Source organism: Dipodomys merriami, unplaced genomic scaffold (assembly GCF_024711535.1).
Source record: "Dipodomys merriami isolate MVZ:Mamm:240054 unplaced genomic scaffold, mDipMer1.0.p SCAF_99, whole genome shotgun sequence".
In the NCBI taxonomy this organism is placed as follows: domain Eukaryota; kingdom Metazoa; phylum Chordata; class Mammalia; order Rodentia; family Heteromyidae; genus Dipodomys; species Dipodomys merriami.
Genome location: NW_027206612.1, coordinates 4,811,134 through 4,955,312, shown reverse-complemented (window position 1 = coordinate 4,955,312; position 144,179 = coordinate 4,811,134). Strand labels below are relative to the sequence as shown.

At 43.9% G+C, this 144,179-nt stretch overlaps 4 protein-coding genes and 2 pseudogenes across 7 annotated transcripts; 3 read left to right on the top strand and 3 right to left on the bottom strand.

The window, feature by feature from the left end:
* Positions 1-8,008: 8,008 nt before the first annotated feature.
* Fam110c (family with sequence similarity 110 member C) lies at positions 8,009-15,699 on the bottom strand. Its single transcript, XM_070014694.1, has 2 exons — positions 14,632-15,699; positions 8,009-11,003 (listed from the first exon to the last, which is right to left on the bottom strand). Exon 1 carries the CDS (start codon positions 15,697-15,699, stop codon positions 14,662-14,664), a length of 1,038 nt encoding a protein of 345 aa, XP_069870795.1. The 3' UTR covers positions 8,009-11,003; positions 14,632-14,661.
* Positions 15,700-28,991: 13,292 nt separating this feature from the next.
* Positions 28,992-29,539, top strand: LOC138822147 (eukaryotic translation initiation factor 5A-1-like; annotated as a pseudogene). The gene has a single exon (XR_011370365.1). The product of XR_011370365.1 is annotated as a eukaryotic translation initiation factor 5A-1-like (transcript).
* A 24,401-nt stretch (positions 29,540-53,940) lies between these two features.
* Sh3yl1 (SH3 and SYLF domain containing 1) lies at positions 53,941-101,162 on the bottom strand. Of its 2 annotated transcripts, XM_070014673.1 has the most exons (11): positions 100,809-101,162; positions 81,033-81,143; positions 78,602-78,715; positions 76,413-76,477; positions 63,775-63,887; positions 62,318-62,446; positions 59,923-60,085; positions 59,265-59,343; positions 57,893-57,914; positions 56,911-56,964; positions 54,199-54,281 (listed from the first exon to the last, which is right to left on the bottom strand). In XM_070014673.1, coding segments are annotated over exons 1-10 (825 nt in total). In that variant the 5' UTR covers positions 100,810-101,162; the 3' UTR covers positions 54,199-54,281; positions 56,911-56,936. The 2 variants fall into 2 exon arrangements, with proteins under 2 accessions (XP_069870773.1, XP_069870774.1); XM_070014672.1 differs by lacking the exon at positions 56,911-56,964 and having other exon boundaries at positions 53,941-54,281; positions 57,858-57,914.
* LOC138822127 (UPF0415 protein C7orf25-like) lies at positions 71,270-73,052 on the top strand (annotated as a pseudogene).
* A 276-nt stretch (positions 101,163-101,438) lies between the features above and the next one.
* Acp1 (acid phosphatase 1) lies at positions 101,439-116,131 on the top strand. Of its 2 annotated transcripts, none has more exons than XM_070014675.1 (6): positions 101,439-101,566; positions 108,832-108,905; positions 108,990-109,103; positions 112,627-112,688; positions 114,152-114,257; positions 114,398-116,131. In XM_070014675.1, the coding sequence occupies exons 1-6, from the start codon at positions 101,524-101,526 to the stop codon at positions 114,473-114,475; spliced, it is 477 nt and encodes a 158-aa protein (XP_069870776.1). In that variant the 5' UTR covers positions 101,439-101,523; the 3' UTR covers positions 114,476-116,131. The 2 variants fall into 2 exon arrangements, with proteins under 2 accessions (XP_069870776.1, XP_069870775.1); XM_070014674.1 differs by lacking the exon at positions 108,990-109,103 and adding an exon at positions 109,142-109,255 and having other exon boundaries at positions 101,442-101,566.
* A 185-nt stretch (positions 116,132-116,316) lies between these two features.
* Alkal2 (ALK and LTK ligand 2) lies at positions 116,317-125,864 on the bottom strand. The gene is made up of 5 exons (XM_070014677.1): positions 125,606-125,864; positions 123,045-123,098; positions 122,885-122,965; positions 120,186-120,251; positions 116,317-116,989 (listed from the first exon to the last, which is right to left on the bottom strand). Exons 1-4 carry the CDS (start codon positions 125,862-125,864, stop codon positions 120,187-120,189), a joined length of 459 nt encoding a protein of 152 aa, XP_069870778.1. The 3' UTR covers positions 116,317-116,989; position 120,186.
* Positions 125,865-144,179: the final 18,315 nt, after the last annotated feature.

Genomic DNA, 144,179 nt, shown 5'->3' with positions numbered 1-144,179 from the left:
ATGTCATTCTCCCCTCAGTGTAGAAATAAATAAAAAGGGAATACAATTTCTTTGCACCATAATGCTTGGAAGTTTATAGCATCCAAAATGAACAAATAGGAAAAAACAACACTATTTCAGATTTCTTTGGTTAGAGTTCTTCTCATATCATGTTAGTATTTCTTCTTTCAGTTCATATTACCAAAAATAAAAATAAAAAATTAGTGAAAAAGTAGAAACATAGTGGTTGTTGAAACTTCCGTTCTTTGCAGGCATTCCCAGATTGCAACTTGTGGGAAAAACTCATTAAGATAAAATAAATACTGTAACATCGATGACCTCATAAACTAACATTATTATGTGTCAAATCTAAGGCTAGTATTTTTTCCATTATTTAATTTCAATCCTACCTCCATGAGGTAAGTTCGCAGTTAAAAAAATCAAAAGCCACTGGGTTTAACCATATGGCAGAGCTGTTCCCAGGATCACAGGCAAGCAGCAGCAGAGCTGATGTATCATCATAAATAAGTAGAGTAGGGCTTTTATTTTGAAACTCCCTAGTAATGTATTAGTAGTGATTATGTCTCAAAGTATTTTGGATCTTGTGAAGAAGATGTAGGAAGGCATGTATACATCCTTCCCTAATGCAATATATTTATTCTTTTAATAACTCCACATAGAGATATTTCAAGTACAGGTTAGATTGGTTGTCCTCAATCCAAAATACACATTAAGATGTTCCACCAGTAGTGTTTGTGTAAATATTCCAAGATCTAGAGAAAAGTAATGAAATCAGAAACACTTCTGGTGCCAAGCATTTTGGATAACAGACACTTAATCTGTAGAATAAGCATCATTGAGGACACCTACCTCAAGTGTTAGGTGAAAGAACTGGGAATCTTACAGTATAAAAATGTTCAAAAGGATATTTCCAACAGATAAAGTACACGTAAAATCTGCTATTACACTAATGCCAATATTAATTTTAACATCAGTAAAAATAATACCTAATATTTATGAAAGGACTTAAAGTTGCTATCTCAAATGAGTTAGTACATTCAGTCTTATTGCAGGCATGAGGTCTGAGTTCAAACTTCAGTACTACATATATAAATCCCTTCCTTCTCCAGAGTTCCAGAATTCTTCATAATGAAGGATTTTCCAATGAAGGATTTCATTACCAGAAGTTTGTATTTCATTAGGAAAAAAATCAGGAGAGACTGTATTATTATTCTATCATAAAGCTTATCAACCTATCGTTTTATAGCTTATTAACATTTAAAATGGCTGCTTTGTAAACACACATTAAGAACAAAATACAATTCAGAGACTGAATAAAATATTTGAAAACACATATCTAAACCCTTCCTGCCCCTCCCCTCCCCTTCCCTCTCCATTCCTCTCCTCCTCACCCTCCTTCTCCCCTTCTCTTCTTTGCTTTCCTGTTCTTATTGTTTTTACATTGCATCTTTTGTCAAATACTGCAAGGTTCCTTTAAGAAATAAAACAAGATTATAAACTTTCAGTTCACTGCAACTTATCCGAAACTTTGTATCTATAGAGGTGAACACTGATAAAGAAGCTGTTCTAGCCTCTTTTCTCCCAGTGCTGTAGCCTCTCTTCTCAAAGGCTGCTTCCTTAGAGGCTGAAGTCTTGAGATGCCCTCCCAGTCCTTCTTCAAGTTGGCTCTCTTACATGGTCGATATTTTACCAGGTAGTTACTTTTAGTCTCAACAAAGGTAGGTGGCTGGAACACAGTTGTGATGGATGCATTTTCAGCATGAACTGCAGCAAACACTCTCATCCTTAATTTTGCCCTCACTTTAGAATATAACTAAGCAATGTCTTTGAGGCTGTGATTGAGTTCTGAGGGAGAAAGCTAGTTTAACCTCCTTTGAATTCTGGGACAGAAGACTTCCTCATGAATGACTTGAGGTTTGCCCTGGAAAGTGGACAACATCAGGCTAATGAAGTCAACTCTGTTCTCTGTAACCAGTGCTCCAATTATTTTCTCAGAAAACTTTTGTTTTGCAGGAATTGAATCCAAGACTTCAAAAATCCAATGACTTCTTTACACCTTAAGACTGGCTGGGGACTGGTGGCTCACACTTGTAATCCTGACTAGTCAGGCGGTGAGATCTGTGGTTCAAAGCCAGCCAGGGAAGAGAGACTATCTCTCTAATAAGCTACCCAGAAAAGGCAAAAGTGGTGATGGGGCTCACGTGATAGGGCACTAGCTTGAGCACAAAGAGGCTCAGGGACAACACCCAGACCCTGAGTTCAAGCCCCAGGACTGGCAAAAAAAGTGTGAGGTCTTGTTTTCTTTTTTTTCTGTTCATATATTAAATGCACAATGACTATGTAAAGCCAGAGTCATTCCTTAGGAAAACAGAACACTCTCTCTCTCTCTCTCTCTCTCTCTCTCTCTCTCTCTCTCTCTCTCTCTCTCTCTCTCTCTCTCTCTCTCTCTCTCTCTCTCTCTCTCTCTCTCTCTCTCTCTCTCTCTCTCCCCCACACCCCAATCCCCTCCTTGCCTCCACCATGCCTAAATTTTTAACCTTCAAACTTCAAGCTTATTTGAGTGAAATTGGCTTCACTTACTACCACAGAGCTCTGATTTTTTAAATAGCTGTTCAAATGCTTGTTTTATTTGGATTTAATTTATTACAAATTTCATTACTAATACTATTCTTAAAAATGGGAAATGCTTGAACTCCCTTAATTTTGCCTGACCAGTTGTCATAACCATTGTACTTTGAGGATAAAACTTTGATTTCTACTAATTATTATTTTTATCAGAAAAGTATCAAACTTAACCTAGAATTTCTGCTTTTATCTGGCTTTAGAGCTGTGCTCCCAGGTCTTCTTTGTCACTAGAAGCTCTCAACAGGAAGGCCTTGTGAATGAGCTTGCTCCACGGTGCAGAAAGAACTGGGCCACTTTCTATTTCTGATGCATAACCTATGAAAACATGGTTTTGATTATTCTAACCCATAATTTAGTAGACCCAAAGTGAAATAAAGCACACCATCCAATGCTTTAGTCTGAAAGGGTAGTGTTATGGGATAAATATTGATCCTATAAAACTCACGTGTTTAGAACAATCCCCAAGCTCATATGCTAAAGGAATTTGGAAATAAAGGTCATTCAGTCACAACCCATGACTGGGGCACGATGTCTCTGCACTCATGAATGGATTAATGGGTGCTTATATTCAAGACTCGGTAAAGTATGGCGGGAAATGACTATTATCAAAATGATCTCTCTCTGGCACAGCTGCTCATTCGATTTGATGCTGGCTTGGACTTGTATCTGTGGAGTCCTCATAAGTGCAAAGATGGACAAAGATGCAGCCCACGGACTTGTGACTATAGAAGTGCATTTATTTCGCTTATAACCCCCTAACTATAGCACTGTGAGTGTTTCTTATGGAATTTATTTCCAAATTCTATCTTATTGTCTTCTGTTCTCAATATGTTGGGGGAAACATCTTTCACATTCTGTATACTCACACATTTTACATGGCTCTTACAATTCTCTTCTGAGGATAGAAGGAAGGACTTCAGAGCCTTCAAAGCCTCATCATTACTCACTTCCCGTGTGATCTATAGCATCAGGAAAATGCAGCATGGGGAGAGTCCCTTGACTAAGAGGCTTTAACCTGCTTGCCTGCTTCCTTTACTCCCTCTTAAGTGAGTCTGAACCCCTGGGGGTTGGGGTGAGTCATAGGGATGCTGGGTTAATCAGAGCAAAATAAGCAGTTAGACAACCTGTTATAGCTCATAGGCTTGGCTGGATTTGTGGAAACTCACAGGTGAAAGCAAGCCCTGAGGGCAAGGCCTTCCTGTTGGTTCATAAGATTAGGCCTTCCTTATTTTCCAATGTAGCAATATGAGTTATTAATTATTAATCTTTAGACCATATGTCTATTCAACTCTCTATACTTTTTTTTCCTTCAACTTCAAGAGCTTGGGTCAGGTAGGATAGATTTCAGTATCTGTCCAATTTACAATTTCAAAATGAGTACTCTCACGAATTTTTCATCACGGAACAAATTTGGCCCTTCTAAAACTAGGTGCGAGTGGGGCACCAGCAGCTCACACCTGTAACCATAGCTACCCTGAGATCTGAGGATCAAGGTTCAAAGCCAGCCCAGGCAGGAAAATCTGTGAGACTCTTATCTCCAACTAACTACCAGGATACTGGCAGTAGCATTGTGGCTCAAAGTGGTACAGGGCTAGGCTTAAGCAAAAAGAGCTCAGGGATAGTGCCCAGGCCCTGAGTTCAAACCCTACAACTGACAAAAAACACACAAACAAAAACCCCAAAACAAAACAAAAAACCTAGATCTGATGGATGGCTGATCTTATAAACTGAGGCACAGTTAGTTACACTGGTTTGTTTATGTAAAGTCTGTTCTGCTTTGGTGTACAATGAAAGAGTCTATTGCTGTTAGCAAGACCATAGAACATGCAAAATGTAAAACATTTAATACTTAGTCTTTCTCAGAGTTTCCTGCCTTGGCTGGCTTCAAACTGTGATCCCCAAATCAGACCTCAGTCATACCTAGGACTATAGAGATGAGCCATCATCACCCAATTATTTTGCTCTCTTATGAACTGGCTGACTCATTCTGTGTCCTTATGCCATGAAGACAGTGCATGCTAGCCTGCAGCCCAGCCTGCAGACATCCGTCTTGGATGTGTTCCCAACAACTGAGAGTGCCCAGATTTGACTAGCTGCTCACTAGCTGTTGTACCGATAGATGTGACTGTCTCTACGTTCAACAGACTCAGAGCTTGGCAAGTGAAGCCTAGCAGGCATTGGGAGGAATGATTAGAATATGATTAGCATATGATTAGAAAGACTACTCTAAAAACTATCTTCAGAAGAGATACAATTGCAATAGGAGGCTTTTGTGTCTATCAAACAAGTGGATGAGTAAACAATGAGAAAGACTTGAGTTGCTGAAAACTGTAAACTGTGTTTGTTTGTGGACACCTGTGAGGACCCAAACCCTCCCTCAGCACTGGCCCAGGTGAGCACAGTGCTACTGACCATCCATCTGGTGACACCTCTTCACCAGATTGTAGAATAAGATTGAAAGAGAGAGCTGCTCCTGGAGGAAGGTTAAGATTTCTGAATAGGAAGTGAATTCTAGCTGCTGAGAAGGAGATAGAATGTGTGCTGTGTGGCCGGATGGCTCACGGTGTCTAGGAAAGATTGGTGTCTAGTCCTCCTTCACCTTCTATTGTCCTGAAACCCAAGTGTGGTGCTGTGGCTAGAGAACCATCTACCTCTCCAGTGTATGGACCTGCTTAAATCTACACACCAACAAAGTCTGGACTGTTCAAGTTGTGATGCTTTGCAAAATGGATACTGAACATATGAACAATAGATTCAAAGCATTAATAATAGATTCAAATGTGTTTAATGATAAGTATGCTCACGGAAGACTAAATGCCTACCTGCCATTATTGGGAAAGAGGCAGGCTGCAAATGTTCACATTTGAAGTGTTTAATGCTTTCTTCATATGATGTGACAATAAAAGGAAGAAGAGAACAGAAAGAGAGACAAAGAGACAGAGATGGGGAGAGACAAAAAGGGAGAGGGAGTGTGAGGAAGTAGAGAAATGTGGAGAGAACTGGTGCTACATAGGAAAGCTTTAATGTTTTACACCATGAAAATCTCTACAAGCATTCCCTCTGCCAGAAGAAGAAATATGAGAGCCTCACTCTCAGATCTCACTCTTGTATTTGGAGAGTCCTTTGCAAACAGGGAAGAAAAATTATATGGACCTTTTTATGCTTCTTTGGACTAGTAATTTTGCTCATGCTTTTGGCTCATGAGTCTCTTCACCTGATAGCCTCCTCTGTCCTGAAGCTCTGTGAGTAGGTCAAATTCATCTCTCAAAAGAAGACCTGACATAACTCTTCTTCCAAAGACTCATCCTGGCGGCCTCTTCTGCAGAAGGAGCCATAACCTTGGCTATGAACAGTACTGCCAGCATATACTGAGAACAGTCTGGCATTTGCCTAAGAAAGGTGAGCCTGGGGCTAGACCTCCTCTTCCTGTGCCTGCTGGGCCTTCACCTGCTCAGGTATGTGGTCCTTAATTTATGAAGAATACATGAATGTGGCACTAGAGCCTTCATTTTATGCACAATGAGTAAGTATGGTTGGTAATTTGTCTTCTTAGCTCTGAAATCCAATCTAAGCCCAACCTAGGCAGGGTGACCTAAAGTCTTCTGGCTTTTTAACCCCCTTTGGACTCACAAAACACACAAAGTGGCTGTACTTAGTACTCACAATACTAGTAGAACTTACACAGCAGCAATAGGATCAAGCTACATCAACAATTTGCGCCAAAGGAGGCCTACCTTGGGCTCTTCTGAGAGTTATTTTGCTTTCCTTCTGATTTTTTCTTTATTCATTATTTTAGAAAATTCATATTATCCTCCATAAAATGACCAAAATGAACTTAACTATGAAGATCTCTTCTACAATATGAATGTCAGCTGCTGTGGAAGGCTGCAGTGTGTGGTGTAGAAGCGGTATGAGCACCACTCCAATGCCTGTCTCATCTGAATCATTCAACCAATAGAACACAGTTCCTTCCAGAAATTCTACCACAGCATGTCAATTCAGCTCACACTTAAGTTTTAATTTGTTAAATCAGATTGTGCCTTTCATAAGTTCAGAAGCCCTCATAAACATTTGACAGACATGTATTTCTCCTTATAGATCTGCCAAGGATAAACAGAACAGAGCCATCTTTGGAACGAAGTAGATTTGACCTCGGACTATTATTAGTTCTTTGTTCCAGGAAAAGTACTAGATCTGAGTATATATACCACAACCCCTGCATATGTAAAGCTGTGCATTTTGCAGTAGCTGAGCGGTTGCATGAATAGCCTGGCACACCTGCATGGCTCCCGCTGATCGCTGCACCCCAATTGGTGCTCTCCAGCTGCTAATCCCAGCAAGCTTCTCCTCAGGCCTCTCTCAGCCAGGCCAAGCTAGGTACAGAGGAAGCAGGGCCCCAGTTTCATCGTGTCAACTAGGTCTACTATTCCTTAGTCTTAACCACATCGCTCGAAAATCCTAGACTGCCTAAATTTAGGGCACAAATACAGAGGCCAAAGCAAGACTGGAAATCCAGATGTGCTTATAACACTTCTGGTGTAAGTTTCCTCAGAGTATGGAAACGATGGTAACACCAAGAGCTTGCTATCCAGACGGTGTCAATCAAGGCTCAGGTGTGCAGCCTTGCTCATTTACTGACTGCTCATTTACAACATATCAGTAAGATATGTTGTGTACCTTGGAAATTATCTGCAAACTAGGACAGCTGGTGGCCTTACTAAGTTTCTCCTCCCTAAGGCAAGGCTTCCCGGAACAGCAGGGAAGAGGGAGAATCTACCTTCTAGGCTGCAGGGCATGAGCTTGAAGTCTGCCTGAGTTCCTCCTTGTGAACTCTGACCATGTCCTTTATGGAGACAGAGAAGTAATTTCTCTCTGCTCACTAAGAATGCCTATCTGTGAACATTTCTGTAATTGTAGGCATTGCCTCAGAAAGACTGAAAATGAAGCCAGTCTGACTTAGTACAGCAGTACGCACCACCCACTACCCCATATATCTGCCAACCAGGCCAATGCTGGAAACAAGTCTAGGGTAAGAAGTCTGCCTTCCATGTGTGAGCTAGTGACAAAGGCACAAACTGTGCTTTCATTTTTACCTTAGTTTCCAGTTTTCAGCAATGTCATTAAAGAACACAAAATCTCTTTAAAGCAAAAGATGAGACAGCTGAAGAAAGACCAAGTACTAAATACTCAAAACTATTTCTATTGAAACACATCCCCCAAAACAGGGGACTTCAGGCTGGATGTAGCCCCCTAGGTGGTCTTGGAGGCTTTCTTCATTTTCACTGGTAATCTGATTACGTGACCTTGGAAGCGGGGAAGGAAAAGCACAGGCAGGAGAGGTTCCATGTCTTCATGACGCTCCTCTGGTTCAAACTCACGAGTCAAGAACTCAAAAGACACTTTATTTCTTTAACACAGAAAACAATATTCTGCAGTCCAGTTGCATGTAGTATGTGAAAAATTCTTTACAGAAACGTTGCTAACAACCACTTGTCCTAGATTTTTATGGCATTACCAATCATAACACACAAATGAACTCTGAACCTTTACTAAGGGCAGAATCCAATGAAGCCTCCTTCTTGTCAGCAACCCATGGTTGAATAGCCCTGTATGTGACTAAACACACACACACACACACACACACACACACACACACACACACACACACACACACACACACACACACACACACACACACACACACACACACACACACACACACACACACACACACACACACTGAGGAAACTTTCCAGATTCATGAACACCTTTCCGAACAATGCTGATCTTAATCCATGTACCAGTGATAAAGATCACCACCAAGTTATTTTCCTGCTGTAGTCATTTGTTTTCATCTATTTTATTAAGCCACATTGCTTATGTGCTGCTCTTTCATGGAAAAATAAAAGTTTTGCAACAGTAACCATTGCTCAGCCACAGAGGAAATGTTACAAGATTTTAATGCAGATGAAACTACAGCTGAATATTTGTCAAAGTCTCTCAGCAAACAGGTGATTCAGGCTTAGAGAAGAATGTCCTACCCTTCCTCTCAATAGAAAGCTAAGTCTGAATTTGAAGGGAAAGGAGAGGGAATTAACTTGCCTTTTCTGCATTCTGCAACACCTCCTTCCCTATTCTTCAGGCCCCATCTTCTGTATTTCTTTCCAGAGTTCATGTCATCCTAATGCTTCTCTTACACTATACCGCTACTGAAAGTACAAATAGTTCTGAAAGATTTTGATGGATTGGAAACCAATTTGTTTTCATATGCTTCATCTATTACAATGGTGAATATAGACCAGGATACATTTCATCCTATTCTGATAGTAGAAAAGTAGAAAGGCTTTTTACTCAAAGCATCTACATACAAGATCAATGAGACCTCTACAAATAGAGGAATTAGGTATCTGCAAAGAACCTTTAAAAAGGTGCTGTCACCTTTGACATCTTTTTTAATTGAGTGCACTATAGTCACCAGCAAAACAGCAGCTTTTGCAGAGCAACAGTGGATGACATTTCCTCCAGCAGGGAACCTGCTATCTTGACACAGCAAGGGAGGCCCATCTGTTAGCCAGCGAAGTTCACATAATGGGAAGCAATCAACACAGGACTGAACACTTGACGAAGTGACAAGCATTGCTCTTTACATACAGAGCATGAATTAAACAAAATACACAAAAAATGACAAAGGAGAAAATGATTTAGGAAAAACTTACAAAGGGAAAGCTACATGAAATAAAATAATTCTATCTGAAGATAGGTGACTGTATATACATATATATGTATATGTATATATATATATCTTCCACCCCCAGGTCCTGGGCCTTGAACTCTGGCCTGGGAGCTGTTTGTAAGCTCCTTTTGCTCAAAGCTAGAACTTTAACACTTGAGCTACAGTACCACTTCTTTTTCTGTGATTAATTACAGATAAGTGTCTCACAGACTTTCCTGCCCAGTCTGACTTCAATTTGCCTCCTGAGTTGCTAAGATTACATGTGTGAGCCATCAGCACTTGGCAAAAAATAAATATTTATGTAATTCAAATACCTCCTCTCAAGTAAAAGTTAGAAGTACATCACAGGGGCTAGGGATGTGGCTTAGTGCTTGCCTAGCATGCACGAAGCCCTGGGGTTGATTCCCAAGTACCACATAAACAGAAAAAGCCAGAAGTGGTGCTATGGCTCAAGTGGTAGAGTGCTAGCCTTGAACAAAAGAAGCTCAGGGACAGTGCCCAAGCCCTGAGTTCAAGCTCCAGGACTGGCCAAAAAAAAAAAAGTACAGAACACATTTTATGCATTAATGTTTCAAAATTAAATGGTTTATAAAATACCATTTCTTCCCATATTCTTCTCCCAAATAATTTTGCTCTTGGACTGATGTATTTTGAGAAACAGTTATGTGGATGATGATTTTGAGGAGGTTATCACCAATACAAGATTTCAGTCAGAAGTTTCTGAATTTAAAATCCTTTACTGTGGGTATCATGGCAAGTTCAGAATCAGCAGTCCAGTTCCCCGATACACACAGATCCAAGGATACCCTGGCCCCCAGAGGCTGCTTCTTGCTTGAAACATATCTCTGCATTGGTGCCAAGTTGGGGCTGTAAAACTTGGCACCAAGCCAGGTAAGATCTTCTCACACACATGTCCCACCTTCTTTTGAAAAAGAAGACACCGCGGAGTGCATTCTATGCCTGCTACTGCAGAATTCACAGCATTCTAAGATTCCTTGCCAACTCTCAAGTAACCATGTAGATACATTAAAAAAAATTCACTTAACACCTCAACTGTCATTTCTCTTTCAATGAGTATTTTCACATGGCTACAACCCAGCTGGGAGTGACATTAATTAAACAACCCTGTGATCTTCATGTGCTTTTGAATGTGTTTTCTGACTCATTAAACAAAATAGTTGTACAGTTTGGGAATTAACTGCAGTTTACATTGTACTGATGCCTGGAAATTAAGGTTTTCTATGGTGTGTGAATGCATGTATCTTTGCTAACCATAGCATTTAAAGAAAACACTTTTCATAGTTAAATAACTTTAAGTAGTGAAAATCAGCAAAATGAGAAAATACCATAGTATTAAAGCTTCTTTTTGCTTTCCTTTAAAAAAAGTCAATTTAGATATTGTCAAATGGCAGTGGAGTATGTATGTCAGCAACTAAGCCACAAAGGTACCTCTGAAAACTTTTCCAAAGACCTTTTCCTTCCATAGCTTCCCAGTGGAACAGGAACCGGATACATTTGCACAAAAAATATTCCTCAATGAATCCTGGTAACTCAGCCAGTAGTTGGGGTGTGCCTTCCCATCTCCTCCATAGAACTTCAAACTCTTGGAAATCATGTAAACATTCTCAAGAAGTAGAATTTATTCCTGGAAAGTAGAAATTCGTGTTATTGGGCACATTGCACGAATGGCTGAAAGTCCCAAGTTCCCCACAGCTTTGTCATCAGGAAGGTCTGCTTCCAGAGGGGTAAAGAGAAAAATACTATGGCTCAGCACCCTTCTGCTACAGCAATTTGCTACAGAGCTCAACATTTTTGTCTTTTGTTTTCTGATATTGCTATGTTTTGAAATGTCTCTTTGTATTTGAAATTTTGAAAAGTCAGATGATTTATCAAAGGGAAGTAAGATCTGTTATCAGATGGAACAAATTTCTCTGCAGGCCTTTCTCTGGGTGTTTGATGTCCTGTCTCCAACTACTCATGGAGCAGTCCACTTCAAATGTGACAAGGCCAGTGCTAATTGTCCTAGCTAGAGCTGAGCAATAAAATAGAAAACATGGTAGGTAGTCCAATCAAATACTTGAGAATAAACAATCCACCTTTTCGAATACCAGTATTTCCCAAAGCCCCAGGTGCTGACCAGGAAGTAGGGGATTGTGACCTTGTAATCCTTATCCACTTGTTTACTTTCACTGTGCTCTTGGTAACAACTGTACAGCTCCCCAAAGCACCAGCGAGGAAAGGAGCAAAGAGACTGGTGTCTCCCTTTAATGTCCACTACCCACTACAGCAGTCTCCAGGAGTAAGACTCAAGTCTACCCTACTCTTACTGGGACTCCACAGTTACTGCTTTATCACAGGGGCATGTGGAGGGGCCTGTGAAAGTCTAAATATTTTTGTCTTAAGCAGTATTTCTAATTGTTCCAAAGGACAAGTCATCATTCTTTTATACCAGTGTTAAAACCACCAACTTATATATGATACAAAAGACCTTTGGGGAAGTATTATTATTTGATAAATACGAAGGTGCCTGAAAGCCAGCAAAATAAAAGAATAATTTTCATGAATTTAACTGTAGGAAAAAGATGATCAGATCGCCCACAGTAGGCTGTGTGCAGAATCTAGGAGTTGTTCTCGGGTGTTATTTTTTCAGTATTCATTAACAAACATTTTTTCCACATGGAGTAAGAAACTTCTAATTAGTTCTGGTGGAATCATTTCAATTATTATAATTTATAAATCTAAGTTTGCTAAGGAGATGAAATCTCCACATACATTATATTTTATCCTTTGAGTTATAAAGCCCACTGATGTTCATTTCAAATTTTTGGAAATTTTCATAAAATTCTAAAATAAAACTCAAATTATACCAACGCAAGTGTCCTGGTAAACTAGAGAAGAAACAACTTGAATTCTCACTTCCAGATCTTGCAGGAACATGGAATGGTTTCAGAACCAGTGACCCCAAGGTTGGCAGCAGTGTGGCCACACTGCCCATGGCTGCAGGCTGGGATTGTGGGCTGCCTGTCTTGGCTTCTCAACTGGGAATCTTTTCAGAAGACACATGTATTAGGAGGGGTGAAGGGGACGGTGGCACTGAGCAGATACCAACCCAGTGAGGCAGAAAACACCGAGGACTCACTCACTTCTTCCTCACAACCCAAGAAGTACAACAGTTTCTAAGCCTTGTAGGTTTTGGGGAATACTTTGTAAAGTATATTGTGCTGGTGATTGCTAACACCATGTAAGAGCCAGGATGGGCCTATCTCTTGATCTGAATAATAATATACAATAGCTTAGAGGGCAGATGACATATCACCCACTTGGAACAAACAGGATAAAGCAGAGGGAGAACGAGGGTAAGACAGCAGTAAACCTCTGTCCTCATCTGTTCTCGCTGGGCAGTTTCCCATTCCTGGTCTCACTTTCCCTCTTGCTTCAATTCACTTCTACTTGTCACAAGGTGAAAGCTGTCACAGGTGAATCAACTTCTTACATTTTTCCTACGTCAAACCTAATGGCTTTGGGAAGGCCACTCTGCACATAAAGTCCTAAATTGTCTTTCAGGTTACTACTTAGACACTGGAGCACTGGAAATGAGGGAGAGAAGGAAGAGATCAGAGTAGCTGCTTTTACTTTTATGCTATCAGGTTTTATTTCAGTTTGATTATATGTCATCTTTTTTTTTCCTTATCAGTATTTACACCTCTAATTCTACTTAATGGATACCTGGAGGGAGCTTTTTTCATAAATGTCCCTGCTCAACAATCCAATAATCAATGCTTTCCCTACCCCCAGGTTTTCTCTCCAGGTTCCAATATTAGACTACACATAAAAGGGTTGACTGCACAGAACATAGGAAGGCTACACAATATCTGCCTATCCCCCTTCATTTTGTAGATAAAGAAGGCCTGGCCTAAAGCCAGGAGTCAAGTGTGCACAGGAGACAGCTCCTTTACAGCTTCCTGCTCATGCTGCTAGATCCTTGTCCCAAGACTGCAATACCCCCACTTCCCCCAATCTCTCCTCCTCCATGCCTGGTGCCACAGTGGCCGGGGGTGCTCAGCTTTCACACATGTCTGATCCCGAAGACAACTTGTAATTTGAAATAACATGGAGTGTTTTAAATGGTTTGATTTCTTATACATATTTGGGGTGGGGTGAGTATAAAATGCAAATATTAATAAATTATAAGGACGACATTAAGTCATGAGCCTTCTGGGATTTACCTCCCCTTGCTATTTTCACCTCTTCAGTAAGGCCACTCAGAAGTTCTTAGGGTTTTTTTGTCTTGAGACACAAATTAGCTGAGTACAAGAATCTTGGTGGTTGTCCAGCTCCCCAGTCTGGTGCTATGTCTTCATTTGCTATCACAGTGGCAGATAGAGCAAGCTGCTATTGAAGGGTGAAGGGGAAATAATGTTGCAGTGTTTAAATTCCTGGTGCTCAAAGAAAATCCTAAAAAAATAAGTTATCTTCACCACATCCCAGCTGCCCCACAGCAGAAGTAGAGGGTGGTTTACAGGCTTAGTTTCATAGGGAAACCCTCACTCAGCAGAAGGGCCTGAGGTCAGTACTTTGCTACTGGGAGTCCTGAGGGGGAAAGTTTGGAAAGACAAATAAAGCCTAGACTATTGCCAGTGAGCACTGTTATTCATTAGTTCCCAGCACCCTAGCCTTTAAAGTCTGATACAATGTAGTCCCATTCCTTCGAAAAAACAAAACAAAACCCAAAAAGCTGAATTGGGAAGACAGACTGAATAAAAGTCAAATAAGCATCTTCTTTTGCGAAGGGCCGGGCTGGCTCAGACTGGGGTTCCGGAGCCTGCCTCTGGCGGCTGGGGGCGCGGGTTGTCAAAGGCACGGGGAAGCCAGGGCTCGGAGACGATTTTCAACAGGAAATGATACCATCAGGGAGGTAAACACAAGCTAGCAGCACGGACTCTTCTGAGGTCTCCTGTTTTCACAATCATGTGGCGGCCGAGAAGGTGGCAGCTCAGTGGCCTATCCGGAAAGTCAGGGCAGCAGGTGTAAAGAGCTTTAGCCTCGGCGCCAATATTTGGTTTTGTGTTTTGTTCTCGCCCGTCCTGGGGCTTGAACTCAGGGCCTGAGCACTGTCCCTGGGATTCTTCTTGCTCAAAGCTAGCTCTCTACCACGGAGACACCTTCCCAGCCCGAAACTGAATTTTAAGCACCGGTTAAGACTGCTTGTGCATGCACACGAGCACGCGTACACGCGCGCGCGCCCCTCCGTCGCCGTCCCGGCACACACCCACCTCGGGTCCCGGCCTCCGCAGGCGCCGGGGTCACGAAGGCCCCTGCAGCCGCTGGCCGGGGGCCTCCTTGGCCCTCCGGCAGGTGTACAGCCACTTGATGATGCGGGCGTTCCTCTCCACCACCGAGGGCGCGCGGGGCGGCGGCGCCGGCAGCTCCTCCGCGGGCGGCCCGGCCTCGCTGCGCCGCGAGGAGCCGCTGTCGGAGGCGGCCAGGCTCACGCTCACGCCGCGCGCCCCGGGGGCGGCGTGGTCGGAGCCCGCGGAGAAGTTCTCCCTCCCGAGGGCCTCCACCACCTCGGGGTCCAGGCCACAGAACCTGAAGAAGGCGTCGGCGTCTCTCCCGGCGGCGGCCGGGGCCGCTGCGCTGGAGCCGAGGTCCGACTGCGAGCGCCACAGGTCCCTGCGCTTCGCCGCCCGCCGCTCGGGGGCGGGGGCCCCGGCCGGCGCGGGGGGCGCGGGGGGCGCGGGGGCCCCGGCCGGCGCGGGGGGCGAAGGGGGCGCGGGGGCCTCGGCCGGCGCAGGGAGCGAGGGGGGCGCGGGGAACGCGGGGGCCCCGGCCGGCGCGGGGAGCGCGGGGGGCGCGGGGGCCCAGGCCGGCGCGGGGGGCGCGGGGCGAGCGGGACGCGCGGTCTCTGGCGGCCCCCGCGCCGCGTCCCTGCCCGGCCCACGGAGCAGCTTCTTCACCAGGCCCCCGGCGCTGTCGGCTCCGGCTCCGGCTCCGGTTCCGCGCACGAACGCGCACCTCTGCCTGTAGATCACCAGCGAGTCCGGCCTCAGCGGCTTTCGCGCCACCGCCCTGCGAGCAACGGGCGCGGGCGCCGCGGGGGGCGTGCGGGGCGCGGGCGCCGCACCGAGCCGCCCGCTGGCGGCCCCGGGGCGGCGGGCCTCGGGCGCCTGGGCCCCGCCGGGCGCGGGGTCCCCGGGCGCGAACTTGGCGCGGTCGGCGGCCAGCCTTTCCACCGCGCTCCCGCGCGCCGGACGCGCCGGCGGCGAGCGGAGGGTCCCCCCGGCGTCTCGGGGAGGCGGCTTCGGGCCGCGCGGCTCTCCCGGGGCCGGAAGGGCTCGCATCCCCGCCGAGCTCCGACCCGCCCTGTCCGTCCCCGGCGGGTGCCGAAGTCCGCGTCGGGCGGGGAGGCGCCGTCCAGGTCCGGTGCTGGGCGCCGGGTCCCGGGCTCGGGTGAGTCACCCCGCGCGCGGCCGCCCGCCCCGCCCCGCTCGGCCCCGCCCCGGCCCCGCCCGGGCCCCCTCCGGCTCGGGCTCCGGCTCCCCGCCCCTCCGCCCCACGTACCCGGCCGCCCAGCCCAGGCCGGGGGTGCCGGCCGTTCTCGCCCACAGCCAGGGACGGGGACGGGGCCCGCGCGCGGGCTTCCCCGGCCGCCCCCCGTCCTCGGGCGGGGACCGCGGGGCCGCCGCCGGGGGCAGTGCCGCCGGCCCCGCGAGTTCGACGGTCCGGCTCCGCAGTCTCGGCCCGAGTGGAAACACTGCCGAGGCTCGGGCGGCGCTCGTCGGACAGAAGCACGCGGCGGCGGCGGCCCCGGCTCGCACCCAGGGTCACGGCCCGTCTGCCGGCGGGGTGCCGGCGGGGTCTCGGACGCTCAAGCGCGCGCTAACCGTGAGCGGGCGGTGAGGAGGCCGAGGGTCCCCGAGAAGACGATGCGTTTAGGAACAGAAAGTTAAACACATTTCCAAGATTGCATTCCTTCCAGAAACGGACGGAATAAGTAACCCTCTGTCGGCTCCCGCACAGCGCGTCCACCGCCCGGAAATTCACCGGGAAAACGAAGTTAGGGGCCGGTAGATCACACGTGCGGGAGAGGCGAGACAACGGGAGACCCACGGGACCCGCCGGGGAGGAGACCCACGGGACCCGCCGGGGAGGAGACCCACGGGACCCGCCGGGGAGGAGACCCACGGGACCCGCCGGGGAGGAGACCCACGGGACCGGCCCGGAGGAGACCCACGGGACCCGCCGGGGAGGAGACCCACGGGACCCGCCGGGGAGGAGACCCACGGGACCGACCGGGGAGGAGACCCACGGAACCCGCCGGGGGGGGGGAGACCCACGGGACCGGCCGGGGAGGAGACCCACGGAACCCGCCGGGGGGGAGACCCACGGGACCCGCCGGGGAGGAGACCCACGGAACCCGCCGGGGGGGAGACCCACGGGACCGGCGGGGAGGTGACCCACGGGACCGGCCCGGAGGAGACCCACGGGACCGGCCCGGGACGTTCTCCGAGGCCGAGGGGCCGCCCCCTCCCGCAGGGTGCTAGCGGCGAGCCGGTCCGGGCGGGCCTGCGCTCTGCCCAGGCCCGCTAAGTCACGGAAACGACCTTTGTCACCGTTCGGAAAGGAGGACTCCGCCTCGCCCCGGGCCGCCGCGCCCCTGGCGCCTGGCGTCTGCGGGCAGCAGCAGCAGCTCTGAGAACCCCTCCTGGCCGGCGGGGTCGAAGCCTGCGCCCACCGTTCCTAGGCGCTCTCCTTTGGAGAGACAGACGACTTCCCAAGGCCTTTGTCATCGGCGGGGGGGGGGGGGGGTGGGTGGAGGGAACACCTCTCTTTTTTCTAACTTAGAGCTTCCATCGAGTCTTCGCCAGGGCCAGCGATGGGACCTGAGACGCCCAGGCTGTCATCGGGCTGTTTGCCGAGAACCTGGAACGGCCTCTGGACAGCACAGCGCACTGGGCCACCTGCTCGAGTTCCCCAGTTAGGGAGATCGGTTATAAGGGCTTAGCACTGCGTCGGCGTGGAACAAAAGTTGAATGAATGTGAACTTTTATTGTTTAGATGACAAATGCTTGTGAATTAATCGACTGTTTTACCTTTTAAATATGGTTGCTGAACTCACATACAAAACTTTGAGCATATTAAAATACTAACTTGGAAATAAAAATTTAAAGACATTGTTATTAGACAAAATTAATTACACTTATATTGATAATTTTCCATCATTTAAACAGACAATTCAGTGGGAAATGGAGCTGGACTAGTAAGATACTGGCAGAGAACTATTTAAATAGACTTTTCTTATTGCTCAACTGGTAGTGTCTACTTTAAGCCTATTTGCCTCAGACTTGCTCAGACCAGGCAAATATGCTTAAGGGCTAAATGCTTTGGTAACTCTCCTCTTAGAGACTTATCCTAATTTACTGTTAATGCACAGCAGCATGAGTCAGTCTGCATGCAGTGCCAGAAGGAAGGCTAGATAATGCATGACAAAGAACGGGACTACTAGACAAGGGTTACAGTCACACTTCTGGGTGTTTTTTTTTTTGGGGGGGGGTCCAGTCGTGAGACCAGAACTCTGGGCCTGGGCACTGTCCCTCAGCTCTTCAGCTCAAGGCTAGCGCTCTACCACTTGAGCCACAGCGCCAATTCCGGCTTTTTTTCTTTTTGCTTATGTGGTGCTGAGGAATCGAACCCAGGGCCTCAGGCATGCAAGGCAAGCGCTCTACCACTGAGCCACCTTCCCAGCCCCACTTCTGGGTGCTTGGTGGGGTAGGAAGTGACCACCCCGTAAGTGAAGCTTTAAAATATCACATAGAGCTGGGCACTGGTGGTTCACACTTGTAATCCTAGCTTCTCAGGTGGCCAAGATCTGAGGATTATAATTTGAAACCAGCCTGGACAGGGAAGCTTGTGAGATTCTTATCTTCACTACACTATCAGAATAGCTGGAAGTGAAGCTGTGGTTCAACTTGTAGAGCACTAGCCTTGAGCAAAAAAAAGCTCAGGGAGAGTGCCCAGGCTCTGAATTCAAGCTCAGGACCATCACAGCACCCCTCAGCTATTGTCCAGGTCATCTCTGGGTCTTCAGGTGCTACTGGGAGTTATAAAGTCAAGACTTTTCATAACACTAGTCCATGTGCTTTTGCTTTCTCCTTCTCTTACAAGAACAGTAAATAGTGGAATTGTCTACAGCATCCTATGATGTAATTCTTTACCATTTAGATCCAACAGCATGTTCATTAAAAGCATCTATCAATCTTCATCTTTATATAATAGCTATATATATATATATATATATATATATATATATATGCTGTAAAACAGTCTATTAAGGTCTTTAATAACTTTCAATTGTTCCAGAGTTACTCAGAATAAGCAGTTTACTAATCTCTGGAATATACCATAAAATAAACATTAAATATGCATATATAGAGGGAAATGGAAGGAAAACACACATAACCTTTTTTCATTTATTCATTCAAGATACATTATTGGAGTCATAATTAGGGACTAAATGCCATCACACTTTCAAATATCCCTATTAGGAACAACTGAAAACTACTTAAGTCTGATTAAAGGTTTCTTTTTTTATTTTTTGGTCGATCATGGGGCTTGAACTCTGGGCTTGGGCCCTGTCCCTGCACTCTTCAGCTCAAGGCGAGTGCTCTACCCCTTGAGCCACAGCGCCACTTCCAGTTTTCTAATGGTTTATTGGAGATAAGAGTCTCATGGACTTTGCTGCCTGGGCTGGCTTTGAACCTGGATCCTCAGATCTCAGCCTTCTGAGTAGCTAGGATGACAGGCGTAAGCCACCAGCACCCAGCTGATTAAGGGTTTCTATCTTTTCCTTCAGCATCTGTACTAATGCTGGAATTTGGAAGCATTCTCTAGAGATCTTAACAACATATGACATACATTATATCTATGTTAGTCAAATATACTGAATATACTAGTTGATAAATGGTAAAAATAAAAAACTGAGTATAAGAACTAAAAAGGCAAAATTGGAGACAAAATTACATTCAATGTACATTACACAAACATTGAAGAACATTAACTTGAAGGTACAGACGAGAGAGGAAAATGGGTGTGAATAATGGAAGGGGTGACATTAGTCAAGAGGCATTGTACCCATAACTTGACATGGAATTATAGCTTCTTTGTACAACTACTTAATAACATTTTTGAAAGGTAAAATTGTCCTTATTTATATGAAAAATAACTATTTCAAAATGCCAAGAGAATCTCCCTAAAATCGTCATTTGAACTAACAAGTTACACTGTAGCAAGATTATTGGACATAGAAAAATATACAAAATCAATAGTAGTCATATACCATCAATAATAAAAATATTATAGAAAAATATCAAGAAATAGTACTAAGAAACTCCATATGGTATCTGATAACATATTCCCCAAATTACCCAAAACTTGCACTCAGAGTCTTATATTTTAAAAATATAATTGAAAACCTAAATAGAATCATAGCCTGTCATGTTTGTGGAAGTTCAGACTTGGTTTTATAAAGAACTCACAAAGCTGGGCATCAGTGGCTTACATCTGTAATCCTAACTACACAGGAGGCTGAGATCTGAGGATTGTGGTTCAAAGCCAGCCCAGGCAGGAAAGTCCGTGAGACCCTTATCTCCAGTTAACCACCAGAAAACTAGAAGTGGCGCTGTGGCTCAAGTGGTAGAGCCCTGCCTTGAGCTGAAGAGCTGAGGGACAGCGCCCAGACCCAGAGTTCAAGACCCATGACTGACAAAAAAAAAAAAAAAAAAAAGAACTCATAAAATTCATCTCCTCAGCACCTCCAGGTCCTGTCATAGTAGGGACCAAGCTCCCAACACATGAGCCCTTGCAGACACACAAATGGTATCTGAATCATGATGTCTTCCAACCCCAATTATAGTAATGTAAAGTATTGCTCATGCAGCTAGTACATTAGAAGGGCCAATGAGAATACTGAATTTATATATATGGAATTAGATAAATATAGAAAACAATACTTGGTAGAGCATAAATTATAAAATATTATGGGCATTTCAATATCTAAATAAATTAAAAGGAATATGAGCGTATATTATTTTCAATCTATAACTGAGGAGTTATATAAAATATATGATATATCAAATTTGCCAGATTAGTTTCTTTTAGGGAACAGGGGAACGGGGGACATGGGCTTTGATTATAGCTACAATGTTTGTTTTCAGGGGAAAAAAGTTAAAATAAATAGCTGAAATCTCAGTTGATGTTGTTGTCTGAGCTGCAAAAAGGCATGTTGTTACATAGTTACTGTGGTGAGTGCAGTGAAATCACTGGTACATTTCAACCTAATCAAATTGGGGTAGAGGTTCTGAAACTACTACGCTGGGGGTGTTGAGAGTGAACAGTAGAAGTTAGGATAGAGTCACTTTCTTAAGAATTTGACAGTGGAAAGCAGAACAATTGCTTGAAAGGACAGCCAAAGAAGCCAAAGGAGAAGCTTCCTTGCAGGGTGAGAAGCACATTTATCAGCACCTAGACAGATGAACTTCTGTGTGCAGATAATTGCAAATCCCCGAGTTTAATGTGAAAGCTAAATTAAAGCTTAACTTAGAAAATTACTAAATTCTAATCCTTGAAGAATGAGATCTCTGTATTCTTTTATTCATGCTAAGTGATTTGGAAAATGACATTGTTATTTAATTGCGTTATTATGTTCTAGTTAAGGTAGCACAAACCTACGATACCAGGTTGCTAATGAAAAACAAATTCAAGATTTATTAGAATATTTAATAAATGATAAAACACTTCACATTTTGTAAAATGAAATATAAATTATATTCTCCATCAAAATCCACTTATTTTCAGTAGAATCATTGAACAAAAGTACTTGTTACTATTTTTTCTAAGTGGTCTTAAGGTAGGCTGACTACAAGAAGAAGTATGACTGCAGTGCTGGGGATGTATGACTCTAATAAGGCCCTAGTTCAAACTCTAGTACTACCAAAAAATAAAGGAAAATGTTAAGTCTGATTGCAGTTAGCTTGTTTGTCTACAATATTCCTGCTTATGCCTACTGCTCTAGAATAATTATTCATACTGCCTTTTTTTTCTTACAACTATGTTGGTATGGATGGTGGTTTAATTAAACTGCCAGTTCTAACCAACTTTGTGGCTTTGTGCAGAGTAATTAACTTTTATGGACTCAATCTCCGATTTTAAAAATGGCATTTGACCTGCATCATACTTCATGTCTGAAAAGCTGTGATTGTGAAGATCTCCCTCCACTGGGTCTGAAGGTGGCATTTTCACGCTATATAAGTTCTCAGGAAAAAAATAAAAAAACTTCTTTGCTAAAGAAATTAACATAAAATCTTCCCTACAAGGAAATAAAAATCTCAATGCTCTCTGGTCAAACTGTAGTTTGCTGACATTTGCAAGCTCTTTGTGACTCATCTCCCCTTGTACAGGCTTGTCCAGAATGCCAGGGCTCTCAACAGTCAGTGTTGTCATATGTAGGCACTTCAGGCTACCATTTCTGTGTATGTAAGCTGAGAGAAGAGATAAGCAGTGGGAGAAGAGGAGGAAGGCCTGATAAGAACCATCAGCAAAATCTGTGAAGGAGTAGGTGAGGACCCCTCAGCAGGTGTGGTGAGCCCGGGCGGTCGGTGGACATCCTCTGGTCACTTTCCTTAAGAGCAGCTCTAGTAGAAGGACTTCCAGCCCAAGTTCCCTTCCTAGTTGAGAACAAAGGAATGTGTAAAATATATTTGCTATTTAGAATATTTTGAAAATCTACTTGGAAATTGTTCAACTATAGTACTTTATTACTTTCTGGGCTTAACCAGAGCCACAGATCCCTGTGCTTTTAAACAGAATTATGTAACTCCACTACATGATAATAGAACATGAAGCACAGCCACATACATGTAGCCAAGCAAAAACTAATGGAATAGCTACTGACATTGTTCTTTTGGCTTCTGTCAAGACATTTGTAGCCAAATAAGGAATGCTGACATCTGTGTGGTAGCAAACAACATCCCTAAAGCAGGTTCTTCAGCTTTGAACTTCCTGAGGGAATAATGGCTTTGGTGGGAATACCCGCGAATGCCGAGAGTGGAGTCCAGTTCACCACACGAAACACATGCAAAGATTGTCTAAGGTAGATGCCACCGTCCAAAATCATTCCTCCTCCTCAGGGCTCCATGCGTGCTGTTTTACTTTACTGTTTTCTCTTGCAATTTACTGATTGCTTTGAGTCACTTCTGTTGCCCTTTTTCAACCCCCCATTTGTTTCTGTTCTCTTTATTATGATATACTCTAGGTCAATTCAGGAAAGTATGGGGACTTCCTGAGGCTGACGCCCTGCCCTTGGTTTGCAGGCACCAGGAAGAGCCAACCATCTACAGGTGAACAGGTGGAACATGATCTCACAGCCACCCGTGGGTGTGGAAGCCAAACTCCCCATCTGCACAGATTCCTCTATGTGTTTGTGTTATGGAAACTAGTCAGAATGACAAAGTGGCACAATTGTTCTTTAACAAGAACTCAGTGTACTTAGTATTAAGTTTAGCACTTCAAATGCTGACATTTCAACCTAAGTGAAAGAAAATTTTGGTGTCAAACTGCAGTCATGTGTTATAATTCCCTCTATAAAACTTTAAAGGCATCATGTCAGGCTAATCTTCAATAAATATGATTTTTACATTAGCAATTGGCAGGTCCTACATTTCCTGGACATGTTCACACAGACAGGTAATACTACTAGGGCCATAAAGCCCATATCAAGAACCTAACTATTCTGTGTAAGTGAATGAAGAGATGCTGGGAAAAGGTGGGCCCTTGGCCCATGTACTCTGATGGCAATGGCAAGAATGTCCGTGTTTGCCAGAGTTCAGTAGCACCCCTGTCCATATATCTCATTCTGCATTAAAGATGAGGAAGTCTCTAAAACCAGTTTCTAAGAACTAGTTATTAATTATACAGGAAACTAAATAATATATTACTCATTCAAGTGTATATTTTAAGGTAATTGCCAAGTTTAGTAATTTATTTTGCTAAAAGGAAGACGTTTACTGATTTTGAAACTATTTCTTTCTTAAAGCTTAAGCATTAATAGACATGTAGGTATAGGCCCATGGACACATTTGTTGCAGTTTCTGGCCCAAAGAGGATTTTCTGGTTATGAATTAATACAAGCCTTGAAATGGACACTGTTTTTTAAAACCAGGTGGCCTGTGGCCAAACGTGACCTCCCACTTGCTCGTTTTGTCTTGACCAAATCAGCATCTTCTCAGAACTGTGCACCCAGCATCACAGAAGGGAAAGTCTGGCAGGTCATGAGTTTCCTTGCATTTTCCCAAATATCTCTTTTCTCCTAAGCTCATAGCTCTTCTCTCTGCCTCTCCAAACCTTAGGGTCCCTAGCCAGCCAGTGCTCCTGAAGCCAGTAGGGCTGTGAGGATCTCCAGAGACTTCTAAGGTGAACTTTGCTATGCAGTAGTTTGAGAAGCACACTGAAACATTTCCCCAGGAAGTACATGGGAAACTTCCTACAGGAACCCACTCTCTACCCCATTGCTTCACAGCCCCCTGTTTAGTGCTAGAGCAGTAAAGAGGCAGTACCCTGAGCTCCAGGGGAATTTGGATCCATGATCATGAAAAATTCCTGCCATTCAATTAGAATTCTTCTGGTTTTAAAAGAAGACAGAAGTTCAATAATGCATTTGAAAAACTCTGTCACCACCTTGGTCTCTAGAAAAGCTAGGAAGATTGAATCCATGTTACAGCTCTTCACCCCTCAGCCTTTCTTTCCTCTAGCTATGCCCTGGCAGCTCCTCCTACTCAAAAGGAGGTGCTTTCTTCTCAAGGCTTGAGAAATGTGGAGCATTCATGTTACAAAGTATATCCTGCATTCATGTAATCATTCAATGTGGATGATTCAATGTGGAAAAATGTGTTCTCTATATGTCCTATATTCGTGTAAAAATATATCCTGTACATGTCCTATGTTCCTGCTATCAATTCAAATGTAATTATTCATGCTAAGAAGTTTATCTTGCTGGGCACTGATGGCTCAGATGTATAATCCTAGCTACTCAGGAGGCTGAGATCTGAGGATCATGGTTCAAAACCAGCAGGGGCAGAAAAGTCTGTGATATTCTTCTCTCCAATTAATCAGCAAAGTGCCAGAAATAGGGGTATAGCTCAAGTGGTAGAACACCAGCCTTGAGCCAAAAAGCCAAGTAAGAATGTAAGGCCTAAATTCAAACCCCGGATCCTGTACACAGGGAGAGAGGGGGGAGGAGGGAAGAAATACATTTAGACAAGTAGTTCAAAACTGAAAGCAAATGGACAAGTGAACATGGAACTTGGTGGCCTTTCTAGGACCCAGGGTTGATACAGAATCATGAGCTATTTAAATACATTGTCTCTTGCTCTAACAATGCAATGCTTGGCTATGGGTTTGCTTAGCTGAGCACTACGAAAGACATTTACTAACAAAGAAGACCTCTGTTTTGCACTGTGTTCAAGAAATGGGAAACTAGAACTAGAACAACTCTGAGCCATCATTTATTCAATTTTCCTAGCAGAGCTATATAATCACAAAGAAAGCTTCATTTAAACCTGGCCAATCACGTGAGATAATTTTTCAGGGAGAACCAAACAGAAAAAATGAGCCCGAGTTCGGGTCGTACTCACTGAATGTCTCATGTCTGAGGATGAGGCCTGAGTCAAACACCATGCATGTTTACCTGTGCAGGAACATAAAATTATAGCAATTGGATAGGGACAGCAGAATTTGTGCTTCAAGAGGTAGGAATGTGCAATGTGTGGCCATGGCACAGGCGGCTGTGACAAGTAGACACTATTCCTTCTGGCAACAGCACAGGAGAGGAAGTAGGAAGAATGAGACTGGGCAACTGCAAGGTCTGGGACACTGTGTGTGAGGATCCTTCTGCTTATTAGCAGAAGCTGTGTGGGGCGTGGGCCATGGTGCTGGGCAACAGGTCTACTTCATTCTGGGTTAGAAAACAAGAAACAACAGTAACTCCCTTGGAGTGGCTTGACGAGGAAGCTCAGCTAGGTGTCCCCACCCCAAGCCAACCCAGAGTCAGCCTGAGCTGGGAAGATACAAGTTACAGAAAGACTCTGACCTCACTGAACATTGTCAAATGATGTGCCTGAAAATGTACAAAATTGGATAAATACACTGCCAATCAGACTTCAGTGACAGGAGAACTTAAGCAAGACAATGTAGGGCAATGCTCAATCTATACCTCCACCTAAAGGTTGTCATCAGAAATGAAGGAAATGTCCCACCTTATGTAAAGCATACAGCCACCGCATTTAGTACTTGTGATTACTTGGTTACACTCCATTAATGCATTTCTTCATAGAAACATAGCAGTTGTTTAGCAAAAGAGAATAAATTATTTTCAAATACTACAATATTATAATTGCAAGGAAGTAATGTGTGTAAATACATTAAGAGAAACATGAAAAATTAGTTACTTTCAAAGTGTATGCAAATATTCATCTGTGCACCACAGGCCCTGAGTCTTATCACTGTACACCTGCACACCGCAGACACTGGTCTTTATCACTGTACACCTGCACACCGCAGACACTGGTCTTTATCACTGTACACCTGCACACCGCAGACACTGGTCTTTATCACTGTACACCTGCACACCGCAGACACTGGTCTTTATCACTGTACACCTGCACACCGCAGACACTGGTCTATATCACTGTACACCTGCACACCGCAGACACTGGTCTTTATCACTGTAGACCTGCACACCACAGACACTGGTGTTTATCACTGTACACCTGCACACCGCAGACACTGGTCTTTATCACTCACCTCATAGGGCTGTGCTCCTTGGTAAACCTCAACAGCACCATGGTCTTGAGGGGTCTTGGTGAGCACATTTGAAAGCCCAGGTCCACCGAGATACATGTGGCCAGAAAGCAGGTGCTGTTTCAGTTACTTTTTAGACCCCAGTGACAGTAAGGTAAATAAGCCTGATCCTTCTTTGCAGTTGTGGCCAGAAGCCCGGTGAGTTCATGATTTGACTGCTTGCTGGGCACCTAGGTCCCATGCTGCCATCATGAGGCCAGATGTGTAAAGTCCTCCAAGGAGATGGGTTTCCTACATGCACCAGGAGCAAAAGCTTATCAGTGTTTAGGGACCAAGCATTCATTGCAGTGCCAAGTCCAGAATGTGGACTGTTGATATCTCACCACCCCCATCATGGAGAAGAAACGTGGCTGAAAATGTATGTTGTGTGACATGGCACCTGTGACTGAGAACACATGAGGCCCAGACAGGACACGGGTGAGGTCTCCAGAGATGTCAGGCCCGGCAAGGACCAGTTGAGGTTCTATGGCGATTTAATACCTCTGGGGGTGGGGGGGGGCGTACGGTGAGGTCGTCCTGAGCTATAATGCCCAGGGAGGGACACAGGTGAGGTTCTGTCCCCTTTCTTCAGCTAAGTGGGCAATATAAGCCTTGGCGGCAGGAGGCACAGATGAGGTTCTCTAGAGCTATCTGAGCTACAGATTCATGACTAGGTATTGTCTTAACATGCTTCCAAACTAGGCTGCACATTTTACAGCTATAGTACTTACCTAGAAATAAAAAAGAATAAAAAGTAACTAACTGTAAAATTTTTATTTATTCAATTTATTTTTAAAAAATTGGCCAGTCCAGGAGCTTGAACTTGTGGCCTCTACACTGTCCCGGAGCCTCTTTGTGCTCAAAGCTAGTGCTCTATCACTTGAGCCACAGTGTCACCTTTCAGTAGTTTATTTGAATCTCATGAACTTTTCTGCCTGGTCTGGCTTCAATCCACAATCCTCAGATCTCAGGCTCCTGAGTAGCTAGGAGCCACCGACGCCTGGCAGGAAATAACTGTTTAATGATGAGTTGTTAACAATGAGAAAGAAATGCTCTCAATAATTTAATGGTGGACACAAACTATCTGAAAATCAAAGCAGTAATTTAATTGGAACTGGGAATAGCTTCTCTTGAGGACTTCAGGGATTCAGAGTACAATCAGTATTTGTGATGAAGCTGCAGGATCCGGGAGGCAGAAGTGGAAACTGAGGGCCTGGCATTGTAGCTATAGCTTGCAAGATGTGCCAGACAAACAACAGGAGTCACCACATTGCCACTTCAGCAGATAGTAAACACGAAGCCAACTTTGCCAAACATTAGTCTGGGACAAGCAATTTTTGTGTCTCGCATTTAATGCATTTATTGGGGAATGTTCTGTCAACAGGAAAGCGGATACTCAGGAAAAGTAAGATTTTAAAATGTCAGCAGAACATGAGTAGAGCATAAGAATATTTCCCCATCAGATAGGAAGTCTATAATCACTCCATAGAAAGTAAAACAAAGCAGTGGAACAGTGAAATACTTGGGAATGGAAGAGTGGTGTTGCTATTTTAGCTAAAGAATGCACAGAGACTCTTTTTTCCCCTAGGGAAGCACCCAAGGACAGATGCGTGCCACAAGGAAGCGGTCACAGAGAGATTTAGAGAAAGTGGAACCCTGGAGAGAGGATACTATAAGAAAGCCATCTGCTTAGGGTCAGTGCAGCAGCACAAGTGCCAGGCCTGGGACTCGGATTCAAGGCCTGAGGTATTGCTATCCATGAGCTTTTTTACTCAAGGTTAAGGCTCGCACTCTACCATGTGGGATACAGCTTCATTCCCTGCCTCTTGGTGATTAATTGGAGATAAGAGTCTCAGGGACTTTCCTGTCTGAGTTGGCTTCAACCATGATCCTCAGATCTCAGCCTCCTGGGTAGCTAGGATTACAGGCAGGAGCCACCATCACCCTGCTTAATATTCTCAAATTGAACAAGTGACTGCAGAAAAAAGAGTCTTTACTTATTGAATATGAACTGAGTTACCTTAGATATTTTCAGTCCTTTCTATGACCTAAGAAATTTCTTCACTAAATGTTTGATAACTCACTCTGCTTACTTAACCTGGGTTAGATTCAGTTTGATATGACTTATTTTGGAGAGCCTTAAGCTTGCATGACCATGCTTGATATTTTTAAACTCACACTAGATCTCTCTTCATCCACAGTAGAGAACTGGGTATATTCTCATCATTCTAATTCACCAGCTGTCCACAGTCAGTGGGATGGGTCTGTGTTGTACTCCCTGAGAAGATCAGCAGCCTGTTCTACTCTGCACACAGGCTGACATGCCACGTCATGACATTACTGCAGGCTCCTGGCCTGGGGGTGGGAAGAGGATCGACTGGCGTTCAGCTTGTGCTCTGCTGAGGCTAAGAGTTTGAGAATTCTCCTTTTTCTTCAGCTAAGTGAAATAAACACTTAAAAAGAGAATTCTCTGAAGAGGAAATAAGAATGGCCAATGGACACATGAAAAAATGCTCATCTTCTCTGACCATAAAAGAATGTAGAACAAAACAGCATTGAGATTCCACCTCACCCCAGGTAGAATGGCCATTATCAAGAAATCTAATGACAATAGATGCTGGTGGGGATGTGGCCAAAAGGGAACATGTTGGTGGGAGTGTAAAACTTGTTGAATCACTCTGGAAAGCAGTATGGAGGTTCCTCAAAAGACTCCACATAGAAAGACCCGTGTGCAGCTCGGAGGCAGCGGGCTGGGAGGCAGCGGTTGGGCTGGCGGCGAGTGGACGGGGTCGAGTCAGTGCGTTCCCGCGAGCTGGAATCGAAGCCTCCTAAAATGGCAGATGATTTGGACTTCGAGACAGGAGATGCAGGGGCCTCAGCCACCTTCCCAATGCAGTGTTCAGCATTACGTTAGAATGGCTTTGTGGTGCTCAAGGGCCGGCCATGTAAGACGGTGGAGATGTCTACTTCGAAGACTGGCAAGCATGGCCAGGCCAAGGTCCATCTGGTTGGTATTGACATCTTCACTGGGAAGAAATATGAAGATATCTGCCCGTCAATCATAATATGGATGTCCCCAACATCAAAAGGAATGACTTCCAGCTTATTGGCATCCAGGATGGGTCTCCATCCCTGCTCCAGGACAGTGGGGAGGTGCCCGAGGGGGACCTTGGAAGGAGATTGAGCAGAAGTATGACTGTGGAGAGGAGATCCCGATCACGGCGCTGTCTGCCACGACAGAGGAGGCCGCCGTTGCCATCAAGGCCATGGCAAAATAACTGGCTCCCAGGATGGTGGTGGTGAGCCTGCAGAGCCCCTCCCCCAGCCTGGCCCCGCTCTGGTGGGGCCCTTGGCCGGATTCCTGCTATACAATTTATGTGATGTTTTGGTTTGGTTTTACCCATCCCCTCAAACTGTCGGGGAACCCCTGCCCTTCACCTAGCTCCCTTGGCCAGGAGCGAGGGAGCCATGGCTTTGGAGAAGCTGCCTTCCTCTTCTCCCCTCGCACTACAGCCCTGGTGGGGGAGGGGTGGGTGCTGCTCGTGGTTTCATTTTGGGGTTTGGGTTTCGGTTTTTTTGGGGGGGGTTGTTGTTTGTTTTTAATTCATTTGGAATCAGAAGCTGTGGATTCTGGCAAATAATCCTTTTGCCCTCCCCACCCTGTCCCTAGTCTGGTCCCATTCTCCATAGCCCTTTGCCCCAAGCACCACAGATTGGGGACCAGTCCCCTCCCCTGTCTGTGTCTCCCAAACCCCTTTGTACGGGGGAGGGAAAAAGAGGGGAGGGGATTTTGCCCCCTTGGGCTTCACCCTTTCCTGTGGGCTCTCTCCCCGACACATTTGTTAAAATCGAACCTGAATAAAACTACAAGTTTAATATGAAAAAAAAAAGACTCCACATAGAGCTCCCCTATGACTCAGCAATCTAACTTGTGAGCATTTACCCAAATGACTATAAACAAGGCCACGCTAAAGCTACCAGAACAAGCATGTTCATTGCAGCATTATGCACCCTAGCTAAGATATGGAACCTATCCAGATGCCTCTCAGTAGATGAATGGATCAAGAAAACGTGGTATATAGACACAGCGGAATTCTATGCCTCCATCAGAAAGAATGACATTGCCCCATTTGTTAGGAAATGGAAAGACTTGGGAAAATCGAATTAAGTAATGTAAGCCAGACCCAAGAAACATAGACTCCATGGTTTCGCTCAATTGAAATAATTAGTATATGTCTAGGATAATCCTAGAAGAGGATCACAATTGCTCAATAGCTGTGTACATATGACCATATAAAATGATCCTAAATGAAATGAATGCAAAAATACAGAAATGAGGTTTTTCTTCGTTGTTGTTGTTTTTAATCTACTATGTGAAGTTATTTCTTTATTCTTTTTTCCCCTATGGTTTATCCCTTGTTGTCACCATATTTGATTTTGGTACCGTGTGTGTGTGTGTGTGTGTGTGTGTGTGTGTGTGTGTGTGTGTATCTGAATTAGGGAAGGGAAGGGCAATAACAAAATGGTGAGCCAAAGGACAAGGGCAAACCAAATGCAACAGCAATAACTCACAAGACAGTATGTTGCAAATGAACTTTACAACTTGTGGGAAAGGTTGGGGGGAGAGAAAGTGGGAGAAAAATGAGGGAGGGTGTAAATTGACAAGAAATGGACTCATCACCTTACTTATGTAACTGTAACCCCTCTGCACATCACCTTGACAATAAAATTAAACTTATTAAAACAAATAAATAAAGAAGTGCTTTGAACAGAAACCTTCCCCCATTCCAGAGGCTGCAGTCATAGCTACAACGGCAGGAAGCGTGGGAGATGAGGCTCAACCACCAAAGCCTCCTTAGGACTCTGCCCAGCATGAGAGGGGGATCTCTGTGCACTGACAGCTCCATGCCTGTAAAGCTGTGCGGACACAGTGGACTTACAAAAAAAGAAATCAGAGCTTTCTGAATGTAAATAGAGTGGAACAGTAAATGACTTTAACCTGGTGGTTCTGGACTCTGAGACATTACAAGAAACTAACACAGTGATAAAATTTCAGATAGACTTCATCAAATTAAGGGCAGTTTAGAAAGTGCAAATGCTTGAAAAAATATGTACCCAAGAATGAGAAAATACAATCATTGTTGCGGTACTTTATTTGTAGAGTATAGTGTCCTTAGAATTTTCTCAACTTCTGGTGCAAATAATCGCAGCTCTGTGCAATCTCTTTATTTCTAGCATAACCTGCCCTGCCTCTGAGAGCATGCTTTCCTGGAGGAAGGGTCTCTGGTGGAAGGCACTGGAGTCTGACCTACGCAGGGACCAAGTTGCTCCCGAGTCGTGGCACTAGAGGGCACTATGAGACCATTGCGGGAAGCAGAAAGGAGGGCGGGCTTAGGGTCAGAATGACCAGGAAAGTGCTTACTTTGCCAAAATGCACCTGGAGACAGTGACACCACGCAAAATCTGCTCAAAAGCTCTTGCACACCATAGACAATAAAGAGTAAGCAGAATAAATGTGTGCTAGAATATGGACACCAATGGTCACATTTGCCTTAGCAAAGAAATTACACAGGCTGAGATCTGGCTTAAGAGAAAGAACACTCATCTATAAAGTAGAAGCCTGGCCATTTCACACTTCTGAGCCTGTCTGCTCCTTGGTGAAAAGGAAAGCATGACATTATACCTTCTCCTAAGCCTGAAACACACTGCTCATTCCCACGCTGAATGTGAATAAAGGGAGAGTCAGGTCACGTTTCCCATGTTTGAATATTCAAACACAGTTGACATGGAAAGGATGACTTCTGATAGCATCTAAGGAGTGTGACATTGAAGAACAGCTATTTCTTCACATAAAGCATTATATGAAAACTCGTTCATGCTTCCTTAGTGTGAAATAAATCACACAAATGTGGCATAATGATTCATTCTCCCATCATGACTTAGGAAACTCAGTAATTTGGTGCCTAGGATACTCAAATGAGGGTGAAATCACTCTGTGGTAGAATGCTTAGCTAGACTGCATGAGGCCTTAAGCTCTATCTCCAACTTTGTAAAAATAAACTAACAACAATAATAACAACTAATAATAATAATAACAGTAGTAGCAAATAGTCCCCAGACTTAGATTACTGTTTCTTTTTAAAGTATTTCTAAAGTTCTATGATTTTGTTTTTGGTATAAGAAAACACTTTCCAAATTAAAAATGGGAGACCCAACCCTCAGCTGTGACATTTGTCATTTTCTGGCGCCATTGTGATGACATGGTTTGACCGTAAGCGGTGGAAGGATGTCTGGCAGGAGTGGAAAGGGGATCTGTAACCAACACAAAAGCATAAAGGATGCACATAGCAGATGGAGACGTGGTGCCAGGCCCTGGGACAAAGGAATCCAAGGGTATGTGGTACAGGAACACTGAGATGGGAATCTGGAACAGGGGTGCATCAAAATCTGCACAGTGGATAGTCAGAAGTGTGTGTGTGTGTGTGTGTGTGTGTGTGTGTGTGTGTGTGTGCGCGCGCGCGCACACGCGCGCGCTGATAATGGAATTCAGGGCCTGGGTGCTGTCCTTGTGCTTTATTGTTCAAGGCTAACATTCTATGCTTTCTACTTTGAGCCACAGCACCACTTCTGGTTTTCTGGCAGTTAACTGGAGATAAGAGTCTCGTGGACTTTTCTGTCTGGGCTGACTTCCAACCCTGATCCTCAGATATCAGCCTTCTGTCTAGCTAGGATTGTAGGCGTGAGCCACTGGTACCCTGTAGAATTCTATGTCTTACCTCCCCTCTCCTTAGATGAATAGAGGATAAGCACCAATAGCTAAGCCTCTAGCTTCCAGTAAGAGGAGAAACTCTCTTTTTCAGAAATGAAATTGTCCAGATCAAAGGCATCACTTACTAGTATCTGGGAAATTGACAGCTATGACAACCCAAATCAAGATTGTGAGAGAAGTCTCAGAGTGGACAACCCAGATTCTACTCCCCTTTTTGTGTCCCTCACAAGTGCAGTGACAAAGGAAATGCCAGGACTGTACAGAACTCACATGAGAGACTAAGCTGGACCAGTAGATAAAATTATGTTTCAGAAACTAATAGTCCAGGAATGTGAGAAACAAGTAAGTTTTACCTATTTATTCACCAGTAGATACAGATTGGAATTCCAGACTTTAAAACCTATCATTTTTATAGATTTTTAATTATTAGGATAAATCATAGGAAATTGCTACTCTTAGAGTTCAATATCAGAGCAATGTATTCAAGTATCAGCAATGTCACATGTTCAACATATATATATTTTTTTTTTTTTTTATTTTGGGGAGTCGTGGGGCTTGAACTCTGGGCCTGGACACTGTCCCTGCGCTCTTCAGCTCAAATGGAGTGCTCTACCACAGCGCCACTTCTGGTTTTCTAGTGGTTTATTGGAGATAAGAGTCTCACAGACTCTCCTGCCCAGGTTGGCTTTGAACCACGATCCTCAGATCTCAGCCTCCTGAGTAGCTATGATGACAGGCATGAGCCACTGGTGCTTGGCTGAACATAATATTTAAATAATAAAAAGAGAACAAAATTAATTTGAAATCTGGCAAGCAACCAAGGAAGGAGCAAGGAACTGGAGGTTTTATAATTATATTATCACAAAAAGAGAAATTTGTTTGACCTTTAAAATTTATAAAACATTTATTTATTGTACTTTGGCCTTTAAACAGCCTTATGCTTATATTACATTCTGCAATCTTTTAATTGTTGAGAAATTCTAGATCTAAACAATTAACTACCTGCTTGAGTGGCAGCTGCAATGACTCTGGGAAGGGGACAGAACTCAGACTGCCTCGCCTTACATGTCCAGGCTCCACTGTCCAAGAGAATCAGGAGATGGAGACTTGGGAGAGACGCCAGACAGAGGCAGTGGGAAAAGAGCAGAGCCAAGGATGATACATAAACAGAGGCAAATCCACAGGGTCAGAAGCCTTGGGAATACCTGAAACTGGAGAATGTCGGCTAGTCAGTTTTTTAAGGTGACCTAGGGCAGTATCCGTGATACTGTTTCCAAGAAGGAAAACCTGAAATCTTCTAGACGTGAGCAAACCAACCCTGTCTTGGGAGCCATGGCCCCCAAAGCTGTGCAAATGTTCACATGAAGAAACTGAGAAGAATGTATGCTCAAAGAAAAATACAGATAGGGAAAAGGTGACTTTCGTCCGATGTTTCTGGATGAATTGGTGATTGTACCACAGCCATTCACACACCTGCAAGTGAGCACGCATCTACACAGACAGACACCTTCACAGATGACCTGAGGCGGTGTGAAACGCTGCAGTCTTGCTCTCTACGGCACCTCCCTTCATGTCTGTGACTGGCTCTGGTTCAGAACCAGGACCGTGGGCTGCTGAATATAACTCAGTCACATTAGGACCAAATGATGCTTCTGTGAGCAAATAATTTCTTTTAATTTTTGTATGCAATCCCCAGGAAATGAGAGGACAGTTATGAGACAGAAAACATGTGCAGTACAGAGAGGTAGCAGGTGCCTAAGAGTAGCTTCTACATTCTCTGGTCCCCATAATACAGGGTTATTTGTGTGGTAATGAAAAAAATTACAGAAAACAAGAAAACAGAACTGAGGTGTAGCTCTTTGTGGTGAACATTTGCTGCAACCAGAGAAGCAGCAGGATCCGAAAAGATCCATAAAATACAAGGCATCCTGCCTCTGTTCATTCAGTTCCACTGAAGATTACACAAAATCCCTCCTCCACTTGGAGCCTTCTGTTGAAAATGCAACCATGGGAAGTGGCGCTGTGGCTTAAGTGGTAGAGCGCTAGCCTTGAGCCTTGAGCTCTTTGTGGTGAACATTTGCTGCAACCAGAGAAGCAGCAGGATCCGAAAAGATCCATAAAATACAAGGCATCCTGCCTCTGTTCATTCAGTTCCACTGAAGATTACACAAAATCCCTCCTCCACTTGGAGCCTTCTGTTGAAAATGCAACCATGGGAAGTGGCGCTGTGGCTTAAGTGGTAGAGCGCTAGCCTTGAGCTGAAGAGCTGAGGGACAGCGCCCAGTCCCAGAGTTCAAACCCCATGACCACCAAATAAAATAAACAAATGCAACCCCAGGGAGAGGGCATGGATCCCTTGCAGCTCAGTGGGCTTTCCATGCTGTCACTCCCCCCTCCAAACATATTGATTCGTTCTTCCTGGGTTGGGCTCTGGCCCAGAGGCTGGGAAAGTGTGTCCCTTTATTCACCTTACGTTGGCTCCATATTACTCCAGTGCATTGCTTGTGGTGTGGTGCTCTGACATCTAGGCTATTGCCTAATGGCTTCAAATTTTCCTTGGGACATAGGCTTCATTTATTTTTCCAATTATCTGTTTTGGAAATATATAAAGATAAAAACAAAATTCCATGACTCTTGAAAAAGAGCTCATTGAAATAAATTCTTGCATTCTAGGGCATGCTAAGTCATACTGATGCAAGTATGTGCTCTTGACAATCTCACTTGAATGAAATCAATACAGCGAGATTTTTGCTGCTGTTCCTCCAAAGATTGTGAGTATCAGCATCTGTGTCCTTGACTTCTCTTTTTAGAAAAAAGAAAAAGGACATTTGAGAAAATGTCTAGAGCTCAGGGTTCTGGACCTGTGAGGTCCAGGCAAAGCAGAGAAAGCACAGTGGCCAGTCCTCAGGCACAGAGCTGGGCATGACTGCTGTGAGAGACCACGAGTTTGTCCTTATGGACATCTAACATTAAGCAGTCCTCACTTGACAAATGCTGTGGGCCACACCTACAGTCTGCTTTTAAAGTTGTTGGAGAGAAGATGCTTACAACCATGGCCACCCAGAAGCCATTCTCACAAACCTCTATGCCCCCACCACCCTCTCAGAAGTGTGCTTAGATTTTGGACATTTTTGCTAGATTTTGTTACATAAGTTTTATGTCATGAAAGATTTTAATTAAAGATTTTTAAATGTTGAGTAAAGCATTCACTAGCCTTGCCTGTAATATATATATATGTATATGTATATATGTATGTATGTATATATTCTGTCATGTATTTATTTTCTTTAAAAACAAGCCTCATGGAACTTTTATTTAGAATGTAAGGTCATATGGAGCCTAATCATGTCAACAAAATTCTCTAAAATGCTTGAGTCCTTCTTTGGGGTGCTGCACTCTGACAAGCCAATTGAGCCAGGTCTTGTCAGCTGTTGGACAAACAAACTTTCTAGTCTGGGAGCTCTTGTGCCAGCTGGAGTGGGTCCCTGCTGAGCCCAAAGCTCCTGATGGCATAGTTACAGAAAAGCACACAGCTTTCACTTGTGTGCTTTCAGCCCCAAGCATTCAGGTCTACAACGGTATAGATTTTTTATTGCAAAGAAAGTTGCAAAATAAAAGGGCTCTCTAGCTGGGGTCTCTGACTAGGGGGAAATGCTGTGAAGACTCCGTTCTTTCAGTGTCTTGGCTCATTGACAGTTTGGAGCCAGAACATCCCAGAATACACAAATGACTGGACTCTGGGTATGAAATGGACCGTGGAAGGAATCTGACACACCTTTCTTTTACCAAGATCTTAGCTTAAAGGTTTGGGCATAAGTTCTGAACTTGAATTTATGTCGAGAAATCAATTCTGTGGTACAGTGCCTAAGATGGAGTTCAATCCAGAAAAGGGAGTGGAGAAACTCACTCCTGTAGTCCTGTGTGAGGGCACAGAAGCCGGGTACCTCAAAGCATCAAAGCACTGCATGTCAGTCTGCGGAGCTGGTAACAGTGCTGTGTGCATAGGAGCATTGTGGCTGCACTGACAATCAAGTCTGGACCTGAGATCTATGGGGTGGGGCCTCTCACCAAGTCTCTTTCTTTCTGTGTGCCCCTGCATACTTTCCACTCTGCAGCACAGTCACCTGTAAGCACTGCTGCATAAAGTTACTCTCAAGTCAAGCAAACAAGGAAATGCAGCTGGATAGAGGACATATAGCCCTTCAGAACTGTCCAGAGTAATCATGCCCCAGAGGTATGGCTAGAGCAAGGATTTGTAGCCCAGCCTCTTGTTTCCAAGGCCTATCCTCTACCCTTTACTCAGCAAAAGCCTGTAAGCACCTCAAGCTGAAATAGGCCACAGCTGAAACAGTGGGGGGACAATTAGATTGGGGGACAACATAACAGTTGTGAGAAACTTACTTTACATATTTGCACAACAATAAAGAGGGTGATCATATTTTAAAGAAGATATTCAGGTCTGGGAATGTGGCTCAGTGGTAGAGTGCTTGCCTAGCATGTATGAAGCCCTGGGTTCCATTCCTCAGTACCACATAAACTGAAAAAGTCAGAAGTGGCGCTGTGCCTCAAGTGGTAGAGTGCTTGCCTTGAGCACAAAGAGGCTCAAAGACAATGCCCAGGCCCTGAGTTCATGTCCCAGGATGGACAAAATAAAATAAATAAAAATAAAGAAGATATGCAAATTATTCCATTATCCAAATATTGGCTACTCTCTGTTAGGTTAAAAAAACAAACAAACAACAACAACAACAACAAAACCAATTTGGGTGTGTTTTGGTTTTCGCTTGTTTGCCTGGTAGATTTTTGTTTTAGACAGGTGCTGCTGTGTAGACTGACCTCCCACGCACAGCTCCCATGCCTCCACCACAGGCCGCCACACTTGGCCTGGAAAGAAACTATTCAGGGTTTGATCTGTGCTCTCACCCCTCCAGGAATCTGAGTGGAAACTTTTCTAAGGGAGGTGGACATTCCAATTCATCCATCCAGAGAAGTGTGTCTCCATCGTGAGTTCAGATGTGCGTTTTTCTTTCTGTGGCATGCATAAAGCTCATATGATCAAACTGACCTGAGGATGGGTTCTATGTGGCCAGCAGATGGTGCCTTGCTTCTTGCTGGGAGCACTTTCCAGATGGTGGCAGAGAAGCCCCTGAGATGCCAGTGATTCTGGTGCTCTGCTCCTGCTGCCCAGAAAGCTCTGACCCCAAGGGCAACCTGCAATGCCTGCTTCTAGCAAATGGAATGTGGCTAAAAGGATGGGATTTTCCCCATCCAGAAAGCCTCCAAGTTTCTGGGCTCTGTGTTGGGCCCTCATTCCTGAGGTGCTTCTGTGACAGGGAGTTGACCTCATCTTCACAGACCTCAGGCCTGGCAACAATTCAGTTGCAGCTTTGTCTTGAGGCCATATGTACTGCACCCAGATTCCCAAAGTTAAAGATTGTTCTAATTCACTAAGCTATGGGTATTTTGTTAGATCTTCTAGGAAAGAAAGACACATTTCTCCATCCTGGCTTCTTACCCTTAAGGAACATTTACTTAAGTATCTAAGGGGAAATTAACCTATTCATCCAACTAATTCTTCAATGGTTAGGAGAAATAACATGCATATTTTAAAATGTATAGAGACAAGGAATGAAAAATGAAAACAACTGATAGCAAAGGGTCAGGGCCTGCGCACTGTCCTTGAGCTTCTTTTGCTCAAGGCTAGCTCTCTACCACTTGAGCCACCGTGCCACTTCTGACCTTTTCTGTTTATGTCCTGAGGAATCAAACCCAGGGCTTCCTGAATGGTAGGCAAGCACTCTGACCACTAAGCCACATTTCCAGCCCCCAGATTTTCATGTAGAAGGATTTCAATTTACATCAAAATTAAACATTACCCATAATGTAAATGAAAAAGACCAGTTTAAAAAGGGAATGAGATAAAACTGGTAAAAGTGACTATTAGCAAATGAAAGTGTGAACAAAACAAAAATAAAAACAATTGAGCTTTTGTTTCTTTGTTAAGTGTGAGCAAGTGCTCATATCTGCAGTCTTGAGGACCAGACCACAGGATTGGAAAACAAACACTGCCTTCTTCTGGTCCAGAGCTGCAATCCCTATAAGAGAGACACTTGCCTTGTACAAGGAAAGAAAAAAGCATACAAAGTGAAAGCATTAATATACATCATTTGTCAGGTTTTATTTGGAAAATATGGGCACAGCTGCTCCCAGATGGTCAGACCTGAGAGCTCTGTGGGCACCAATGTTTTCACTCCCCACCCCATTTTCACACTTAGCCAGAGGTTCCACGTCTGTGTTGTTGGAGTCAGGCAACCACAGATCCAAAACAGTTATAGAAATATTTTATTTGTATTAAAAGTTCAGACATTTTTCTTGTCACTATCCCCTAAACAATACAGCATGACAACTTTTTTACACTATCATATTTTCTCAGCTCAACTTGTGCCAGCACTTTTGTCATGAGTATATACTAAGATTATACAACAATACAGAACTCTACTTCTTAGCTGGAGAAATGAATCTGGTAAACTACAGGCTTCCTTTGCTAACGTGGGCATGAGGAAAAACTTACACATATTTTTGTGGTCATTTAAAAATATTTTCATGCTAAAATGTAAGAGTGATTGCACAGAGCTTATTAATAATATTTATAAGTGGTCTGGAGAAAGAGGCTTTATTTTTATATTGTTAACATAAAACACATGTCGCATATAATGGAAATAACTTAGTTGTTTTACAAACAAATTCTATGAGCGTACAGCCTTCAAATCACTTGCTAATAAGAGTTTTAAGCAAAAGTAAAAATTTTAAATTTCTCTAGAATGCCATTTTCCCTTAGAGTCGTGGTATCTCAAAAGAGAATGTATGGCTTTCTGTCATTTAACTATCTGCAAATGAAAGACAAAATTATCTTCACAACAATGTGCATTATTGTTTGTATGAGAAAGAAAAGCTTTTAAGAAGCCAGAGTCATGTGCAGAATAATGATTCCAGGAGGCAGCAACCAGGATTGCCCAGGTCCCTCTACAAACCACAGTCAGTGCCTCCTGGAGTGATTCCAGCCTTGCAGCACATGGTGATACCTGGAGCCTGTGAACAGGAAGCAGGTGCCATAGCATCTGTAGGGAGTACAGGGCACTGCCAAGGGTCACAGACACCTCTACAAATCACAGACTCCTCTACAAGGGAGCATCTACCTCTACAAATCACAGACACCTCCATAAGGGAGCATCTACCTCTACAAATCACAGACACCCCCACAAGGGAGAGTCTACCTCTACAAATCACAGACACCCCTACAAGGGAGTGTCTACCTCTACAAATCACAGACACCCCTACAAGGGAGTGTCTACCTCTACAAATCACAGATACCCCTACAAGGGAGTGTCTACCTCTACAAATCACAGACACCCCTACAAATGAGCATCCAGCTCAAAATGCTGGTGCTTCTGAGGTTGAGAAGTCCCAAGGGAATTGAATCTCAAAATGACCTGCCACCACCTTTATGCATTTGTGAAAATGCAGATTCCAGGCCTAAAGGCTGCACTCACTCCGCTGACTGTGAGTCCCAGGCATAGATGCTTCCATAGAAGCTGGTTGGACAGAAGACAAAGGGCCTGAAAAGCTGGACCATTCCCTAAAGACAATTTGTCATCTACACAAAACGATGCTCACCCTCACTAATGGTTAGAGAAATGCAGATAATGCACAAGTATTATCATCTACTTCAAGCATTGTCATCTATTTCTAAGGAACAGAAAACAATGAGAGGCTGTGGGCCAATCAGAAGCCTGTTCAGTACTAGTGTGTGTGTGTGTGTGTGTGTGTGTGTGTGTGTGTGTGTGTGTGTGTGTGTGTGTGTGTGTTGTGGGGATGGGGGAATCTCAACATATAGTGACATCCGAAAACAGTCTGCACATTCACCAGATAGTTTTTAAATGGTCCTGCACTAGGCATATGCCCCAAGAAATTTGAAGCAGAGCCTTGAGAACAGTTGCCATTTCAGGATGTTGGGTGGAACTAAAGGTCAATCACCAGGTTAATGAAATTAACCAAAATGGGAAGGTCAAATACTACCTGTCATCTCTCATGTGAAAATTCTAGTCCTTAAACTGAATGAAGGGAATTTGAAACGAATTCTGTTTTGGGGTGGATACCAGCAAGTGACAAGAGGGCAGAAGGAGGAGGAATGGGGGAGGATATGGCTGACGTAGTGTGCACACACACAGGCTAGCACTACAAGGAAGCTTATGAATTTGTTTCAGAAAGGGGAGAGAGGGATGAGGGAGAATGACAGAGTGGCAGAGGTTGATAAAGGTACACTGGATGAAACCCTTGTGTTCAACTAATATATGCTAATTAAAATGAGAGAAGATATCTTTGCATCCCTGTTCACCGTAGCTAGAGTTTGGAGCCAATGACAGCAGTGTGGAGATAGAGGCATCAGTGGGGAAGGAAGGGCGTCCCAGTGCCATCCAAACACCCATGGAAGGGAGACTAGGAAAAGAGAGTGTGACACTTAAAATATAACATTATGCCACCTTGAACAGAAGGAAAATCCAACATGTGTTACAATGCATGCACCTCAAAGACATTCTCCTAAATGAGAATGTCTTCATATCTGAAGTATCTCAAGAAACAAAATCACAGAAACATCATGAAATGGTAGCACATCTGTACAACTCCTTAATAACAACAATAAAATTATATTAAACAATCATGGAAACAGAAAATGGAAAGGTGACTGCCAAGAATTGAGGGAAGGGAAAGAAGGAAATTAGTGTTTAATGGGTTTAAAATTCCACTATTGCTAAATGAGAAATTTCTAGACATCTGGATGCAAAACTGAAATGTACTTAACATTGCTAAGTATTTACTGAAAAAAATGCTTAAGAAAATCAACTTAATGTTTTGTGACTATAAATACAGTTAAAAATCAAGAAAAAAAATTAAGAAGCACAAATGCTTACATAATAACACATGATCACTCTAACAGGACTAATAGAAACTTTATGATGTCAAGTGAACAGAATAATGCCATAATAATGTCCAGAGTAGCCAGCTCTTCTTGGCACTCAATTTGAATCTATTTCTATGAGCCACATCTGTAGGCCACCAGCAGTCAGCCATATCTGTAGCTGCAGGCACCCATGGCAGAGCAGCAGTGGCTCTACCAGGAGGGAGATGAGCTGAGCATCTGGGTGTCAATCTGGCTGCAGCTGGTACATAGTGGTTGGTGAGAATATCAGAGAACTGAGCTGGACAGAGTTTACATTTTCCTCTAACAGTAATGGAAGAAAAAAAAAACAGGTTGTAGCCTTACTTCTTTCCATATATATTTTTTATTATAAAAATACTGTACAGAGGGGTTACAGTTACAGGAGTAGGGTAATGAGTACATTTCCTATCAAGCATTGTTACTTCCTCCTTTGTTTTCTCCCTACCATCCCCTCCCTCTCAACTCCCCAACTCCTCCCTCGCCCCCCAAAAGTGTAAAGTTCATTTTCAACATAGTGTCTTATACATCTCACTGTTACAATGGGTTAACCTGTATCCTAATTTCAGCATTTTGTTATTCCCTTTCCTCTCCCCAAATTATAAGATGCAGGGTACTGGAATCAAATACAGTAAAAATAGGGGTTATACCATGGGGGAAGAACATACAAAAGAAACAAAAGAATCAGCCGGGCGCCAGTGGCTCACACCTGTCATCCCAGCTACTCAAAAGGCTGAGATCTGAGGATCACGGTTCAAAGCCAGCCCAGGAAGGAAAGTCTGTGAGACTCTTATCTCCAATGAACCACTAGAAAATCAGAAGTGGTTGTGGCTCAAGTGGTAGAACGCTCGCCTTGAGCTGAAGAGCTGAGGGACAGCGCCCAGGGCCAGAATTCAAGCCCCATGACAGATACACACACAAAGAATCACAGTAGTGTATTATAAGTATGTTAAAAACGATAGCAAGCAAGAAAAAAAACACCATGTCCCTGTCTTGGGGTTCATTTCACTCAACATCATCTTATATGGTCATATGTACATAGCTTTTGACCTTTTTGCTTGTCCTAGATATATACTAGTTTTTGCAAATAAGGGAAACCATGGGATCTATGTTTCTTTGGGCCTGGCTTACTTCACTTAGTATAATTTTTTCAAGTCTTTCATTTCCTAACTAATGGGCGCTGTCATTCTTTCTGATGGAGGCATAGAATTTCATTATATATATATATAATTTCATATATATATATACACACACACAATGTATATGTATGTATATATATCTATATATCTATATATATCTATATCACATTTTCTTGATCCATTCATCTACTGAGGGGCATCTGGGTTGGTTCCATATCTTAGCTATGGTGAATAATGCTGTGATAAACATGGTTGTGCTGGTAGCTTTGGTATGACCTTGTTTGGGATTGTTTGGGTAAATGACCAAAAGAGGGATTGTTGGGTCATAGGGGAGCTCTATGTGGAGACTTTTGAGGAACCTCCATACTGCTTTCCAAAGTGTTTGAACAAGTTTACACTTCCACCAACAATGCAGTAGGGTTCCCTTTTGGCCACATCCCCTCCAGCATCTGTTGTTACTAGATTTCTTAATTATAGCTATTCTAACTGGAGTGAGGTAAAATCTCAATGTTGTCTAAGACCCCCAAATAGCAAAAACAATTCTTAGCAGAAAGAACAGAGCTAGAGGAATATCAATTCCAAATTTCAAACTCTACTGCAAAGCCATAGTAATCAAAACAGCTTGTTACTGGCACAAGAAAAGACCTGAGGACCAAATGGAATAGGACTAAAGACCCAGAAATGAACCCACAGACCTATAGGCACCTAATCTTTGACAAGGGAGCTAAAAAAATAGAATGGAAGAAAGACAGTTTATTCAGTAAATGGTACTGGCAAAATTGGTTAAACACCTTTAGAAAACTAAAGATGTATATATATCACCCTGCACCAGAATCAACTCAAAATGGATCAAAGACCTTGGAGTCAAAGCAGACACCCTGAAAACATTACAGGATGGAATAGGAGAAACCCTAGGTTTCCTTGGCACAGGCCAAAATTTTCTTTTTTTTTTTTAAATTAAATTTTATTTTATTTGTGAACATACTGTACAGAAGAGTTACAATTACATGGGCAGGATAATGCGTACATTTCTTACCAAGCATTGCAGCCTCCTCCTTTGTTTACCCTTCACATCCCTTCCCAGCCTACCCCCTCCCCCCCAATCCCAATCCTTCTCCTTCTCCCCCCTTCCCCCCCCCCCCGCACTGACGTTGTAAAGCTCGTTTTGGACCTGACAACTTGTATTTCCCATTGTTGCAACAGGTCCACCTGTATCCTTAAACAACTGGTTTTTCCCCATCTCCTCCACAAGTTATACTGACATCAAATATAGTGAAAGCAGGGGTTATACTGTGGGGGAGGGACATACAAAGCAACAAAGAGATAATCTTATAAATGCGTTAGAAACACATGCATGAAAGAAAAAAACATTAAAATACATATCTAAGCGTTCATTTTCCTGACATAGAGACCTAGAAACACAACAAATCAAAGAAAGGTTGGACAAATGGGATTGCATGAAATTGCAGAGTTTCTGCATGGCAAAGGACATAACTAGCAAGATCAATAGAAAGCCGATGGATTGGGAGAAGATCTTCACTATCCATACAACGGACAAGGGTCTCATATCTAAAATATACCTGGAACTCAAAAAATTAAATCCTCCAACAACAAATCCTCAAAGAAACAACTGCCCGATAAATAAGTGGGCTAAAGACTTAGAGAGAAACTTCTCGGAAGAGGAAAGAAGGATGGCCAATAGACACATGAAGAAATGCTCAACCTCCCTAGCCATAAAAGAAATGCAAATCAAGCCACCTTTTTTAAGCAACAACACTAACCTGGAGGAGGAGGCATGTGCTGAGTGCCAGCATGAGCTCTTGCACAGCTATGTGTGCCTCCTATCTTGTGCTAGGACCTGGGCATCTTGTAGGTCTGGGACATCTAGGTGTCTTGCTGAGGACACCTGGCTGCAATCAGTGAGGGATCCTAACCCCCTCCAAGCCACAGGTGTGCGCCTTTTCCATTTTTGTCACACCAAGTGCCTTAACACCTTCAGTCACATCGCATTTTTACCAAATGGCTAAAGACATTTTCTTTAGACTTTACTTCCTGGGAAAGCCACAGATCATATTACTGAAATGGGCTCACTGGCATCTTCTTGGGCACTGCTGCACCGTGACCTCATGTGTGCTCAGCTCTCTTCTGCATTGAGTCTTGTGTGGAAGACCCTGCCTGCTGCCACTCTCTGTCCAAGTCGGCCTGCAAACGGAAGTGTGGAGGGTTTGGGTCTGGTGTCCAAGGCCCCCAGGAAGTGTGGAGGGTTTGGATCTGGTGTCCAAGGCCCCCAGGAGTTCCTTCACTTGCTCTCAGGGCAACTATAAATAAGGCAGGGACAAAGTTCTACTACTTGGAATTACAAACTCTTCCCAGGGACATTATTTTCCTCCCCAAAGCATCTGACCTCTAGTGTTTTCTCGTGTGGGGGAGCTGAGAGAGACAGACGTTTATTTTAGATTTAAAAAACTTTCCAATTTTACATGGTCTTGGCCCTTCAGAGGCCTGTACAGCATTTTCCCATGACCAATAACACACAGCAGCCCAAGGGGAAAGTTGATTTAAAAAAAAAGATTAAGCCTCAGAGATACTGTTTTCCTATGTAACGCACAACCTGTTTCATGGAGAACAAGACAGAAATAAGCTCTCATTCAGATGGCACTGTGCCTGTCTGCACAGCTTCAGGAGGCGCCATGGAGGTGGGCAGCCTGCTGACAGGGCGCGCAGCAGACACCGGGTTGGATTTCCATGGCAGTTCCGACACGTGCTCTCTCCACATCCTCAGCCCTTTGGAGCCATTCTCCCCAACCGCCGCCCCCAGCACTGGCTCAAATCAGAGCAATACTCTCTGACCCAAATCCTCCAAGGCCTCTTACCCAAATGGCATTAAACCCAGGTCTGTCCCTAAAACCCTTCTCCCCAAGGAATATGTGCATTGACTTCTGCCTATAACAACGTCATATATCAGAATCAAGGTTTGCAGGCCACAGAGGCTTTGTATTCAGGAATATTTTGCAATGTTTTTCCTGTTCCAATCAGGATTCAAACAGCTAGGGTATTCTGATGAGCTTTGCTCTCTTCTTTGGTGGTCTTATGTCCTTTGGAGGACTTGAACTTACAGAGGTTATTTCCACTTATAACGAGGTATGTTATAAAGAGAGAGCAACCTCAAACTCGACTCGCTCCTTTGGTTCCCATTATCAGGACACTTGGTCTGTCTACTTCGACAGTTGTAAATGTAAAACATTTTGTTTGCCTTCTTCTCTCTCTTTCTTTGCTTCCTCTCCCTCCCTCCCTTCCTCCTTCCCTGCCTTTCTCTCTCCCTCTCTTCTTTACCTTCACCTTGCTCCCTTTTTCCTTCCCTTTTTTCTCCTCCCTCCCTCTCTTCTTTACCGTCCTTTCTTCTATCCTCCCCGCTCTCCCTCCATCCCTATTTTCATCCATCCCTTTCTTCCTTCCATCTTTCTGTTTCTAAGTCCAATGTTTTGTGACTGCATTTGTAGCGTATAGTTCCATGCTCTCTCCCTCATGGCCAACATTTGCTGGCTTTTCTATGTTTTACATGCTTTGTAATTAGTTGAACATATTAAACATATTTGCATTAGTTAAGCATATTAAATCCATTCATCTTATTCTGTCCTTAACTTCTGCATAGCTACAGGCTCTCCATTGCATGAATGTCTTGCTTGATCAGCAAAGCAAAGCCAAGACCCTGAGTCTGCCCCTGTTTCCCCCCCTCCCCCATCCTGGTCCCCTGCATTCCCACAGTGTAAAGTTTATTTTAAACTTTATTCTTTCCCACATTCTTTGTTTCTTTTAGATAATATGCATGTAATTATGAAAATAAATTCAGACCAAGGCTAGCTTTGGGGAGGGATGGGTGCAAAGCAGAATGACCAAGATCTGCAGAGAGACTGCTTCACTATTGCTTATGCAGTGGGAAGAAGACAATGAATGCTTAGGAAGATGATGGATAAAGCATTAGAATAAATTAGCTCTGGACGTCCGTGGTTGGTTTTGAATTCCTCAAACAGACACCTATCTTATCATCACCTACATTGTATTACCTTACTCTATTGATATGGTATCAACTTCTTTGTAAGAATGAAAACTATAGGAAAACTCTCTTCCACTCGAGCACTTGGGGAGCAGTATGAGCTAAGAGGAGAATGAAGTGTGCAGCACATCATACCCTGCCCACCATCATGAACTCATAGCCCTAGAGAGCAGGAAAGAAAGTCTTCCAGAAAGTGGTGATGTGCAGGGTGAGGGTGAGCATGTCAGGGGGACCACATGGAAGACTGAGGGTTGACTGAGACCCGGCCATGTTGCTTAGGAAGACATCACAGTTCGCTCCAGCTACTACTACATCTAATGTGTTTGTGGGCTAACTTTCCAAGCGTGGAAGAAGGACAAGAGTGGAAGTAGCTTTGCTTCATACTGGCACGGTCAGATAATGCTCGTCTGTTCCTAGACAATTCTTATACCACTGAACAGGCAGAATGCTTCCCTTTTAATTCTCTTTGGTATTCACTGAGGCTCAAATAACATCTGGGACAAGTAGATATTCAACTAACACTGTGGGTTGAATTAGCAGAGGGCTGAGTTATCATCTAACATAATGGGTGGTATTGCCAGTAGGCCGCAACCCCCACAGATTTTGCACAGAAAAACTGATTTTTCTGTGATGATAGAATAAAGAATGGTTGGAAAATATTGGTTACACAAAAGGCATACTTTTATGATTTAAATAGAATGATGTTATATTTTTACAACTCAAACCTTTTTCAGCACTTCAACTAAGAGAAAATCATTGTATGGAGTTTAAAAGTTTTGTTTTATTGCTGATTTCAAAGTATCACACAAACTAACTCTATGGCCAACAGCTATTTTGAGGTCAGTCTATGGATACTGAACTGTCAGAATGCCATTTTTTCATTCATGAAGCCAAATGCAAAAGCATGGGGTCTGGCCAGTGGCATTCTCCTATCAAGGAATAGTGAGTATACATCGTGACTGTTTCCAGACCATGCCTCCATCCCTCTCCCTACATCTTGTTATTTAAGAAACATAAATTTTGATGTGTTCACTCCAACATTTTCATGCCTCTTGTGATGAGTTGCTCCTTGGAGTGGCAAAGTTAATGAAGCACGGGCATCACCATCATTTCAGATGGGTGTGCTGTCGTGTGTGCCGGGAAGGCAGTGCACTGCACAAGGAAGGCAAAAGCCAAGCAAAGCCAAGCACAATCAGAGCAGGAAGCCCTCCTGAGTGACGCAGCGGGCATTCCTGCCTTGCCACCTTGAGTTGCACTACTGTGGTGTTAAGTAGTAAAGCTGAAGGAGGAACAATAATGCCATAATCCCTTTGTTTTTCTTATTCTTGACTCATTTTCTTCACCTGAATCCCCTTCTGAGTGGCACAGCCAACAATTTTATCTGGCTTCTTCCAAATGGCAGAGCTCAAACATTTTTTCAGATTGCTAGGCTTTGAGGGCTTGAGAATAGGACCCTTTGCTTAGAAACAGAGCCCCACCCTACAGCTCTGGCCTTCAGACTGAGCCGAGCCAGAGATGGCCCTGCGGGCCACCCGCAAGTGTTTGTTCTGATCCGGAGAGCATCTCTGTTTTGACAGGCTCCTTAGCACAACTGGCTCCGCACACGTCCTCTACAGGGCTGGGAGCAATGCCAGCTGTGGGGTTTGTAAGTAATGCTATCCAGGTGGTACAGCTCCAACGTTCACCCTCCCTTATGAAGGGAGGCAGCCGCTGACTCACAAAAACAAGGTGCCACTGTTCCCATCAGGAACAGCAGGTTCTACCTGAAGGCCCACAGCTCTGTCAGTCTATGTGCATTCACTGGCAGAGCTGTGCCTACAGCGTAACGTGTCCACAGGCAGCGCAGCCTTTCCAGCCCGACCTCCCCCACGTCTTCCTCACAAGAAAGCTGTGGGCAACATCATCCCACTGGCAACAGCTCCACCTGCCTTCCTCTCACGGGATCACGGTACAGAATTGGCTTGAGGTTTGATCGATGGTTTGTCAAACAGATTTCTATTTTAAAATAACTTTTCTTATTAACAATCAGGTACTCAACTGATTTATCCTACACATGGTACAGACTCCATCTCAAGTTAGAGGCTAGGATTTTTTTGTTCCTGCCTAATTTGCATTTTAAAGTAAAGTGAAATCATCTGATGTGGGTTTGTATGAGACTTTTTAGCAATTATTAATTAACCTTCATAATTTAACAGCTGAGCTCCAGTGTGCTTTCCTTGCTGTGTCAGGACAATCTAGCCCACTCAACTCATCTCCACAATGCTTGGGCAGCTCCCAGTACAACTGGCCCCCAACTGAGAAAAGTGGATCTGGACTGAATTGGTCAATTCTTGGCAGAAACAGGTTTATATTCAGACTGCACAGTCTAAAGCCAACAGTTCTCCAAAATGGCCTAAGTTATTTTAAAATTTATTTTTATATACAGATGAGTAATGAATGCATTTGGCACTGAAGTGCATAATCTACACAGCTCCTAAAGGATTTTAAACCTTTCAGAGTTCTTACATGTTTTACAAGTTCTGAGCACTGACGTTCCTGAGATTTAGTAGCTGTAAGTGTTGCATAGTTTCACCTGTGGATTCTTAGGCTATTAGCCTAGGATTATTCATGCCTTGCTGGGAATGTAAGCACAGAAATTTGAGGCTGACTCTACTTGTCTCAAATGCTCTGGAAGCGCCTGCCCCAAGTGCTTGCTAGTTTAGACAGCCTGGCATTCCTCATAGTTTAAGGAACTGCTAAAGGACAACAAACTTCATTTCTTCCATTAGACTTTCCACTCTGCTTAGAACACCATTTTCCCAAGCTCAAAATGTCTTCTCTACTGGGTTGTTACTGTTGAAACATAAACTACCCTGGCTACTCTGTTTCTAGTAGGAACTATGCACAGGTATGGCCCACAAAAACTCTCTCCACATCTCTTTTCACATCTGGAAGGTTGAACTTCGCATCAGGTATTCCCACATCCACCTTCAGATTCTACTCACAGTCTGCTCAGAAGTCTAGTGGTCACCTAACATTGGTGTGGCTAAAAATTAAGTCTTCCTCCAGTCCTTTTCTACTCTTTCAAAATGTCTGTATTGCTGCTGTGCAGTTCCAATCCTTGTTTGCTTCTTGAGTCTTCCTGTCCACAGACACCCTAGCTGGAGTCTGTATCTGTCCCACAAGCCTTCCATAAACTGCATAACCCATTTGCTCAGATCATCATGTCCACATCCCTTTATTCTCCATAATACTCCACAGGTTTTTTCTTTGATGGAACTATTGGAGCACCCCTCTTGAAGACTGTATTGGATCACTTTGCATCCTTCTTGTAAAGCATGTTGGGACTGGCTTAAGGGGAGGAAGCCAAGTGCTGGTGGCTCACACCTGTAATCCTGCTACTCAGGCTGCTGAAATCTGAGCCTCACAGTTTGAAGCCAACCCAGACAGGGAAGTCTATGAGACTCTTACCTCCAATAAACCATCAAAAAAACAGAAGTGGTGCTGTGACTCAAGTGGTAGGGCACTATCCTTGAGCAAAAAAGCTCAGAATAGTACACAGTTCAAGCCCAAGCACTGGCACAAAAAAAGGTGTGTGTGAAGGTGTGTGTAAGATGAGATATGGGACAGTGTTGGAGGGCGAATGATCAGAGTACACTGTATGCATATGTCAAAATAAAACTCCATTGTACAGCTAATTGATGCTAATATAAAACAGATGAATGAAAGTGTGTTACCCAGAGTAACATTTTTTTAAAATATAAGATAAATGCAGACAGGTCTGGACACAACCCTCCAGTGGTAGGGCTCTGCTTCTGGTGGACAAAAGCCTTCTTTCTGCCTTCATTTTTCTTGAGGTTTGGTGATCACTGTTTCTTCTGATTAAAAGACTTTCATGTGTGTCAACTCAAGTTGCTTTTTCTTTTTAAAACAATTATTTTAATTGTTAAGTAAAATTGTATGTTTTGTCATATACAAGCTGTTCTGGATTAAGTTTACACTGTAGACTGGTTAACTATGATTATTATGTATATTACTTCACATATTATTTGTGTGTGTCTGTGTGTGGTGAAAACACTTAGAATTTGGTGATTTGCAGGACTAAGACACATTGATACTAACTATACTGGCCACACCATAGACCAGCACTTTCCCGATCAGTTCTCAGTCTGGGTCTCACTTTGGAAGGTCATCCTGTCATCTACAGTGCAGCCACACCCTTGTTCCCATCCACCACCAGTTTTATTTTCCCTATAGCGTTCTACATTGTATAAAAATGTCCAAGGCTACTGTGCTCATGTTCTGCCTACTTATTAAGATAGCCTCATTCAGTTTTCCATAAATAAAATAGGTACTCTGAAAAGGGTTGGGCCCTGGCAGCGCCTCCATATGACTTATGAAGGGAAATTCCACAACAGTGAACATCCACCTTCCTCCAGATTCAACAGCCACCCTCCACATCTGGTGAGATCTCTGGCGCCTCTTGGGCAGGTATTGCAAGTTAAGGCAGATGGACTGAAAGCCTTTGACCTTGCAGGGTTTGATACCTCCTCTATTCTGCAGATAAAGAGGTCAGAGAACGGGCTCTAGATTATGTAGGCCTCACAGAGTCTGGCTTCCTAGAGGCGTCCCAAGCATCATGATGTACACTAATGAGTCATCTCTGCACCAGGACATGGGGAGGTTACTGTGGAAGAGAATGAAAGTGCTTGTTTGCCTTGGGCTGGAGTCTCACACTTGGTATCCTAGCTTCTTAGGAGGCTGTGGTTTGAGGCAAGCCCAGACAGAAAAATTCACTAGACTCTATCTCCAAAATAACCAGACAAAAGCTGGGCCAAAGATGTGACTCAAGTGGTACAACACCAGCCTAGTAAGCTTGAGGCCCTGAGTTCAAACCCTAGCAACATGAAAAAGTGAACTTTCCTTGCATTGTATCTTATCTACCTATTAGGTCTACTGGTCACTTAAGAAAACTGGTTAAGCCAGAGCTGGGTAAACTGTTCAAGGTCAATCACAAAAGCTGGTCCTGGGCTTATAATTTTTTGTTTTTGAGCTTGCCCAGTGCCTAGGCATTGTCTTTGAGCTTCTTTTGTTCAAGGTTAGCACTCTACCACTTGAGCAACAGCACCATTCCTGGCATTATCTGTTTATGTGGTACTGAGGAATTGAACTCAGGGCTTCATGCATGCTAATCCAGCACTTTACCACTTTGCCACATTCCCAGCCCCTGGGCTTACAGTTTTAATCACTGTGTGCACACTCTTGTACAGGGAAGATATTTACTGTGTCATTGATGAAGAAGGCTGAATCTTGCCAACTGTAGAAGGAGTAAAGAGAACATGTCCTTCTTCCTGCTCAATGTACAGGGTCACCGCTGACATTGCTATTCCAAAAGACAAGTTAACAAGAGAAATGTAAGGTACGGCTATTGGACCATCATTTTGAGTGTCATGGTAAGGTTGAAGAAAGGTTGTACAGAATTGTGTCTGTACAGAATATTTTGATCTCACGGTATAGCCATCTTTCCTCCCAGATATGGCCAGGACCCCCTGGAGCAGGTGTTACAATTTATCACAAAAAGCAGGTCAAACTGTTTATGACCAGATCTAAGACTGTAAGATAGAGGAGTAGGGAAATATCAATGTGTTTAGGCTCTATGGCTTGTTTTGGGGAAAGGGAAATCTACTTTCTTTGGCCTGCCTTGAGGCAGAGAAGACCAAGTTTCTATGACTCCTCAAAGTAGAATGGAGAGGGCTAGAAAGGTGGCTTACTGGGACAGTGCTTGCCTTGCATGCATGAGGCCCTGGGTTCAATTCCTCAGTACCCCATAAGCAGAAAAAGCCAGAAGTGGTGTTGTGGTTCAAGTGGTAGAGTGCTAGCCTTGAGCTGAAGAGCTGAGGGACAGCGCTCAGGCCAAGTTCAGGCTCCATGACTGACAAAAAAAAAAAAAAAAAAAAAAAAAAGGAGAATGAAGTTAAACAGGAGGTAGTGGTCTCCACTTCTAGACACTGTTGAGGTCTTCCCCATTAAATGAGTTCTATCACACACTTCAGTATTTGCAAGGGAGCAGTTCCCTTTGGTGCCATCAATCAGCTGCAAGAGAACTGCAGTCAAAACCACCAGTTAGAAGTTCCATGCAAATGTGTAAAATTAAATAGGCTTTTATGCTGGGTGCTGGTGATTCATACTTAAAATTCTAGCTAGTCGGAAGGCTGAGATAGCCAGCCTGGACAGAAACATCAGCAAGATTCTTATTTCCAATTAACTAGCAGAAAGCTGGAGGAGGCACAGCTCAAAGCGAAAGCTGAGTGGGAGGCTCCAAGTTCAAGTGCCAATTCAGGCACAAAAGAAAACAATTGACCATTTAATCCTCTCTATGCTGTGAGAACAGCCCCTCCCTGGGTCCAACACTGTGCTGCAAACATTGATGAACACGAACTCCAGGAGTCCAGTGGGAAAAGCAGGTACCTCTAGCGTGACCCTACTCTGTCCAGCTGGGGGCTACAAGTCTCCATGTCCATTATCTAATTTCATCCTCCAAAACTTGTTAAAACAAAATGGTAAAAACATTACCAGGGTCCCAGGAAATTGATCACTCTCTGCAATCCATACCTTCCTCTGCACTAAACAAAGTACATGGCTGAATTGCAGGCCTAGTGATATCTGATATACACAAAGGACCGTGACCACAGAAAACCTGAGTGTTAGCTCTGAGATATTATGTGGTATAAAATTAGTACAAAATATTCAAAGACATGGAAGTTAACTATTTATATAAAGAGAAAAAACTTTTACAACTGTATAGGAGTGTTTTAAACTTACATTAAACAATGCTTAGCTGAATGGTAAATCCTGTCAGTGTAGAAATATTTTTTTTAACTATCAAAGAAGAAAATTATATAAAATTTAATCCATGGATACATAGTTGGCTGGAAAAATGCCAGTGTGACCTCGAAGTGTTCCTTCCCACCAATCAAAATGTGAGTCAGATTTTGAAATAACTGTTATTCTGTCTCCAGCTTGAAAACTCAAGTCCCCAGGCTGTTGTCCATCAAAGGAGTACAGTGCCGTCACTTCTACTGGTCGATTAGAGCTGTCTAAAACAAGAAAAGAATCCAAGTTATTCATGCTTTCTAGAGGAGAAATGGAAGCATGTATAAGACAAAGCAGCTGGTTAGCGTTGAGAATTTTCCCTCAGTGTATGGCAGAACCATGACACACAGTTTCTGTAATGCTTGCATGTCATCAAACTTTTGAAAATAGCAAATGTTTAGCAGTAGTTCGCATATCCACGTAAGTCAGAACTGCACATTATTCCATACTTTATGTACTTGGCAAGTGTTTGTGGTATATCTGTGAATTTCGTGTGTGTGTGTGTGTGTGTGTGTGTGTGTGTGTGTGTGTGTGTGTGTTTGTCTGTGTATGAGGGGATGGTTCTTAGTGATTGATGTTCTGCAGTAATCCTGCAGAAAGTATACACAGGATGAGTACCTATATGTACTTATCTCTGCTTCCTGATACCTTGTGAACTACCCTTGGAATGCACCTTTTGGATCTGTTCCTGAAATTGCCATGAGCAGACCCCTGAAGCCCCTTAAAAGCAGAGGAAGGGAAAGACACTTTCAGTTTTAATCATTTCTGTTGGTTAAAGTCATTCCTTGGCCCATGGTAGAATTAAATTATTAAACTATTAAAACAAGTGTAAAATATCACTGCATGGGCAATCCTTCATCCAACATGGTATCTGCTGGTAGAACCAGTAACACCTCATTTTAATGATACTATAGTCTAAAGGGACTTGACAGATATCTACAGGGTATTTCATCCAACTGTTGCATAATGCATACCTAACTTTCTCCAAAACAGATCATTTTTAGGACATAAAGCAAATCTTACCAATTATAAGAAAACTGAAATAATTATCTGCACTCTACCAGACCATATGGTACACAATTAGAACTCAACAACAAAAGAAACTACAGAAAATATTCAAACACATAAAGACAGAATAACACATTATTGAATAATGAGTGGATCATTAAATAAAAAAGGGGAGAAATCCTAAAGTTCTTAGACTCCACGGAAAAGAAAATAAAACCTAGCAGAACCTTTGGGATATATCAAAGGTAATGCTCAGAGGAAAGATTAAGCTATAAGCTCCTACATCAAAATGAAAAGTGTTATCTCAAATACATAGTCTAATAATATGCCTTGAGCTTCTAGAAAAGCAAGAATTAGTCAAGCTCAAAATTAGCAGATGGAAAGAATAAAAATCAGGGCCAAAAGCAATGAAATAGAGCCTTAAAAATCTAATTAAAGAATCCATGAAACAAAAAAGTTGAGTATTGGGAAAAATAAGATAGATTAACCTTTAGTCAATCTGATTAGACAAGGAGGGGACAGACTTTGTAAACAAAAGATGAAAATGGGGATTATCACAGCAAATAAAAAAGAACATTCAGAAGTCATGAAGAAATATTTTGGAAATTATATTCAAATAAACTGGACAATCTTGAAGAAGTAGATATATTTCTAAATGCACTTGACCTACCAAAATTAAACCAAGAAGCTATCTATAAAAAGGGAATGAGACTGAAGCAGTATAATAGTCTTACAGCAAAGAAAAGCCAGGACCAGACAGATTCACCACTAACTTCTATGTCTAAAAAGAAACGAACACCAACAGTTCTCAAGCTTTTCAATGAGAGATGAAGGGAAAGAACACTACCAAATGAATTCTATAAAGTCAGTATTTCTCATTTATACACAGATATGGAGACAACAAAAAGAGCAACAACTTACCCAAACAATCATGCTTATGTTTAATGCATGCTATGCGCCAAATCAAATTGTCTTAATTCCAGGTATGTAAAGTTGATTCAATATATGTGAATTAATAAATGTAAAACAACACAGAAACAGAATCACAGACAAGAATCAACTGATACAAAAAGCCTTAGCCTTTTATGATAAACAATATAAGGAATCTAAGAATATGAGAAATGTACCATGACACATTGAAGACTATTTATGACAAACCTAAACTGAACAACATACTAAATGGAGAAAACTGGAAATAATATCTCCCCAAGTTAGGAATAAGACCAAGGTGCCCACTCTCTATATACCTTGTTATTATATTACTGGGATTCTTACCAATAGCAATAAAACAAGAGAAATAAAAGGGATCAAAATGGGAAAGGAAAAATTCAAAGTATCCCTACTTGAAGACTATGATCCTACACATAAAAGAACCTAAATATTCCAAGCAAAACTCCTAGATTTGATAAACATATTTTACAAAATAGCAGGATTCAGAACCAACATAAAAAAATCAGTACCCTTTCTATATTCCAACAGTCAACAGGCTGAGAAAGCAAACAGAACTGAACAGATAATTCTCAAAAGAAGTCCAACAAACACATGAAGAAGTGCTCAACATCCCTGGCCAGAAAGGAAATATATATCCAAACAACAATGATACCTCATCTCACTTTAGTCAGAATGACCATTATCAACAACACAGCAACTGGAACTGCTGGCAATGATGTGGAAGAAAGGGAATTTTTATTCCCACTGTTGGTGAGAATGTAGAGCAATAAAACCAGTATGGTAATCAGTATGGAAGTTACTCAAACCATACAATACATGAATATCATTCCTGGGTAACTATCAGAAGGAATTTAAGTCAGGATGCAAAAGAGGCACTTGTACACCCATACTCACATGCAGCACTGCTTACAATCTCCTTATTATGGAAACAGTCCAAATGGTCTAAAACTGATGAGTGGATTAAGGAAATAAATTTGAGCTGGGTGCTGCTGGCTCATAACTGTCATCCTAGCTACTCTGGAGGCTTAGATCTGAGGAATGCAGTTTGAACCAGCCTGGGAAGGAAAATAGGATATACTAATTTCTAATTAACCAGCAAAAAGCTAGAAGTGAAGTTGTGGATCAAGTGGTAGAGTGTTAGCCTTGAGCAAAAATGCTCAGGGACAGGACCAGGGCTCTGAGTTCAAGCCCCAAGACCACCACTACCACCACCACCACCACCACCAACAACAAAAAGTGAATGAGATCAGGAATGTAACATAGGACCTGTCTGGAATGAGGATGGGAGGAAGGAGCACAAATGGAAAGGGTTAAAGAAGGTAAGATGGTCAAAATATTTTATGTATAATGCATATACATTGTACATATACTTTATGTATAATGAATGCATATATGTGTAATGAAACAATGAAACTTGTTTTTTTGGGTTTTTTTTGGGTCCGGTCGTGGGACCTGAACTCTGGGCCTGGGTGCTGTCCCTCAGCTCTTCAGCTCAAGGCTAGCGCTCTACCACTTGAGCCACAGTACCATTCCGGCTTTTTTCTTTTTTGCTTATGTGGTGCTGAGGCATCGAACCCAGGGTCTCAGGCATGCAAGGCAAGCGCTCTACCACTGAGCCACCTTCCCAGCCCCAATGAAACTTGTTGAGAGTGGTTGGGGAAGAAAAGGAGGGGGATAAGGAAGGGCAGAGGCGTGTGTCTTATCAAAGTAAATTACATAGATATTTGGAAGATTCAAAATAAAAATATTAGCTAACAAATGCTAATAAAAATGTAAAAACAAGAAAAACTGTGATTGTAAGATGGCTATGAATCACTTTCAATGAACTATTTTTCATTTACCAACTCTCTCGTGATATCCAGAAAGCTCAGGATACAGCTTATATTCACTTCTGTTACCTGGAAGAAAGGGAGAAGATTTGGAAAGCTTATTAAAATTTATAAAATACACAAGCAGGCCTAACCCTTCCTAAAGGCATGTCTCAAGTGGTAGTGTGCCAGCTATGATCAAGGGAGCTAAACAAGAGCATGAGGCCCTAAGTCCATGCCTGGTACTTACACACATGCACACTCACACACATACACACATTATTCCTTAATTGAAATATTTCCTATAAAAATATGCGGCAAATATGTTTTTTAAAACTATCAAGCCTAACTGATCTTTAGGTGTCAGTTAAAAACTATATAGCTGCATGAATACACATTGTCTAAAATTATTTTAGGATTAAACAAGCAAGAATGTTTAGAAGTCATGGACTTGGGGACTGAAAACTATTTTTTTCTTTTTCGTCTGTTTTTGGCAGTACAAATGGGTTTATTTACTTATTTATTTATTTAGTTGGTCCTGGTGTGAGCCACCAGCACCTGGCAATAGTTACAGTTTCTATACTGAGGTTTTTAAGGCAAGATCTAAATTAAAGTCATTTTTGTGTTTCTCAAAGTCACAGATTAATGCCTCTTGGATAATAACCTTTACATGAAAGATTTCCTACTTTGACAAAATTCTATTAACTGGCAACTTTTATTCATGAAATAGAGAATTTTAAGAGTGATTCATAAAAATGAATGATATAAAAAGACAGGTAAAGAAGAAAACCGTGCTTCATAAATTTCAAATACTTAAAAGATATCTTGAACTGTAAAGCAGTGTACACTTTCAATTACAACTACTTGGGAGGCACAAAAGGATGGCCAACTCAAAGCCAGCCTGGTCAAAGGTTAGTGAGGCTGCCTCAAAATTAGGAGAATTGAGGGATTGGCTCAGGTTTTGTTATAAAACACAAACACAAAGAATCCCTGAGTTCAATCTTAAGCAGCACAAAAAGAAAGAAAGAAAATAAGGAAGGAAAAGAAAAGAAGAAAAGAAAATCATCTCATGATCCTGAGTTCCCAGAATGTATAGTAAAATAAATACTCGGAAATGTACATCTATGAGTATGCATGAAGACACTGTTCCCTTTTTAAATAACTAGGATAATATTCTTCAGAAGAAATAAAATAAATTAAAAAATTACAAATAAATCTCAAGGTAGACTTAAAGAAAGCATCTTATGAATGAGAACAGAAGTTTTCATAAATTATAGGACTGAAAACATGACTCATGATTTAGAAGAGACAGAATATTTACTTTTCTCTTAAATACCCATTCATTATGCTTTCTGAAAGTTTAACAATATTGGTTGATTGCTTAACAACAGTACTTACAAATTATTTAATTTTTATTTAAATTGCATAAAAAATATTTACTTTGTGAGCCAGAGGTCAGCTGGCCTACTCCAGATGACTGCTGTGGTCTTGATGATGGTTTTGGAGGTAATTCTTTAGCCTGGGGAAAACAAGGATGGATATATACAATTCTATGTAACTGTAACCCTTCTGTTTAGTAATAAAAAAATACAATTCTAAACTTGGTCTTAAGTCACTGAGCACAGAACACTTTCTGTTTCTCACAAGTTTGTGAAGTAGATTCCATCCCACACACTGCTAAGGAAGTACCCTGAAAGCTCGCGTGTAGGCTTTTGGGCTCTGCATGATAGAACTAGAAGAGGAAGCCCAAATGTGGTCAGGTCAACGTCCACCTTTTAGTTTTGGTTTCATTTAGCATTTCAAGGACCAAGAAGAACCTGAACAGTGTTTTGGAGCAAGGTGTGACACACAAAAGCCTGGTAGGGCTGACTGTGGCAGCAGTTGGTATTAGTTTTAATCATTAACATCACCAGGTTTCATTCATAGGGAAACTGTCCTTAAACTCTCCAGAGACAATGACAAAGTCCCAGGACATTTTTAACCAGGACATTATGTAAATAAGTCACAAAAGAAGCCCAGTTTGACAGAGAAACCTGATATCAGGGAATGAAATTGCTGGGACCACAGAAAGAAACAGTGAAAGTAGATACCACCACACCTTCCTCTGCTCCCTGGCTGCTTTCCTGGAGTTGATTCGTTGTCCTTCACTCTCATACTTTTCAGTAAAGGAATCAAGAATTTCATAAAGATCTTCTGCTTGAGCAGGCCGTGGAATATCTCCAAATAAAATGTCATAAGCTCGAATGTCCTGACAGTAAAATCTAGTAAGAACATAGATTTAAGAATATTTTTAAAAAAGAATGTTTCTTTAAACTAAAGAATAATAATACAAAGATATTTTCTAGAGTGAAACACATGATGTGTAAATATGTATGATCACTCTCATGTCAAACTACCACATTTTAAACCTCATGTTCAATTCTTCAACTTGCCTCTAAGCTCTATACAACACACACAAACACACCTATTCCCCCCACATTCATAGGGATTACACAAATATACATACAAGCAGCTACATTTTCACAGGTTTTTAAACTTGCTATAAAATTAGTTTTCACATATATGAAATTTCTTTAAAATGTCCATTTTTAAATCAAAATTGAATGAAATTTTCTAAGGAGTTGTTTCAGTTAATCCATGATTAAGTTGAACTATAGCAGAAATAGCCAAAGGCTAGAATAGGAAATTTCTTTTTATTTATTTATTTATTTAATTTACTTTATTTTTTTATTGTGAAAATACTGTACAGAGGGGTTACAATTACAAGGGCAAGATAATGAGTACATTTCTTATCAAGCATTGTAGCCTCCTCCTTTGTTTGCCCTTCCCATCCCTTCCCATCCTCTCCTCACCCCCCCATCCAATCCCCCCCCCCAAAGTGGTAAAGTTCATTTTCAACCTAACGACTTGTACATCTCATTGTTGCAATGGATCCACCTGTATCTCTATTTAAACGACTTGTTTTTCTGTTTTTCCCCTTCCTCTCCACAAATACAGTGAAAGCAGGGGTTATACTGTGGGGGAGGGACATACAAAGCAACAAAGAAATAATCTTATAAATGTGTTAGAAACAATCGCATGCAAGAAAAAAGACATTTGAATATATATCTTAGAGTTCATTTCCCTAACATCACCTTATCTGACCTTTTCTGCTTGACTCAGACATATACTAGATATTGCAAATAAGGGACACCATGGGACCTATGATTCTTTGGGCCTGGCTCACTTCATTTAATTTTTTCCAAGCCTTTCCATTTGTTAGGAAATGGAAAGGCTTAGAATAGGAAATTTCTAAGATTATGCATGTTATACTTCTCAAACTGAGGAAACCACAAGTGAAAACATGGCTGTTGAGTCTATCAGATGATCACTTCTTCTTGTTTCCAAGTTTGGTGGTTTCTAGTTGTAACATTACAAATGCATTGAGTCTGGTAGAGGCTCTCCTGCACCCTGGGTGTACGAGAGGCTGTCCCTCCGGGTCCTATCCCCCCACCTTACCGGCTCCCTTGAACCTGAGTCTCCAGGTCCTCGAATCCTACTGTCCTTCTCAGCTGCTCACCCTCCCTATGCCTCATGCATTACACAGTGACAATTTCTTTTCATATATATATTCGGTTGTGGGGCTTGAACTCTGGGCCTGGGCACTCTCCCTCAGCTCTTTAGCTCAGGCTAGTGCTCTATCACTTGAGCCATAGTGCCACTTCTGGTTTTCTGGTGATTAATTGGGAGATAAGAGTCTCACAGACTTTCCTGCCTGGGTTGGCTTTGAACCCTGATCCTCAGAGCTCAGCCTCCTAAGTAGCTAGGATGACAGGCGTGAGCCACCAGCGCCCAGCCACAGTGACGATTTCTAAGAGCAAATGTGGAGAAAAATATCCAAACATCAAGTCAAACTTTTCCCTTCAGCTTCTATGAGCTTCCAAACCTTTTATTCAAAAAAATTTTTTTAAATAAATATTGCTCTCTAGTTGACATAGAGCCAAGACAAAGGATGAGTGTGAAAACAGAAAGAAGTCTGTCATAATGAGACATAAGCTTTCTTAGTAGGTCCTCTATAAATGTTGACAGAATATATATAGGTTTATGATATCTTCAGTTAACAGAAAATTACATTAATAAGTGAAGAACTTATGCTTATGAATCTTATTCTAAATGAACAAAACATAGACAATTGAGCATGTATCACGATTATAATCATATTTGACAAAGCCAAGGGAAATCATGCTTAGGAAGATGTTGAGAAGTAGGAAAAGTAAAATGTAAAATCAGTCTTAAAGAGGTAGAATGTTTTGTCTTTTTCCTGAACTTTCTATAAGAATACAATACTTTTACCTTAAATTATAAAATATAAAGTGTGTACATAGGGGCATATTTTGTTGCATTTAAAAACATGTGTATTCCATAGACTCATAAAAACTGTATCAACTTTGAAGGTATGATCTTCTCATCATACATGCTTTAAATCAATTAAAATTACTTTGACTTGCCCTTACTTCCGATTAGTTTCTTTCCTTTCAATCAAACAGCTCCCTTCTAGGGAAATGCCAGCAAAGAGTCCCCTTGATTTGCAGTATGTGAAGACAGCTGCAGAGCTTCTCAGGGCCACATTTCCTTCCAGGTTCCTGGAAGGGACAGCAGGAGTCAGATGAATGCTTCAATAGTCTGAACTTAGTCACAAGAAATCTCTCATTGTGCCTTGGCTTCCATATGTCTCACGGGGGGAATTTTTTTTTTTAATTGTGAAAATACCGTACAGAGGGGTTACAATTACATGGGCAAGGGAATGAGTACATTTCTTATCAAGAATTGTTGCCTCCTCCATTGTTTCCCCTTCCCATCCCTGCCTCCCCCCCACAAAGTAATTGTTGTAATAGGTCCACCTGTATCCCTATTTAAACGATTTGTTTTTTCCCTTCCTCTTCACAAATTATACCAACATCAAATACAGTGAAAGCAGGGGTTATACCATGGGGGAGGGACATACAAAGCAACAAAGAAATCATCTTATAAATATGTTAGAAACAATGACAAGAAAGAAAAAAACCTTTGAATACTTATCTTGGGGTTCATTTCACCTAACATCAACTTATCTGACCTTTTCTGCTTGTCTCAGACATATACTAGTTATTGCAAATAAGGGAAACCATGGGACCTATGTTTCTTTGGAACTGGCTTACTTCACTTAATAGTTTTTTCCAAGTCTTTCCATTTCCTAACAAATGGGGCAATGTCAATCTTTCTGATGGAGGCATAGAATTCCACTGTGTATATATACCACATTTTCTTGATCCATTCATCTACTGAGGGGGGAATTTCTGATGGCTATGCTAGCATTTTAATGTGGCCTAGACAGAAGACCGGGTCAGTAAGAACACCCCATGTGGAATCATTGCAGAATGGAATGACAGCATGTGAGGGTCACACTAGAGGGAGATGGAAAGCTGGAATTTCCACACAAGCAAACATATCTCAATTGCAACCTACACATCTGTTCCATGGTTTTACTGTTTAATTTATAACTCGCTTAATAACCTAAGAACAATATTCCACCAGCAGAAAAGGAAAATACAACTAAAGTACTATAAACATTGTTTAAGTAAGGTTTAGCCATTTCAAATTTTCATGATTTACCTTAAGAAAAATTTTTTTCTCTCTTGAACAAAGCTGTCATTTTTTAATTAGTAAAATTTGACTTGTTTTGGATTTGTCAAACTCAAGGTAAATTTTCTGTGTTCAATTTCAATAGAAGCCATGGCTTGTATTTCTGAAACTTGTTTCTTCTGGTGAGTTCTGCTTGAGATTTTTCTAGTGCATCTCACCAGCTAGTATGTTTGTTTTTCTGTGTATGCATGTGATTTTTTTGTGTGTGTGATGGCTTATCCTCTTGTAGACACATAAATCATAATTTGGCTGATTCATTCTCACTTCCAAAATATTTTATATGGCTCACCTTCCCAAAGGCCCAACTGCCACAGTAAAATTTCCTCCCAGTGTCAGGTTTCCACCCTTCGCAAAGGCTTCTACTGCTCTGTCATAATTCAAAATTATTACCAAATCTGATACCTAAAATATAGAAAGTCACTTCTTTAAAAACGGTGACAACTAAGTACCATGTAAAGTACATGTTAACTTAAACTCAAATACATCATAAACAATGTCATTTCAATATAGAGAACAAACATGAAGAGCCATTATTTTGAGCTGATGCAGGAAGAAGCCAACATTGTGGTGATAATTATGAACAATGCTTGTGAGCTACCCCTGTGGTGAGCTTCACTGTGATGTCTCCTGCTGGGCTTTATTCCTACCCAACACTAACAGTGCAGCTGTGCAGATGAGGCCCAGTAAGGCTGCAAACAGTCACTACTGATAACCAGAATAGAGCAAAACAGGTGGCCTGAACCACCTCGCTGCCCAAGTGGTTTCTTTCTTTTCTTTTTCTTTTTGATGGCAAGGAAACTTGACAGTGCTTTACTGAGTAAGTAAACAAGCAGGCAAGCAGACAAACAAAAGGGCAGGGGCATATTCTAGCAAAGTATGAGTGCTTTCACAGGGAGAGAGAAAGAAAGAGGGAGAAAGAAAGGGAGAGGGAGAAGGGAGGGGGAGGAAGGGAGAGAACATGGGAGCCCCAGTAGATTCTTAATAAGTGCCAAATACCCGACCCATGCAGAAGGCTTCTCCTTGTGAAACAGGGTACTGTTTCACATTTTGGCAATGTGGTGGATAGGGAATTTCCAAAAACTCTTGGAGGTGAAGTCCCTCCCCCATTTCCAGGTGATAGGGAGTGCCTGAACTCCTAGAGGCAGGAGCGGGAACTGGACCTGCCAGACCTATAGCACGTACTTGAGAGGTTCCTGTGACCCTGCCCCCTAACTATAACCCTATCTAGGCCCTGACCACCTCAGCTGCCATTGTGCTGTCTTGTGTTTACTGACTCTTCTCAGGTCAGTATAGCAACCCTCTTCAACTCTCCATTAGAGGTGATCTGGTTTGTTGAGATGTTTTTCTGCTCTTTCTTTACACTACTACCCTATGGCTCAGTTTTCTAACAGTATTAAGTGTATTGGAGGCTGCAAGCAGTTTTGGAGATATGTGTCCATTCAAAATTGCCAGCTTTCCAATAAAAATTCCTGATTCATCCTCCAAAAATGTGGCTTCTCTGTATCTCACAATCAAATTCTTGTATAACATTTGCTTTTGCTATTTGCATCATACATTTAGACCCTTTCTAAGGATTTTGGTATAGAACGACAGAGATCTATGCAAAATCAATCACTTCTGTCAGTGATCAACCTGTATTTCATAGGCAACTCGAGATAACATATCACTTTGTGTTTTATGGCAGTAACACTCAGAAAATAGAAAATTTTGACCAGACCTTGCCAGCCTCTTTAGTTGTTTTTTAAGTTCCTCTGAAGTAAGAAACTCTTCTGTCCATCAAGTGTGGTTGCTGAAACCTGAAAACCTATTTGGGAGGTGATCAAGGATTCATAACTCAAAAATTTAAAAAAAAAACAAAAAACACAATAAAAAACATTCAACCAATTAGTCTGTGCAGTTCTAAGCACTGCTGTACAAATAGGGACTGTAATTCAGGCCAGATTGGATGTAAAGACTCTAACTTGCAAAAAGGTCTTTTTAAAGTTATCTTTAAGTAGTTGTAACAAGAGTTTCAGTTCAACATGTAGACTGTGAGTACCATGCATCTTGATCAGCATTACTCTTTTCACCATTCTCACCATTGCCTAGTTAACCTGGTTCATTGTCACATATATACACTGAATATTGTAACTGGATTTTCCCACCCTTCCTCCCTCCGTTAGTCTGACACCTTCCCCTTCCTCGACAACATATGTTCCAGTTTCCTGGGACTCATTTTGTTAAAGTGAAAGTTAGCTGTTCAAGGGAGTTACACCACTGGAATCTTTTTCTGCACATACCATATTTTAGTTAATATGTTTGTATATATATGCATATGACCCTGTATGTATATTTATACTTAGGTTTAACTTCTACATATGAGAGAAAACATGCATCCTTTGTCTACCTGAGCTTGACTTACTTTACTTAACATAATTTTCCCAGTCTATTCATTTCCCTGCTAATCACATAATATCATTCTTCCTGATGGATGTCTAAAAATCTACTATATATATCTATATATAGATATATATAGATATATATAGATATAATTTTCTTGATCCATTTGTCCATTGTAGGTCATTTTGGCTGTTTCCCTAAGTTGGCTGTTGTAAATAGTGCAACAATGATCATGTGTATGCAAGTGTTTTTATTATATCCTGTCTGTAACCTTTTGGATAAACGTCTTATTAGAGTTGTAGTGCTGGATCATAGGGTAATTATATATTTAGTTTTTTTTTTTGCCAAATCTCCAAACTACTTTCCACAGTGGTTGTAACAGTTTACATTCCCACCAGCAGTGTAGTAGTGTTCTTTTTCTCCCACATCCTCGCAGAAAACATCTTGCAGAACGGCTTAAGTGGTAGAATGCCTGCCTAGAAAGTATGAGGTCCTGAATTCCCCTTTGTTGATACCTCTTAGGAGATACTAGCCACAATCTTCAGCAGCTCCAAAAGTGTGTGAGCACTGGTAGCTCTGGGTTTATTATTTCTATAGTTGAGAATGAGGAACACAACAAATTCTCTACAAGACAGCTGAACACAGGGAAACACTGCAACAGTGGCCTATGATTGAAAAAATGCATCAAAATATAATTAACTATTAAGGTACAAGTTTTTCAAATGAGATAAACCCTTAAATGTAAGAATTTAAAATGGCAACCACCAGCAAAGAAGCTGGGGACAATGTTCTCAGGAGCCTTCTGCTCTCTGACCTACTTCCCTCAAGCCATCTCAGGATCTGTGCCACTTCCTTGTGTCCCCAAATGGTCCTCCCATAGTAAACAATCAAACAAACAAGCCTCACTCCGTCAGTGTGACATATGGTGGCTGAAAGCTGAAAAGCCCATATCTGGGCACATGGTAAGAAGGCCTGAGGCTCCCTTGTTTGGTCCTTGAAGTGTCTCCTTATCAATCTTCTACAGAGTCAAGACTTTCTCCCTTGTCACCCTCTAAACCCACCTTAGAACTGCTTGGAAACTTCCCAACTCCCCTGAAAACCTTAGTCTCTGGGTGAAAGCCTTCACATATGCACATGAGTGACTTCGCCCAGCTCACAAAGAAAAATCAGGTTTGGACATCGTCTCACAATATCTTCCATCCCTTGCACACAGGCCTTTGGAACTTGGAAACAGTACTCTGACTGCTAACAATAATTTCTCTCAACATAAGTCTAGATTCTGTCCTCTTCAGTAAGGTAACACTGTTTACCCAAATTCTTCCTGGAAAAAACGGAGTCTTTTTTTCCCCCCCTCAAACTCCAGTGAAAGGAAGATTGACCACAGTTGATGAACTAAAGTGAGCTCTGGATGTTGGTATGAAAACAAAGATGGGTCACGTATCATGGTTTTAGTACTCTTGGCTTTGTTCTAACTAAATATTGGGTATTTAAGCCAAGTCTTGGCCTTACTTCCCTAGACAGTGATTTACAAAGCTCTACTTGTCAGAATTACACATCTTTACTAGTCTCTCTCCTACCACAATAACTTTTTTCTCCCAAATTGATCCCTCTTCCAGATGCAGGTGGCCATTCGCTAGTCTAGACATTTAATTAGTACACAGTATGTTCAAAGAACACAATCTGATTTTCTCTCATAGAAACGGAGGACCCCGTGCAGAGGATGTGAGTATGGACTATGCAGTGTGGCTGTGGCTGCACTCATGGTCTAGGAGGGTCGGGGCAGGACTGCTTAGGGTCTGACACTTCCCTTTCCACTGAGTGCTCTGCAGAGGCAACAAGACAGCCCTGCAGCCCTGCAGCCCTGCAGGGCAGTCATGGAACACTGCACTTCACCTGGCGTGTGCTCTGCAGAGGCAACAAGGCAGCCCTGCAGCCCTGCAGCCCTGCAGGGCAGTCATGGAACACTGCACTTCACCTGGCGTGTGCTTGGTAGCAGTAAAGACTGACATTAGAACCAGCACAAAGAACACCAGAATTCTCCAAGTCACATGTAATGAATCTGGGGAGTAGTCGGCGTAAATGCCCCTCAAACCACCTTCTATATTCAGGAACCCACAGTAATCCAAGGTTTCACTGGGGTGGAAATATGGAGAGTATACAGAGAGATGTCCACAGGAAAAATGGCCAACCCAAGCTGACAAGTGATTAACACCACATTGTAACCCAAAGAGACAAATATTGAAGGGACTGAGGAGTATTTAAGTATCAATTTGTTTAAATTTTTTTTTTTTGCCAGTTCTGGGGCTTGAACTCAGGGCCTCCCTGGGCACTGTCCCTGAGCTTCTTTTGCTCAAGGCTAGCACTCTACCACTTGAGCCACAGCACCCCTTATGGCTTTTTCTGTGTTTGTGGTACTGAGGAATCGAACCTGGGGCTTCATGCATGCTAGACAAGCGCTCTACCACTAAGCCACATTCCCACTCTTGTTTAAACATTTTAATGTTCTTAAATTTTGCAACATTGATTCAGGAAAATTATGTACATTTCCCACAGTATAATGACTAAAACAACAGCTAAAACTTAACAATTCAAGTTGACTTTCCATCCAGTCTGTTATGTGTCTTAAGTCAAAATGCCATCTGAAGAAAAAGGGACTTGGAGCAGTGTAAAACTGGCTAAGAACACACTGAGTGGATAAAAGACTTCCAAAATGGTATATACAAAACTCTGCAGACTTCCTCCATAGCTCATCAAGCATAAATAGCAAAAAATAATTTTTAAAAACATTTAACATGTCTAGAAATTAGAGACACAGCAAGTAAGATATAGTTAAATATGACCAGTGCTTCTGTCATCTTGGCAGATACAGTAGGAGCTGCTGACTATTTCACATTGGCACCTCATTTCTACCAGGGGAGCCATTCTGGGGAGGGGTGGTGAAGAGGCACACTCCCTAGTACCCGGATCAGGGTCATGGTGTTCCCTAAGTGGGAGCTGCAACCACTTCTCCCCTGTGTTGTACTGCAGGTGCTCCACTGGGAGGTCTGCACAAATCCCCACCTGGAACCTTGGGGTAGTAAAACCATTGCCCAGGTGCAAAGACACCCAAATTTGCTTGCCCCAATTCCCTACATGACAAAAGCTCCACCCAGAGAAAGAAAACAAAAGGTTATGGACCCTGTCATATCTTGCTCTCACCCCAAGTAAAAGGAGCCACAGTCCCAGCTTCCAGCCCTGGAGTGAGGGCACAGGGTATTGGCCAGAGAGAAAGGCAGAATGCCACAGCTCCCGCAATTTTACTGGAGCTGCGAGTGGTGAAAGTCTAGGGTCTACAAGAGTGATGTGGCTGACACACGGCAAGGGGAGCTGGCAGCTCCAATGGAGCAATAAGGTCACCCAACGGTATCTAGAAATGTGACAGGAAAAAGAATACCCAGATCCCTCCAAAAACAGGAAGTGCTTATTAGACAAAACTGGGGTCAATTTTTACCCAAAGTCAGTATTAAAAACAAAGAGGAATGAAAAGGCTAATACCACCCCTGATACCAACAACCTGACAGCTAAATGGAGAGATCATCTGCATTCTTGGCTGTACACTATTAGGATGTGGCTACAGAATTCATCGCATAACACTGCCAAAGTGCTCATCAAAATGCTTTATAGGAAGTGGCACCGTGGCTCACATGGTAGAGTGCTATCCTTGAGCACAAAGAGGCTCAGGGACAGCACTTAGACCCTGAGTTCAAGCCCCATGACTGACAAAAAAAAAGTGTTTTATAGCACCTCTGCTTCATTGTCCTAAGTTCTAATAAACACCCTTTAACTGACTCTGTGTGAATACCAGAGTGCACTTGTACACACATAAGGACAGCTACAATGTGACCAGGCAATACAATTCTTAGGGAATCACTGTATACATGATTTGTGATGGACAGAAGTGTCAGTGAATGACAGAAGACTGTACTATCTAAAACAAAACATGCAGTTTTCATCATCATCTTCAAGAACAAATAAACCTGATGAGGTAAGCAAAAAAAGTTAGTGTGACCAATACATAGGAAAAAACACCAAGAAACTAGAACAGCTGACATTCTAAGTCATCCAGATTTCCATCATCCAAAATGTGCTCAAAGAATTGGAGAAAAAGGATGAGAAGTGAAACTTTCATGCAAAGGATGTCTCAAATAGAAATACTTAATATTGTGATTAGGAGATAAAAATCATACAAAAGAGCAAATGAAATTCTGGAGTTAAAAAGTACATTAACCAAATTCACTATCTGGGCTCAAAAGTGGATACAAACAGGAAATAATCAGTAATCAGTGAATCTGACGAGAGACTAATAGAGACATGAATCATAAAAGCTAAGAAAAGTCTGTGGAAAATAGCAGAAGCGCTGAGTCTCCAGGAAGTAGGCAGCTTGTGTGACATGGCAAGAGAGGTGGGAAGAGAGAAACAGCGTTTTCAAAGCAGCACCTGTGAGAGGCAGTTTTAAAGATGCTTTTGCTGGCCTGTGAATTAATACATCTGTGCTCTCTGACCTGGGATAGTCCCTGCTAGTTACTTTGCCATCATAGCGGGCTTTCACGGATTCATTTTTGACAAAAGACAAACTGGCTTTCAGTCAATGCCTTCTTATCATCCTGAAGAAAGCAGCAAAAACTACAGACCACTAGCCAGGCCTCCAGAGGTAAAAACTGAGATAATGGTCAAGTAGGCAACAATATGCTGTGACCTGAGACTGTTTATACATACCTTTCTTACTCTCTTACCCTAACTTTTCCTATTTAACCTGAGGCCAATGTCTCCACTCCCAATCATGACTTAAGTGCTGTCTTCCCATAGCTTCCAAACAATAAGAAACCTTTCTCTGTCCTTCACCAGGGGTCTTTATTTGGCATATGGTAGCAAATGGCCAGATCTAACATGGGACCCCTGAAGTTTGGTCTGAGCTCTAAAATCTTGGTTTCACAATGTCTGGTGAAAAATGTTAGTCTATACTCAAGGAATACACATAAAAGTGTAAGTGTGAGGAGAGCCACCAGATACAGAAATGTAAAATGTGGTAATACAAAAAGTCCAAGGGCAGCAAGAGAGGAAAATGCTGAGAAGAACCACAGCTCCATTAGCACACCAGAACAGTGGAGACCAGCAGCACGTGAGTGGCGAGCCAAGTAAGAGTGCCTAAGGGAAAGCCTGTCAACCTAGAATCTTACAGCAACTCTTCTTTGGAAAATGAAGGCAAAATAAAGATATCTCCAGATTAAAAGAAAAAAGTCTGAGGGCAGTTGTTACTAGTGGATCCATTTTTATAAGAAATATTAGACACTAAAGACATACTTCAGGTAGAGATAACTCTAGGTAGGCAGTCCTACGCACTGTGGGAAAGGAATAATGCTGCTAGCATGTCTGCGTACTCCATGCTCTGTGAACAGATCGCCAGAGCTAAGGACCTGATCAAGAGAGCAGGCTCCCTTTCCAGATTAAGGAAAGGTGGGATCGAAGGTGGTGCAAAACTGTGCAGCAAATTGAAGGCAGAATTGAAATTCTTATAGAAAGTCGAAGGTGGGAAATGGCCACTAAAAAATCCCATTTGCAAAGTACCAATCTGACCCACCTAAGGGCCATTGTGGAGTCAGCAGAGAACCTGGAAGTTGTTAGTGCCCTGCATGTGTCCGGCTACATGGATACCTTGGGAGAAAAGCAGACCCTTGTGGTAGATGTCATTGCAAATGGTGGTCACACTTGGGTGAAGGCCATTGGCAAAAAGGCAGCATAAGATGTGGAATCAGAAACAGAACAAAATTATTGATTATTAAAAATGGGGCCAAATATTAAAGGCAGAACCTCTCTGTAGAGAGAAACTCCAGGCCTTTTCCATCCTTGCTAAAGAGCAAAAGAACATCTCTCCCTCACTCAAATTTACCAAGATAGCAGCTTTACAGTTTACCACAAACTTTGCTGAAGGCGACTGACAACCTTGAGGCTATACTGAGCTGCTGTACTGAGTTGCTGTATTAGTCAAGAGCTTATAATAAAAATCATTTCTGTAAAATAGACTACCCCTACCCAAGGATATGTTTTGACTTTTGTAATCCAAGGATATATTTTGACTTTTGTAATCAAGTATGGATAGTACTGATAGTATGAGACATGCTAACCAAGTCAAGACTTGTGTGTTTTTTCCTTTAAAAGACCCTCATGGAAAAGAAGATCTCACTGTATCCCACTACTCAAATAGTGGGTGGGGTGTAGTTGCTGTGTGGCTAATAAAAAGACTCCTTGCCCTGTTTAACTGAGTCGGTGGCCTTATTTTCAGATTTGGGATTCTTCAGGCAGAAGGGCTGCATCACATCTGGCTGGGCCAAGGCCAGTATGGTGACAAAAGCATCATTGAGCAGGCTGAAGACTTCCTCCAGGCCAATCACCAGCAACCAGTGCAGTATAGCAACCCTCACATCACCTTTGCATTCTACCAAAGAGTCTCCAGCCCATGGTAGCGAAGCTGGAAGAAATGGGCATATCTGTGAGGGGTGACATTGTAGCTGTGAACTCCCTATTAGATCACCCTCAGGAGCTCCAGCTGAGTGAAAGTGAGTCTGAGGATGAAGGCCCAGAATTTTTACAGGTGACCAGAGCTGACTGAGAAAATGTGCTTGCAAGTGTTGCGTTTCTCACTGAGATTAAAGTTGATGTGTGTCGAAGAGTGAATCTGGACATTACTACTCTAATCACTTGCCTATCTGCCCTCAGTTTTGGAAGCTGACAGTTTATCTTCAAAGGAAAAGTGCTCACAGAACAAGCAGAGCAGTAGAGGAAAGAGCAGGTTCTACCTCAGCTGGAGGCCTTTACGAAGAACAAGGAGTTGCTTGCCTGAATCTGCTGTCAACGATTTTCAGTTGGTTCTAGATACCTTAGGAGGATGGGGAGGGGGAGGGGGAGAGGGCCACTATGCTAATTAAGCAAATCAGTGTGGTGCCAGACCAGCCTTCTGAGCCTGCCTTGAGACTAGTAACAACTTTGGGGATGGGAGACACCCTGAAAGTTATCACCATGACTGCAAGTAGTGGTTTTGTCTGAGCTGCAAACAGCCAGGGTGTCAAGTTTAATGTGGTTATCCATTGGCCCAGAGCACTCACTGAGAGTAAAGAGACTGCAGCACCCTTTACTGAAAGGTTACACAAATGACTGAACACTAAAAATTGTCAAAGAAATAACATTTATATAAAAGGCTAGCCTTCCCTTCTTCATTGAGGGGAATAAATGAGATTTATAGTAAAAAATGATACTTAGAACTAGTAGAATATTTTTTGTGTCATCTATATTTGAAGTAAATAATCTCAAAGTAGAAAAAGCACAAGAGATAACTTTATCAAGCTTCATTGCCATTAGAAACAGAATACACCATCAAGACTTGTGATAGGTTAGTTTGATTCAATAGGGTTGTAGAAACCCCTGTAGCTAATCACAATTCATGGAATCTGGCTACACTGTGCTGTCTCAGGTTCATTAATGTATGGAGAAAACTACAACCTGGTTTTTCACTGTATTGGTTTTATCAGTTGGTGTGGGTTGAGACTGGGAGACAAAAGTTGACCACTTTAGATTCTAAAGGCATTACTCATTATGAATGCAAAGACATGTTCTTAATTGCTATGTGGCAGGCACAGTCTGGTGGGTATATTTACAATGAGTTCATGATACAGAGAAATGAAAATTCTGGCTATGATGATGAATACTGTAAATCTGATGTATAATACCTTTGTGAAAAGGAGAGTCTTACATTGTACTTGAATTAAAATATCAATTTGAAAAAATTAATAAAGAATTAAAAAAATAACTCTAGGTTGTAACTGAAAATCATGTTTTAAGTCCCAGTACATATAAACATGAAGTTATCAGAAATGGTATAAATGCATAGTTCTTTTTTCTGATTAAAACTGACTTTTTGGATTTATTAACTCTTTTTAAAAAATATTTTTGTTAACTTTAAGTAGTTGTCATTCAACAAAGCCATTTATGTGCACAATGTGTCTTGATCAAGGTCAGCCCTTTGAATATTCTCACCATTTCTTCCAACCCACCCTTCCCTCACATTTCTTCATTTTGTAGATATGCATTGAACTTTTTACTGCCTTCACCCACTTCTTCCCTTCATTGTCTAAAACCATCTCCATACTTTTCAAGCACTCATTTCCTAGTGTTCATTTTGTTGACCTTTCGTTTAGCCTTTCTAAGGAATTACATTGTGTCCTTCCCAAAATCTACCTTAATACATTTGTGTAGGCTTGCAAACTACCCAAAATAGTTATGAATATATGTCGAAGCTTATTCTAGCTTCTATGTAAGAGAGAAAACATGTAACTTTTGTCTCTCAGGGCCTAACAGTTCACTTAACATAACACTTCTATGACTGACATCAGATGAGTTGTCTCCAGGGACAACAAAATAGAACCAAAAATACTGAAAAATAAGGCTGATAGAATAGGTATTTACATCCTAATGATATGATATAATAAGCATTTACTCTCAATTTCTTCACTGATTCTCTTTAAAGGACATAAACTATATAATACATTATTTTAACAAAGAATAACATACTATATACTGTATAATTTTATATTTTATAATATATTTTATTATATATTTATTGCATTATATTTATATATTATATCTTATACATTTTATACTTTACATATGTATTATATATTATATGTATTTTATATTTATATTATTATACACTAAATAGTATATATTTTGACTATAATGATAATAGTTGGCTTATAACATATATATGTTATGTCATAGCAGCACCACTAGAAAGGAGGAAAAAAAACAGAACTTCATCAAAAATACACTTTCTAATCTTACCAAATCAATGTTGGTTTTATTTTGATAACTTAAAAAATGTTGTATGAGCTGGGAAGGTGGCTCAGTGGTAGAGCGCTTGCCTTGCATGCATGAGGCCTTGGGTTCCATTCCTCAGCACCACATAAGCAAAAAGAAAAAAGCCAGAAGTGGCACTGTGGCTCAAGTGGTAGAGCGCTAGCCTTGAGCTGAAGAGCTGAGGGACAGCGCCCAGGCCCAGAGTTCAGGCCCCACGACCGGACCCAAAAAAAAATGTTGTAAACTCTAGAGCAACCACTAAAAAAATGACTCAAAAACAAAGCAAAGATATTATTAAAGGTTTCTTAAAATTCATCTTACCAAATATTCACCTAATTTAAAGGCAGAAACAATCAGGACATATTTAAAAAATCCAAATCTATACTGACTGTAAGAGGCGTGATTTAGAGTCAAAGAAGCCTACAGATGGATAAAAGCACTTAAGTCTCTCAGCACTTTTAAAATAAGTGCTATCTGACACAACAATCAAACCATATCCCTGGGTTTAAATAGAGCCAGAAGATGTGCAAAGAGGGGTCAGGTCATGCATAATGGAAGCATAGCAAGCTGATCTGTGTGAAGCAAATTCTCACCTAGGAAAGGAATACTGCTGGGATACATGGGAACAGAGGCTGCTGGGAACACACTTTCCAACAAGGCAATGTTTCTGAAGTCACTAATTCTGCCTCACACAGTGCAGAGATGTAGCCAAATGAGCAGAAATAAAACAGTCTTTTTATACTGCATATTTATGTAGCAATTAATTGCAGAGAAGGAAGGAGGGAGGGAAGGAAGGAAGGAAGGAAGGGAGGAAGGAAGGGAGGGAGGGAGGGAGGGAGTGAGGGAGGGAGGGATGGAGGGAGGGAGGCAGGAAGGGAAGGAGGGAGGGAGGGAAGGAGTGAGGGAGGGCAGGCAGGCAGACAGGCTTCACAAAAACTTTTTCTTCTAATGAAGTCACGAAAGTTAAAACTAGGACAACAGTAAATTCATAAAAGAATAGCTGTACAGGAAATTGACTGAAATTTGAGAAGAAAATGATTTTAGCATAAACATTTGATTTACCAACTGCTTAGTAGTAAAGCAACAGAGGAAAAGTTAGCAGATAAATGAGAAGGCTGAGTCCTGCCTGGCAGACCTCTGCCAACAGGTACACCCTGATCAGAAACCTATAGTCCACTTTGTAACAATCATAATCATCAGAAGAATTACCAACAGAAATAACATGATATTAATCTTCAATTCGAGCATTTGAACATCAAATGTTCCGGAACAGCAATTTACCACAGATGATGAAGGGTTGTAGTAAGCTTGTTCAGGCCAGTGACCAGCTCTAACTTGTCTAAGAGCCCAGGGAGGAAAGTTCAAGATGACGGGGTGCATTTGTTATATGAATGTATGCTAAATGGAAACAGATACAATTGAGAATGAAACGAAACAAACATGAATAAGGCTCTGGCTTCAATCTTATGTGTAAAAGAGAGAGGAAGAGGACTAAGGAGGAGGAAGACGGGGAGCAGAAGAAAGGAGCAAGAGGAAAGGATGAGGAGTGGGAAGGGAAGGAAAGGACAAGAGGGAGGGGAACAGGAACAGAGACAAGTGAAGGGAACGAACTAGGAGGCTCTCAGTCTTTGTGTGTTAAGTTTCTGTATTTAGTCTACTTACCTCAACTCCTATTTCGAATCCCCCACCAAGCCCAGCTATTGCAATGGCTGAAGGTGCAGACCATTCTAAGAAAACAAACGAGCAAAACTTATTGTAGTGTTTAACGTTCCCAACATATAAATATAGGAAGAAAAATATTTCTTTTTAAAACGATGACTCACATGTTTTTCCTATATATTAAAATTATTTATAATCTTTTAAAAGCTGAGATATTTGGCAGATATTAGATATTCAGCATTCATGACTCAGACTCACATACCCATGGTTCTCTAAGCCTTCCCTAACAACATGCATAATACCAGACCATTAGTTTCCCGGCCACTAAACATTTGAAAATTTTAATTACTAAAACCTTATTTCCATTTTCTGGAGTCCAGTTTTATATTTTTTATAATTTAGCTGCAGTCCTAGTCTTTGGTTATAATTTATCAGACTTAAGAGATCAGGATTTAGGAGTTTGTTATAATCATTCCTATGGGTAACATGATACTGAATTGTGCAGCTGTAATATTCTCATGTCAAAAACTGTTTGGCTCCCTTTGTGCCTAGTAGAACAAGAGCTAGGCTATAAATTCAAGATCATAAAATTCTAAGATAAACTGCTTTACATTTGGAAACTAAGCACAATTCCATTTGTTATGACATAGTACATTTTAGGACTGCTGTGTACTTACTTTTCCTGATATAGAAACCATTATGTAAAACAAGACTAAAAGAAGTATTTTTAATTTGGTGGGGGAGAGCAGAAGAGTCTAATAATGCCTATTCTAGCCTAGCCTAGCCTAGCCTAGCCTAGCCTAATAATGCCTTTCTTCTTCACTCCTCCTCTTTCCTTTCCTTGCTGGTGCATACGAATGCATGCTAGAAGGCAACTGTTGCTTGACACATGAAGAACTGAACTGCTTGGAGGAGCTGTGATTACAGAAATCAGTGTCTGATAATCCTGAGGGTAGTTTTCATTTCCTAGGTTGGGAATGGCCTGGCTTATGGTCTCTCCTCTGGGATTAGGAATTTGCCTTGCTTATTTGTACAGCTTTTAAATTACTTAGAAGAGTGTACAGGAGGATGAGGGAAATCGTTTTTGAAAAAAATTGAAAAGTATAAGTAGGTTATCCTTTCTGCAATAGTCTCCTGTGAGAGAGACTGAAGGGCCCAGACTTCAGGGTCTCCCTGTAGAGACCAGTTCCCTCTGACAAGGAGCCCTGCTCTCCCTGAAGGGGCCTCTGGCACCTTGGTTTTATTGCTGAGATGTTTTTTCATGAACATTTGGTCAATGCTTAATAAAACAAAAAGCATCATCTTTTACAACTCTTTAAAGAGCTGACTTTCTATGTGTAAACTTTTTATTTTAAAACTTGTATATTTTTAAACTTATGATAAATAACTGGTTTAATTCACTGAGCCATTTTGAGTCTACAGAGGGAAGATATTTGGTGAATATGATATAGGGGATACAACGTGCCACAATGTTGAGCCATGAAATTAGGGGTGCAATGCCAGTAGAAATTCCCACTGCTACAGAAACACAGTGGCAGCAAACACCAAATCCAACCAATTCATAGTTGAGGAATATGTACTTACCAACATCTGTGTTTATTGTCTACAGTATATTTATGATGAAAAAGCAATAATGAACAATATTTTTCCTTGTATGATAGAACAGCAAATGACAAATTATATAGGGCATTTTAATTATGATACCTATATAAGTTTCAAATATTAATATAAACATCATTTATAGTTATATTCATGGCAAGTATATTTTGATATCAATTTTTAAAAGGTAAATAATAGGGACTGGGAAGGTAGCTCAGTGGTAGAGCACTTGCCTTGCATGCATGAGGCCCTGGGTTCGATTCCTCAGAACCATATAAGCAGAAGAAAAAAAAAAAGCTGGAAGTAGTGCTATGGCTCAAGTGGAAGAGTGCTAGCCTTGAGCTGAAGAGCTGAGGGACAGCGTCCAGGCCCAGAGTTCAGGCCCCAAAAATACAAATAAAAAAAATAAATAAAAGGTAAATAATAGATTTTATCTCAGAAAATAACACCAAATTATACTACTCTGTATATGATTCTAACAGGGGATGGAGTGGGAAGACTACTTACTTACGTTACCTGTCACACTCCCTTGGGAAGAACCACGAAGAAAGCAGAACAGAGAAAAAGTACAGTATCTACAAATGCCAACTTACTTCCATCTGGAAGGCGTGCCAGGACAATCCCACTGCCTCCCCTAGCTGTCACCAGAAATCCAGCTTTGATCACAGACAGGACCGCAAGGCCTTTTGCCTTTGCAATCACATGGGCTGTAGACAAACAACGAATAATGATCAAAAGGTAGCTTGTAGCAGAGCGTTGATCTTAAAACACTGCACCTACATTTACCTCTTATTAAAATGAAATGTTAGGTTCAACAACAAAAATTAAATTTTTTGCCACTTTAAAAACTTTTAGACGGGTGCTAGTGGCTCACACCTGTCATTCTAGCTACTCAGGAGGCTGACATCTGAGAATCGCAGTTCAAAGCCAGCCCCAGCAAGAAAGTCTGACACTCTTATCTCCAATAAACCACTGTGGCTCAAGTAGTAGAGCTGAAGAGCTGAGGCACAGCACCCAGGCGGTGTTCAAGCCCCATGACCGACCAAAAAAGAAAAAAAACCCTTTTAATTTCATAAAATGATTTTATATAGTATTCAAGTACTTTGTCAGTACTTGAATTTAGTATTATAAAAATATCAATTTACTAGCACACCACTAGTATACTAAAGAGATTAATTTACAAAATACTAGTCAATTCACATTTCGGAGTTCATTATCTAAGATGAGATTACTAAATTACATATCCAATAAGGCAGAAGGTCCTCATTCTGTGAATTTTACTCAATAGCACATCCTTCAAACAAAGAAACTAAATATCATTCAATGATAGTTCAGTCTATAATATTATTTGTCAAATATTCTGTCAAGACAATGAAAGCAAATACTACACTGGAACACAAAATGTTTTGTAGATGTCCCTGGAAAATGTGAAGTTTTTAATATAATTATGCCATTTCAAAACTTACATTAGTAACAGACCCTTGGAAATTATGCATCACAAAACACTACACAAGGCCAACAAGCAGAAGAGTAGTAGAGCTATCTAAAATAGATTGAAATCTATAATTCATATTAAATGTTTACTTTTATAGACATGTCTTGACTGTATTTCTTGTATATCGCATCTTCTGGCTTCAATGCTTCTACAGTTATTGCCTTTATTTAGAAATATCAACAGTATTTAAATGGACATTCTCTACATGCCAACTATATTTTTATAGATTATCCAAATTCAGAGAGAGTAAAATACCAGTACAGGTAATCCCTAAATAATTTTCTGATTAGCTTTTTCACCTAAAATATAGGATGACCTGATGGCAAGATTACTTTCTAAATTAAGCTTTCCCAGAGCCTATAACATTAGGTTAAGACAAATTTATACCACTGAGGTTAAAAAGCAGTACTCAACCACAAGTCTGTGTATGTCAAACCCTTTCCATCTCTTGCTGCAGAAGACTATTCCTGACAACTCAGGTTTTTCGCTTGAAGTTTCTTTAAGCTTAAAAGCTGTGCTTCTGAAATGGTAACACACATGAAGCCCACTGGGCACCTGGTAGGAAGAGCAGATTTGCAAGGCCTGAGCAGGTATACCACCAGCTCACAGGCAATGCCCAGTAGCTGAGTGAGTCTGCATCGAAGTGGAATAGTGAAGCTTTCTTAGGATGAGGGAACTTGCTGGGCCACTGTAACCATAAATAACATTACTATTAATACTGATATAATGACAAAACACTAAAACTAACCCACAACTCTGTTAATAACTTCAGAAGGTCTGGCTCAAGAGAACTGAACTGGTTTCCTTAATTCAGGATAGAGACAAGCACTGTGATAAAGTAAGAGAGAATTAGTCTGCAGCATTGCCAAAACTAAATGCATATGAATCCTCATGAGGCAAGTATATCATGAATCACCTTTGGAAATACCTGTACATTGGATGGGTTCTCAACGGCTCACCTTTGAGTCAGATTACATGTGATCAGTCTGATCACCTGTTGAATGAAGAGCATGTTAGACCAAGAAGCCTTAATCCACTGCTCTAATTCAGGGCCTATATCTTAATTACTAGGGGGATACAGAGACACAGCTGTTCTAGGAATTATTGGTCAATGTCTTTTTAAACCAATATTCAGTCTAAATATGCTAGGTAGAAGGAAAAATAGTAAGACTAAAATTTACTTGTGAGACTGGCTTGTAAGTTTGCAAGGTCTAGCTGCATTGTCCTTAGAATGTGATGAAAAGAACAGGAGAATTTTAGGAAAGCTGGAGTGGAGCAGAGACTTGGGGACTTAGGGTTCTGGCACCTCTGAGTATAGGCAGGAGGCAGAGGAAGGGAAGAGGCCCCCAATTCCTTGGCTGTGATCTGCTGCCAGCTCTGTTGAGAAGACTACCCAAGAAGCACATCCTAGGCTTAGTTCTGAGATAAAAAGATTATCTAAATACCAGCTATTGTCAATGGAAGAAGCTGCCTGACAAAGCTAAGGAACACAAAAGCAATTTAGAAAACAAATTTAGAAATTTACCTACCAGGAATGATCTTATCTGGACCATTTCTGGAAGTTATTTCTGTGAATTCTCTTAATATTTTCGCAGCCTTCTTTGCTTCTGATTTTAGGTTTGAAGGTATAGGGTTATTCACTGAAAAAAAAGATATATTAATTAAAATTGACTATATAGATGTTAGGATTTATTGCAGCTTCATTATTATCATACATATTGTGTCACATGCTCTAAACAAAGATGACTTGTAAGTCCTCAAATTATTAACTTGACCTTGCTTTTCTTAAAACATTGAATCTACTTATAGGAAAACCCTAAACTCAGAATCTCAGAGATTATAAAATGAAGGGATCCTAAGGATTTTAGACAAAACCTGTCCCCACTCCCCAATGTCTTCTCTCCATAAAATTAACTCACTTTAGTGAAGAGTAATATTGTCTATATAACAGACAATCTACAATTTGTCTATTCTCATCAGAAATGTTTGAAGTAGCTGTTTACATACTGTCTAAAAGTGCAATTCTGAGATACTCAGGGATTGAGTCACTACATCCAGCAATGCATGCCTGTCTCTGTATAGCATTTTGCATTTTCAGTGTTGTCTGAACTTCCCCCCCCTTTTTAAATAAGAAATTGTAATTATAAAGGTGATGTCGAGAGGGGTTACAAGGCAGGCAGAGTACATTTCTTTTGGACAATGTCCCCTCCTGTTTCTTTGCTGTTCTCAAGCATGTTGGGGAAGTTGATTCATTCTCTTGCCACTGAATGAGGGATCAAAAAAACAAAAAAACAACCGATTCTAGCAGTTCTCATGTAAGGCCAGACAGTAAATGAGTTCATTTTTGTAGTTTATGCAAGAAAAATAAAATGTGTGGTATGTGTGTATTCCCTTAGTCCTTTGGCATTATAACTATAGTTTTGTCTTGGCATTCTGAATGTTTTACTCTATAGTATTTCAGAATGGTTAAATATTGGCTCTTTATGTAGCCTTCACAATGTAACTTACAAAAGTGAAATTCAAAGGATATGTACCACATTTCCATTCCCACCAACTGCTCTTCCCTGCACCACTGCAGTCAGCTGTGCTGGAGGTAGATACCATTTGATCTGTCACTGCATGTTAGTTTATTTTCATATAAATGTGTATCATTTTCTAATTTCATAAAGCATAAGATTAATGGGAGTGTTGTTTTTTTTTTCTTTTACTTCAGGGTATCTTCTCATGTGTGGGACCACCATAATTTGTTCTTCATGTTTTGAAAGACAAATCTGTTGCTTCCAGTTTGGGAGCTACTCCAAATAAAACTGGCATAAATATTCCCATAAAAATCTTCTGTGGGGGCTGGGAAGGTGGCTCAGTGGTAGAGCACTTGCCTTGCATGCATGAGGCCCTGGGTTCGATTCCTCAGCACCACATAAGCAAAAAGAAAAAAGCCGGAAGTGGCACTGTGGCTCAAGTGGTAGAGCACTAGCCTTGAGCTGAAGAGCTGAGGGACAGTGCCCAGGCCCAGAGTTCAGGCCCCACAACCGTACCCCCCCCCAAAAAAATCTTCTGTGCACAAATGTTTACTTTCTCTTGAATAAATATTTAAGGTAGGAAATGCTAGTTCAGAATGTTAAGTGCATGTTTAATTATGTAAGAAGCTGCCAGGACATTTTCTGAAGTGAACACTTTAGTTTCAGCCACAATTCCTAAATGGCCCTGTTACTTCACATCTCACCAACACTTGTTACGAATGATGTTTTCAATGTTACTTTAGTGGTGTTTCAGCACAGATTTACTTTTCATTTCCCATATAAGTAACATTGTTGAAATTTTTCTTATGTGTATTTCTGGGTTTTTTTTATGGCATATGTTCAAGTCTTTTGCCCATTTGAAAAAAAAAATCAGAAATCAGGGTTTTTAGGGTTCCGGGAAGATGGCGGATGAGAAGCTGGAGGCTAAACAAGTTCTCGCATAGAAAGCAGTTTTAGTGTTCCAGTGAACAGTCCTAAGCCAGAGAATCACACCAAGTGTGCCATCACAGCACAGAGAGTTAGGCCAGAGAGGGAAAATCCAGGCAAGGAGACAGATCTGAGCACTTGCCAGCAGCCGCGGCTGAGGCGGTGGTGGCCGTAGCCACCATACCTGCAACACAGAGTCCGGGACAAAGGCGCCAGTCGTGGCAGGTGAGCGAATTCTAAACACCAGCAAGAACTGACAAGGAGCAGACATCTTCATCCTGCAGTTCACAGACCAGAGATGACCCAGAAACCAAGACTCGGCGTGAGTAGAAGCATGACATCCTTACTCCTTCTCAGGGAGCAAAGGAGGGAAGGCCACCCCTTCCCTCCCACTACCGGAGATTTCCATCTTTGATACTAACAAAGGCTTGGCTGAGCAGCTAGCTCCAACTCTGGCCTTGGAAGAAAACTAGAATCATTTAGCAGGTCACAGGAACCTAACCTGACCTGCCAGGCTCAGCTCCACCCAGGGAAAAGTCATCCAGCATGGGCTGCCAGCCCCAGGAGTGGCTTTGTTCACTGGGTAAACAGAGACAGAGGCTGCCCCTCTCTACAGCAGCCCAGATAATCAATTGAAATTCAGTAAGCAGAAACCCCGAGAATGGCTCAAGGCTGGGCTCATGAGTGTTTCAGAAGCTAGCCCCTCAGGGAAAAGCTACAGTTTGTTGAAAGGCCCCAACTCTACCTAGAACTTAGCCTCATCACAGCATCTTCAAACTAGAGTAAACAGCCATCTCCCTCTTTTGTGATACTCAAAGCAGATCTCCCTCCCATTGAACTAGCCTGGGAGGAGGATCACAAAATCTGGGTAACCCAGAGCATTTTTCTGCCTGCTCAAACAAACTGACTTAAGAAACCAACCAATCCACAGGAAAATCAAATGCCACAAGCAGACCAGAGACTCCAACAAGAGACTGGTTATGGACACAAGGGAGATACAGGATCTTCCCATCCCCCCCCCCCAAAAAAAATCAAAGAACTCTTTTTTTGTGCCTTTTATAAAAAATTTTTTTTTCTAAAACTTTTTAAAATTTTTAACTTAAAAAAATTGTTTTATATTAACTTTTTTTTTCTTCCTCTTTTTTTTCTTCCTCTTATAATTTTTATTTTAGGGGTATATGTGTGTGTGCTTTTTTTTCTTAAAAAAATTTTGTTTAGCTCTACTGACCTTTTGATCCTTTTTTCTTTCTTTCTCATTCTTTTCACCTTTTCTTCTCTTTTGTTCTTCTTTACATGACTTAATCGCTGTTCTGCTCATCCTCAGATACACCCATAGTCGATTACTAGACCTTATTCCCCATTGTGTACACACTTAATCCAGAAATTTATTACTCAAAACCTCTTAGACTTAAATACCTTAATAGTAGTATTACCTCTTTATACCTATATAATATTTTAAGCATTTTTATTTTTAAGTTTTTCACCTCTCCTTTATATCCCTTCCCTTCTCTCATTCTATCCATGTTCTTCTCTGAATATTTTGTTATTAATTTGCATAATTTTTAAATGCTGCTCATTTTAATTTTTAATTTTTGATTTTCTATTTTTTCTTCCCTCTTTTTTTCTTTCTCTTTTTTCTCTCTCTCTACTATCATTCTATCCAACCTATTTCCTGTTTTGAGATTAGGACTTAGTTAACTCTCTCTCTGCCTTTCCACATCCCTCTATTCCTATTTTTACGCACATCTCTCCCTAAACATAATAATTTCTGGTTTGCCAAATTCTTCTTTGCGGTTCGTAGCCCATCAATGCATAGTTGTTTGATGTTGAATAGACATATCTGTTGAACTAGTTGATGTTGAATAGATATATCTGTTGAACTAGATTGTATCTGCAGACTTTTGACTGTGCAACTACAGAGTTTGGTTGATGCTTGCCTTAAGATAGTGTTCTAGGACAAAACTGGTCTTACTTCCATCCCAACTGGGCAGAGCAAGCTGGAAAAACACAAGAAAAATGGCAAATCCGGGTATCTCAAATCTCACTCATGATAATCAGGGGACAGAACAGATAATGAATAATCCAGAGGAGAGTTCCCAAAAAGCTCTATAGACGCTACTGGTAAACATGGTAAATGAAAAGATTGAAAACCTGCAAAGGACTCTGTATGAGCATGATAGGGAGAGAGAGGAGGCAAACCAAAGGTCAATACAGGAATGAGCGTGAGGAAGCTACTCAAAAATTGATACAGGAATTGTGTGAGTAGCTTGAGAACACTCAAAGAGAAATAAAGGAATGGCGAGAGCAGGCTGGGACCAGTCAAAGAAAGTCTGGAATGGCTTGAGCAAGCTGAGAACACTCAAAGAGAACTACAGGAATTGCGTGAACGTGAGGAAGCTAATCAAAGAGTAATACAGGAATTGAGAGAGTAGGATGAGAATACACAAAGATCACTAAAGGCATTCATGGAATCCATAAACAGAGAGCTGAAAGAAGTCAGGGAGACCACAAAGGGAATGCAGAATGGAACCCAACAGAAGTAATGGGAGTCCAAGGAAACCATAACCAATCAACTAAGTGATTTGAGAATAAACACTGAACACCAAATTAAGGAAGTAAAGAAGTTCATACAAGATCTTAAACAAAGCTCCAACAAAGAATTTGAAGCCATCAAAGCTGACCGACTAGAAGGAAAAGAAATAAAAAACAAAGTAGAAAGTCTTGATAGTAGGTTAGACCATGTAGAAGATGGAATCTCAGGGATTGAAGACAGCCTAGATATTATAGAGAAAGAACATACAACCATCCAAGACAAATCCAAGAAATATGATAGCTCTATCCAACACTTGGAAGACACCATCAGAAGGCCTAATCTGAGGATAATGGGTGTAGAGGAGCACCTAGAGAGAGAAGTTAATAGTCTAGGAAATTTGTTTAACAGGATCCTAGCAGAGAACTTCCCAAACATGCAAAAAGATAGGCCTATTCAGATACAAGAAGTTTTCAGAACTCCAAATAGACCAGACCAGAATAGGACATCCCACTATCACATTATAATCCACACAGGATCAATTCAGACCAAGGAAAAGATCCTTAAAGCTGTCAAGGAGAAAAGATCAATCACCTATAAAGGGAAAACAATTAGAATCACTTTAGATTTCTCAGCAGAGACAATCAAAGCAAGAAGAGCCTGGAATGATTTATGCCTTGCCCTAAAGACAAACAACTATCAACCAAGAATACTGTACCCAGCTAAACTCTCCTTTATAACTGAAGGTCAAATAAAAACCTTCCATAGCAAACAAAAATTGAAACAATATATCTCCACCAAACTAGCCCTACAAAAGATTCTTCAAGATGTCCTACACATAGAAAACCAACAAGACCACACTAAAGGCCAAGAAACTGCACCCAAACTGAGAATCCAAGAACCATAGGAAGAACCCAGTTGCCACAGCCCCCAAGAAGGTGGATAAAATGGCAGGAACTCCCAAATACCTCTCAGTCCTATCTCTCAACATTAACGGACTTAACTCTCCAATTAAGCAACATAGACTGTCTACTTAGATTAAAAAGCAAGATCCTTCTATCTGCAGCCATCAGGAGTCACATCTTGCCCATAAAAACAAACACATTTTCAATGTGAAAGGTTGGAACAAAATCTACCAAGCCAATGGCCCCCATAAACAGGCGGGAGTTGCTATAATAATATCAGATAAAATAGACTTCAAATTAAAATTCATGAGAAGAGATAAAGAAGGTCGATACATACTAATTAAGGGATCTCTCCTTCAGGAGGATGTTACAATTTTAAGTATCTATTCGCCAAACAATGGAGCACAAATTTATCCAACAAACACTACTTTTCCTCAAATCCCACATAGATCCAAAGACATTAATTGTTGGGGACTTTAACACACCACTTTCCCCACTAGATAGATCAACTCGGCAAAAACTCAACAGAGAAATCGCAGATCTAAACAACTGCACAGATCAACTAGATTTAACAGACATCTACCGAATATTTCACCCAGCAGCATCAGAATACACGTTTTTCTCAGCAGCACATGGAACATTTTCCAAAATAGACCACATTTTAGGCCACAAAGCAAACTTGTCCAAATTCAGAAACACTGAAGTTATACCTTGCATTCTCTCAGACAACAAGGGAATAAAATTAGAACTCAACACCAAAAGCCACTAGAGAAAGTCCTGTAACACATGGAGGCTGAACAACACACTGCTGAATCACGAGTGGGTCATGGAAGAGATTAGAAAGGAAATTGAAATGTTCATGATATTCAACAAAAATGAACACACAAATTACTAGCTACTCTGGGACACAGCAAAGGCAGTACTCAGGGGCAAGTTTATAGCTCTGATTTCCTACATCAACAAATTGGAAAGATCTGAAACCAACAATTTAGTGAGACATCTGCAAGGTAAACCCCAATCCAGTAGATGGAAAGAAATACTTAAAATTAAACCAGAATTAAATGAATTAGAATCCAAAAAAACTACAGAAAGAATCAACAAAACAAAGAGTTGGTTCTTAAAAATTAACAAAATTGAGAGACCCTTAGCAAATCTTACCAGAAAAACAAGAGAACACACCCAAATAAACAAACTCAGAGATGAGAATGGAAACATCACCACAGAAACAACTAAGATTCAGAACATTATAAGGGAATGCTTCTCAAAACTTTATGCTAATAAGTTTGAGAACTTGGCAGAAATGGACCTTTTCCTAGCAACTATTGACATGCCAAAACTAAACCAAGATAAGTTAAACCATCTTAACAGGCCCATATCAAGCATTGAAATAGAAACAGCAATAAAAGACCTCCCATCTAAGAAAAGCCCAGGACCAGATGATTTTACAGCGGAACTCTACAAGGCCTTCAAAGCAGAGCTCACACCAATACTCCTCCAATTCTTCAATGAAATTAAAAGAGAAAGTTCACTATCGAACTCATTCTATGAAGCCATCATAACCCTCATCCCAAAACCAGGCAGGGACTCATCAAAGAAAGAGAAGTATAGACCCATTTCTTTGATGAACATTGATGCAAAACTTAACAAAATTTTGGCCAATTGACTTCAACAATTCATCCAAAAAATCATACACCACAATCAAACAAGATTCACTTCAGGGATGCAAAGCTGGTTCAATAGATGCAAATCAATTAATATAATTCATCACATCAACAGGAGCAAGGATAATAACCACATGGTTATCTGAATAGATGCAGAAAAAGCATTTGACAAGATCCAACACCCCTTTATGATGAAAGTTCTGGAAAAATTAGGAATCCATAGAACATTCCTCAATACAATAAAGGCTGTATATGACAAACCTACAGCCAGCATTATACTTAATGGTGAAAAACTAAAGCCCATTTCCTCTTAACTCAGGAATGAGACAAGGATGTCCACCCTTTCCACTTCTCTTCAATCTAGTATTAGAATGCCTAGCTACAGCAATAAGACAAGATGCAAACATAAAGGGGATCCAAATAGGGAAAGAAGTAAAACTCTCCCTCTTTGCAGATGACATGATCTTGTATTTAAAGAATCCCACAGACTCCACTCCCAAATTACTCAAGCTGATTCAAAACGTTGGTGAAGTAGCAGGGTATAAAATTAACCCTCAAAAATCAATGGCTTTTCTGTATGCCAACAATGAGAAAAGTGTGGCTGAAATTAGGAAAGCAACTCCATTCGTAATAGCCCCACAAAAAATAAAATACCTAGGAATTAACTTAACCAAAGAAGTGAAGGACCTCTATGATGAAAAATTTAAAAACCTGAAAAAGGAAATCAAAACAGAACTTAGAAAGTGGCAAAAACTCCCACGCTCCTGGATTGGAAAGATCAACATAGTGAAAATGGCAATACTTCGCAAGGCTACATACAAATTCAATGTGATACCTATCAATATTCCAACCTCATTCTTCAAGCAAATAGAACAGGCAATCAAAAAATTCATATGGAACAATAAAAGACCCCAAATAGCAAAACCGATCCTCAACAGAAAGAACAGTGCTGGAGGAATAGTAATACCAAATTTCAAACTCTACCACAAAGCCATAGTAATCAAAACAGCTTGGTACTGGCACAAGAACAGACATGAGGAACAATGGAATAGAATTGAAAACCCAGAAATGAACCTACAGACCTATAGCCATCTCATCTTCGATAAGGGAGCTAAAAAAATAGAATGGAATAAAAACAGCCTCTTCAGTAAATGGTGCTGGCAAAATTGGTTAACTACTTGTAGAAAATGAAAGCTAGACCCATATATATCACCCTGCACCAGAATCAACTCCAAATGGATCAAAGACCTTGGAGTCAAAGCAGACACTCTGAAAACATTACAGGATGGAATAGGAGAAACCCTAGGTCTCCTTGGCACAGGCCAAAATTTTCTTAATGGAGACCTAGAAACACAACAAATCAAAGAAAGGTTGGACAAATGGGATTGCATGAAATTGCAGAGCTTCTGCATGGCAAAGGACATAACTAGCAAGATCAATAGAAAGCCCAGGGATTGGGAGAAGATCTTCACTATCCATACAATGGACAAGGGTCTCATATCTAAAATATACCTGGAACTCAAAAAATTAAATCTCCCAACAACAAATCTTCAAAGAAACAACTGCCCAATAAATAAGTGGGCTAAAGACTTAAAGAGAAACTTCTCGGAAGAGGAAAGAAGGATGGCCAATAGACACATGAAGAAATGCTCAACCTCCCTAGCCATAAAAGAAATGCAAATCAAAACAACATTGAGATACCACCTCACTCCAGTTAGAATAGCTATAATCAAGAACTCTAATAACAACAGATGCTGGAGGGGATGCGGACAGAAGGGAACCTTACTGCGTTGTTGGTGGGAGTGTAAACTTGTTCAAACACTTTGGAAAGCAGTATGGAGGTTCCTCAAAAGGCTCCACATAGAGCTCCCCTATGACCTGGCAATCACACTTTTGGGCATTTACCAGAATGTTCACAAACAAGACCATACTAAAGCTACCAGCACGACTATGTTTATTACAGCATTATTTAGTATAGCTAAGATATGGAAGCAACCCAGATGCCCCTCAGTAGATGAATGGATCAAGAAAATGTGGTATATATACACAATGGAATTCTATGCCTCCATCAGAAAGAATAACATTGCCCCATTTGTTAGGAAATGGAAAGACTTGGAAAAAATTATATTAAGTGAAGTAAGCCAGGCCCAAAGAAACATAGGTCCCATGGTTTCCCTTATTTGCAATATCTAGTATATGTCTGAGTCAAGCAGAAAAGGTCAGATAAACTGATGTTAGGGAAATGAACCCTAGATAAGTATTCAAATGTCTTTTTTTCTTTCATGCGATTGTTTCTAACACATTTATAAGATGATTTCTTTGTTGCTTTGTATGTCCCTCCCCCACAGTATAACCCCTGCTTTCACTGTATTTGATGTCGGTATAATTTGTGGAGGGGAAGGGAAATAACAAATCGTTAAAACAGGGATACAGGTGGACCCATTGCAACAATGAGATGTACAAGTCGTTATGTTGAAAACGAACTTTACAACTTTGGTGCGGGGGTGGAGGGGGTAGGGGGAGGAGGATTGGGTGGGGAGATGGGGGGAGTGGAGGATGGGAAGGGGAAACAAAGGAGGAGGCTACAATGCTTGATAAGAAATGTATTCATTATCTTGCCAATGTAATTGTAACCCCTCTGTAGAGTATTTTCACAATAAAAATAAAATAAAATACATGTTTACATGCAAAAAAATCAGAAATCAGGACTTGAATATCTGACACTTTGTGCCCATACCACCTGAGCCATGCCTCCAACTCCTCTTCTACCCATTTTAAAATGTGAATGTTTTTCTGCTGTGAAAATTTTCTATATACTTACGTGAACCACTTCAAACACACACATACCACACCCATCACACACACACCTTTAGTATTTTTTCAGCTTATGGTTAACCTTATCATTTCCTGTCATCTTGAAATTTAGGGGCATTATTTTTTTTTTGTTTTATTGTCAAGACAAATTTTATGTAGCAACTTAATGTATAAAATTGCACATTTATACTAGTACAGGGGCATTATTTCTTAAAACACATTTAAAACTTCCATCCCGGATCTTACTGCTAAGCTCCAAATCTATTAGGTCATTTTTGTTTTTGAAGTATGTCACACTCTGCTCTTCCTTAGCTATTGCTGTCTTCAACTTCTTCAAGCTGTTTTAAAGTCCTAGATTCTATTTCACATCCCTGTTGGATACCTGTTGATAGTAACTTCCAGTTTTGTTTTTTGTCTTCTCTGGGTCTGATTGTGCTTTCTTGTCTGTCCCTTCTAGTATCTGTGAGTTCTAGACTTTGTAACCATGGCCAGGTTGGGAGTCTACATCTTGTGTCAGTCACGGTGTAATAACATGTGGCCTATGGATGCCCTGGGCCTGGTGCAGCCTCCCAGGCTTGTCTTGGATGGTATGAGGGTAGACTTCCAGTCCAAGTCTCCTGGTTGTCCTGGTGTGCTCAGGGTTGCTCGCCTCACCCTTCACTTCAGCTCTTCTGCTGGAGAGACTCCTCTTCCCCAGTGAACTGCGATGGACCAAGAGCCTTTGCAGATTCCCGACTTTATCTTGGTTCTTTCCAGTTGCCTTTCAGTTAGACCCATGTATTGGTGTCTCTGCCCTCACTAAGATTTGTAAAGAGCCCGTGGAAGCAAACTGGCAAGGAGTTACCTGACTCTTTTCCCTTACAGATCTGAGATGTGTCTGTCAGGCCAGGGGAAACAGAGCCTTGGGTTTTGACAAGTTTCTAGTTGTTCATACATGTGTCAATTCCAGTCCAGCTTCTTTGTGACCAGTTAGTATCAGATTTTAGTCCTGACTTAATGTAACATACTAAAGATAAACATTTTTATGTTCTACCAAAAGTTTCTTCAAGAGAAAGAAAATACATAGGAAAGGGTACTTTCAGTTTTCTACATTTCCAGTTTCCAATTGTACTTATACAGTTAATAGATTTTGAAAACTGATCACTGAGTACATATCACCAAGGGACCTAGCTTTATTTCCATTTTGATGGCTAAAATGGAGAAAAGGTATTGGGGTGAGTTAGCAAGACAAGCAGGATGTGACCAGAAAATTGCCTGACATGAGTCTATTTATAATCAATGCAATGCATGTTATGAATTGTGTACTAGTTTCCTGAGTTTGGGGTGAGTATCGAAGGCAAGGACCTACAATCTAAACTTTCATGGAATGACAGAATTACATGTAGAACTGGTACCGATACTCATCCATCCATGCATGTGCTTCCCTATCATGGTACAACACTGGGAAAACAGCTGCTCAGACAATGGTATGCCATCTCTACACCTAACAGTGGAGAAGAGGTGGGCTTCTCCTGCTTGCTGAAGAGGGCTTTAGATGGCAGAGCCAGAGGAACAGAAGAATGGAAGATCCTCCTGAACTACCATGCCATAAACTTCCTAGCTCTACATGACATGTCCACCTGAGGGAGAAGTGGTTCTTGCCACATTAAGTAGTAGAAAGGTACAGATTTGTTATGCAGCTAATTATACCCTAATGTATTTAAAAATATTTCTGAGTTCAGCCAGGCTTGGTGGTTATTGCCTGTAACCCCAGTTACTGGAAAGACAGAGTTGGAAGGACTGATTGAAGTTCAAGTCTAGCCCAGGTCAAAAGCTAGTGAGACCTCCATCCAACCAACAGCTGGGTACTCTTCTTTCTCTCAGATAAGAGGGAAGCCAAATAAGGGAATCGTGGTCCAGGCTGCAGAGCAAAAACATAAGACCCTACTCAAAAAAGTTCAAGCCTTCAGTACCAGGAAAAACAAAAACAAAACCCTACTCTCCCCATTGTATTTAACTCAGGAAGAAAGACAGGAAGGAGGAAGTTACTCTTTTTACATAGGACTAGATCCAACTGTTTTTTGGATTTGGGGGTTTGTTTTTGTGGTAAAAGTGTCTGATCTCCAGGCCTTAAATTTGCTCCACTTGGCTTGCTCATCTGACTCACTACTAGAACCATGCCAACAGCCTTGCTCTTTGCTGATTATTTTGAAGGTAGAGTCTCACAGACTTTCTACCTAGGCTGGTTTCTAATTGCCATCCTCTGCTCTGAGCTTTCTGAGTAGCTAGGATTACAGGTTTGAAGCACCAGTGTCTAGCTAGAATCAACTGGTTTATATCTGCATTCTAATCACTTAAAAGGGGAAAAATGAATAAATACATCAAATATGATCTCTTATATGTTAATATTTATCTCTAACCGTGTAGTATATATCCAACACATTACTTGCAAGTCCTTAAAAAAAGCAAAATTATGTTTTTTGTTTTTTCATTAATTGTTAAAATGGACATAAAGATATGTTAGCTTTGCTGTACCAAGTGTTCCTTTTGGCCTGAACACCTTAAAACAATGTAATGCAGTGAGGCCCAGCTCTGGCCTCTCAGGATCCTCATTCTGCTGTCATCTCGAATGTTCTCCTGGAGCAAGTGCAGGGTCCAGATCCATACAGAGGATAGAAACTTGAGGGTCACCCATGGAAGGTGGAGTCTAATGTGAAAATTACTAGCTACAGCAAAAGCTATGAGGAAGCACCATTGCTTCTGGAAGCAGGAAAAGTTTCCAGCAGACTCAGTTTCCTGAGTAGCCTGCCGGGTCCTTGCGCAGGTGAGGGTGCTGTGTCCTCAATGGGGAGAAAACTTCTGATTGAAGCCCAAAGGCCTGGCTGGTGAGATCCCCATGACCTCATGAGCCCTTGTGGGGCCTTCCAGGGCCTATGAAGAGGAAGCTCATGTTAGGGGTTCCTCATTCCAGGGGTAGCTTCAGGTGCTCTGGGAGGGCAAGGCCCCAAAGTAATAAGCAGGCCCAGCAGGTTTAGCAAGCTATACCAAGGCCAGAACCAGCCTCTGCCCCACCCTCAGCCAGAATACAAAGGAAGACCAATATTTTGTGTGGGAAAAACATTTTCAGGAGAATTGCATTAGAGATTGATTAGCATTGACTGTTGGTATTTGTGTTGTACCAGATAAAAAATGTAGGCAAACCTACGCTTCTTCCAGTCTTACCTATGGACCTCACTGTAGGGAAGCACTCAAATAATATTGTTTGTGTTTTTACTGATTAAAAATGATTATTAAAGCAAGACTCTAACAATAACCAAAGTGAAAAAGGCTGGGGGTATGGCTGAAGTAGTAGAGCTTTAGCAATCACAAACCCTAAATTCCTCAAAGTGCCAACACAAACCTCTAAATTCCACCCCTGCCCTGGAAGGCCTAATTTAGGTGCCATCTGGCCTTTTACAGGAAATACAAGCAACCCCTGACCTGCAGAGCTATGTTGAATGCTGCTTTGATAGACACCATTCAGCTGCAGCATTGCCAGCACCCAGCTTCCCACCCCCAGAATGGGGTTCCAGCAGCCACCTTAGTCTCTTAGCCTTGGGAAACTCCCCTGCCCCTAGCTTGGATTTCTACCTGGCTCCACATAAAATGGCCACATGAGAAGGAGCCCCCTACCTCTATCTTAAGGGGTTAGGGGATAGTTTGTTAGTTGCCTTGAAAGCTGTCATTCTCTCCCAAGTAAAAGCATCATTTGTATTCGATTGCTTCCCTAGTTCTATTCACTCCTAACCTCTCCCGAAACTCCAGCCTCAACTGTAGCAGCTCCAACAGGAGTTACTCAGCTCTACTCAAATCTGACTCCTTCCTACCTGCTGGTCACATGATCCCAGCCTTTCTCCTAAGACAGCGTTAAAAGAGCCCAGCCCAAAGCTAGGCTGTAACTTTTCGCCTTCACCACAGGAGAGCATGGAGTTTATTTACATTACAATCTTCCTCTTCTACAGTCTTAAGAGTATATTGTTTTCTGCTAGGTCTGCTCACAGCTTCCATTAACCCATACAAGGGTCAGGCTCCATCCAGATAATACCTCAGAAAACCTGATTCTGTTGCTTGATCTCTCAAAGTTTACATATATCACTACCATGCACGTGCAAACATGTGTGGCATGCATACATACATAAGTGCAGACTTGTGGTGTGTGCATGTGCTGTGTCCACATGCATGTGGGGTTCAGAATGTTGTGTATGCATCCTGCACATTGCATACATGTGTGTAGGCATGTGGTGTTTGCACATGGATATACTGTGCGCATGCATGTGTATGTGTGTGGTGTACATGTTAGTCTGCATATTGTGTGATATTAACTGTAATATCCCCAACACTTATAGTAATAGCTATTTGTAGTAAGCCCTCAGCAAATAGCTGTAAAAGGAATACAGTATTTGTGTGGTTCCAGAGTACACATAATCAAATACCAATGAACAATCCTTAAGAAGACTCATTTACATAAAATCCAGTGGATTTAGCTGAAAGTGTAGCAAAATCTTCCAGGATCTCAGATTATGTTATATTCTCTAGATCTCAAGAGGAGAGGAGAGCCAGATAGCAGCAGGGCAGCACAGTTGATGGGGGAGTGCCCAAACACCTCTTACCCAGGAAGAGAGCACAGGCACACATTCACAAATAACTGAGGGCTTAGAAGGTGGCTCAGTGGTAGAGTGCTTGCCTCGCATGCATGAGGCCCTGGGTTCAATTCCCCAGCACCACATAAACAGAAAAGTCTGGAAGTAGCACTATGGCTCAAGTGGTAGAGAGCTAGCCTTGAGCTGAAGAGCTCAGGGACAGCGCCCATGCCTAGAGTCCAAGCCCCATGACCAACAACAACAAAAAAAAACCTGCCAGGGCACTAGTGTCTCACACCTGTAATCCTAGTTACTCAGGAGGCTGAGATCTAAGGATTGTGGTTTAAAGCCAGCCTGGGCAGAAAAGTTCCTGTGAGACTCTTATCTCCAGTTAACCACCAGAAAACTGGGAGTGGTGCTGTGGCTCAAAGTGGCAGAGTGCTAGTCTTTAGTAAAGAGCTCAGGGACAGTGCCCAAGACCTGACTTTAAGCCACCTGACTGACCAAAAGTTAATAACAAAATTTGCAAGGTCTGAATTCCTGTGAAGCCCAGCAGAGAGCACGATGGGCCCAGCGCTGCTGCACATGCTCAGGAGACGGACCACAGGTATCAGCATACCTCACAAGCTTCCTCTAACCCAGGAGGCTAAGGGCAGTGATGCTAGAAACGGCACCATGTCTGTGACAAAGCTGGTCTTTCAGATTCATGAAGAATGCAAGGTCACCAAGTAATATCCTTAGCATTAGTGTACAAGGATAGCACAATCCCATCTGAGCGGGTAGTGAGACACTGGATGCCATGTGGGAGCTGCCTAAGCTTTCCTGCCTTATCTGTCTCACATCAGTGTGATGTGGTCCTCGGAGGGCAGGCACAGGTCCTCTACTCACTCTATTCACCTCAAGTACTGACCATTCGCTCATCCAGACAACAGTTTGTTGAATGGGATTACCCAGCTTTCTTTGTTGCTGCCCATCTACTCTGTTTATTTAAGGAGCAGCACAGAATGTCTGCTTTCACTGACACCTTGCTCACAGAACTCCCACGGGGCAGGTAACCAAGTCTGTGGTACTAGGACAGTCTGCTCCTGGCCACAGCAGACTCAAGCCAACCCTGGTCCAGAACAAGAACTGGACCAGGGAGTTGTATGGGCACCACTAGGACCTGTACAAGGAATGCCAGCACTTCCATGTGTGTTCTGCTGGATAGGAGAGAGGTGCAGGGAGATGCTGAATACCACAGCACTACACTGACCTCAGAGTAGTCCTGCACTTGTAGTCACCAGGGCCAGGAAAAATCCATTTCGGTTAAGACCAGTTTAGACCAGATTTTTCTGACATATATTAACTAAAACAGAGTAAACAATAATAAACTATAGCTACAAAGACTTTCTCCTTCACCTCTCTCAACTGAGCTGTGTTGGCCAGTCATACACGCACATTCCACAGCCAAGTTTTAGCTATGCACATATCCATTGGTGGGGGCGGGCATGGGGAGGGGGGCGGAGAGCTCCTGGGTAGAGATACTCTACTCGTACAACCTCAGAGCTCGTCTGAGCAGCTGCCCAGGTGCATTTGTAGACTGCTCACAAGTCCAGTCACAGAAAAACTAAAATATCAGGGATTCTGTGAGATTTCCCATAAAACTACTGTAATGGCTTTCTGACACAGCCAAAATATTAAAACGTCAGCTATAGCTTTCACTTGCTGCCCTCAGCTTCAAATACTGATTTGCTCTGCTGCTGTAAGGGACACAGATCATGGTCTGACCTAGGAGGTGGCATCATAATCTATGACACTGACAAGCAACCAGATGCCTCTCCAACATCACATTATGGACAGCATCTTAACCCTCAGGAAAGTGATAAGCCTCCAAATTCCAGATCCAAGGAAACTATCCATAAATAGTAAATTCATTGTTTTTGAGAAAAAGTGGCTGTCAGACTTCAAGGTTAAGAAGGTATTAAGTATAAACAGTGTGGGTGTGAGTGTGTGTGTGTGTGTGTGTTTGTGTGTGTTTCTTTTGGAGCTTGAACTCGGGGCCTAGGTACTGTTCCTTAGCTTTTTCACTCAGGGATGGTGTTTACCATATGAGCCATAACTCTACCTTCAACTTTTTACTGATTAATTTGAGATGAGTCATGTATTTTCTTGCCCAGCCTCTGAATCTTGAGCCTCAGATCTTAGCCTCCTAAGTAGCTAAGATAACAGGCATAGCCACTGGTCCCTAGCTTATTTAAAAGCAATTAAAGTATTAAAATTTTCTATTTTTAAAGAAATTAAGCAGAGTCTGTAAAATCCCGGGAGTAAATGTTTTACTTTGAAAAACCTCAGAAACTTAAATGTGTTTAAGGTACATAATTAAACATATTGGCCATAGTTTAGTAACAACTCACTGGGGTAAAACAGTAACATTTGAGTGCTAGGATGAATAAATTGCAACTGGAGAAAGTTGACTCCTGTGTTAAAATGTAGACCTCCACTAAGGCCAAGGGATTAAAGAATATTTCCCTAACTTTGTTTCCATTCACAATCATCCTTCACATTACTTTCATGGGAAGACAGTAAATTCAGAAATGATACCTCTAGGAAAAGTAAGCTTAGAAATGTTTTGTAAAGTTCATTAATTACTTATTATTAAACTTTATAATTTACATGAAAGAGGTTTACTTTTTAAACTGATAAAACTTATCCAACATCAAGCAAACTAGACTACCTAAGGATATACAATATTTAGAGCAAACTGACCAAAATCTTAGTCAAAATTTTACATAAACTCACAAGGCTTTGAAATATTGCCTTTCTCAGTAAGCACAATTTTGAACACTATTTCCTAACAACTGTAACCTTTGATTCTATGACTGGTGTTATCTTTCCAGAGTGTTGGTTTTAAGTATGTTCCTTATCTTAAGGAGACAGTTTGTCAGTTCCAGAAATCAGACCATCTACTTTCCTGAATCAAATTTCCAATCAAACAAACAACACGAATGTCAAATCCTACAGTAGCCTGTACTTATTCCTCCTCCCTTTGGCTCCAAGGCTCTAGATAGATGAAGAGCTAGAAGTAGTGGGTGTGAAAACTCTTGCTTATATCTATTCCACCTTTTTCCCAGAAATCTCAGGGAGGTGTTGGCTCTGGGTAAGATCACACAGGCCACAGATTTGATCCTAAAAGACAGCTTAAGCCTGTAATTCTGGCTACTCAGGAGGCTGAGATCTGAGGACTGCAGTTCAAGGCCAGCCCCGGCAGGAAAGCCTGTGAGAGTCTTATCTCCAATTAACCACCAGAAAACCAGAAGTGATTGTGGCTCAAGTGGTAGAGTGCTGGCCTTGAGCTGAAGAGCTGAGGGACAGCGCCCAGGCCCAGAGTTCAAGCCCCAGAACTGACAAAAAAACAAAAACAAGCAAACAAACCCAGCTCAGTGCTGGGTTCATCCAAGCAATCCTAGCTACTCAGGAAGTTGAGATCTGAGGATCAAAGTTCAAAGCCAGCCTGGGCAGGACAGTCGGTGAGACCTTTATCTTCAAATAACTACCAGAAAACTGAAAGAGAATGGTGGTTCGAAGTGGTACAGTGCTAGCCCTGAGCAAAAAAGCTTAGGGGCAACACCCAGGCCCTGGGTTCACGCTCCATGACCAATACATATATTTCCCAAAGAAAATTAAAAGGAGAGTGCGGCACTTCCATGGGACAATTTGGATGATCTAAATATGACTTTTGCCATACTATAAAAAAAATTAAAGGGAAAAACAAAGCCAGCCGTGGTGACTCGTGCCTGTAATCCTAGCCAGCTACCCAAGAGGCAATGGTCAGGAGAGCACGGGCTGGAGATCAGTCCAAGTACAAAGTTAGCAAGACCCCATCTCAACCGAGAAGCTGGGTGCCGTGGCATGTGCCTGGGATCCCGTTACACTGGAGGAGAACCGAAGTCTGAGGCCCATGGCGGGGGCAGGAACATAACTAAAGCAAACGAGGGCTGAGGACGTGACTCAGATGGTGGAGCTCCCAGTTTGAATCCAGAAAGCATGAATGTGAATGTAGGCGCAGCCTGGAGGGCTGGCCGGGCTGCGGCGGTGACCTCGGTCGGAGCGGGGCACCTCCGAGGGCTACCCGGAGCCCAGGGGGAGCGCGGGGGAGCGCGGGAGGGCGGCCCCTCCCTGGCTCGCGGTCACCTCAACCCAGCTTCCCGGGGTCCCCGCCTGCGCTCCCAGTTTGCTGGTGGTCCGGAGTCGGGTCTCCCGCCCGGGCTGGCCTTGAGCTCAGCCTCCTGAGCAGCCAGGGTTCCGGGCGCGCGGCCTGGCTCCTCGGGACCGAACGGCGTCCAGGGCACGGGCACCCGGGGCGGAGCGGCCGGGCCGGGCCGGCGGAGGGGAGGGGACGGCGCTCGCCAGCGGGGAAGGTCCGGGTCGTCACGGGTGCAAACCAACCCGGAGCCGTCTAGAAGCGGGACACTGAGTCTCCGCCATCCCGGCGCGGGGCCAGGAGCCCGGGGCTGGAGGTGAGGCGAGCGGCTCCGGGCCGGGCCGGCGGAGGTGCGGCTTCTCCTCAGACGCCGGCTCCGGGCCGGGCCGGGAGGGCGGAGGTGCGGCTTCTCCTCAGACGCCGGCTCCGGGCCGGGAGGTGCGGCTTCTCCTCAGACGCCGGCGCCGGGCCGGGCCGGGAGGTGCGGCTTCTCCTCAGACGCCGGCTCCGGGCCGGGCCGGGAGGTGCGGCTTCTCCTCAGACGCCGGCTCCGGGCCGGGCCGGGCCGGGAGGTGCGGCTTCTCCTCAGACGCCGGCTCCGGGCCGGGCCGGGAGGGCGGAGGTGCGGCTTCTCCTCAGACGCCGGCGCCGGGCCGGCGGAGGTGCGGCTTCGCGGGAGGAAAGAACTGTCGTGGCGGCACCAGCCCCCGCCGCAGTAGCGGCCCCGCCGCCCCGGGCCGACCCCGCCGCGCGCCCCAGGGGGAGCCGGCCCCGACCGAGCCGCGGCGGAGGCGCCGCCGGGACGCGCCGGCTCACGGAGGCCGTCCAGGGCGCCGTGCAACCGGAAGGCAGCCAAGGGCTAAGGGCAGCCGGGCCTCTCCGGGAGCGGCCCGCCCGGCCGTCCCCCCCAGCACGCAGGTCCGTCCCGACCCCGGCCGGCCCGCCCCGCCGTCCCCCCCAGCACGCAGGTCCGTCCCGACCCCCGCCGTCCCCCCCAGCACGCAGGTCCGTCCCGACCCCCGCCGCCCTCCCCAGCACGCAGGTCCGTCCCGCCCCGCCGCCCTCCCCAGCACGCAGGTCCGTCCCGACCCCGGCCGGCCCGGCCCGGCCCGCCGTCCCCCCCAGCACGCAGGTCCGTCCCGACCCCGGCCGGCCCGCGCCCCGTACTCACTCGTGCCCGCGCCGCCGGCTCGCGCCCCCCGGCTCCGCACACCTGCCCCGACGGGAAGGAGCCGCGGCCGGCCCCGCCCCGGGGCGGCGCACCCGGGCCAGGTGAGGCACTGGGGGCCGCCCAGTTCCGGCCCGGCGTCTTCCAGGCACCACTCGCCGCACCCCAACACCTCACCCCACGGAGCCCTCCACGAAGCCCTCTTTCGCGTCGGAAATCCAAGAGGCTCGGAGCGCCACCGCGGCCTGCGGACCTGAGCCCAGCCTGGACGCGGCTCCGAGGGCACGACCCGGGGGTCCCCGAGGTCACCGGCCTCTGCCCCGGGGGCGCGCGGGCAGCTCCAGCTCGCCCCGCCCCTTTTCGCTCCGCCTGCCCGCCCTCCCTCTCCCCCGCAGCCCCGCCCCTCCGCCAGCCCTGCCCCGCCCTCTTCGCCAGCCACGCCCCTCCCCGCCATCCCGCCCCGCCCTGGCGCACAGGCCGCACCCAATACGCGCTTCTGTCAGCAGCACCCACCTACCAGACCTGACCAACCACAGCAAGCCCAGCCGAGACTTGTGGCCCCGCCCTTGGCCACAAGGCCACGCCCACCCCTTAGGTGCAGGGCGGACCACCCTCCTTGGGGTGGACGTTGTTGGTGCGGGCGGGATGTTTGCAGAGCGCATGCGCAGCCTGAAGACGCGCCGACGCAGTCTTTAGGCGCCAGCGAGCACCGGGGAAGATGGCGGAACGCAGTCATAAGTCCGTGCTATTCGTGTGTCTGGGTAAGGGTGCGCTTGGGACGCTGAGGGCCTCTCGTGTGCCCCAGGCTGCACACTCGACGCAAACCTGGGCCTGGGGCGGCGGCTTTGGTGGGCCGGGCTGGCGGAGCCCTCGCCCGCCGTGCCGTGTCCTCACTCGCCGGCCCTTCTCCCCGCGCTGCGTCCTCCCTGGCTGTCCTGTTCCCGCAAGCCCGAGTGCTCGGAGCGGGCCGCCGTCTGCCCCCCCCCGGCGGCCTGGCGTCCGCGGCACGGCGTCCCCGGTTCTACCCGCCCGTGGGGGAGGGCCTGCGGCTGCACGGGACGCGTTCTGCCGGGACCCTCCCCAGCCGAGGCTGCGCTGCTGCCCGCTGCCCACCTGCCCGCTGCCCACCTGCCCACCTGCCCGCTGCCCACCTACCCACCTGCCCGCTGCCCACCTACCCACCTGCCCACCTGCCCGCTGCCCACCTGCCCGCTGCCCACCTGCCCGCTGCCCACCTGCCCGCTGCCCACCTACCCACCTGCCCACCTACCCACCTGCCCGGCTGCCCACCTGCCCGCTGCCCACCTACCCACCTGCCCGGCTGCCCGCTGCCCACCTGCCCCGGCTGCCCACCTGCCCACCTACCCACCTGCCCGGCTGCCCGCTGCCCACCTGCCCGCTGCCCACCTGCCCGCTGCCCACCTGCCCGCTGCCCACCTACCCACCTGCCCGCTGCCCACCTACCCACCTGCCCACCTACCCACCTGCCCACTGCCCACCTGCCCGCTGCCCACCTGCCCGCTGCCCACCTACCCACCTGCCCACCTACCCACCTGCCCGGCTGCCCACCTGCCCGCTGCCCACCTACCCACCTGCCCGGCTGCCCGCTGCCCACCTGCCCGCTGCCCACCTGCCTGCTGCCCACCTACCCACCTGCCCACCTACCCACCTGCCCGGCTGCCCACCTGCCCGCTGCCCACCTACCCACCTGCCCGGCTGCCCGCTGCCCACCTGCCCCGGCTGCCCACCTGCCCACCTGCCCACCTACCCACCTGCCCGGCTGCCCGCTGCCCACCTGCCCGCTGCCCACCTGCCCGCTGCCCACCTACCCACCTGCCCGCTGCTCACCTACCCACCTGCCCGCTGCCCACCTACCCACCTGCCCACCTACCCACCTGCCCGGCTGCCCGCTGCTCACCTGCCCGCTGCCCACCTACCCACCTGCCCGCTGCCCACCTACCCACCTGCCCGCTGCCCACCTGCCCGCTGCCCACCTACCCACCTGCCCGCTGCCCACCTGCCCGCTGCCCACCTACCCACCTGCCCGCTGCCCACCTACCCACCTGCCCACCTACCCACCTGCCCGGCTGCCCGCTGCTCACCTGCCCGCTGCCCACCTACCCACCTGCCCGCTGCCCACCTGCCCGCTGCCCACCTACCCACCTGCCCGCTGCCCACCTACCCACCTGCCCGGCTGCCCGCTGCCCACCTGCCTGCTGCCCACCTACCCACCTGCCCGGCTGCCCACCTGCCCCGGCTGCCCGCTGCCCACCTGCCCGCTGCCCACCTGCCCCGGCTGCCCACCTGCCCGGCTGCCCGGCAGCCCACCTGCCCGCTGCCCACCTGCCCCGGCTGCCCACCTGCCCCGGCTGCCCCGGCTGCCCTGGCTTGTTGGCCGCGCCCTGAGCTGCCCTTCTTAGCAATGTCCACCAAAGGAGGCTGACGGCCTAGGTTCCAACTTCCCAGTATCCCACACCTTCTGTAAACTTGGTCTCCGTGCATGAAAACTGTGACGTTTTGAACATTAACCCTTCAGATACTTTCTATCTCAGAATTATTTTGATTCTTAGGATTTCAACATTGAGGCTTCCTTACTCAAAATAGAATTCACGCTTTAATTCTCAGTGCTTCCAACCCCTGAAGATGACTACTGAGTTGTCAGTAGTCCAGTTCTTCTTCCAGATACACATTTTCTACAGAAAAAGCAGCTCCTCTTTAGGAAGGCCGTTTACCACAACTTTCCTACCCCCTTACCAGTTCCCACCCACATGTGGGTGCTCCCTTCCTGATCCAAATACAACTCTTGTTAAGATGCTCTACTTTTTCGGATAATGTGTTGCATCTTGTCTGGAAGCCCTTGTATTTTATGAGGTCAAATTGATATACACCTCTTTGCTTCCTCAAAGAAATACACTGCTTCCTTTGGCCCTTGAGATACTTTATTACAGAAATTTCATTGTAATTATTTGACAAGCCTGTTGAGATCCTAGTGAGATTTAGCTGTATTACAAGTAATAACTATGGCATGTTTTTCTTTGTTTTTCCAATTTTAGGGTAGTATGGTATATGAACCTAAGTATTGGTGGTAGTTTATTTCTATGAGGCAAAATGTAAACAACCCACCCTATTGATAGTGACCATCATTGGATTTTTGAGGTCCTTAGTGTACTGGAGAAATAGCAAATTTATTAAACAGTTTGTTTCAGGTTGGGTAATTATAAGTGTCCCAGGCTGTGTTTATTTTTTTAATAATGTTGGATTTTTTTCAGCATAGTGGCTGTTAATAGGCAAGTGTATGCTTGCTTATATTTTTCTTTAATACAGCAACTTTTTCCCCTCTCCCACTAACTATATTCCAAGCAGTGGGGATGATAGAGTAGTGAACACCACAGATAACACTCAGTCACTGTTTGCCAGTTGAGCAGTGCTATTGTACTGGTTCACTTAAAGAAAAACCAGGAATTGGTGGGAGTGGGGTGCAGTTTGTGACTAGAAAAGTCTCACCTGAAGTGACCCACATGTGAGCAGATAATTAAAGGGAGTGAGGAGGCATGTTTATTCTGGGCCAGATGTCAGCTGGTGTGGTTTTTAGGCAGTCCTGCTGGCCATAGCCCCAAATAGGGAAGCCACGGTGGCTAGACCTGGAGACAGGAGGCCTTTCTCAACCTTGAGTCCTCCTTTGTGTCTGAGGAGTGTGTAGATAACTTGAGTGACTGTTTTGTCTGCTTCCATAGATAACTAATATCCTCCTTGATGCATGTAGAAATCTTAGGTCCTTACATACAGTGGATGCTTTAGGCCTGATTATGCATATCCTATAAAAAAAAAAAAAACAGTGAACACTTTAGCTTTGAGGTAAAACCAGTGGTTTTGCCCTAGACAACTCAAATTATCAAACTTAAGTATGTCCGAATATAACTTTATTCATAGACACCAGCATTGGAACATTACCTAATTGGTCACATGTTACAAGTTTTTCTGCTTTTGCATTTTTTCACCTACTTAAAACTAAAAATTACTTATAGCCTTCTGTGCAGTATACAAAGGTGGTAGTCCAAGAGATGTAATTTCTGGACCCCTGTTTGTGGTGCAGATCTTGGGAGACTTGTGTGAAGACTTTGACATGCTAGATAAGTCACTGTCGTGGCCAGGAATATAAGCTGCAGTGTAGAGATTAGACTGAAGGAGGGGCCGGTTCTAATGAGGGTGCCCTTGCTAGTAAGGTGGAAAATCTGGAGATGAGGGGTGGGGAGAGAGTATGAATGCATTCTATACAGTAGTCCACCCAGGAGACAGTGGGAGCTGTATGCTTGGAACATAAAAGATTTATTATTTCAGAGCCTTCAGTTAGGCTCTTGATATTGAAGTGTAGAAAAGCAGCTGAGGTTTGTTAGTGGTTGGGGTATTGGTTGAGCAGAAGAGCTTCTTACTTCAGCAAGGTTGTGAGAAGAGCTTTGTGCTCTTAAGCTATACCCACTGGGGAAGGTGGCTTTGATCTGAGCCCCAGCCAGTGTGGCTGGGAAGAGAACCTTGGTGGCATATTATTGGACCTTGTTCTAAAGGCAAAGCCTGAGGCTCTACTGGTGGCCAATTGTGCTCCATTTTCTGTTGTTTTTATTGGACAGGATTGAACCCATGCTCTTGCACATGGCTAGGAAAGGTTCCTGCCACACAGCTAAATCCCCAATCCTTGTGGATTTTAATAATGTATTTTATAGTATTAACTTTGGGAATCTGGAAACACTAGATTACAAGTTACTAGCATTTGGAGTTCTTTACGGTTGATTTTGCACTTAGTATTACTTATAGTTTTTCCAGGAGAGCTTTTTTTCAGTCTATACTTTGTTTCACTTAATTGCTTTAAATATAACTATCTGGAGGCAAAATATGGATGAATATTCCCTTAAACACTGACTAGCTCAAGTTTTTGTATTACTATGGAGAAATTAAGCTGTTATTTTACAGTGAATGATAGTTATTAGGAAAGAGGTGGAGTCGGGCTAGTTTCTTATTGTTGTTAGTTTGGTGGTGGTACTGAGGTTGAACTCAGGGTTGTTCATAGGTAGAAACTCTTATCTCAAGTCCCAGCCAGAGCCTGTTGGGTCTTGTTTTTTGTTTTTCCTCCAAGCCATCCTAGACACCAGAGTCCCGTTTATACCTCCCATCTAGCTAGGTGATGGGGGTCTTGCAGTCTTTTTGCCCCTTATGGCTTCAAACTATGATCACCTGATCTATGCCTTCCAAGTGGCTGGGTTTACAGGTGTGAGCTACCATGCACAGCCTAGGGTTCATCTATTGTGTTTTTAAATGCTGAAATATAGACATCTACTACTATTTCTAGAGTTCTAAAATAACACTTATCCTGACTTGGCATACAGTCAAGGTATTACCAGGGGTATCCTCTGATGATGTGATCATACACTCTTAGGAAGCCTTTCAATAGTAAGGTATTTGCTGATGGTAATACTTGTTGAAAAATCAAACAAAAATTAGATTGTGGAAAGGAAAAACTTCATAATATGCACTAGTATATAGAGGTCATTCAAAATTAATTCTTGTTTTATGTAGTTTAAAGAAGAGACTTTTTACAACTATAAGAAATCACAATGTATATTAAAAGGGCTCAGGTCTTGTAATATAGAAGCTGAGGAAAGTGGAAGTGAATTGGTCCAGGGACTGGAGCATTAGTGTTTTATCACATGTCTGAAAATTCTGGTTCATCTTGTTTACCAAAAGCTAGGAGAGTCCAGCTTTGGAGAGTAACATCTGTCATGTAATAGCCTCTCTTCTAACAGTTTCACTTTCCTCTCTTCATTTCCTATAGCCACCTTTTTAATTGTAATCCTAATGTTGGCTTACATGATACCCCAAAATGTGGTGCTTTATCTTGCTGAGTACTTTGAACAAAGTCTCTGACCTTCTGCCTACTTGTTTCTTATCCTTGAAGCAAAATTAAATTTCACTAAGGCATATCATAAAAATAATAATTCCCTCCCTCAAGTCTTAGACCTAGAAAGATTAATTACTCTTCTTCTTTGAAGAACTTCCCTTCAGTAAGGTCCTGCCCCATATTTGGGAAGATAATACTATACAGAGAAGTCAAGAATAATCTGCCTTGCTGAGTTCTGCTCTGTCTTTCACCGTTAGTAGTCTTTGTCCTGACATTCTGCACAGTGGTGCAGAATTCATTGAACTTTAGCATGAAACTGCAACAGTCTTTGCATTTTCATTTTGAAGCTTCCTATGGCACATAAAGTTGATTAAATAAATCTATTAGACTTTTCTTTTGTTGACCTATCAGAATTGAGTGAGTGATGTTCAGATGAATAAGGAAAGGGATCACACTTTTCTACCTCACACTCTTGTCCATCAGCTTTTTCATATTCACCTCATAGATGGTTTCTTTGCCTTTAATTTCTCTAAAAGGGTCGGCAGTTATTTTCCTATGTTAGAAATAGCTTTCTGTATGTGCCCTAGCACAGTGCCTGGCTCAGAAGCAGTAAGTGTATTAACGCCTTGTGGAACTGATGGTATCGCCTTTTCCCTGGAGCTTTCAAGTTACTGTGCTGTATTGAGTCCTGACCTGGGTGTGTTGTTAGGACCCCCAGGCCTGGCCCCCTTGTGTGCATTCACCGCCATCTGGTTATGAACCGACACAACTGAATCCTTGAGTCTGCCACCCCTGGATCCAGTGCTTCTTTCTGCCTATTAGAACCCTTCATCTGTCCAGTCAGAATTTTCCTTCTATTTTGTCTTTGTAGAAATTTAGTTTTCTGTGTTCCTGTAGGGTAGTGTCCGTCTGCATTTATTTTATTTTGATTATACTATCTCCTTGTGTACAGGGCTGGCCACATATACCTTTTTGTAGAGATCAAATAAATGTCTTTTGTCTTTCCCCTGTGTGTTAACAAAGTTGGCCCTTCTGTTGGCTCTGGAGAAGTAACCTCTAATTTCTTAGGGACTTTCTAGGAATAGTGGAGTGTCTGTTTATCACAGTGGCCCTGTAGTTTATACTAGAGAGAGACACAGTCTTGAGCTAGAAGCCCTGTGAGCCACATACAGCAGTGGGAGGGCCCTGAGGTGAGTTCAGCCACATGACCAATTCAGTCAGTTGTCTTTACATCTTTAAATCTCAGTACCATCCCTCTCTACCAGCTATTGGGCAAGCTTCCTGGGTAGCAGTAGTGCTCTTGGAGTGCTGTCAACATTCGTGGCAAGAGGAGGGCACTTCATCGCGAAGGACAAGGAAACTTCCTAGTTTGTGCCTTCTTTTTTGGCTAGTTCTAATCAGTATCTTTTAATAAAAATGCCATATGTATCAAACTTCCCTGGGTATGGTGAGTCATTCTAGAGATTTGTCTAACACAATTGATGTCAAGATTCACAGGGTCTGTGAAGATCCCTGATTTGCAGTCAGCTGGAATGGAGTGAGAGTAGCCCTGGGGACTGTAACTTGGCTACTACTCTCAGAAGTTATGGGCAGCTGTGGCCGTTAGGAAGGGCTAACCCTGAACCTCAAGTTGGCTGTCTTCTGGTGGCCACACTCCTTTTAGCATAGGGCTCTTGCTCACGATCACTCAGTAGATCGTGTTGACTTCAGCTAAACGTGCTTGTTTATTTGGGCGCTGTTTTATGAATTAACTTATCCTCAAGTGTGATATTCTCCGAAAGCCCCACTGTTGGCAGGGAGACAGGCACTTCCAGTTCGGATACTTCATTTTAAACTGAGTTGCAACCTGCTTCATGGATTTCATGACTTGCTAGCTCATTAGCATCCTTGTGAGAGGTGATTTGGTTATTACTGCTTTCTTCATATTTTATACGTGGGTAGTTGGCGACATCACTGTACTTGTGTTTGATAGCTGCTCTGCATGGGGGTTCACCCTAGACTGCAGTGTTGGTCCTCCACAGAGCAGATTACAGCCACTCTGCCTTGGATGTACAGGGTCGACTGCCTTCATGTTAGGAGTCACTGTCCACCTTTCCACCACAGCTAACACTCTGTGCCCTCTTCCTTCTTTCTAAGGTAACATTTGCCGGTCACCCATTGCAGAAGCAGTTTTCAGAAAACTTGTAGCTGACCAAAATGTTTCAGATGATGTAAGTACCATTCAGTAACTTAAAGAGGCCAGCCTAAACACCTTTGGGCAGGAAGTGCTGGAACATTCTTTTTCTCTCCTGCAGTGGAGGATAGACAGTGCGGCCACATCCACATACGAAGTGGGAAATCCCCCTGACTATCGAGGGCAGAGCTGCATGAGGAAGCATGGCATCCCCATGAGTCACACTGCCCGGCAGGTACCGTACTGGCGCTTGACCTTTGTTTTTTCTTACAGTGGGCCATTGACAGCGGTGCTGTTTCCGACTGGAACGTGGGCCGTGCCCCAGACCCAAGAGCTATGAGCTGCCTAAGAAATCATGACATTAGCACAGCCCATAAGGCAAGACAGGTAGAAGAGATCTTGTTATAATTTATGCTACATAGAATTTCATAACCTGAAAAGTTGTGAGACACTGACCAAGCTTGTTAACCCAGAGTTAATTGAGTTCTAAAAGACTTGCATGACTAGGATTCTGTATTAAAATGTACATAAAGGTTGCATAAATCATGATGGGAGCATTGGCTACGAGCTAGCCTGAGCGTTCCTATTGTGTAGCAACACACCCTCCTTAAAAGTTGAAGTGGGATCTTAGCACGTACAGTCAGCTGCTCTGTGAGGGGCTCATGCTGCTCCTCCCAGCAGTTGATCTCTCTTGTCACATCCTGCTCCTGCTGGACACATGACGAGTTCTGAGTTTGGGGTTAGATGGTGCTGCTGTGAAAGGGGGTGTGTGTGCATGTGGTTCTGAAGGATTTATACCTAGCATTGAATTCCACATGTCAGGTTTACACAGCCTCATGAAACAACACTGGAGATGTGGCTTTTTTTTCCTCTCAAGTTTGTAGAAGATAGTATTTCTGATTTAATATTTTGGAAAATTTTAGCTCAATTTTTTGTTGCTGTTTCTTTGAAATGGCTGTCATTTTCTTAAGTACTGTAAGGGTTTTGTCCATCATTGGCTTCAGCAGCTTTCCTATGGGATTTAAAGAATGCTTCCTGAACTATGACTGGATGTTTTCATTTGGAAGTGGTTTGGAAGTGGGGCCTGAATAACTTGTAAGTGAAAAAGGTTCTCTCAGGCTATAAAGGCTGCGATCTTCGCAGTAAGGTCCAGTCAGTGCCACAGAGACCAAGAGGTAAGAAGCCCTACACTGTTACGTGCTTAGGGCTCCTGGAACTCACCTAGACCTGATTTTCTGTTGTCTGTGGCTGTGTTCCTGCTACAGTTACAAAGCTGAATACTTTCTGGGGAGAGAGTGTGTCCTGTAAGGCCGAGTCATGCCCGAGGAGCACATTCATAGCTTTGAAGATGAATTTTGATTTCTGTGTGTTTTTTGGTTGTTTTTGATAATGGGGCTGATTTGCAGAAGCTACTTCCCTGTAGCAGAAATGCTTCACTGTGCATTTTTGTAAGATGTAAGTAAAATCTTCCTTTTCTCAATTATTTTAACACCTAAAAATCATGTATGGATTGACTTAAGTTCTTAAGCATTTTTTAAGGATGAATTAATTGCAATAAGTCCCAAATAAGCAATGTTTAGATAGTTCTCACACAACTAATTTGGAAAAGTAGTATAATATTTAGTATTATAATACTTGTTCTAATAGATTTTGAAATAAGTGAATATTGTGGAATGTTATACAGTACGGAACTTTGTATTTGTTTAAATGATACACTAAAATTAAAGTACATTTATAAATGTTGGCATATTTTTAAAAAATGAGCAGCAAGCTTATTTATTGGGTTTTTGCTCTTGTCATTTTGGTTTATCCCCTTTGACCAGGTTTTCAGTGTTCCTGATAGAATTTCATTTGACAACTCTTTGTACATATGTATTTAAGTGTATTTCTAAGCCACACGCCAGTCCCTTTGGTGTTATGTTGCATTTTACAGAGGGTCTTAGGCTTTTCTTCAGGCCTTCTGTTGCAGTACTCCACTGAATTAGGGTGTGGAATTATCTCCACCTCCTAAGTAGCTGGGATTACAAGCATGAACAAACATTCCTGAGTTGATTTAGTTTTTTGAGATAGGGTCTTACTCTTTGCCTAGGCTTGCTTTGGACTGAGATCCTTCTGATTTTGCCTCCCAAATAAATAGGATGTTCATAACCCTAATATTTTAGGTGTTTTTGATTGTTGAGGATTTGATAGGGCTTGAACTCTGGGCCTGGGTGCTGTCCCTGAGCTCTTCAGCTCAAGGCTAGCACTCTACCACTTGAGCCACAGTGCCACTTCTGGCTTTTTCTGTGTATATGGTACTGAGGAATCAAACCCGGGGCTTCATGCACACTGGGCATATGACTGGGATTCTGTATTAAAATGTTACATAAAAAGTTACCTAAATCATAATGGGAAGGCATTGGCTATAAGCTACACTAACTTAACTTAGGGTTAACAGAGTTAACTCTACCACTAGGCCACATTCCCAGCCCTAAAGTTTTATTCTTAAAAATTATTTTCACTTTTGGTCTGAAACATGTTTTTGGTTTTCCTTTTCTTTTTGATTATATCATTATAATAGTCAAAATCCACAGATAATTCTTTCACTAACATTTTAAATAGGTTTACATTTATGATGTTAGAACACAGTATATGTTCATATTGGAGTCAGCAAAGGTCCTGGAAGGAACCATTTTCTGTGGTGGCCTAACCTGTGGACTTTGAATCAGAGAGAACCAAGCCCTACAATGTAGAGAACCAATCAGTCCGTTCCTGGCCCACATTTGACAGTCTTCTTGTCATTGGTCCTCTCACTGCATTTTCCTCTCTGCTTCTTTTTTTTCCTTAGCACATTTGTCCTCTTACACAGTCCCACAAAGACAAGATCTGTCACTTGAGCTGGTGTTTGTCACCATGGCCTAAGACATTCAGTGCTTATGAGCATGGAGAAAGGAGATGAGCATTGAGAATGGAGAGGATTAAGTATGAGGCATTTCAATGTAGTGTCAGAAATATACATTGTTGCCAGGCACAGGTGGCTCATGCCTGTAATCCTAGCTGCATAGGAGGCTGAGATCTGAGGATCACGGTTCAAAGCCAGCCCAGGAAAGTCCCCGTGAGACTCTTTATCTCCAGAAAGATAAACCAGAAAACTGGAAGTGGTGCTGTGGCTCAAGTGATAGAGAGCTTGCCTTGAGCAGAAGAGCTCAGCACCCAGGCCGAGTTCAAGCCCCAGGACTGACACCCCCCCCCAAAAAAAAAAAAAATAAAGAGAAAGAAAAAAAGAAATATACATTGTTACTAGGGGACTGAAGCTAATGATGAATTTTTATGTTTATATCATACATTATTTTGTAACTATCCCAAGAAACCTGTGATACAAAATTTCTTTGCAGCGCAGTTCAGGAAATACATTCACTGTGTTTTAACCTAAAAATGTCCTAAACTGGGCTAGGAAGTTGGCTCAGTGGTAGAGTGCTTGCCTTGCATGCATGAGGCCCTGGGTTCGATTCCTCAGCACCACATAAGCAGAAAAAAGCTAGAAGTGGTGCTGTGGCTCAATTGGTAGGAAGCTAGCTTTGAGCTGAAGAGCTGAGGGACAGTGCCCAGGCCCAGAGTTCAGCCCCACAATGGACCAAAAAAAAAAAAAAAAAGTCCTAAGTTATTTACTTAAATGGTTAATGAGTAACAGACTCAAATACAATGTATTTTTTTTAACTATGTGTCTGATCCTGATATAAATGTAGACCCTGTGTTTTGACTTATTTACTCAATTTTAGGTTACCAAAGAAGACTTTGCTACATTCGATTACATACTGTGTATGGATGAAAGCAATCTGAGGTAATCATATTTTAAAAAATATTTTTTTCTCAGTTCAGTATTAGGCCAGGTTTGCTGTCCAAAAGTACCTTTTATTATCTTACAGTGTTAATGTACAGTAATTGTTACAGTGTACAGAATTCACTTATTTAGTCTAGCAAGATGTTCAGATTATTTGCCTGGTAGATCTGTTTATAAAGATGTAACTATAAAGATGTAACTCCAGAAAGGGTTGGCTGATGGAACTGGATACTAGTGGGTTGTGATCTGTATCTGCAGAAGGTAATGCATTGATTTGTACAAGACTGGTTTTGTTACTGCTAATGATTTAAGAACTGGGTATTTTGGTTTTTTTGGGGGGGGGGGGTCCGGTCATGGGGCCTGAACTCTGGGCCTGGGCACTGTCCCTCAGCTCTTCAGCTCAAGGCTAGCGCTCTACCACTTGAGCCACAGCGCCACTTCCAGCTTTTTTCTTTTTGCTTATGTGGTGCTGAGGATTCTAACCCAGGGCCTCAGGTATTCAAGGCAAGCACTCTATCACTGAGCCACCTTCCCAGCCCCTTGCTGTTTTTTTTTTGTTTGTTTGTTGGTCATGGGGCTTGAACTCTGGGCCTGGGTGCTGTCCCTCAGCTCTTCAGCTCAAGGCTAGCACTCTACCACTTGAGCCACAGCACCACTTCCGGTTTTGGAGTGGCTAATTGGAGATAATAATCTCACGGACTTTCCTGTCTGGGCTGGCTCTGAACCTCCATCCTCAGATCTCAGCCTCCTGAGTAGCTAGGATGACAGGCATGAGCCACCAGTGCCCAGCTTTATTTTGTTATTTCTTATTCCCCATTATCTCTGCCCCTCTTTCCCCCAGTAAGTCTGACAAAACCGAAGACTTTTTTGATAACTGAAACTGATGGACTAGGTTATTAGACAGCAGTGACTATAGTGTTGATTTGTTCTGCAGGCCCCAGCAGTTCTTATTATCAAAGAAGAAATTAAGGAACAGAACTTAAAGTTACTAACCCAAGTTCATAGAGTGGGTGGATGTGGAAGATCTTATGCATTGCACTCACCACTCCAACCACAGCCCACCCTTGGTCCTTGCTCACTCCCCATTCGGCCCAACCTTGCCTGCCCATCTCTAAGATATAGCACACATGGCTTCCTTAGTGCCTTTCTGTTGCCTTTGCTGGTCTCTGAAACAGTGTCTTTTGGAGGGCTGTGTCAAAATAAATGAAAAAGAAGAACACTTAAAGATGTACACTTTGTGGGCAGAATCACTGAAAAGGTGCTGCTGTTGGGTCTACTCCCCGAGAGACAGAGCTGACCTAGTTGCATAGGGGTCCTGAGGCTCTGTAAAGGGTTGTGTTTCATTTCAATTCAGGTTACGTTGGCTGGACTTTGATGTAGGTATTTCTTAAACCCTCAGCAGATGTCCCTGTTTAACTTGAAACCATAGGTCAGAAAAATAAGTTCATGTTTCAATTTTGCAGAGATTTGAATAGAAAAAGTAATCAAGTTAAAAACTGCAAAGCTAAAATCGAACTGCTTGGGAGCTATGATCCACACAAACAACTCATTATTGAAGATCCCTATTATGTAAGTACATACAGTTCAGGCTGTGGGGCGGCCTAAAGATGGGCAAGCTGTAGCCTGTCATATTACATGACAGGCTGAGGTCTCTTAAGGACATCTTTGTTTTGCAGTATTGCTAGTATTTTTTCTTCCTGTCCTTTCAGGGAAACGACTCGGACTTCGAGCTGGTGTACCAGCAGTGTCTCCGGTGCTGCAGGGCCTTCCTAGAGAAGGCCCACTAGGCCAGCACTGCCCACAGCCAAGCCAGCGACTCACCCCACTAGTCCTGTGCCTAAGTGTAGTGGCGTTCCTTAGCCCCAGCCCCTGTTGTTTCTTCAGCTGACTTACTCTTTCTTATCTTAAAAATAATTGTAGGTGACAGTTAGTTTTATTTATCCAAGAATAAAAAGTTTTTGTTTGAGGAAATTAGTTGACTAGTTGAACTTCTCACTTTGCTGATTACAAAACAGTGGAACAAGCAAATGTGGGAGAACAAAATACAACTCAGGAAGTAATAATGACTGAGCTCCGGAAGACCTGGACAGTTTGGTCTACCTGGCATGTTGCCTGCCTAGCAATGTAGTGCCACTGCTCCCTGTATATTGTGCTGACCTGGGCTCGTGCAGAGTCACAATAGCTCTACTGATAGCAGCTCCTCTGCCTACCAGAGAAATGTTCTAGATCAGTTTACTCACAGTACACACTTACATGTTTAAGACAGAAGCAAGGCATGGGGTGCCTGTAAGTCCAGCACAGGGAAGCTGGGCAGGAGAATCATAAGTTCAAGCCAGCCTGGGTGATAGCTTGCCTCAGGATAACAATACAAAATAAGGAAGATTGGATTGGTGAAATAACTCTTTAGCCTTTTTACTGTTTGTTGCTTTGTGTCTAGTTCATTTCATGGGAGTAAGATTATTTGCTCCCATTTGAGCCACTTTGCCTTTAAGAATTGAATTCTGTATTGGAAGTACACTTGTATGCAGGTTACCTTTGGTCAGTAGAGAGTAGGTTTTCCATACACCTGCAACTCATCAAGTGTCCAAAAGAAAGGACCAAATGTGAAAAGTTTTAAAAATTGCAGAGTCCTGTTACTTTGGTGTGCTGTAAGGATATGTTAGTGATTACTCTTTCATCAGCACTTAGTAACGCTCAGGCAAACAGCTAACTTTGGTGCGCCATCAATTAGCTCACCTCACACCATAAAGATATTTCAGAAAAGATTGTCTTCAAAATAAACTGTGGAGTTACATAAGATAAATCTGGTGTTGGTTTGCTTTGTTAATGACAAGTAAAAAGCATTTGCAAACATCCCTTATGTGTTCCTTTCCACATGGTTAGCGGTGGTATGTGTATTATCCTCAATATTTGGGAAGTAAAACAGGGAGGCAGCACTTTGTTGCCACATATAGCATATCTAGGTGATGGGACACTTCCAGGAACCTGCCTAAAAATGTCCCTAACACGACTGTCCTTCTGGAGTCAGTGCCCCAGCTTCTGAGGAATTACTAGTACAGACAGAAAACTTAGGAGGGTAGGTTAGATTAGGACGAGGGTAAATTGAAAGAATTGAAAACTTGAGTGGTCATTCATCAGTAGGAAATAATCAAATGAGAACAAACAGTCTCTTGTTATTAGTTGTTTTTAATCTCAAATTCCTTACTCTCTTGTATTCAAGTAAAATTCTAGTTTTCTTTAATGTTTATACATACGTATGAAATAAACACGTAGGGCTTAATGGCTATTTGTTCCTTAGTGCTGGTCCAGATAGCACCATCTGATGGGGGCTGGTAACCAAGCACTGCTAGGTTTAACTGCTTTGCTAAGTTCAACTTATCTTTGTAGTTAGATCAATTGCATTTGTTTAAACTCTACCCATAAAGGTCTGGGACTGCTTAAAAGTCTTAGTGTTCTTCTTTGTTTGGTGGTGTCTTAACACAGATGGGAACAGAGAATGCATTTACTTGTATCAGCTATTGAATCAGGCCTAGCTCTTTGGGGAAATGTCACTAGTATTTAAAAACCTCAAAGCTGCTAATTTTCTTCTGCAGACAGGAACTTTTAAGTTTGATTTATACCTCCTAAGTTCTGTGACATGCCAATGAATCTTGGTAGATGTGCAAATCACAAATTCCCAGTGATAAGAGTTTAAAATCACTTTGAAGATTCCATATGACAAACATTTCATTTATTACTTGTTTTTATTTACATTATTTACATATTGCACAGTAGCTGGGATGCTATTTTACATTATTCTTACATAAGATAAATGGGATTAGCTTGGATGTATTCAGATTTATACTCTATTCCCTCCAAAACATGGTTGAAGTTTTTTGGCTTAAGTTCTTTTATATTTTTATGCAGTTCCAACTAATACTCTGGGAGCTTAATTGTAAAAGTAATAACAAAATATCAAATCATATTGTATGCTATATGAAAATATAGTTTTAAGATTTTTGCCTATGTCTCTAAGGAAATACTCTGATTTGCCTAACCAGGAAAAGGAAGTATTTTCTTCTACACAACACATCAAATGTAGTGTTTTCTTGTTTTTTTAATAGTTTGACAAGGATCATTGTCAAGTATACTGATTTACTGAATATATATTTGCACAGTGTCAACGTACAAAACAACGGAATTATGGAAGTCTGTCTGCAAAAATAAATCTCTGTCCACAGGGAATGGTAGAGAAGATGGTTCTGTTCCCTGTTGTTTTCCAAGGCACTTCGCAGGGTTCCTGGCATGTTGCTCCTTTGCAGCTGAAAAGAAGTACATTTGCTTTCATATAACCACTCAATTCTAGAGGACCTGTGAACAGCAGCCGTGTAACGTAACACATTTATAAACAAGGAATCTCAGTATGCATGTGTGTTTCTTCGTGTTCCAGGAAAGGCAGTCTCATTTATTCTGGAGGACAGCTTAGTTGTGTGGTTGTGTGCCTGCTGTGCCAGCAGGATGAAAACCATCATGCCCATGTGTGAAAGTTTAAGGAATCGCACTCAGGCTGGCCTGTGCAGTTGGAATCCCCAGGAATTCCATTCACAGTGATTGGGGATTTTTGCAGCAGTTATGCAAGAGCTGGCCTGCCTTTCACTTCCGCACAAGAGTAAGCAAAACTACTAACTTAAGACAATGTTAATTGTTTGTAGTACTACGTGTTAGAATACTATGTATTGTTTATTTTTAAAATGAGGGATAACTTCATTTACTAGGATATAGTCAGTAGGCTAAGCCTGGTACACTTCGGTTCTTACTAATCAAAACCACATTTAAAAAAAGTCCCAGAGCTCAGAATTTCCTTTAACTGAATCTGTAAGGCCAGTAATGTGTGTATGGCTCTCAGAGAACATACAGTTTCTCTTTGGTCTATGGAGGTTACTAACAGCTGCAGAGAAGAGACCCATGAATTTGCTCCTGGACCTCCTCTTGGACCTTGTAAAGGCAGTACCTCCTCCGGTTGGGCCTTTAAGAAGGAGGCTTTGGGCTGGAACTAGGACAGGCATCTGATCCTGGCTTAGGACAGATGATGGGCCCTGGGCCCTGAATGCAACTGAGGATGGCTTGGATTTAAGCAACAGAGCATGTATACAAGGGTACAGAGAGACTTGGGGTGGCTGGCAAGTTAGAGGTTTTCTATTGCAGTGTAATTTAATCTTCAAAAACTCAGGTTTATAAGCTTATTGTACCTGACAAGAATTATCTGTTTTAAACTATCTACTTCCTTGCCAGAATGAGCCTGTGACGTCTGTGACCATCAAGTGGGTGGCCTTGACGTAGACTCTTATGTGCACAAGCCTTAGCTGCCTGCCTAGTGTGCTTCAGATTCCCCTGGGAAGTGGAAGAGGACCAACATGTGACTCTTCAGTTCCCCCACCGTACATTTCGCTTGTTGCTTTCCTGTGATGTGCCCAGGTTATATTCAGCAAGCATAGCTGCAAGGGCAGGTCAAGCCCTTGTAGGACAAGGTCCCTGATGATGACCTGGCTTTAGGAAACAACTACAAGTCCCTGTGGGAGCAGTTAGCTGTCAGCAGAAGGGAGGCAGCGTGGCATGCAGACAGGGTAGTAAGGTCTTAGTGGGTGAGCTTCCCCTCTCAGCAACTTGAAATTGTTTTCAAAGAGGCCCCTGGTTACCTCTGGAACAGTGGTGACCCAACTAGAAAAAAGTGACATTCTTATCTCCCTAGCACATCAACTTGGGAAGAAAACAGGAATATATTTTTCCATTGTTTCAGAGAGAAAAGCCTTGCATGTCATAAAGATTGGAGAGCATCAGAGTAAGAAGGAAAGCATGAACTTTCCAGCTTTGACTGACATTAAAATACCTTTGCTTCCTACAGCAGAAAGAGCCAGTTATTTTTTATAGCCTTCTACTGCCTCACCCTGGTGTGATTCCTGTCATTTAATGGCACTCAGTGCTGATGGGGAGGCCCCAACCAGTTCCATTGTCCATCTCAGTGTGTGTACACTGCCTTCATTCACACAGCATCAGTGCATAAAACAGTCAGAACCAGAGCAATAAAAAAACAACCCTTTCATTATTTTCCTGGGCAGCTGGAATGTTTTCTGGTAATTGCTATTTGCAGGCAGGAAGCACATCTTACTGGTGGTGGCATGCACCCACCTGTCAGTGCCTAACACACTGACAACAGAGAGTATCAGACTGGCACAATTAAAGAGTTTTACCAAGCTGTCTAAAGTGCCTGAGTCCTGCAGCATTTGCATTAGGAAAATGAAGCATTCTGTCTGCTGTTCATTATTGGCTGCACAGTTGATAGTTGCTGCTGCTTGTCATATATTGTCCTGAACAGGCCAGTGCAAAATGGTAAACTAGAAAATGCCCTCTCATTTCTGCCACTACTATGTAAAACTGATAGCAACATTTACAGAGGGTGGCTAATCTATGTAAATATTTTTGCCTACTAGTGTTACTCTAATCCAGACCTTTATCAAATGTTATTAAATCAGTGGAGGAAGGTTGTATGGACCACAATAGGTTTTGATTTTTAATTTGTCAGCGTGAAAAAGCTATTCCCGTCCAGTGAAGATGATGCTCATTTTGACTCATTTTGCTTCATGCCTGTAACCTTAGCCATTTGAAAGACAGAGATCAGGGAGAATCATAGTTCAAAGCTAATCCTGGGAGGAAAAAACTCACAAGACCCCATCTCAACTAGTAGTTGGATGCAGTGGTACATGCCTGTCTTCCCAGCTTCTCAGGAGGCTGAGATCTGATACAGTTCCATGCCAACTGGGGCAGAAAAAAATCTCAAAATCAAGTCTCAAGGAAAAAAGCTTAGGCCTGTCATCCCTGCTACAAGAGGAAGTATAAGCAGGTGGATCTTCTTCAGGCCCTCTCTCAAACATAACACAGCCAGAGCAAAGGTGCTGAAGATATGCCTCAAGTGGTAGAGCATATGTCTAGCAAGCTCCAAACTCTTGAGTTCAAACCCCAATACAGCCAAAAATATTTGGCTGTGACCTGTCTGGGTTGATAACAGGACAATTCTCTTGTGATGGGCAGTGGCTGTTAACCTTGGCCCCCAACCAGCCATGTCTGGAGGTGAGTTAAATGGAACACGATTTCAACTGGTGGGCTTATCAGGAGGTAACTTGCAAACTGAGGAGCATTTGACTTCATTTATGAGTACTAGTCAACATGGAAAAGCCTAGGGGTAAATATGCACGATTTTAAATGTGTTTCTTTTCCAGGTTCTCAGAGTTGCAGTCAGCTGTGGGAAGTGTAGGCAGGGACACTGCCTGGCCACTGAGAGTGACCAGCAGGGGGCGCCTTTTGCTCACAGCTAAAGCTTTGAGACTTTTTTGACTGTGGTTTGCTAAGAATAAGGCTACATTGGCCAGATAATTCACATTTTATACTCCCATGAATGCTTTTTCACATTCCGAGTGGGGTTCTGACCAGCAGGCTCACCACCGTGACAATTTGGGAGCTTACCTTATCCCTCCATGCACATGGGACTGACAGCCAACCGGGTAAGAAGCCTGGCACATCTTTTATAGTCTACAGTGAAAACAAACCACAGGCCCTTGTCAGCTGCTAAGCAACAACATATAGAGTGGCTCTGTTTTTGCAAGTAAATCAACTGCATTAAATAATGTCCTACACTGACCCAAAAGCAATGCAGAACTCTGTCATCTGCAATCATGGGTCCTGATTTAATCATCTGTGGTCCTTCAGGTATGCTAGCATCACAAGCAAAAAGCCAGTAATGCACCTGAGGTTTACTCACAGCTACCCTTCGTCACATGGCTGCCGGGCTCATGGAGATGATTACAGTAGAGTTCTTTCCAGGGAATGATGACATCTTTAACTTTTAGTTCACCTACAGACTGAGTCCACATCTGAGCTACCTATATGACACAAAGACTTCTGCATTAGTCTTCAAAGTACAGTGAGTCAAAAATAAGAGCTGGGTAAAAGTAAAAGCTGGGTGCACTGATAAGCCTGGAGTCTTAGTCTTCAGGAGGCCAACAAAGCAAGAGTGCTGCAGGTTTGAGGCTAGCCTACATGGCAAGATCTTGTCTCAAAAAACCACCCCAAACTACAGAGCTAGTCTTGAGGGAAAAAAGCAAAAAACAAAAACAGAAGGTTAGGGTAAGTGTCTAGGCCCTGAGTTCAAGCCCTAGGTCCAACATGGAAGGAGGGAGGGCGAGAGGAAGAAGGGGAGGAAGGCTGGCCCCAAACTAAAAAAAAAAAAACAAAACAAAACAAAAAGAGAATAACGTTGCAGACATTTGGACTAGGCTTGGAAAAGAAGCAGCAAGCTGACTTCTGAGCACACACTGATGTTCTTGATGCCTTGTATAATTTCCCATTCCTCAGAAAACATTTTGAAATCTAGTGGCTATATCTGGAAATTTCTTCAAAATGAAGTTCGGTGGAAAGCTATAGTTGATTATAAATTACTAAAGTTTTATTTCTCAGGAGTAGAAAGGGAAAAGTTTGTACTCAGACCTGAATAAAAATGAGTAAACTGACAATAAGTCTGTACAATACGTTAGATAAGAAGCTTATGAGTTCCAAGAACATGCCTTCCAAATATTAATAATATATACCCTTTGGCTAGAGAACTGGTCATATAGACCACTTCTTCATTGTTCTTGTTCCACACTCTCAGGAAGGTAGCTTCCTCACTATGGTATGTACTGAAAGTGAGTGGGTGTTAAGTTAAAGGACTAGTCTCATCAACAGATCTGCTTCCATGTGTAACAGCGCTAAAGATCACAGCTGGTCCCCATCTCTCTGGGCACACAGGTCTCTAGCAGTGCACCCTAATGTATATACATTGAGTCACCTGGGGATCCTAAATGCAGATTTTGTTCCTTGGGATAGGAAGAAACCTGGTCCTACATTCTACAAAGCTCTCCTGGCCCACCCTTTCAGCTCCCCCTTTCTAGAATCTCAGGGATCTCCCTTTGTATAGCCTACAGTGGCCCAGAAGTGGTCAGTGCCAGATCCTGAGCTTCTTATGTTCTCAGCAGATGTAGAAGTAGCCACAAGTCGCTACTACAGCTGTCCCTCTAGTCTTACAGAAAAGGAGGTGGCTGCCTTGCAAAGACTTGGCAGAGAGGGGGCAAGAGCCCAAGTCTGACTCCCAAGTGGCAGCACTCCGGCATTTAAACTGTCCTTCATTCACAAGTTAAAGAATTACACCTAGTGACCCAAACTTCACTTTCAAATGTAAAAATCTATGTTCTTAGTCAGCAAAATGCATTCACATTTAAACAAGTAGAAGGTTCTGTTTCCTCAGGAAGCTAATTAGTAATTTTCAACAGAGGATGCTTCTTCAGGGAATTGGGACAGAGGGTTCACACCAAAGCCCAGAGGATGAGACCAACTCGGGGCTCCAAAAACGGAGAACTGAACTCTGCAGGGAGTGTGTGCCCCTTGCACTGAGAGCCTCCTGTGTTTGAAAAGATGTCATAATGCGGTGTATCCTGGCAGTGTCCCCACAAAAAAGCAGCCCTATAATGAAGGTGATGCCATTCAGAATGGCTCTGCTGCCTGAGCAGAGAAAAAACTTCTATGCCATGTAAAATGCGACGTTCTGGAAGGCAGGATGGGCTGCCTGGGCTGCTCATGTCTGGGTTATCTGAAAGCAGCCAGCCAGGTGCCTGGTGTGTCGTGGCTTTTCTCTTTGAGCTTTAAAGGAAGTGAAAGTTGCCATCTGGTTTTATGGGGGAAAATGATTTTATGAAGAGCATACAGAATTACTTGGCAAAATAAAATACTGTGCTATGGACAAACAACCAAAGTATGTCAAAGAGAATGAAAAGAAAGCAGAGAAGAGAAAGTTTTGGTTAAGATTTGGATAGGAGCAGGAACTTCACGTTCCTGAACCAAAGAGTAGAATTTTAAAATAGCAAAATTCCTGGGTAATGAGGCTGTTATTACTGATGGAAAGAAAAAGTCTCCATTCAGGGCAGTGGAGATGGACTGGAAAGATTAGCGCTCATTCCAGGTCAAGTGTGGTGTCCACTGCTGTTGAATTTAGCTGTTTGCTCAGGTACTTGAGCATCCTGGCTCATAGCTCAGTCAGACAGGGTTGGACATGGCCCTTACGCATTTCAGATGTCAGAGTCTGCTGTGTGGAAGGGTGTGGAAGGCTGCCGGTCAGTTAGGTATTGACTTACATGCAGGGATGGTGCAGTCTCGAGTGTTGTGGTAAAGTCTGTGGAAGTGTTTGCTGCACTTCGGACTGAAATAAAGAGGCCCTGGAACACAGAAGAAGATGGCCATGAAGGCTCTGGGAGCAAAGGAGCAGATTGGGATCAGGAGTGAGAGAATACGCACCTGTGAGGTGTTTCAGAAACTTGTCCTTCATCCTCAGATCTCTAGGAACAATCTCTGCAGGGAGAGAGATCATTACACTTTATCAAGTAATTATCAAATGTGATTTTGTGTGAATATTGAAGAAAATTTTGGGAATTACACTGCCAATTACAAAATTACAAATTAGATAAAAGCCTTGACTCACATAAAATACAATGTAAAGCCAGACTAGGGAATATCTTTTCCAATAGTATCAACTTGTAACATATCAATAGCTATTTTCTATGACTATGATAGAGTCAGAGACCATAAAGTTACAAAGTGAAGAAAGATTTATTCTTTGCATAGCTTCCAATGAATCACCTTAAGACTTCATTTTGAGGAGCTTGGGAACCAAATTCCATGGTATTTCAATGTTCTGGAAAGAAACTCAAAGGAAGTGCTACAAAAGTTCTATCTTAAAGGTAAATATGTTGCAAAAAGGACAAAATGCTTTTCAAACCATTTGCTATAAAGCCTGGTAAGCATGATTGGGAATAGACCACTGGCCTGGTTTACAACCCAAGTGGCGTTTTCTTACTCCTGCTGCTCTTCTTTAGAAACTGTCCCCAGCAAAGTTTTCCTGGTTTGCTTTCTGGTGCAGGCCTTTCTTTTTTGGGGGAGGGGGGTGCGGTCGTGGAGCCTGAACTCTGGGTCTGGGTGCTGTCCCTCAGCTCTTTAGCTCAAGGCTAGCGCGCTACCACTTGAGCCATAGTACCACTTCCGGCTTTTTTTTTCTGCTTATGTGGTGCTGAGGAATCGAACCCAGGGCCTCATACATCCAAGGCAAGTGCTCTACCACTGAGCCACCTTCCCAGCCCCAAATGTAGGCCTTTCTTTTTGCTTTTATTACAGTTTTTGTGGTCAGTTCCCATTCCCCAGACGAGGCCAGTAACTTCTCTATGATTATATGTAAGATGTCACACTTTATTTTACCAGAAATAATTCTTCCCTTCCCACTTCTCAAAAGGACACTGGTGTTTGGGTCTTCCACATGCAGGGTGGAGACCTCGCCCCAATGTCAGTCTTCATTTACTTTTCACTTGAATCAGTCCGCACAGAATTGACCTTATCATATTTGACCTAATTGTGTCATGAAAGCATTAAAAGCTTGCATGCTTCTCTGGGAAATTCCCCATAGGCAGCTGCTCTGGGAAGGGCTCCACCAAGGGGAGAGCTTGGACCATTTCCTTCCCAACCAAACCCTGTACTGAGAACACTTCCATCTCCAAAATAGCAGATGTCGGTTTTGTGCAGAAATTCCTAACCTAGGCAACAGCTCCAAGTCTTAGGTGTAAACTAGGAATGGTTATTTAAGGGGCTCAAAAGCCTCCTGTTACTACCAGGTCCTTTTTCAGAAAGAAGTAAAGAAGGGAGCAAGGAAGAGAGGAAGGAGACAGGGCGGGAAAGGGGAGGGAAGAACCAGTACAAATTCTTTTTCAAACAATCAAAATTGATTTTTTAAATGTGTTTCTCAAAGGCAATTTTATTTGCAAGAAAATACGAATCTTCTTGTAAGGCATCTGGAGGGTTCTACTGCCAGGATCCTGGGCAAGGACAGCCACAGCCCCTTGGCCTACAGTGTGGGGCATTCTGCTCCCTTCAGGTCTGCACTTCAGCCCTCACCTGCTGTCCCCGGACCCTGACCTCTGTCCCCAGACCCTGACCTCTGTCCCTAGACCCTGACCTCTGTCCCTAGACCCTGATCGCTGTCCCCAGACCCTGACCACTATCTCCAGACTCTGACCGCTGTCCCCAGACCCTGACCACTGTCCCTGGACTCACCTGCTGTCCCTGGACCGTGACCTCTGTCTCTGGACTCTCACCTGCTGTCCCCGGACCCCGACCACTGTCCCCAGACCCTGACCACTGTCCCCGGACCCTGACCACTGTCCCCGGACCCTGACCTCTGTCCCCAGACCCTGACCACTGTCCCCGGACCCTGACCACTGTCCCCAGACCCTGACCGCTGTCCCCAGACCCTGACCACTGTCCCCAGACCCTGACCACTGTCCCCGGACCCCGACCACTGTCCCCAGACCCTATCCTCTGTCCCCGGACCCTGACCTCTGTCCCCAGACCCTGACCTCTGTCCCCAGACCCTGACCACTGTCCCCGGACCTTGACCTCTGTCCCCAGACCCTATCCTCTGTCCCCAGACCCTGACCGCTGTCCCCGGACCCTAACCTCTGTCCCCGGAACCTGACCTCTGTCCCCAGACCCTAACCTCTGTCCCCAGACCCTGACCGCTGTCCCCGGACCCTAACCTCTGTCCCCGGGCCCTGACCTGCTGTCCCCGGGCCCTGGCCGCTGTCCCCAGACCCTGACCTCTGTCCCCGGGCCCTGACCTCTGTCCCCGGGCCCTGGCCGCTGTCCCTGGGCCCTGGCCGCTGTCCCCGGACCCTGACCACTGTCCCTGGACTCTCACCTGCTGTCCCCGGACCCTGACCTGCTGTCCCTGGACCCTGGCCGCTGTCCCCGGGCGCTCCCCCGCGGTGGACCCTCCCCCGTCGGCCGCTGGGGCGCACCCCGCCCGGACTCACCCACTCTCTGCTCCTCGGGGTCGGGCCCGTAGTCCGCCGCCTCCCTGCGGCCCAAGGCGAAGCCCGGCTGCCCGAGCCCCGGCAGCTGCTTGGCCTCGCCCAGGTGGAGCGTCTGCAGCTCCCGGACCAGCTCCGCCAGCAGCCGCAGCAGGGAGCGTCGGTCGGCCGGGCCCCGGGGCTGCGCGCGCGCCCCGCGCGGGCCGGCCGCGCTCAGCACCAGCAGCAGCCCCAGGAGCAGCGGGCGCCCGGGCGCGCGCATGGTCCGGCGGGCGGGCGGCGGGCCGTCGGGGCCGGCGGGGCCGGCGGCGGCGCGGCCCGCGGGGGAAGCGCGCCCGCCCCGGCTCCGCGCTCCGCGCCGCACCCGCCCCGCGTCCCGCACGGGGCCCCGAGCGGACCGGCGCCCGCACAACTTTCCGTCCCCTCGCGGGGAGCCCGGCCGCACCTGCCGCGCGCCGCCCGCCGGCCACCTGCGCCCGCGCCGCCCCGCGCCGCCGTCCGGGGCTCGGCGCCGGGTCCGCCGCCGGGCAGCGCGCTCCTCCGCCTCGGGCCGCGCGGGCTGGCGGGCGCTCCGGGCGGATCGCACGAGTCCGCCGGCCGCGGGCGCCTCTTATCCCCGAGGCCGCCGACGTCAGGCGGGTCCCCGGGCGCCGCGCGCTTTAATTAGAACCGCGGGCGCGGATCTCCGCCAGCCCCCGCCCGCCCCCGTTCCCCCGCCCCGCGGCCCGCCGCCCCCCGCGGTCCCGCCCCCCGCGGTCCCGCCCCCCGCGGTCCCGCCCCCCGCCGCCCCCACGGCCCCACCCCCTCCACGATCCCACCCACCCACGGTCCGGACCCCCGCCGCCCCCCCACGATCCCACCCACCCACCCACGGTCCCACCCCCCCCACGATCCCACCCACCCACGGTCCGGACCCCCGCCGCCCCCCCACGATCCCACCCACCCACCCACGGTCCCACCCCCCCCACGATCCCACCCACCCACGGTCCCGACCCCCACGGCCCCACCCTCTCCACGATCCCACCCACCCACCCACGGTCCCACCCCCTCCACGATCCCACCCACCCACCCACGGCCCCACCCCCTCCACGATCCCACCCACCCACGGTCCCACCCCCTCCACGATCCCACCCACCCACCCACGGTCCCGACCCACCCACGGTCCCACCCCCTCCACGATCCCACCCACCCACCCACGGTCCCGACCCACCCACGGTCCCACCCCCTCCACGATCCCACCCACCCACGGTCCCGACCCCCACGGCCCCACCCCCTCCACGATCCCACCCACCCACCCACGGTCCCGACCCACCCACGGTCCCACCCCCTCCACGATCCCACCCACCCACCCACGGCCCCACCCCCTCCACGATCCCACCCACCCACCCACGGTCCCGACCCACCCACGGTCCCACCCCCTCCACGATCCCACCCACCCACGGTCCCACCCCCTCCACGATCCCACCCACCCACGGTCCCGACCCACCCACGGTCCCACCCCCTCCACGATCCCACCCACCCACGGTCCCACCCCCTCCACGGCCCCACCCCCTCCACGATCCCACCCACCCACCCACGGCCCCACCCCCTCCACGATCCCACCCACCCACCCACGGTCCCGACCCACCCACGGTCCCGACCCACCCACGGTCCCACCCCCTCCACGATCCCACCCACCCACCCACGGTCCCGACCCACCCACGGTCCCGACCCACCCACGGTCCCGACCCCCGCCGCCCCTCCACGGCCCCGCTGCGCGCCCTCCCCGCCGCCCGGCCCTCTCCCGCAGCCGTCCGGCTCCTGACACCGGTGACAGCGCCTCCACCGGGAACGAGAGCCGGTTTTGTCCAAACGCAGATCGCGGCCGCTGAAGACGGAGCTGCGGATCCGCTCGGCTCCAGAAGTCAGCGCCGCCGTCCGCGGGGCGCGCAGCGGGGCCCGGCCGACCCCGCCGACCCCGCCGACCCCGCCGACCCCGCCGACCCCGCCGACCCCGGCCAATCCCGGCCCGACCCCAGCCCGATCCCAGCCCGACCCGGCCCCGTACCTGGATCCCGGCCGACCCCGGCTCGACCCCAGCCCGATCCCAGCCCGACCCGGCCCCGTACCTGGATCCCGGCCGACCCCGGCCCGACTCCAGCCCTACCCGGCCCCGACGGTCGCGGGGTGCGCTCCGGGGCGCGGGCTCCGGGGCTCCGTCTCCGGGGTCTCCGGTCCTCTGGACGCGGCCCGGCGTGTTGGGAGGGCTCCGCGTCTCGCTCCCGTGGAAGGGACCGCCAGCCCGGGCGCGCCTCCCCCGGTGTGGTGCCTTCTGGGCAGGAGCTGGACCCCTTCCCAGGCGGCCATTCGACCAGACGCTGTTCCCAGCACAGCGCCGGCTCCGCCGCGGCCGGCGCCCAGCGCCCGCCTTTAACCGGCAGCGGCCCTGCGAGGCCCCCAGGACCAGTCCCATTCCCACCGCGCTTCGCGCTTCCCCGCCGGGAGCCAGGGCCCTGGGCACCTGACAGCTCTCCTGGCCTGTCCCCCCCCCAGCTCTCCTGGCTTGTCCCCCCCAGCTCTCCTGGCCTGTCCCCCCCCCAGCTCTCCTGGCCTGTCCCAACCCTCCCCAGCTCTCCTGGCTTGTCCCCCCCAGCTCTCCTGGCCTGTCCCCCCCCCCCCAGCTCTCCTGGCCTGTCCCAACCCTCCCCAGCTCTCCTGGCCTGTCCCCCCCCAGCTCTCCTAGCCTGTCCCAACCCTCCCCAGCTCTCCTGGCCTGTCCCCCCCAGCTCTCCTGGCCTGTCCCCCCCACACCTCTCCTGGCTTGTTACCCCCCCCCAGCTCTCCTGGTCTGTCCCCCCCAGCTCTCCTGGCCTGTCCCCTCCCAGCTCTCCTGGCCTGTCCCCCCCCCCCAGCTCTCCTGACCTGTCCCAACTCCCCCCCAGCTCTCCTGGCCTGTCCCCCCCCAGCTCTCCTGGTCTGTCCCCCCCCAGCTCTCCTGGCCTGTCCCCCCCCCAGCTCTCCTGGCCTGTCCTAACCCTCCCCCAGCTCTCCTGGCCTGTCCCAACCCTCCCCAGCTCTCCTGGCCTGTCCCAACCCTCCCCAGCTCTCCTGGCCTGTCCCCCCCAGCTCTCCTGGTCTGTCCCCCCCAGCTCTCCTGGCCTGTCCCCCCCCAGCTCTCCAGGCCTGTCCCAACCCTCCCCAGCTCTCCTGGCCTGTCCCAACCCTCCCCAGCTCTCCTGGTCTGTCCCCCCCAGCTCTCCTGGCCTGTCCCCCCCCAGCTCTCCTAGCCTGTCCCAACCCTCCCCAGCTCTCCTGGCCTGTCCCCCCCCAGCTCTCCTGGCCTGTCCCCCCCACACCTCTCCTGGCTTGTTACCCCCCCCAGCTCTCCTGGCCTGTCCCAACCCCCCCCCCAGCTCTCCTGGCCTGTCCCCTCCCAGCTCTCCTGGCCTGTCCCCCCCCCCAGCTCTCCTGGCCTGTCCCAACCCCCCCCCAGCTCTCCTGACCTGTCCCAACTCCCCCCCAGCTCTCCTGGCCTGTCCCCCCCCAGCTCTCCTGGTCTGTCCCCCCCCAGCTCTCCTGGCCTGTCCCCCCCCCCAGCTCTCCTGGCCTGTCCTAACCCTCCCCCAGCTCTCCTGGCCTGTCCCAACCCTCCCCAGCTCTCCTGGCCTGTCCCAACCCTCCCCAGCTCTCCTGGCCTGTCCCCCCCAGCTCTCCTGGTCTGTCCCCCCCAGCTCTCCTGGCCTGTCCCCCCCCCCAGCTCTCCAGGCCTGTCCCAACCCTCCCCAGCTCTCCTGGCCTGTCCCAACCCTCCCCAGCTCTCCTGGTCTGTCCCCCCCAGCTCTCCTGGCCTGTCCCCCCCCAGATCTCCAGGCCTGTCCCAACCCTCCCCAGCTCTCCCCGCCTGTCCCCTGTCCCAACCCTCCCCAGCTCTCCTGGCCTGTTCCCCCCCCAGCTCTCCCTGCCTGTCCCCCCCAGCTCTCCTGGCCTGTCCCCCCAGCTCTCCCCGCCTGGCCCCCCCAGCTCTCCTGGCCTGTCCCCCCCATCTCTCCTGGCCTGTCCCCCCCAGCTCTCCTGGCCTGTCCCCCCCCAGCTCTCCTGGCCTAACCCAACCCCCCCCCCCAGCTCTCCTGGCCTGTCCCAACCCTCCCCAGCTCTCCTGGCCTGTCCCCCCCCCCCCCCAGCTCTTCCCACCTGTCCCAACCCTCCCCAGCTCTCCTGGCCTGTCCCAACCCTTCCCAGCTCTCCTTGCCTGTCCCAACCCTTCCCAGCTCTCCTGGCCTGTCCCAACCCTCCTCTGCTCTCTCTCCCATTTCTTCCCTCCTCCTTCCCTCCCTCTCCACCACCAGGTCTCTCCTTCCTCACCATCTCCCTACCTTCACTAGGTGTGGCCTAAACAGAGAAGTGTCTGGCAGAGTGGAGGCAGGGTAGAAATGGGAAGTACTAAGATGGGGTTCTGGGAGACGTATTTGTGTATCGTTGCTCTCTTTAAAATCAAATTATTTGAGTCCCAATGAGGGTTTGGGACGTTTTATTTTGTTTGCTTTTAGTGTGACTGAAATTAAATTTCTGTTGAAATACACCCAGATAAAAGTAAAAATACCTGTCAAACAGAGCTTAGGCAAATACAGTGAAGCATTTTTACTCTCTTCCTTTTCCTCCTTCCACATGTGTGAGAACTTTTAAGTTCCTCTAGCAAGGGCAGCAGCCACTGCCCACTGCCCCCAATTTCCTCAGCCACAGGTCAGAGTCCACAGAGCAGCTCTAGTCTCCGGCTGTGCAGCTAGTTTACACAGCAAGGGAAGCCTGAGAAACTACAAGTTGGATTTTTTTTTCCTTCCGTAGTGTAATCACATATTAACTTACCTGGACACTTTAAAAATAGTGCTTCACAGAATAAAAGCCATACTTCTAAAAAATATGCAGAGGCTCTATCACCACCCATTCTACCAGTGAGGAAGCCTGCAGTGGTGAATGTGGCCCTTTTGTCTTTTGCAGTTTGTAATGGGAGAACCAGATTCCTTGAAAGACTCCTCTCCCCCTCACGCCACGCCCACCCCGAGAGACACACGCACACTGTGCTTGTGTGGTGTGGATTCTTGAGTCTGGCAATCAAGCACCAGACAATTAGTGTGTTTGTCCATTTATTTTGTGAAGTTCCTTACTAACGTGACTCCAAGCAACCCTTACTGTATATAAACAACTTTACGGACTTAAGAAAGCATAATTAAAGGAGTGTTCTGGTTTGCTGATTTATTAAACTTTACTGAACTTTTCATTTTCCATTTTCATTTTCATTGAACTAGGTGGAGTTCTCCAGTTTTCAGATGTGTGTGTTGTGATCATCAGATCACAATCTGACCTGCTGAACTCATTGTTTGTGGGGTTGATCAGAGGAGTGTGCACGAATCCACACAAACATACTTAGTGACACAGTACTTTCTTTTTGTTAAAATGAGGCAGTGAGACATTGTCCCTATCTGAAACTGTATCATGCTGTTACAAAAAAGAAGAAGAAGCAGCCTGAAAACAACAGAAGAATGAAAAGATAAAAATAGTTTACTTACTTGAACTCATCACAGTTAGCTTCCCCATCTATTTTCAGGCAAGAAGAAGTAAACCATTCATCGTTGTTAGTAATGTAATTCCTTCCTCCAGTAAGTGGACAACCATCTCTAGTCAAGAATCCAAAAATCCAAACAGATAAGAGAGAAAATTAGCATCAAACTATACACTAGGATTACTGGCAAAAAAATGAACTGCTAGACTTGAGGTCATTTGGTTTTGTTTTGGATAAAATTATAGTGTATCACTGGAAGAAAACAGAAGATTAGAAAAGTTGTATTTACTTTACTTCTACTATACATCTGTGACGTGAGATGGGAAAGTTAGATCTTACTTTAGAATCAGTAAAAGTACTGCTCCAACATTTTTTGTCCCTAGAAGGTATCGTCTAATTTTAGATTAGCATTATCTGCCTTTCAAGGCTAATATATATATATATATATATATATATATATATATATGTATATATATATACATATATATATATAAAATGTAAATATAATGTATAACATATGAACATGTCTTAAATGCATGTTATATTTATTCAACCATTGTGTTATTACCTAACAATCTGACAGTTATTAGAAAAAATAATCACCACCTTTCATAAAAGATCACTATGTTTAATCAGGAAATATTCTTTAATATTAAACTTTTAGCAATTCTTTTGTTTTTACTATCAAAAAACTAGCAATATCTTACTAATGTATTAGAAACTGTATAAATCTTTTAAGAAGACATATTCCTAATATAAATTTTATAATGGAATCTCTTACAAGTAAGAATACATGTGTAATAGATACCAGATACAGAGTTTGCCTTGATTCTTTCTGTTCTGTCCCCAAGGATATACAGGCTCCTCACCTGCTTCTCGTTCTTTGGCACCATTTTTGCGTTTCTAAAACTGCAGTGCAGCATATGTTCAGAAAAGCCACGAGCCAAAGTTTTGTTCAAAGGCTTGGAATACTTAATAGTATGACTGATTTACTTTTGCTCAATTTATTTCAGAAGATGCAGACTGTCTTTCACTGAGAGAAGCCTACAGGAAGTCCAACCTTTGATCTTCTATCTGTTTTAGTAATAAAATCTGGCTGCAAGAGAGGACTTTTAACCTTTTTGGCATATTTTACCTGTTGGAAGCTTCAGCCTGGCATCTTTCAATGGCAAGAGTAAGAATAAATTTCACTGTGCACATTCATTCTCAATACTAAAAAAAAAAAAGTCCTCCCTGTGGTATGAAGAGCATTTGAACAGAATGTATTTCTTATCCATGAAAATATATGAACAAAAGTAAGAGTCATCTGTGCTCAGAAACCACACGAAAAATACCTGCATTCTGTTATTTCTGCAAGAGACAAATATCCTGATGAAAAGTGACACATGGAATGATTCAGGGTCAGATTGGGACCTATAAACTGCTGAAGTTTAAACTGATAAAAATGGATACAAAGTAACTTTGTATCAGACCTAGACATTTGTTCTGGTTTTTGTTTGGTTCTGTTGCTGTTGTTGCTGTTTAGGATAATCTAACCACTTGGACAAAATACCCACACAAGTGGACTCTTGCACAAAGCCTGTTTCTTTATCTAGTCTTACAGTAGTAGGACTGCCTCCTATACCTCCAGGTCCTTCCTGTCTGGTTCCTTGAGTCACTGCTAAATGAGCAGTGGGCCTGAGCACATGTCAAGGGATGTGAATTCAGTTTCAAGAGAGAGGCAGGCATGGCACTGAGCGCTCCAGCTCTCTAGCTCTTCCGACATGGGTGGATTGAAATCAGTATGAAGAAGAGGAATTTGCTTCTACAGAAAGCTGATACCTGTTAGAACATTTCTTTCCACTTACGCATTCCCAAGGCTTAGCCAGATGTTTAGAAAAGCCCATCTGAAGGAGAATAGGCAAAAGAGTGTTAACCACAGATAATCCTCAGGTCAGGGGTTGTGGGTTCTGACCCTCCAGGAGTTCCCTCCTGCCTGAGGCAAGTAGTGGGGTCCTGTCTGTGAGACAGAAAGGAGGTTCTGCAGCTGTCAGTTCCCTTGGCCTCCCTGGACTTAGGACCTGGAGACTGTTGGCTTCTACTGTCTTTTGTCTGGGACGTTTGACTTCCCTCACACTTTACTTTCATTGATTAATGTGTGTCATTTTCACCTGGATATGTGATCTCCCAGGAAACCCTGCTTGACTTGAATCCCATGCTTTCTTTTTTCTTTTTTAAATCCCATCACCAATCTTGTTTCTGTTTAGTTTTCTGGCATGTCTTGGATGACAGTGTTTTGTCTTCTAGCTACCTATTGCATCCTTGTAGCCCAGGACTGCTTTGGGGTATGGTTTGTTTGTTTGTTTTTGTCTTTCTATTTTCATCAGCATACATTGAATGCAAGGGAATCTCATTGTGATAATTGTGTGGATGCATAAATGTACTTTGAACAAGTTCACACCCTCTATTATATTCCCTTTACCCATCTCACTTGGCAGAGCAGAGTGCAAAGACATGGTGTGCACAAGCACTGAGAAGAAGGATAAACAAAACACGAGCCTTTGGGAATAGTAACGCCCCGAAGTACAGAATCCCCTATCTCCATGTCCCTGGGTCCTAAAAGCTCATGCCTTTTTCACAATGCAAGATACATTCAACCCATCCCCAACAAACCCCAGAGGATTGTTCCAAATTCCAACTCCTGTATCTCCTCCTAAGTTTAAGTCCAGCCCATCTGTGAAGCCTTGTAAAAGTCATATGCTCTTATGACACAATGAAGAGGGAACATCCCTATTCTAAAACAGGTAAATATAAAAGAAACAGCAAAGCCAGGCACTGGTGGCTCACGCCTGTAATCCTAGCTACTCAGGAGGCTGAGATCTGAGGATCGCGGTTCAAAGCCAGCCCGGGCAGGAGAGACCGTGAGACTCCTATCTCCAATAAACCACCAGAAAACCAGAAGTGGTACTGTAGCTCAAATGGTAGAGCACTCGCCTTGAGCTGAAGAGCTGAGGGACAGCGCCCAGGCCCAGAGTTCAAGCCCCACGACCGACCAAAAAAAAAAAAAAAAAAAAAAAAGAAACAGCAAAAATCCAGACCAAAATCCAACAGATTTGACACTAAATCCCCGGACTCCACAGGCAGTGTTCCAGAAGCACCATGGGATATGGGCTTCCGAGTTCCTCTTCCATGGCCCCCATGCTCTTATGCTCTGCTCTCTAGAGTGGTTTTCCCCAGCATCCTGGCATCTCTAACATTCTGGGGTCTCCATTGGAGCTTTGGTTTTGTCATCGCAGCGCCATGTATTGTTTCGTCAAATATGCTAGCAGCACCCTGATCCTGCCACACACTACCTGGTTTACTAAGTCTTCTCCTGAAAATCAGCAGAAGCCACCATGACTTCACAAACAGCATCATGTGGACTTCTAGGTCTGCTGCTCAGTGAGCTGGACCAAGCCCACTTTAAGTATAGCTGCAGCAACCTCTGGGTTCTCTGGTGATTGGACATCAGAAAATTACTTGCTAGGCAACTTTAGGGAATGGAGGGCACCCTGGATGATTCCTGGAAGACTCTGAAGCACATCTAAATGTCTGCCTCTCTGAGGTCCAGTGGCTGTGGTCTTGCTGGTCCTGAGCCACACTCAAGGTGTCTTTCCTAAGTTCCACTGCAAAGCATTTGACTTACTTTCTTGCTGCGGATAATCAAACCCTCATGATTATCATCTTCAAATGCTCTGCTTTCCTTGTGAAGCTGTGTGTTTTTCCAAATCTTTTTGCCCTACTCCTCTTTGCTCCTGATGGCTACTGTAAATTTGGCTAAAAGCAGCCAGCAATACCCATACAAAATCCTGAGTGCTGTATTCTCTTGAAATTTTCCTGCCAGTTAAACAAGTCCATCACTATTTAATTCAAGCTACCACAAAGTCTCAGGGCATGGACAAAATACATTCAAATTCTTCTCCAGGCTATAGTAAGAATGATTGCGAGTCCAATTTCCTGCACAGCCCTCACTTACATTCAAAATCTCATCAGTCCAGCCTTTACTACCTGTATTACTTACAGCCAGTATTCTGGTCTTGTGAGCTCTTGCCAGAATTTCCCATTTAACTCCACTCATGCAATTCTTTTTTTGGGGGGGGGGAGGGTCGGTCATAGGACCTGAACTCTGGGCCTGGGCACTGTCCCTCAGCTCTTCAGCTCAAGGCTAGAGCTCTACCACTTAAGCCACATCACCACTTCCAGCATTTTTCTTTTTTGCTTATGTGGTGCTGAGGAATCGAACCCAAGGCCTCATGCATGCAAGGCAAGCACTCTACTACTGAGCCACCTTCCCGGCCCCAACACTCATGCAATTCTAAGGGCATTTTTAGTTTTTTTCTCCAAGATTTTTTTCTTATAATTCAGTTTCAAAGTTTTTCCCTCACATAATTAAAGGTAGTCATGAAATAACCTCAGAGTTGACCATGGAGGCATGGTCAAAGGTGACAAAAGTCTTTATTAGCCTTGTCCTGGCTAAGGTCAGGGCTAAGCAGTGACCTCCAAGGGGCAGGGTTTATAAAGGCTGGAACCACATACACATGGTGGTTTTGCAAGCAAGCAAGCTGATTTACAGAAGCTCAAAGATCATTAGGGGTGGGGATATTCTTCATTAAAGATGGCAGGGACCAGGTGGACAGCATTCTGCTGACACAGCTGGAGGCCAGAAATACAGGACTGGAGGTGGGGGTCAACAAGAAATGGAAAACTGGGTTCTTACAGTCACAGCAGTGATCCCACTTCTACCCATTTTCTCCCAATCCAGTCAAGATTAATAAAGATTAATAACTTGTGCCATGAAAACCAGTGTTGTAGAAAATTAAAGAGAACTGGAAATGGACTGTGTCTTTAAAAGCTATGTCAGAGTATAATAAAGGAACAGTTATTATGTTGTTAGTAAAAGTGTCATTCGAACATCTTGGAAAAACTTTGTAGGAAAAGTGACATTTCAAAAGCTCAGAATGATGGTTCAGAATCACTTATGGTGTTGTGGAGGTCACACATCCAGAAGGAAATGAACTGACAAACGCTCAAGCAGGGCTCAGTTAGGGTCCAGCCACAAAGATGGGCTGAGAGGAAAGGAGAGCTGGAGAGGTGGTTTTCTGATCTCTACTTACTTTCCAGACTGCAAAAGAGTGGAAAACGGCAGGGACCGCTTAGGTTCTTATTCCTGGCCTCGTTTGTGCAACAAGTCCTCTGTGAGGGAGTATGTATCACCCCAAGGGTCTGGGAACATTAAAACATGCTGACTCTTAGTATAGTATCAAAAACTAAAGTAAAATTAACCAATAGTTGCAAAGTCTTTTCATGTTGCAGACTGCGTTGGCTCTGTATCCTCACTTGTAACAATATGTCACAAAAGAAAGCATCTTCCACACTGTATTAATCAGAATCTACAGCATCAGAATATGGGATTTGTCCACAGCTGCATAGAAAATCTGTGGCTAGGAAGTGATGGAAATATCTGGAATTAGTAAGGCTTCATGTAGTTACCCAATAATCAGGACAGTGACCAAGGTTCAGGACAGGAACTGGGGGTCTAGGCCTGTAGGTGCTATGTACTGCTGCAATGTGAGGTAGCCAGAAGATGCTATGAAGATATATAGTTAGGGGGCTGGGAAGGTGGCTCAGTGGTAGATTTGCTCGCCTTGCATGCACGGGGCCCTGAGTTCTATTATTCAGCACCACATAAGCAGGAAAAGCCAGAAGTGGTGCTGTGGCTCAAGTGATAGAGAATTAACCTTGAGCTGAAGAGTGAGGGACAGCACCCAGGACCAGAGTTCAAGCCCCACGACCGACAAAAAAAAAGATATATAGTTATTTATTTAGTTAGTTACAGATGCAGCATGACTACAAATCCTTCAGGATAATCCATATTTTGTGCATCTGAACCTTTGGTACATTCTTATTGTTACAATGCAGTCTCTTGGGCACATGGGATGCTATTTTAGCCCATTTGGGATGCTATAATAAAATATCACAAACTGGTGGCTCGTAAACAACATATCCATTTCTCACAGTTCTGGAGGCTGAGAAGTTTAAGACCTACACATTTGCATGTTCCATGTGCCATGTAAGGCTTTGGCATGAGGACCGCCTTTTCTCACAGAGAGCCTTGTTGTGCCTTTCTCTGAGGTGGAAGGGCAGGTGGCTGTCTGGCATCTCTTTCATAAGAACTCTAATTCCAGCATAAGACTTTGCCCTTGTGAACTCCTCATTTCCCACAGGCCCCTCTTCCTACAATGATCACACTGATGATTAGCTTTTGCATAAATTGGTGGGGTCACAAGTGTTCAGACTACACAGATTCTCTTTGCCATTCAAATAGGGGCTGATTCCTGGTCTTGGTATAATTCTGTTTAAGTAGACATCAGATAAAAGCAGTTCTGTATCTCCACTGAGGAGGAAGGATTGTTCCCACATTCCTCTATCATGGTTTAAGTCCTAAAGTTCTCAGGCAAAATGTGAGGATTTCTACTGTAAAGTATAATTATGTGTGCTTGATCCTTGGCGGAATAGACCCTGTGTGCTGATGGATGAGGTAGAACAGAAGCAGGGAAGGGCATGTGTTAAAGATCATGGCATTCCAGTTTCCAGAATTTCCTTCTGGAGCAGAGTAAAGGAGAAAAAAACAGAAAAAGGCCATTCTCAGTGCCATTCTGAGTTCTCAGAACTTTATTCTGTAATCTGTGATAAGTGCCTGGTGAGGTTTCAGCTGGAGATTGGCATAATCAAATTTATGTTTTATTGATGTAGATATGGAGAGTATATCCAAAGATTTTGAGGTGAGGACAACGATGGAGCTATGTACCTTCCCATGCACATCCACCCACCCAGTATTCATTCATCCATCCATTGATATTCTTTCCTCACCCATCTATCCATCCATCATCCATCCATCTGCCCACCAATTGATCTCATCACTCCTTCCTTCTGTCACTCATCAGAGACAAGTGTTACAACAGGTGCTGTAGACATGGACAGACTTTTTACTTCTGGAGTTCTTGCTCCAGAGATTAAATGCCAGAAATGAGTGAACTAATTAAAATAATAGAAAAAGTGTTAGCATAAAAGAAGAAAGAAGGGGGAAAGGGAACAAAGCTGAGATAGGCATGAGATAGAAGAAAACCTACATTTGATAAGGGGCTTGGAGATATCATCTACGATATCATCTTTGAACTAAAACCTGGGAATGGAAGCAGCCCTTTTTGCAGTAACACAAGTTCAAAGAGGAAGAAGCCCAGATCAGGGTGCGAAGAGGAGGGTGGGAACAAAGCAAGTCTTGTCTCTGAGAGAAAATTATCTGGTATCCCCTGTTGTTTCATTGAGTATGATGTTCTCAGTGATATATGTTTCTACAAGTGCACTTAAAAGTAAAGTAGCAAAATTGATGTAAACTTGAACTAGAAACCGTTTATAGCCCCCATAAAGCAATATTCACCTACTCAGAAAAACTGCTGAGATTTCTTCACAGTTGGACACAGTTCTAGGTAGGTTAAGCATACTGCAGCGTGCACATGTCACTTGGCTTATTTAAGATATAATCTAAGGCTCCTTAGAAAAGAAATAGGAATTTTATAAGATACTATTCAGAATAACCTTTAATCACCACAGAGCCTTGTTATTCCAGTTTGAGAATGGAGGATAATTCATCAGCCAGGACTTTTTGCACCTCCATGTGTGCATGGGTTGTTGTGTCAGAGGTGATCTGGGCTCCTCACTCAAGGGGGAGTGTAACTGGACTGATGAGCCCCTGGCGCTGCTCAGAGCTTTGCTTGTGGGAAGACTCCATGTCCACTAGCTCTAGTCCACTTCTGCAGAGAAGCCATGAGAGGAGGGTTGTTATGAGAACCCAGAGAACATGAGAACAGGGCTCATCTGCTTTGCTAGTAAGTGTGGGTGACATTTGATATCTGTTTTTGCTCTGATATCTGTCCAGCTACTGTCAATGAAAATTTGAGCAACCCATCCTCACCAGATTCTTCAGATACTCTAATGTTGGTAACTTCATGCTACCTCTTTGCAGTTAACTCTGTAAACTTATTCTTGTTTCTATACAGTGCTTTCTTTAATTTGTCTGCAGCATAATGCAGACATGCCTAAACATGGCTAGGAGGGTTTGCCTTTTGTTTCTGTATATCTGGATAAAGAGAAAAAATCCTGAGGCAGCAAGGAGGTAGCTAGCTTCCTAGGGAAGGGAAACGGGGTTCAGAGAAGCAGCCAGAGCAGCGGGGCTCACCCCGCTCCTGCAGCCCTTGTGACGTCAGACTCATCCCTACGCTCTTGCTTCTCATGTCTGCATGTGTGAAATGGGCTGTTGTCCGTTTCTCTTTAGTGTGTAGGTCTTTAAAGAGACTGAGTGAAATAGGGGATACGAATGCTCTTCACAAGTGCAGCAGCAAGCAGTCTTACTTTTCATACTGTTCATGATTTAGTGGACATTGACCAAATGAACTCTTGACTTCTGTTTCTGAATTATGCATTTGGGAGACTATACTTATACAGCAATATTTGTTTCCTGTTACCTGTCTTGGCACTTGTCATAGTGAAGTTGTGAAGAAAACCTTGTCCATGGTGTTACAATCTCCTGTGTGTCTGCAGTTTTGCCCAGTTCATCTGTGATGCCGGACTGAATATAGCCGTCTCAGCTTCCGTAACCGTGCGGGGCCTGGCCTTCCCTGCTGTCCATCCCAGGTCAGTCCACCTTCCAGATTCTGCTGCTGTGTGGTCAAAACTGACCAAGTATAATAATAATGCAAGTATGTTTTGAATTATTTTAAATCTCTATATGTATGAATTGAAACTCATCTGCATTTTCTTTGCAGTTTTGAGATTTCAATGTTTTAATACATGCCTTTGTCCCCTTGACAGTCTTGACTTCCATTCTGCACTATTTCTTCCAGCCCTTAAAATGTGGTCACTGGTCCAGTTAGGCGCCCTTACTGGATGGAGTTCATTTTATTCCAGCCCTGTAGTGCTGTCTGTGGACAAATGGCCAATCAACCAGTAATTACTATGCTCTTATTGTGGCTTCTTTCCAAAGCTTCCAGAAACTGCTCCAGTTCTTCTTCAGATTCTATAAATCTTTCACCTTTTCAAAGGCTTTTAGAAGGAGGACTGAGTTCTGCTAATTTTCCTATCTGTACTTTGAGGTTGCCCTTGGAGTTGGGCCAGGGCTCCCTTATCAATTCTCTTTGATTATTGAGCAATACCTTTTGTAAAGCTGAATTCTGCAATTATGAGCCTTGCTAATGTATTTTTATTAAAATACTTTTTAATAAAAATATTTTTATTAAAATACTCATTAGAAAATTGTTAGACTGGGGTAATAACAGTGAGTTGTAACAGGGAGCCATTAGAATTTTGAAAAAAAACCTTGCATAAGAAGAGTTTTGGCAGGTGGCAATAGATAATCACTGACTCCAAAGAGTGGACATTTGAATTTGAGAAGCAATCCTATTTTTAGTCTGTGTCTTTAATTACTTAACTAAGATAAACTGTTTTAAGTGCTGTACACATTTTAATAATTGCTTCTATGTTGCATTTGTATTATAAAATAGTAGTGGATGTATGCAACAGAAAGTGCTCTCCATATTATTCAGAATCTTCTGTGCTTGGTTTTCTTTTTCAGGTAAGGTCTTTGCCAAAGGACATCAATAGGCATTATGTTAATAAGAATGAAGTCGAAGTAGCAAAGAGGGAAGCAGAATTTTAAAGGCATTTCTTGTCTAAGGCTTAGCAGCAGATAGTTTCCAAGGGACTATTTTTGTTACAATCAATTGATAGGAGTTATTTGAGATGCTTGACAGCTCTTACTGTCTACGATTGTGTTCTTACTCAAAGACTTCTAATGATAAATCTTATATACTTACCACAAAGAAGTTCTATTTTCATTGTCAGCAGATTGAAATCACAGTGATACAAAATAGTGAAAACATATTCATATCCACTCAGAAGTTACAGTTTCATTGGTCCTCACTGTTTTTCTAATATAATGTGTATTTATAAGAAGTGAAAGCTCTTTACAGTTTTGACTTTTATTTGAGCTGCTACAATCAACAGGTTATTTGTAAAAGAATAGTCCTGTATGTAGGGGTTTGGTAACTAAAGTTTTCCTCTATCTTTTAAAATATATTCAGCATTGAGAAGAAGCTGTGTAATATGTCAGTGTGTCTGCCCTGAAAAAGAAAGAATATTAGAGTGCAGATGAAAGGCAGGCAAAACTGTTCAGATAAAGGCTCTGAAAAGTCTGGCATCTGTGAATTTTCAAGGCAGGTGCTAGCACAGCTCTTATGAGTGAGCAGTCTGAGACTCTCTATCTAACCAGCAGATTACTAAGGGACCCTCTGCTGACCTGGCCCAGAGACTGTAATTACTTACCTATAGCCTTAGAAATATGGTGAAATTTAAGTTGAAATGTAAATGTGCCAAGGATATTTGTTATTTACAGAGCCTGTGGGTAATTTATTTGTAAAGCTAATAAACACTTTATAAGGAAGGTTACTTTTTTTGTTCGCTAAATCCAAATTTCTTTGTCATTATGTAAGAACAATTTGTGCTTTAGAATTATGTTAATTGTATCTGTCCATTTTACACTATTTTATACAGGCTATTTTAATATTAAGATGTACCATTTCTTAGCTGCAGAAGAAAAAGATGTTTGGTTTACTGTGGTGTGGTCTCTTTCCCAAGTCTCCAGAATGTCCAGTTCACACCACTGAACTAGAGCTAGAGCTGTGGGAGAATAGAAGAATGTTCATTATGCAATGAACATAAGCGTCTCTCCGATTTGTCTGCTTGGGCTGGCTCTGGATCTTGATCCTCAGATCTCAGCCTCTTGACTAGCTAGGATTATAGGCATGAGCAACTGGTGCCCAGGTTATCAATGACTTTGAAAAAGAAACACTATTTATTGTTATTGTAAAGGCAGCATAGAGAGGGGTTATTGTCAGATAAAAAGTACATTTATTTTGGACAATGTCCCCCCTTTCTTTGCTCTCTCCCAATTTTTCCCTCCCGTCCGTGCCCACAAGTTGTATAGTTCATTTTCAACATAATGTCCAGTGAGTATCACTGTTGTATCATTCACCCTTTGTTTCTCCATTTCTACACTTCCCCTTACTATCCCAGGAACAGAAAATGAACAGATGAGACAAAAGGAAATTAAAACAAAAACAGCAACAAAGAGAAAAATGCCACTTGTTTCCATTTCCTGGAGTTCATTTCAATAACTATTATTTTATTTGGTCAGATGCACATGGCTGTGGTACCTATGTGATCCTCTCCTAAGAATATCCTCTTTTGGTGTCAGTGTGTGAATGCCTCGAGACTTAACGTAATTTATCAGGCCCCAGTTGCTTGCAGATTTATAAGCACAGTCTGTTACTACAAATGAGGGAAACCATGCAACCTATGTTGATTTGAATCTGGCTTACTTTACTTAATACAATTTTTTTCCAAGCCTTTTCATTTTCCTACAAATGATACAATATCATTCTTTCTGATAGATGGGTAGAATTCCATGTGTCAAAGCAATTTACAAATCCAATGCAAATCAATGAGATAGAGAAAGCAATCCAAAAATTCATATGGAAAAACAAAAGATCCCCATAGCAAAAAACAGTCCTTAGCAGGAAGAACAGTGTTAGAGGAATATCAGTACTAAATTTCAAACTCTATTACAAAGCCGTAATAACAAAACAGCTTGGTACTGGCACATGAATAGGCCTAAGGACCAATGGAACAGAATAGAAGACCCAGAAATGTACCCAACGACCTATAGCCACCTAACATTTGATAAAGGAGCCAAAACAGTCTTGTCTTTCTAGACTGGGAGCAGGAGAAATAAGCAGAACAGTTTCACCTTTCCCTCTGACACTCTACTGGTTGTACTCTATGGAGCAGATGATCAGCTGGGAGGAAGGGACTCCTGACTGTGTGTTTAGAAGAACTGAAGAGCCACGTGGAAGGTGGCCGGTGTAGCTGCAGACCTGCAGCCATCTCCTTCACTTCCTCATTAATGAAACCCAGCCAAGATGGAGTGGTGGCTTCTTGGCCAGTTGCACACATTATTTCTCAGTCTCCAAGTAACAGCCCTCTTAAAACCTTGAAGACAAAACCCAGGATAGAGGAAGCAGAGACATCTGGACTTTGATGGTGTTATGGACTGCTGTTTCCCTGCTAAACTGTCTAGCTAAGGACTACTTGTGTTATACAAAAGATATTCTCTGTTTGGTTGAGTTGTGGCAAACTAGGATTCCTGATACACATTGCCAGTCTCACTCTTAGGGTACATGACTAGGCAACAAATGTTGTAAGACACACAGCTAAACAGCAAGTCTGAGCAATCGGAGCTGGGATCCTAACCCTCACTGGAACTAGAGGTCATCTCTGCTTTCATTTGAATGGGATTTAGCAAAAATAGTTAAGAGTTGTACAAAATAATTGAAGATTACCCATCTTGTTTTCAGTTCCCAGAGTCATTAAATACTTAAAATCACACAGCAGAATCAAGGCCAAGACTCAGGCTCTTGAGAGCTCCCTCCACCTCTTTTTAGTTTTTTAAAGTATGAGTAGTCCATTAACTCTGGCTTTGGTGTAGAGAGAAGGAAGGTGTGATGGCCGCATGGATAACACCACAGACTTAGTACCTCTGGGAAGGCCAATTGGGCAAAGATGTGGGAGGGACCTGGTTGTTCTTTCTGTGCTTCTGGAAAAGTAATTGGAGGAAAAGCACAGAGCCAATGCCTCTCTCCCCTCCTAGGAACAAGGGCTTTGGTTGCAATGAGCAGAGGACAAGCCCTGGGGCCATTCATTGATGTTATGGTGATGTGAGTAAACTTGAGAATCTGCTGTCAATACAATGAATGCTTCCTTAGATGCATTTGGTATTTTCTGTTGGTCTATTTCTTAATATAATTTGTGAAAATGCTTTGGTCTACTATGGCCTGGTCTTTCAGAGAGGTTAACGTGTCATCAGGTAAAACCAGGTGCAACAGGTTATCAATACACATTGATTTGACAAGT

What these genes read in the sequence shown, in the direction of transcription:
- Fam110c (XM_070014694.1), bottom strand. Translation starts at nt 15,699, where the DNA reads ATGCGAGCCCTTCCGGCCCCGGGAGAGCCGCGCGGCCCGAAGCCGCCT.
- Acp1 (XM_070014675.1), top strand. Translation starts at nt 101,524, where the DNA reads ATGGCGGAACGCAGTCATAAGTCCGTGCTATTCGTGTGTCTGG. An exon ending in ATGGATGAAAGCAATCTGAG is followed by an intron (nt 112,689 to 114,151) that starts GTAATCATATTT and finishes TCAATTTTGCAG; the next exon opens with AGATTTGAATAGAAAAAGTA. An exon ending in TTATTGAAGATCCCTATTAT is followed by an intron (nt 114,258 to 114,397) that starts GTAAGTACATAC and finishes CTGTCCTTTCAG; the next exon opens with GGAAACGACTCGGACTTCGA.
- Alkal2 (XM_070014677.1), bottom strand. Translation starts at nt 125,864, where the DNA reads ATGCGCGCGCCCGGGCGCCCGCTGCTCCTGGGGCTGCTGCTGGTGCTG. An exon ending in GTTTCTGAAACACCTCACAG is followed by an intron (nt 122,966 to 123,044) that starts GTGCGTATTCTC and finishes TCTGTGTTCCAG; the next exon opens with GGCCTCTTTATTTCAGTCCG. An exon ending in AGACTGCACCATCCCTGCAT is followed by an intron (nt 120,252 to 122,884) that starts GTAAGTCAATAC and finishes TTTTCACTGTAG; the next exon opens with ACTATAAAAGATGTGCCAGG.
- Sh3yl1 (XM_070014672.1), bottom strand. An exon ending in TCCAGATAAGATCATTCCTG is followed by an intron (nt 78,716 to 81,032) that starts GTAGGTAAATTT and finishes GTTTGTCTACAG; the next exon opens with CCCATGTGATTGCAAAGGCA. An exon ending in GCTGACCTCTGGCTCACAAA is followed by an intron (nt 57,915 to 59,264) that starts GTAAATATTTTT and finishes CCTTTCTTCCAG; the next exon opens with GTAACAGAAGTGAATATAAG.